The sequence below is a fragment of the Sylvia atricapilla genome, chromosome 2, assembly GCF_009819655.1.
Source record: "Sylvia atricapilla isolate bSylAtr1 chromosome 2, bSylAtr1.pri, whole genome shotgun sequence".
NCBI lineage: Eukaryota > Metazoa > Chordata > Aves > Passeriformes > Sylviidae > Sylvia > Sylvia atricapilla.
In genome coordinates, this window is record NC_089141.1 from 102,147,126 (window position 1) to 102,284,094 (window position 136,969).

The 136,969-nt window shown below is 41.8% G+C and overlaps 4 protein-coding genes and 3 long non-coding RNA genes across 19 annotated transcripts; 4 read left to right on the forward strand and 3 right to left on the reverse strand.

Annotated features, from left to right (window-relative positions):
• Positions 1–8,987: 8,987 nt before the first annotated feature.
• On the reverse strand, positions 8,988–37,466 carry KLHL15 (kelch like family member 15). 9 transcript variants are annotated; one of them, XR_010743007.1, is made up of 6 exons: positions 33,327–33,414; positions 33,010–33,120; positions 23,857–24,568; positions 13,192–15,601; positions 12,158–12,230; positions 8,988–11,649 (listed from the first exon to the last, which is right to left on the reverse strand). XR_010743007.1 is itself a non-coding variant. In XM_066313995.1 (5 exons), the coding sequence occupies exons 4-5, from the start codon at positions 24,559–24,561 to the stop codon at positions 14,492–14,494; spliced, it is 1,815 nt and encodes a 604-aa protein (XP_066170092.1). In that variant the 5' UTR covers positions 24,562–24,568; positions 34,731–34,825; positions 36,847–36,930; positions 37,379–37,466; the 3' UTR covers positions 8,988–14,491. The 9 variants fall into 9 exon arrangements, 7 of the variants coding, with proteins under 7 accessions (XP_066170092.1, XP_066170091.1, XP_066170095.1 ...); XR_010743006.1 differs by having other exon boundaries at positions 12,158–15,601; XM_066313995.1 differs by lacking the exons at positions 33,010–33,120; positions 33,327–33,414 and adding exons at positions 34,731–34,825; positions 36,847–36,930; positions 37,379–37,466 and having other exon boundaries at positions 8,988–15,601.
• A 105-nt stretch (positions 37,467–37,571) lies between these two features.
• On the forward strand, positions 37,572–51,769 carry EIF2S3 (eukaryotic translation initiation factor 2 subunit gamma). The gene is made up of 12 exons (XM_066314000.1): positions 37,572–37,779; positions 40,026–40,089; positions 40,544–40,671; positions 40,798–40,919; positions 42,244–42,338; positions 43,532–43,690; positions 44,890–45,024; positions 45,941–46,035; positions 46,930–47,074; positions 47,502–47,671; positions 48,637–48,809; positions 51,022–51,769. The coding sequence occupies exons 1-12, from the start codon at positions 37,711–37,713 to the stop codon at positions 51,083–51,085; spliced, it is 1,419 nt and encodes a 472-aa protein (XP_066170097.1). The 5' UTR covers positions 37,572–37,710; the 3' UTR covers positions 51,086–51,769.
• Positions 51,770–53,616: 1,847 nt separating this feature from the next.
• Positions 53,617–60,047, reverse strand: LOC136358127 (uncharacterized). The gene is made up of 3 exons (XR_010743008.1): positions 56,617–60,047; positions 54,098–54,243; positions 53,617–53,861 (listed from the first exon to the last, which is right to left on the reverse strand). It is a non-coding gene; the product is annotated as an uncharacterized lncRNA (long non-coding RNA).
• Positions 60,048–62,615: 2,568 nt separating this feature from the next.
• LOC136358128 (uncharacterized) lies at positions 62,616–66,054 on the reverse strand. Its single transcript, XR_010743009.1, has 2 exons — positions 64,546–66,054; positions 62,616–64,499 (listed from the first exon to the last, which is right to left on the reverse strand). It is a non-coding gene; the product is annotated as an uncharacterized lncRNA (long non-coding RNA).
• A 146-nt stretch (positions 66,055–66,200) lies between these two features.
• ZFX (zinc finger protein X-linked) lies at positions 66,201–88,029 on the forward strand. Of its 5 annotated transcripts, none has more exons than XM_066313986.1 (8): positions 66,201–66,321; positions 72,179–72,267; positions 72,713–73,279; positions 82,036–82,185; positions 82,378–82,521; positions 82,611–82,745; positions 84,994–85,134; positions 86,564–88,029. In XM_066313986.1, the coding sequence occupies exons 2-8, from the start codon at positions 72,207–72,209 to the stop codon at positions 87,748–87,750; spliced, it is 2,385 nt and encodes a 794-aa protein (XP_066170083.1). In that variant the 5' UTR covers positions 66,201–66,321; positions 72,179–72,206; the 3' UTR covers positions 87,751–88,029. The 5 variants fall into 5 exon arrangements, with proteins under 5 accessions (XP_066170083.1, XP_066170088.1, XP_066170085.1 ...); XM_066313988.1 differs by lacking the exon at positions 66,201–66,321 and adding an exon at positions 66,356–66,530; XM_066313989.1 differs by lacking the exon at positions 66,201–66,321 and adding an exon at positions 67,068–67,086.
• A 24,660-nt stretch (positions 88,030–112,689) lies between these two features.
• On the forward strand, positions 112,690–122,421 carry LOC136358118 (organic solute transporter subunit alpha-like). Its single transcript, XM_066313984.1, has 8 exons — positions 112,690–112,803; positions 114,229–114,380; positions 114,503–114,576; positions 115,886–116,044; positions 118,757–118,868; positions 119,763–119,909; positions 121,268–121,373; positions 121,851–122,421. The coding sequence occupies exons 1-8, from the start codon at positions 112,725–112,727 to the stop codon at positions 122,036–122,038; spliced, it is 1,017 nt and encodes a 338-aa protein (XP_066170081.1). The 5' UTR covers positions 112,690–112,724; the 3' UTR covers positions 122,039–122,421.
• Positions 122,422–130,251: 7,830 nt separating this feature from the next.
• Positions 130,252–132,367, forward strand: LOC136374634 (uncharacterized). Its single transcript, XR_010745940.1, has 3 exons — positions 130,252–130,298; positions 131,341–131,480; positions 132,277–132,367. It is a non-coding gene; the product is annotated as an uncharacterized lncRNA (long non-coding RNA).
• The last annotated feature ends 4,602 nt before the right edge of the window (positions 132,368–136,969 follow it).

A 136,969-nucleotide genomic window follows, 5' to 3' on the forward strand; every position in this document is an offset into this window, starting at 1 on the left:
AAGAGCACGTAGACTCCCCTTTTACTAACTAGACATTGCTGAGGTAAACTTCTTTTTTTAACATAAGCCGGATTTAAGGAACCGATAAATCAGGAGACCTGTCAACTTAATCAATAGACTCCAAGAACACAATGTGATCATAAACCAGATAGTCTTGAGAAAACAGGATCCAGGTGTCACCAACACTAAAAGGTTAAAAAGGCAAAGCGAGGAAGACGCATCTTACTTCATAATTTTGAGACCCCACCCCCTAAAAAGGACCACCGACCCATTTCAAAGAACAAACTACGCATGCTTAATTGCTTTTTGGCTAATTACCATACGAAGCGGGGAATGGGATGGACCAGAGTCATGAATATGCATTTGTGTTTTGGGTATTCAACACTTTTGTACATAAAAAGACCCTGTGATCATCTGTAAATTGCGCGTGTGTATTTGGGAGCTATCCCGCACGCTGCCCGGCGTCGTAATAAACATACACTTTCTAACTTCAAACTGTTAGAGAGTCTTTGTCCGTCAGAGTTGGATATTGGTATTAGATCAATATCCATATTTTTTTAACAAATCACTCCCAGGCACTCCCAGCCCCTGGCAGCATGGCCATATGAAAAGCAGAAAAGGCCTTGACTCTCTGTGAGCCCTGCTCAGCAGTAACAAAAACATCTCTCTATTATCAGCCCTGGGTTCAGCACTAATCCAATACACAGCCCCTTACCAGCCACTGGGGAGAGAATTAACTCTGCCCCAGCCAAACCAGTACAATGGGGCTAGTGTATGGCTGGGATTCTATGCCTTTCTAATCTCATTATATTAAAAAAAAAAAAAAAGAAAGTCAAGCACTCTTTTCTCAGTAGTTTTACACTCTTAGATCTCTACATCCCCTGTGGCATCTCCCAGCTCACTTGAGTTGGACAGGTGCAAGATTTTTCTGCTCACGTCTGCAGCAAGGGAGGGTCCTGTGTACATCCTGTGGTGACTGACCTGTAACTCAGTGGGAGATGAATATCAGAAATGACAAGTGCTAAATTTTTGTCAGAAAATGGACCTGGAACAGGCTGCCCAAGGAGGTGGTAGAGTCACCATCCCCGGAGGTGTTCAAGAAAGTTTATTGAAATAAGCTAATATTGATTTTGGGATATGAATAGCACCGTGTTAGTCATAGAAAATGTTATTAGAAGCAAAAGGTGAATCATCTGAAGAATATGGTAGCAAACAGTTCTTCAGTTGCAGTACTGTGGAAAGACAGACAAGGCATTCACCCTTGTACAATTTTCTTTGTGATGATAATCTTTGTTGTTTCCTCTTAAAATTCCTCTATTTCTTTACTGCAGATTCTTTATAAACCTAACAGAAGCAGCTATAGCAGGAAGATTAACCACCACATTGCAGAACTGGGCAATGCGGCTTAACAGGCAAATTAATGGCACAGCAGAAATGCCATCAACAAATGGTACAAGATGAGCTCCAGTACCCATAGATAACACTGATATTTTGTTAGGGATTTGGTTATAAAGATTTTAGCATGGTTAAAACTAAACAGAGTTAAAACTAAAATGTACCTGTGACCAATGAGTGAGGAATACTAATTGTCCTCTTTCTCCATTGCACCATGCTTTGCACAAGCAGCTACATTTACAGAATAGAAGCAGAGTGAGGCAAATGTTTATGGAAACTTGCTTTTGCAGCATTTTGTGGAGGTTTTGCCAGGATGTGATGGTGTAGTTTGCAAAGCAGTTGCATTTCTTGATGCATTTTATTAATAATTCTCAAGGAGTTTGAGAAAGACAATGTTCAAAGCTCAGAATGACAGGTGAGCCCACAAGAGGAGTGATGACATCAAGCTGAATAATGGCACCTGCTCTGGTTAGTTCTCAACCAAAGCTAAGTCCCATGCCATGGGTAGGCTCAACTGTTCCTCAATTTTTGCAGGCGGCAGACATAAGAATATTTCAAATACACAGTCTTTTTAAGTTTGGTACATGAACAGTAAAGAAAGTTTCAATTCTTTCTGGACATAAAATGGTGTAAATGTTACATATATGTATTTTTGTAATCAATTTATATGTAGGGGCTATACAGCAATTATTAATAAAATTACGTAACATAGATATAAATATCTGAAGAACAGATGGTTCTTTCAAAAAATTTAATCCAAATAATTTTATTAGCTCAGGCATCTTCAGTGCACTTTCGTCATTAATGTGGAAATTAATCTTTAAAACTACTGATATTATTAAAATAAATGGGAAAACCTTTGTAGGGAACAATACAAAAATATTTGCTTTCATGTAGGTGGATTCTTCTCTTATGCTGGAGGAGGTTGTCCCTTAAAAATTTCCCTGGGATAAGGATAATATATTATGCCATAATGGATTATGCACAGTCCAAAACACTGTCAGACAAGTTTTAAAAGGAGCTGAAATTTCTGCTGCTGAGGCCACAGAATAAAGAGGTTTGGCATGATTGACTCCTGGCTGTTTCTAATGTAAGAACGGCTAGCGAATTTCAGTTTGATTTTGCATGCCAGTATTTTTCTTTCTCCTTGGTAATTGGCTTTTCTAAACACTTGTGAAAGACACATTTCCTTCAGAAAACTGCAGCTCAGAGAAGCTTGAAACCTTCACCACAGTTCATAAACTATGTCATCACAGGCAGAAATACAATTTAAGAAACTTGATCTCTAATCCTCTGCCTTAGCCATTATGATGTGAGCTTTCATAAAGTTGTATTAGATTGCTTGTTTACAGTTTATTTTTTGGTCAGGAAAATAAGATCAGTCCTTTACTACGAATAAAATTATAGTTCTTTTCCATAGATTTATATTTGTAGGAGAAAATTTGATTTGTTGGACATTAATGTTAAAATCTGAGTGTGTAACATCTGTCCATCAAATACGAATGAAGTTACCCACTCACACTAATCACTGGAAAACATTATAATTCTGGGAGACAGGTTTATTTTGATGTTCTCCTTCATGATATTGTATATTAAAACAAACAACCCAAATACCTCCCATGTTTTTCCATGCACCTTTTCACATTAAAACAAATTATTTTTTTTTTAAATACCATGACTTGCCACCACAGTTTTGCCAGCCTGTTTAGAATTGGGTTTTTGTTATCTTTATAAAACATACTACTATTCCACCTCTTAGAGCTTTTTGTTTAAGTGGAAAGGCTGCTGTTTGGCATATCTCTCTTCAAGTTGATTGAAAATGAGCAGTTAACAGGAAATACACAACCACAAGAGCTCCAGTAAATTCAGCCTTCAGTTGTGAAGCAGCTTCACCCAGTGCTGTGAGCCTGGTGCTCTAAATGCCCACACAAGTCACAGTGGGAGGGGGCAGGTCAGGCACAAAGCTTTGCTGGGCGGTTCCGCAAAGCACATGCTGCATTTCTCAGGTTCCTGTCACTTTTAGCAAATATTTTTTAGGCAGTTAATTGAACTGGCTTTTATTGGGTGCGTGATGACAGACTTTTCACAATGCCTTTGTGAAGGGGGAGTAGTTTGCACGCCCATAAGAATACTCCTTCATCCTTTCTACTTCGTTCACTTCCTAAATAAAAACAAAATAAACCGAAATTGAACAGATTTTTGTATTTAATAATGCTGTTTTATTTAGAGTGAAACTTACCTTGTGTTTTTACTTTTCACACTTAAGGTGGGTCGTTTTTCAATGTTTGTCAGAGGCACTTTATTGGCAGCTTCAAGGTCTGAAGTCACACATTCAGAAAGTAAATTGGGTGTTGAGAACAGATGCCATTGCAGAGCTATTTGTTCTTTCCCACTGACCTACCTTTAAGTGCAGCAAAGTCCTTACTGCCTTCACATCTGAGGTAAACCAGGACTTGAATTTCAGCACTGTTGTCTCACCAGCTTTGTCACATTTTGACAGCATCCAAAATACAATCAGTGCTTTCCAAATAAAGATTCTATAATCCAAGACAAGGGAACAGGTAGAAGAGAGACATAAATAATGCAAAAACCCCAGTGAAATTCAACTGCATCTGTTTCACTTTTGAAATTACCATTCAAACATTCCTTCCCTAATTCAAATCCTTGGTTTCTCACTGCAGCTACCAGTAGCTCTAGTTCCATATTTTTTAGCTACTCCTGTCAGCTGCAATGAATTATTCTTCTGTCAACAAGTTGTTGATACCACCACCAGAGATGTGTAAATTGCTTCGTCCAGCACAGGTAACAGGTTACCAGTAGCAGTGAGAACACAAACACCTTCTCATGCCCTTAAGTACCCATCACAACAGAGCCCAACTCCTTTTAAAATTCAAATGCACCTTAGATTTCAGCTGAACAAGATACATTCTGGAAATCAACTGAGGCTAAAACATGAAAGGCCCTGCATCTTTGCCAGTCTTCATATATTTTGTGCATGATTATTTTTTTACCTAAACAATTATTTTCACAGTAATCCCTAACTTTTTAGCAAGGGGATGTGAATAGCTTTACCTCATTTGCCTGTAAATGTACTGATTTACATATATTCATAAATATGCATGTATATTAAGTGTAGTACATTATTTACCTAAACAAATTTTTGGCCCATCAAATAATTTTCAATCAAAGGTACACATTCCTTCTGAAAGCAAAGTGCCCTTTTTGGGACATAATCTGGTTTCTGTGCAGAACACTCATTAGTCAGGAAGTCCTTCTGCAGTTCCTTGCTCTGCGGTACCATGGCATTTGTTCAGGCTGGGCTTGCACCTTTGCATTCCTTTGCCTCATATTTATTACAACCCATCACATCTGGTACCTTCCACCACTGCTTCCTTTCTGGGAGCATTTGCCACAAGGGAGCAACACCCAACCTTACATAAGCTTAATTCTGAAGTGCATTTAGGAAACTCTAGGAGACATTCCAGGGGCCTCTCACAATCACTAATCAAAATGATAATTTAGACTGTTTCCCCTAATGATCCATTATCTGTTTAACACACCTTATTCCCTTTATACTTCTCCTATGTGATGCTATTGATGTCTACCCCCCACTCCCTCTGCAGAAGGGCTATGGCTGCCATGATTGCAACTCATGGTGTAGGAACCAAGGGGGCACAGGGTAGTAGGGCACAGCCTGACAGAGTCTTTACTTTTAATTGCTTCCATCGAGCACAGCATTCGAAACTACCTCCTCAGGCTCATAAATTAGTACAATACGGTGCTGGCACACACAAAAAAAGCAATGCCTTAGCGTGCTTTGGCTGTTGTATACATGAGAAAAATGTCATATTTCTCAAGTGTGACTAAATAGGTTCTCACTCCTCTCTGCATATAACAATGCAGGGTATTACGTGGGCCCAGAAACTGCATGTTACAAATAGGAGCAACTTCACTGAACATCAAGAGTGGCAATTGCATTCATTGAAAAGCCTGAGGGATCAATCCATTGTTACAGAAAATGGGAATATGAAACAGGTATAATTTTATGTCTCATTCCAGACATTATCTCTGGAGGATACTGGATGATTTCCATCCACAGCAGATACATAAATCATCAAAAGTTAAAGTACTGGAAAATTGCTAACCCACCTAGTCACTTTAATGTGTTCTGGCCTACTTTGAACAAGGCTGAAGATCTGAGAGCAGATCTCTCTGTGGCTTTCTACTCCAGTTTAACAAGTTTAGCAAAAAATACATTCTTGTAATTCATTTTTACCATGGGAAAAATAAACATCTCTGCACAGCAAAGCTAGGACAAAACTAAAATTGAGAAACTCTGATCACTTTTTAAGGAGCACAAGTTCTGCAGAGTACAATTTGGTTATTATTTGGGTTAACAATTTTGTACTGAGATTTCCTTGGCTAAGGTATTTCATTTATTTAACTTACATAGAGGTCAGACTCACTGACCTTGTTTTCAGAGAACAGCACTAAGCCAAAATCCACCTCTCTCAGAAAACAGCTAACACTTCCAAGGTTGTTACTTGGATCACTTCCCAATTTTAAAGACCATGAAAAGTCCTTCAACTAAAAGCTATAGTTCAGTTTGCAATAAATGAACTCCAAATCAGGAGGAAAAGAAATAGTCAGATTAAAAAAAAAATATTTTGCCCTCTGAAACATTTTTTTCTGAAACTTTGGTATTTTGGATTTCATTATAGTAAGTTAAAATTCAGTTCTTGGTATCAAGTTGCTACCTGTGTTAGATGAAAATATCTTTCCAGAACTATGTGTAAGAGCCAGAGGAAGAAGTGAGAGTATGTGTGAAACAAGGTAAATCCTGTGGAACATCCTCAGCTGTCCAAGGACACCTAAGTAACTTGGACTCTTTTATGGGCAAAAGTTTGCTAAGAGACATGGGGGATGACAGCAGAGCAACTCCTTGCTTTTCAGGAGTGAAAATAAAGGTCATCACTGTATCAACATAGGGGAAGCACTTAAGCCATGCCTTCCATCAACACCAGAAGCACAATCCCATGCATTCTGTATGACTTTGGCAATCTGGGAAGGTAAACACAGGAAGAACCCACTGACCACCTTAGAATTTTTACCCTGAAATGACAGAACTTAAACACAGAGGACATACTTGCTTTCTGCTGGCATTATGCGATTCCTTTGATAAAGAAAGGATGGTAGAGTCAGAAAGTCTCATCAATAGCACTGAAGTACATATAAACAGTCCCATACCATGGACAATTCACCACAGGGAGAGAAGATTCTCACACAGAAAACAAATTACATGGTGTAACTCAAATTTGTGAGATGAAATACATGACAAACTCCAAACAAACCAATATTTAGAACATGCCTGAGAACATAATGAAAAGGCTGTGGGAAAGGAGGCTGCCAGTTTAAGCCAAAGACAGATATAGCTGTCTGGTAAAATTAAATAGTGCAATAAAAGGGCTAACAATTAAAGCCCTCTACCTCATTAGAAAACAGGTATTTTATTCAGCACCACTTATTAAACATTTTTTGTAATACAGGAGAAATGCTGCCAAGGGTGACACCACCAGGAGACATTTTGAAGACATCAGATACACAGCAAAGAGTATTTTTTTATTTCTTTTAAATACCCCATACCATCAATCTAGAATGTTTAGTGCTCAGTATATATGATGCTTACTGTTGGTGTTCATTCCAACGGATAGATAACTGACCAGTCACTGCGGGCCTAAACAGACATTATGGTGAGGTTCATTTTTACCTGTAAGCATTGCCCAAAGCACCTGTCAGCACAACTATGGATCGAACGTAGAAGTGAAAAGTGTCAATGAAAACAAGGAATTGAAGATGCATATTCCCTAGCCTCTTCCTGGAATGAAGGTTTTGCACATGCCAAGAAAGTTGCCTTGGAGCAGGTGGTACTTCAGTTAAAGGGTGACACTGAACCATCAGCAAGATTTGACAGGCTACAGGCTGGGTAGGAGATCACATATCCATCCACAAGAGTGTTACCAACTCAAGGGGTACAGAACTGATACAGAATCTTGGCAACACCCAAAGCAACACTGCCTTTCCATATTATGAAGCTAACAGATTCAAAAAAGAAACAAATAAACAAACACAAAAACCAGAACCCCAAAATCCCAATCTATAATGAAGGGGGAACAGCTGTTGAAATTAAGAATTTCATGTCAACAAGGATAATTCATAGCAAAGAATATAGAAGGCATTCACCAAATAAGCTCTTTGCCAAAATAACTTGAATTTCATACCATACAAAACAAGCGTACACAGACTACTAACTACTGCCAAAAAATAAGGCCACATATTTAAAAAAAGAAGAATTATTTGGTATGGACCAACCAAAGTGTGAGAGCTCTAAGTGAAACAATGGGAACTTTGTTGGAGATGCCTGATGAACTACAAAGGTGCTAATAAATAAGTAAAATCAGACATTGTGACATACTGGAAAAAAGGTATTGCCAAAAATTCAACCTGGCTCACTGAGAAGGGAAATTAAAAAGGCTAATAAAAAGAAATATAAGCAATATTTACAGTGTGAAAAGACTGTCATCTTCTCATCCACTGTATCAGACTAATACATTTGGTCTCCTTTTGAACTCAAAACAGGGATATATCACAATTAAAAGTGGCCCTTCCTCCCTTTAATTCATCCACAGCATTCTTCCATTAAACAGTGCATTGTGTAGGATGAAGAAAAGTTACTAAAAAGGAGGGGGGGTGAAGAAAGTTACTTTAAAGTAATTTGAATTATTAAAATAAAACTAAAATGCTATTTTAGAACTCATGATTGAAAAAAAATAAAGACATCACAGTTATTTTCAAACATTCTTGACAGCAGACTTTTAAACCAGGGGCTTTGATCTGAGAGAGACTTGACAAAATAGTGACAGAGAAAGGAAAAGTGTGGCAATGGACTGACAAGGAAGGCTTTCATTGGACTGCTTGAGAAAATAGGATTATAACCTGCTTTACCTGCCCTCCCACCCTGCTCCCTCTCCTTGGTAATGAATGCTGGTCCAACACTAACTCTGAAATGAAGTGTCCCCTTCCAGTTACAGGAAATGTTAAGCAGCATATCCTGGCCTTCTGGCACTCGGAGCTGCCAGCGTGCAGTGAACACACACGGTGTGGGAGGGTCTGGGAGCTCTGGAGCCCGTGTGCTGAGGGCAGGGAATGGTCTCTCCTGGTGGCTGGGCAACACCACAGGCTGCCCTGGCTGCTCAGCCTCGGCAGTGTAAATTCACAACTTCACACCGGGCGGGGGGCAAATGTAGCAACCAAGTCCACTCCAAACATTCCTTCAAGCTTGAAATGCAGAGAGAAGAGATAAACACACTACAGCAATGAAGACTGGGAAGACTGTAAAATAAAGCTAAAGAGAAGAGCCTGAAGTTGCTTATATAAGCACTTCCAACTTCATGGGATAGCTTGAACAAAATCTTACATAAACAGTGCAACAAGACAGTTTTGAAGAGCTGTTTACCTGAGACATCTCTGAAGTCCTGGAGAAAATAATCCAGGTCTACTACATTTTTGAGTATTACAAAGTTTACACAAGAGTGTTTAAAGATTAAAAATATTTTATTTACACTTTTCTTTATACACATTTTATACATTTTTTTCAGCTTAAAACCCAAATAGAGCACATATGCAAGTCTGAGCATACACAGCAAGGGAAAATTATTTTCTGCCAAAAAAATAAGGGACGGAAAAAAAAAAAAGAAAAAAAATGCTTTAAAACAGTTAAAAAGAGGCAATTCATAAATTATTTAGACAAGTTTATAGCAGCCCTGTGGTAATCATTAGACAGTTAATCCAAATGTATATATGAGGTCATATACATACCATTTTAATTTTCTATAGGAAAAGTATTTCCAATAGCTAGACACAAACACAGTACAGTTTGAAAATAGCTTTTCCTGTTATCAAATACATTCTTTCCAATACAATCTGATATTGTACACTGGAATTGTGGGATATTATACTGGAATTGCAATCTCCAGCATATAATAATTTATTTTTAAAAGATCTATAAAAATAACAATATATAGGGAAAATATTTAAAATAAAAACATAATTCACTCTTCCCTTCACCTGCTCCAACACTGACATAAAAGTTAGGTGGGTCCTACTGAGGTAATAAAAGCCCCCCTAAATATAGCTAACTTTACAGTCCTACAGAACACTTCATTTCCTAGATTTATAGTAAAATTTTTCTACTAGAGCCATAAATAAAAACTATCTGCAAACAGAAATTATTTTCCCCTAGTTTCCAATTAATATTAATCCAAAGGTATTTCAAATTGATTTTTGAAAGCTACTTTTAAAAGATTACATAAATTGAACTTAGAGAAGTATAAAAAAATTAGTAGAGGGACACACAGGAAAGCTGTGCTCAAAACAAATTAGTTTTTCTGCCACCTGCCACATACAACTATGTTTTATAACGTTTACCCACACAAATGGAAATTTTCAAGTTACTAACCAACTTTCAAAAATAGAATACAGATGCAAAAGTAGTCATTAGTAGTTATTTTAAGCAGCTTTAAGTTGTTTAACAAACAAAATCTCAGAACGTTAGCTACAGGACACCAGCAAGCTCCGTTTAAATAGATAATGTGTTTTCCAGTTATGTTCTTTCCACTCTCCTTCAGTAAAGCCCATCACATGTGACAGATGCTTATTCAAGTAACTTCACCACCTATATATATATATATATATATTTATTTATTTATTAGCAAGAGAGCAGGAGGGATGTTTTCTCTGATGGTCCCAACCCTATAAACTCTGAAGCACAGGCTTAGTAACGCTTGTGCTTACGTTTTTTCCTTTAAGTACCTTACAGTTTTCTGTTTCTTTGTAATGGACTACTCACAAATGTGAAGTCCACATCTGAAGTGTTAATAGAATCTGGGACCAATTCGCTATCTTTTTTAAGAAAAAGTCTATTAAAAAGGCGAAACACCTCAAGAAATGCACTACTTCTAAAAAGACCTTGCCATATGCAGGCTGACACAAACTAGAAGTTTATTTTAAAGAACTGTTAGCATCTCTCCACAATGCTTACCCTCCCTCTGCTAAAAAATGGACATAATGAGCTAACCAATGGGTTTTTTTAGATCAGTTTGAATTTGCACTTGCTGAATTTTATCTTTGTTTCCTGAGTGTCAAGTGAAGCTTCACCCCTGACACAAGTAGTGACCATATTACAAGCATGAGGAAATGCAGCGCTTGGGATTCTATGAGAGAAGGGCCGCAAGAATAAATAGCTGCAAATCTCAGAACCAGGGAAATATTACAGTCAAACCCTCAGAGCTAGTTCTAATAGGACTGCTATCTTACTGCAGGAAGTAGGACATCCACATTTTTCAAAAGAAAGTAACATAAAAGCAGGTTGTCAGGTAGCTCATATGCTGCTACTTGCTAGCAGTGCTTTCTGAAACAGCAGGACCTCTGTAAAACCAAGGTCTGCCTTCTTCCAGCTGAATTCACGGGAAAAAGAATTCCTAAAGTTTCTTTTTTCCAGCTGATGCCTCCCACAATGAAACTACCAACACTTTGTGGTAGAAAGTGAGCTATTTTTTCCTTATGCAGTACTTATAAAAAAATGTATCTGCCCCCTAAAAACAGACCTAGGAGCATGCGAAATGGGAAGTGGCAGTATCCGGTCCCTTTACAGGAACACTGTGCTTTTTGGCCATTGTCTCATTTGAAAAGAAAATTTCCTCCTGAAGTTGGCTGCTAAATTAAGAAATGAAGCTGATATTTTTTCTATACATGTGAACAAAAAAACCCCCTAGACTGTAGCTCACTATGTCCACCTTTCTAAAAAAGGCACGTGCACTTGCTTTTCAAAGCAAATCCTATGTTGAATTTTATATATGTAGGTAACATAAGATTTGCTGGTATTCCATTATGGGATGGGAATAGGAGAACCTCCCCAAATCTAATAACTGAAGATCACAACTTACCTTTTCCTTCACAAATGAGAGGCATTTAAATGTTTTAAACCCATCTTAATCTAACCTTAATGCTCAAAATTTGATAGTAATAGGCAATTCTCACTAGCCATCTTTGTTCCTATTAAAGTACTAAATTATCTGGAGCAAATACTATGAGCAAACATTAAAAAAAAATGAAAAAATATATCTCCAAGTAACTGTCTCAAAAGTTCCACTGCAGTAAAAAAAAAAGAGAACAGAAGCTAATTTTTGTATTTCAGGTCTGAAACAATGAAAGCATGGTAGATATGTAAATTCACAGAACACTCTCACATATCCTCACCATTCTAATCCCAAGCAAATTCCAACCATGCCTAATGCTGGCAAGGTTACACCCAGCCTCTCAGTGGAGACACAGCTTCAGGGAAGCTGAAACCAACAGTTCAATTACAATTTCACAGAACAATTGCTATTACAATCCTGAACAAGGTCTTTCAGAACTGGGCACCTGAAGATAAATATGAGCTTAAAAGCAGAGCACCAAAACTAATCAGGTTCTTCATTGTTCAAGTGTCAGCACTCACCAATGAGTTTAGTGGCAGTTGCTGAGTGCACACAGCTTCAGAAGGCGCTTAAATGCAGACTCAAAAATGTAACTGGAGACAACCCTACGCCTCGCATTACTTTTAATAAAGTCTTGGCCATCTCCCTAAGACATCTGACTCCTGACCAGCCAGAGCCAAGCCTGCTCCCCACACTGCCACTGGCCCCACATAAAGTGAAATACTTACTCTTTGTAATGTGTCCTTGACAGCCACCTCACACAGGATTAGCTTGCTGTCCATTAACTTATTGAGAAATGAGCTGTTGACAAAAAAAACACCCTCAAAAAAACCCCAACAAAAACAACCAACCAACAAAGAAAAAAACCCAACCTTGGTTTTTTGTTTTTGGTTTTTTTTTTGTTTTCTCTTGTGCCCCAATATTCCATGAACTATGTACAGTCAGCACACAGCCAGCACCTATCAGAGTCAGTTTCTCTCTCCCCATGTAGGGTAATGTACACATAAGTCTCAAGTGAAACTGAGGTTTTAGTGTAAGCAACATTTGCTTTAAGTTAGGCTACCAAGAGAGTAAATTAGATCTCTAACTCAGTAAACTGAATTCTTATTAGAAAAGACAAATCTAGCTGCAAACTAGTCTGCATCAGAAGGCTGAATATCAATATTTGGTCCAGTCTCTTCTGGTGTAAATAACTTATCACTACAGCTATGATGGCAAACATTCCCTCTTTCTTTTCAAAAATATGAAAATACTCAGTTAATAAATCATTTCTAACAATAAACAACCGCTAAAAATCTGCTGACTTGCCATATAGCTCCAAATACTCACATTTCAACCCAGAACATAATTTCTACAAAGATACTGGAATATAATACGAGAAGTTCTACACATTGTTTTAACCCCTATTATTTCAAACTTTGTTTACACAAATAAGTGTTATTTTTAACATGGAAAGTTTAGGGTGATTTTGGTCCCTTCGTAAGTGCATTCTTTTGAACTCCCTGAGTACTGTACATTCCTTTTCTACAGTGAATTCTGACTGGAAGATGCTGAGTAAAGTGGTTTTGCATTGCTGCATATAAAGTAAAGTCTATTGCTTAAAATGAAACACATCAGCATAAGATTTTAGAAAATATGCAGCTCATGTTTCAGCATCTGAACAACGTGTAAGCCTCCAGCTTCCCCAAATCTCTTTGGGTTCTAGAAGTGGCTAATTTACTTCCACAAAAATAGTCAAAATGCAGTTACTGTTATTACTTACATCTTGGCAGGTAATTCTTACCAATCTGCTGTCATTTATACCTGCAAGTTAATACAATGGAATCGTCAAAGCCCTCTTGGACCAGCCATTTCTATTCAGGCACTCCAAGGTCAGTAGCCGTAGTTGTGTAGGTTTTTATAAAAGAAACAGACAAACCAATCATCTACCTCCATATTTTCAAAACACAGTAGTTCTTAACAGTTAATAATTAAATAATAATATTATTATTATACCATTTCAATATGAATACTCATATTGAAGTGTAAGTATAAGCAAAGTATTGACAATAAACTGTAGCGTATCCAGCATCCAGTTCCAAAAATAACTGTGGGTTGCAGTAGTGTTGAGCATTTGCTTACCGATGTTTTCTATTTTAATGAAAAAAGAAAACTAGGCAGCACATTGAAACCAAAAAGAAACTCAGGTAAAATGAGTTAACTTTTTAAAAAGAAATGTATGAAACAACAAATAACCAACAATTCATTATGTAGCAACAATATAAAGAGTTTAAGGTTACTGAATCAATCAGTATATACTAAAGATAAGATACTTTGATACCAAATGAGGCTTCCAGTTTTACTTAAGAACTTCGAATTATTTAGCTCATGAAAGAATACCTTAAATTCAACAGACATGACTGAATCTGTGCACTAGTTAAAATATAATATTGCAACTGCACATAAAAAGATGCATTTATATACAGTTTTTACAGTGTATGCACATGTGTGTATACTTTTTTTTTTTACTCACCAACAAACACAACACAGACAATAGAAGGCAGCATAGAAATAGTGTTTTGAATATAAAAATGCTTTGTTTTCAATTTAGTAGAAAATGTGTAATTTGCATTTTGGCAGACTTACTGGTACAACTATACAAAACCAGGAAAAGGGTCATGCAAAAGGGTTGAAATTTTTCTCCAAAGTAAATAAGAGGGGGGAAAAAAGCCTAACAGATTTGAGAGTACTTTGCAGTTAACGGGAAAAGCATCTAAAAGAGAACATAAAATACAGAAATGGTTTGGTTTTGTTACTTTATACCTGGTTGTACCCAAGTACAGATGATGAGCTGTAAAAAAGAAAAAAAAAAACACAACAAAGCTTTCACAAGGTCAGACCCACTATCACCTTTTCTAATAAACTTGGTAAGTACACTCCCACTATATATCCTGTTTCTCTTGAGCATTTAGCTGTTGTTCTTATACCCAAGGAAACATCTCTGAAAGAATTCAATTGGCTTGTAATTTTTTTCAACAGATTAGTATAGCTCTTTTGCATTTGATTGGGTTGTTCATTCTGTTTTAGCTGCAACGTCTAACGTGCTCCAAAACATACTCAGGAAAGTGCAGGCTGCAGACCTGTAAGCCATCTAGCTTGCAAGGCATCCTTGGATATTCATCTTCTTTCCATTTGTTTTCCTCTGGATCGAAAGTGAGAATCGAATCACTGTAATGACCATTGTAACAAAGGCCTCCAAGCACCATTATCTGTTTGTCCAGAACAGCTACACCGTGACCGCTCCTACCTATGGGCATAGAAGCCAATATAGTCCATTGGTCGGTTTCAGGGTCATAAACCTCCGTAGATGGACATCCTTGAGATTCAAAGGAGGCTCTCAGGATCACACAGACACCACCAAAGACATAAAGTTTACCATTGTAAGAAATCATTTTGTGAAAGCATCTTGCATAATTCATTTTGCATTTGTTCTCCCAACAGTTAGTGACCACTTGAGTTCTCCGTGTTCGCTGCTCTACTGTCCCCTCTTTACTGGGATCAAACACACACACTTGCTTAGAAGTTGAAGATGATGTAATCCCACCAGTGATATACAACTTGTTACCAAGCACAGTCCCTTCATGTCCGTACTTATTGACTGGATAGGGATCCACAAATTCCCATTTATCTTCAGTGATATCATACCGTTCAGTTGAGTAAAACGTTTCATCCCTGGTTCTCCCAGCCACTGCATAAACATACCTGCCAATCACTCCAACAGCAAACTCAGAGCGTGGCACAGACATGTCTGCCATTCGTAACCAAGTGTTCTGTCTTGGGTCATATCTAAACACTTTGGATGAAGCATGGAACTCACCATCTGGCCCCAGTTCTTCCCCACCTAATAAGAACACGAAGTTATTTACAATGGCAAGGCAGTCTGGTCGTAAAGGTACTTGAGGACCCTCTAGTTCCCACCACACCCTCGGTTTGTGCAAGAGAAGAATTTTACTGTTTACCATACTGTGTCCTATCATTCCTCTAAATACTGCAGTCTGGGGTTTGGCAGAACGAATTTTGTTCGATTTCATTTCCATCAAAGGCTGTTGGTGAACGCTATGAAAGTAATTCATGGCTTGGTCAACCTCATGTCGCAGCTGCCGGGAGTATCGATAAAATTCTGATGTTTTTACCTATGAATACATTTAAAAGACATTAAAATTCTGACCAAGAGAAACAATCCAGAAAATCTAAATCACTATGTGTCATTAGAAGATTATTTTACTTTGCTTCATTCAGGCAATCTTGAGAGCAATTGCATTTATGCATGAAGGTTTAGACTGATGCATTGTTATCCAAAATCCAGAAGGCAATTTTATGATTAAGAGCAGTGACTAACATTTTCAGCAGAATAATCACATGCAGAATTTATGCTGGAATTAGACACAACTGAAATCCCCAAGCCTAAAAATCATTATTCCTTCTCCTGAAAAAAGCTTCTGTTCATCTTCTGCTTAACCCATAAAGTACCCAAATGAAATATTCCATCTTTTCCTGTGTTTCAAAGACACTCTGCACAGCCATTCTGTAGTTACCAAGGTCTACTCTAGTCTGGTGTTTTTTGTTTTTTTTTTATTCTCACAAATAAAGCCTGAGCTCTCAAATGCTAGGCTCTGCTCACAGGGCTATTTAATTGCTATGAGGTGGGAAGGGAAGGTACCCAACTGCCTTCCTTCAGCATCTGTGCTTGCACCAACCACTCATCATGATGACAACCCTATGGCTTCCCCTCTGTGAGTCTCCACATGTTAACACATGCCTTTAACACAAGAATGAAATATCTCCACCTATAATCCTCTGGCTGTGCATTTCTTTGGCAAATTGCAGAGGCAGGTTTGAACTTCCACTTCCCATGAGAGAGTTACAACCTAAAAGCCATCCCTGCTCAGTTTTATTGGAGTTGTAAGCACAGGGGAAAATAAGGATTCCTTTCTGGGACCCTTCCTACTATCTAAGCAAATTTAAGCGCCTGAGGCTGGTCCTGAGAACATTCCAAAACACATCCTTCTCTTGAATATTTTAATTAATCTAGCTCAAGGCAGTCCTCAGCTCACCGTGGGAATCTCTTCAGAGGCCTCACTCTTCCTGTACAGTCTGGTGTAACACAGCATTCTGAATCACACTTCTAAAACAAATAAAAACCTGCTAGATGGTGCCAAATCCACAAATCCTCCATCAGGTTTGATCCTAAATCCCGGGTTCTTTCACATAAAATTGGACTGCTTTCAAACAGTCTGAAAGCCTTTAGCACCTACCAGCTCTAAATAAAAAGCAATGCTCGGAAAAAAATCTGAGACCACTCTGAAATTTCAAGTGATCACAAGGTAACACCAGGAGCTACTATTTTTAAGTATCTTACCCCACTTTCTCCTGTCCTCTCTCCCAAAGAACAAATGCCTCAGGAATGGTGGTATGAATTTTGACATATATGGAAAGCAATTTGGAAATTAATGTTCTTTATACCTTGTGAATAAAGTAGCTGCTTGTTCCATAAACACATACCATTAAAATTTTTTTAGCCATCTGTTAATCATCTCTTCCTTGTGTAGTAATTAAAACATTCTGCTGTCAAAAAAAGATTTTTTTAAAAAATCTTTTGAACTGGTATTATTGAACACAGTTTGCACAGTTTTTGAGACAGTTTGAAACACCAGATTGAAAAAAAAAAAGCTGAATACTAACCTACAGTTGTAAAGCAATGCATAGCTCTAGAGTGACAGAGTCACTTGATGTTTTTATTTGCATTTTTTTCTTTCCTCCACTTCTGGTAAGTTCAACTTATCTTTGTTGAAAAAAAGGAGGATGGTCACATGCAGATCACATATTATTCTTGCAGCAACATCCAACTTCTTTCTACTGTTTTTACTAGAAGTAATTTTGGAGCAAAAAGGTTTACTCAGCTATGGTATTTACCGAAAACCCACAGTAAGACCAACTCTTCTAGAAACAACTATTTTCTCGTTGCAAATAAAGAATATATCTTACAAAGACAGATCTGCTCATATGGTATTTGTTAGAATAAACCATATACCGTGCCTGACTGAAAAGACTGAACATAAATTACAAAAAATATGCTGGCACAGGGACCACAGCACAGAAATATGGTAACATATAAAGGTTACAAAACATGAAAAAGGAAGTTAAAATAACAAAGAATCACGGCTGGGCTACTTCAGCCTTAAAAGGAACTTTAAATTCTAAACCAGCAGGACTACTTCAGGTATTCCCAAACAGAAGCTATCCTCTTTGGAATTAAATAAAAATATAAATTATCTTTCTTCCACCTATACACAGTTCAGGTTTTCTTGGATAATTATGGAAGAAAATGGGATCAACATGCTTACAACGTGAAGCACACCAGTAAAGCCTGCCAGAGACGGAAAATGTGTTTCTTTCTCCCTCAACATTTACAACTCTGTTATTAGACCTAGAAATTGGAATGCCAGCCAGAAACTGGAATTAAAATAAGCCTACAGCCTCATCACTCTTTCACATAGCCTAAATCTCACCTCATGACAGCATGCCAAAGGAAACAAGGAGTATCTCTAACTCCAGAGAGAGACCCTCAAGACCAGGGAATCAATCTATTAGCTAACCACTGCTTCTCATGACAAAGGCACTCATGTCAAAGCAAAGCCTAAAGCTCTTACCTTAAATGAAAAAGACATTAAGGAGCAAATGCAACTCTCAGTTATTAACACCCCTCTGTGACAGAAGTTCACAGTAAAGCTTCGACAAGCACAAGTTTGAAGAGCTGAATGAGAAAATACACAAGCACCAGCAATTCTTACAATATGCAGGAAAAAAAATCCCACAAAACAAGTGACCAACTACCTCACTCAAGAAAAGGTAATTGGAGCATTTCTAGACTTGGCTGTCGAGGAAAAATATCCCTGTTTTTAGCCATCCACCCTTCACCAGCATAACCTCTGGCACACAGGAGCAGTGCCTCTCCTGAGGCTCAAATGCTGGTCTAAGATCAATGTTAGGATATGCCTACAGGAAAGTACAGACTGCTCACACTTGCTTGATGCAAATGAAAACAAAGCAAATGTAGGTCATCTGGCCCACTTTCAGTCACACATTACAAAATGTTCCAGAACTATGCGAAAGCCCTGTTCAGCCCCTAGTAAGAAAAACCCTCTGCCTACACTTCCAATTTTACAGTCATTTTCATTATTTGTGTATATTATCAAAAAAGAGAAGCATTAAAATTTAGTTAGCTATTTAAAACAACTGTAAGTTGTGAATGTCAGCAGATAAAAGCCCATGGCCTTTTGCAGGAATTTCTATGTGACACCCAAAACATGCAGAAGGAAAGCCCTCAGCTTTTAAAGCAGGCTCTGCCACACACTACCTGTAAGTAGCACCAAGAAGTTAATCAGCAAATATCAAAGTGCTTATCAACAGACCCATTTTCCTGTTAAGTTCAAATGGAGAAGCTCTGGAAGGAATGTGTCCATAATTACCAACACTCAAACAGAACACACGGATTTCAGCAAAACAGATGGAAACATACAGCAATTGTCACGAAGCCTGAAGTAAAACAAATGTGCATTCCTAAAGAGTACATCGCCAACTCTGAATTGAAAAAAATATATAAATAGTTCAAAGCATTTTTTAAGTTTTCCTTTAAACTGTTCTGTTATCTTACTGAAAGGTATTTTAAGTTGGACTTCCTTATCCACCCCAGTCATACTGTAAAAAAAAGAAACTTAATCCAAGTGCTAAAGCTCTGCTCATGTGATTTTTTTTTTTTTTTTTTACATTCTGTACATTTTTTCCAATTCTTTCTTTAATTTTCTGGAGAAAACCTTCTTAAAGAGGTTATGCTGGGACATAGCCTAATGTAAGAGTTTCCACAAGATCTCCACAAACGGAGAATGGGAATTGTCTCAACATACAAACTACCAGTGGTTGACAGTCAGACTTTCAGCTACACAGACTGAGAACAGCATAAACAAAATCAAATGTGTCATTCCATAATAAAAGATACAAAAATAATTTAAACATCCACCCTTCTACTCACCCATTAGGGCATCCCTCCAGTTACAGTATATTTGACCTCTAACGCATTTTCTAGTCCTCATTTTAAATCAGTGAAACACTCCATAAAACGTGCTGGCTTTCCAAATTAATGGAATGATTAATCATTGCCTATTTTTCTGCTGTACTGAATGCATGCTTTTCTAGTTGCAGCAGCTATGGGAAGTCTCCGAATCTTCCATTTATATTATATGAAGAAGTAAAACAAAAAATTAAGCCATTGCATTCTAATTTGAAAAGTTATCCCCAGAAAAGACCAGCTGTGTGCCACATTATATCCATTAACTTTCCCCCTCCCCAAAAACAGTAATCCCCTTCCCCAAAAACAAATTTTAGTACGCTATTTATTATATGGGGTGGATATTAACTTGCTTCCTTCTGTAGAACTGGTAAAAAATCCCACAGATGAACAAAAACAAAAGCACTGAAAAATCTCAATGGCTCATAATGTCACTTTATCATCTCTAGTCATGCAATCAGAGAACTGTTTTTAAAGATTCTAACTTACTGTGCTTAAGTTTTCTAAGCCTGCCAATTCTGAATGTGGGCTACAACTCAAAGTCAGCTATCAGGAGTACAGAAGCAATGCTCCACCCTTCCAATGAATAATGATGGCATCTGTATCAAAAAACTTCTTAGGACCAAATTCTTACTTAAAAAAAAAAAAAAAAAAAAAAATGCACCAAACTTATTTTACTAGAGATTAACCTGAAACAAAACTAAAGATCCATCAACCCCACTAACAAGGATTCTTGTTATTTTCACATCTACTTATCTCTGGCCATATTCTAATCACAATTATAAGCTGGTATGAGAACTGCTCAGTACCAGTGAAGGGCTATTCTGCAAGATTAAAAATAATTTAAGTGTTTTCAGCCTAACCATAGGAAGGCACAACCTCTATGCAGCAAGGACAATGCCCTCAAATTGATTGCTAACGTGTTCCTTTTTACAAACTGGAAAGAGAAATTGTCAAAGTCAAGCTGGAGTCTAACTCAATCTAATCTCTCAAATCAGAGTGGAGTCAACAATCTATATGCCACAATTAAGAAGCTCAGCACATAATAAATACTGCTAGCAAATCTATTAAAATCAACAGTAACCTTAACACCCAAAAATATTAAGCATAGCACCTATTTACAGTAAGAGGGGCCCCTAACTTTACCCACACTTCTTATTCTATGCTTCAGCAAACAGAATTGTGTAAGTAGATACATATGTACTATTAGACATGGAGGAAAACGGGGAAAAAAAAGAAATTCAACACATTTATGAAAGGTAAAGTCACAGTAACATAAAATAACAATGACATCTTCTCAAAAATTACTATTTTCTAGGAACGGGACAGCAGATATTCAAAGATAACGTGCTATTCATCCTACCTGTAACGCAGAAGCTCATGAATCTAGTGATTAGTAAATTTTATTTAACTGGCAATTAATAAATCAGCATGGGCTAGTCATAACAAACCTTACAGTCCAGACATAAAAAACCTCTGGGTTTTAAGGACAGAGATTTTGAAACAACATATCATTCTGAGTAGTACATAGAGACTAAATGGAGGTTAAACAGTCTGTTTCAGGGAAATCATGACATGGTTGCCTCCAGTAACAGAGAGATTGACTCAGTGATACAGGTGAAAGGCACTCCAACTTCTATCTCCAAACTTCCTCAAGACTTACAGAGCCATGGATATGTTTCATAAAAAAGGAAAGCACAACATGGATGGTGAAACTTGTGCTTTTCCCCAAACACTTTGTCTTCACTTTCTAACTACTCCCTAAATCCTGACTAGATTTATCTTTCCATTTTCTCCCATACATCTGCATGTACTTTAAGGGCTGAGGAACAGAAAGAGTACCTACTCATAGTTGAAGCCATTCTTCCAGGACAGTTTGCAGTAAGCAAACACGCTATATCTTCACTTGTGCACTCTGAATGCACATCAGCCTCCCGGTATTAATCTAGACTCACTAATTTAATTTTTAAATTGTACACCTCTCCAAAAGAATGATGTAAGGAACAGAATGGCTTAAGAGGACAAAAGTATCCTTACTATGACTTGCAAAGTTAAGTTATATAAGTTATATATTTATATTCTACAATGACAGCATCTGAGAAATGTGTAATTAGAAAGATTACACAAAAGTACATGACAAGCCAGCCAGTGTACAGCAAATACAGAGTTTGGTGAACTGGAAGAGTCAACCTCAGACTGTATTTGGTACACTCATGCATTCAGTATGTGCTGGCTTCAGGAAAAGGGTGGATTCTGTTTGTGGATCTCTGAAAAAGGGAGTTTTACCACTGTTTACCCATTCTACACAGAGAAGAAAGAGGCTCTCCCAGAGTTACTGCCAGAACAGTGAATAGACATGCTCTTTCATTAAAAAAATAAAGTGTTCTATATTCTGATGTTGGCTCCAACTGCAGTTGTCCTTTGTCACTTGTCCTGCTGGATAACTTAATACTCTCTAGCCAGGGTAGAAAACAAATACATTCCTAGCTGCAGTAACAAATGACATAATTAGCTCTGCTTCCCTCTGCTGAGCTGTCTCACTCCATAATCTGCACTGGCTTTTCTCTGCTCCCACATACAATTAACAGGAAGGGTATTAGCAGATAAAGCTTTTATGTGGAGGTATATAACCTGGCAAGCTGGAAACAACTTCTCTCCTGAAGTTGTACCTACTGGGCCATTTGGTAGCTGTCAAGATAAAACATGGAGAAGCACTGTGTGCAGGATTTATACCAAGGATATCAAAACCAACTCCAGAAGTTATACCCAAATATGATGCTGAAGACCAACATACTCTTTCACTTGCACTTAGAGAAATTTAACTGAAGACAGCCTGATGCTTGAGCTTGCATCCCCAAAGCTCATACAGCTGAAGGAGACTCACACAAACCCTGCCTTATTAGATTAACCTCAAAAAAAAAAAAAAAAAGAAGTTGTGAATTCTATAGGTTTTATTACTGAAGGGCTTAAAGGAGGTAATAATATGGTAGAAGTGCTATTTAAAAGAAAACACTACATAGTACCCTGCAGAGTTCAGCTCTTACTAGTTTAAAATGTTTTGACCCAATATAAACATTACATTAGTGTTCTAAAATATGTTTAAGTATTTATTTTGTTTATGCCTATAGTCCAATATAGCATCGTAAATACATTTTATGTATTTTTACTTCCTATACTCAGTTCACACACACAGAAAAAAATCCAAAATATAAAAATTTACTAGTCTGAAGAAATTAATAGCTCTTATAATCTGAAATACAAATAGGAATTGCTTGGATGATCCAGTGGCCCTTAAAACAACCAAAACCAATACAACCTTGTCTGTGCATTCACTAGATAAAATATATGGGAGATTAATTTGTACAAAGCACAAATGGGGTCTGAATTCCTATTAATTTGCTGAGAGGTGAAAAATACAGAAGGTGAAGTTGTATCTTATAACACAAAATTAACACTGTTAAAACAGCACAGATTAAGTAGTTCCTAACCTGAACACTGTTGTTGGCCTGTGAGAGAACTGCTTACAAAGTATTGTAATCCTCTACTGTTAAAAAATATTCAGAGATTCTCAAGAACTAGAAAACAATTTTTGTCTGTTCTTCAACAGAAGAGTAGTAAAGGCAAGTTCTCTTTTAGCTCTTTACTACACCAAATGAAAGCTGAACTATAAAATCCCCCGTTACAGAGCCCTCTGATATTCAAAGTAAATCATTACATTTGATACCATCAATAATTTTTCATTGTATTATGTCTTGTGTACAACCAAGTGTTTGTGTAACTTTGCAGGATGAGGGCTTACTTCTAACTGCTGTGTAATAGCACAAGCACTGAAGATACAACGACAACACTGCAGATTTAAAAACAGATGATACTTTTCATTTGTAAATAACCCTCCCCTGTACTTAAGCCATACAAGATCTACAGTCACTATTTTGGATTATATTGATAACAATCATAACATACACCCTACATATTATGTGCAGGTCTAAAGCCTCTGGAAAGCAAGAAGCAACTTGTGGGAAACAGTTAAGAACGTTTGAAATCAAACTAGATACAAGTGACCTTATTTCAACAGGTCTTTTCCATATAAAGTCAGGTATAAACACGTACTGCAAACATACCTGTTCTCCAGCCACTGTAGGTACTATTGTCTAATAACCAAAGACAACACTTCTAGATGTTTGCCTTCTATGCTTTTCTTTATTAGAAAGATAATGGCTATCATTTTGTTCCTTCTCACAGCTTCCAGAATCTTACCTATTTATTGGCATGCTGCCCTAGCTAAATGATGAATCCTGCCTATTGCTTTTCAAATGCACCAACCTTCTCAAAAACACTGGATGGTGTCATCAAACAAAACCTGATGTTCTGAATGATGGTGTCCGTATGTCTCCAGCGTCTTCTATCATGGCGCAGCCAGGCCTGAACAGCTTCATACAGCTCTATCTCTGGAAACCTGCTCAGGTGATCATTATCCAAGTATGACATGAGCTTCTCAAAGCTCAGATATGAAAGGAAGTCAGGTCTGGACATGAGTGGCACAAAATTCTCTAGCAGAAAGGAATCCAATTTTTCCCTGACTCCTTCGATGTTTACACCAAAATCATCCAGAAGTCTCATAATTTCTGCACAGTTTTCTAAGCAGATTTTAGCTAAGAGAAAAGAGCAGCAAAACTTTACCACCTCTATAAGCTGGACATACATGGCAGCCTGAAGGATTTCATGAACAGTGTTCATACTGAGTTCAATAGTTCCATAGTACATGAATTGGAGGACATGACTGAAGCCTGTAGCTGTCAGACCTTTCAAATGGATTTTGTCCTGATCTCGTTCTCGCATGTCTGCTGTGAACATAATCCTGAAGTAATCACTCTGGGTGGCAAGCAGAGCTTTATGGGCCTGAAATTGGTGGTCTTCAATGACAAGTGTGACATCAAGAAGCAATCCCTCCTCATACAGTGCTCTGAATCCTGCAGAGACACTGGTGTCATGGATGGAGGAGCTAAACCCTTCCACGTCCCCTGCCATGAATCACCTGGGGGGAAGAAAAAAAAAATAAATAAAAATAAAAATAAATCATGATTTCTAATAACATATTACAAGCCCTTCCTGATCAGATAAATCCTGAGACTGCTTTGATTAGGACTTAAAAGTCTTCACTATTCTTTCTGTTTTCTCTACACCTGAAAAATTAACTCAGGAAATAACTTAAAACACAAACTTCAAATATTTCTCCCCAAATCAAATATTTTCATTTTAAAGACAGGGTAATGAACAAAAATAACTGTGCAATACTGCCAAAATGATTCCTTACTCCAAGTTAATTCATGGTCATATAATGAACTAAAAACGTTGTCATGGTTTTTTTCCTCTCTCTCAGTCAATCTTTCTAAAGAATTTATCCCAGGGGAGCAATAAAACACCCACTCTTGAATATCAAAGGTCTCAAAAAGGAAGCCAAACTTCCTTAACTTCAGAAACAAGCTTCAGTAGATCTGTACATGGTATGATCTAAAAAAAGAAAAAAAAAATATTATGTTTTAAAATCTATGTCAATTTACTCAAAGGTTATTTGTTGGAAAATTAACATTTTCATAGATACTATTTGAAATCGTGTGCTTCATTTCTCCTGTAAAAACACAGTCCCATCATGTTTCCCCTATTTCTTACTATAGTGATTAAGTTATGAGAGCTATAAAGTGCAAAATACCAAGGCAACAAGAAGCATTGACGAATATAGGTCACACAATAATATTCTGTATAGTGGGCTTAGTGAAGCTTAATTGCTCATTAAGCATTTGCAGATATAATGTTGCTTACATGCAAACTATAATTAAACTGAAAAAAAAAATCAAAAAAATCTAAGAGTAGCAGGATCCTACCCTGTTAAAAGTCAATTCAATACTGAAAATAAAAACCTATTCAAAATTCAGAAATTCCTCAAAAAGTTGCTCAACTTCCTTGCGTTTAGGTAGGGTAAAGTTGCACAACACGTCTTGAACCAATTAACAATTCATCAAAAGACCACAGCACACTGCATTCTCCTTCTCTGTCACATTCCACGACCTGAATTCCTGCTGCCTCCTTTGAGCCATTTCTGGGGTTCATTTGGCTTCTCTAGAAAGTCAAGTCAACTCACAAACATGACTAAAACACAAACGAAAAGCAGGGAGGGACAGACATGAAAAAAACACGACACAAACATAATCACCCCCACTCCCCAGCACACACGAAACCTCAAAACTGGAAATCTTTCTGCTCCCCAGTGAGCTGACTTCTGACTTGACACTGTGGGGTTTGGCACAAGAACCAAGCTGATGCAGAGGGCAGAACACATACTTGTGCAGGAAGAGAGAGAAAGAGCAACAACTTCACAATTTGGCATTCATTCACTATTACAATTGGTTCAGCTACTTATCTTCCACTTCAGCCCACCTTAAATTACACTTCAACTTTCCCTCAGATATTTGTTGCATTTAACTCTGATTTTTTTGTAACAAATAAAGCTAATAATGTTTTGGTACTGGTAACCTACATGAAAAGCTAAATAATACCAACACATTAGAAAAACCTGTGGATTCTCAATGTCCTAAAACTTCAGACAAGTATATGGACCCAGAATTGACTCCAGGCTGGCCTGTGTTTCTCAGCCTCAGAGAGTAGTTAGCACTTAACCCCCAGTTTCTCAAGCACCACATTCTGGCTGCTGCCATTGTAACAGGAATGCATTTTATTAGACTCATCAGTGGTTTAAGCATCTCCTCTCCTTCACTCCTCAGTACACATCCTGGAAAACCAAACTGGAGATACCCTTTGTCTGTGCAAAACTGAACTGGTGAGTGGGTGTTTGTAGCCACACCTCATGGAATGTAGCACCACTCCCACACTGTTGAAGCCTGATGCACAATAAAGTCAGTGCTGGGAGTGTTCATTACAATTAAGGCCCTCTCACAGAATTCAAATTCCTGAAAGTAAGAGCAGGAGCAAAAGAACAAAGATGACAATCCAATCACTTTCTCACCAGTATCCATGATAGCATTTTCCCTTCAATGTCACTGAAGACAAAGAGGAACATGCAAACTGCTCTGAAACCTCATATTGTGAGCCTCTCATTCCTCAACATCAAATGCCTACCAGAAAGAAAAATTACCATCAGAAATGTTTCTTAGTTGCCAATTCTTACACAAAACCAGATGAGGAAAGAACCACTTCACTAAATCTTACCACCTCAAAAATAAGCAACCAACTGAAGAGGAAGCATAAAGCCTGGCTTTACAGGATTTTGCTTTCTAACTGGATTTCTAGTATCAAATAAAAAGGTAAACACCAGTATCAGCTTACTTCCTTCTTTCACTGGAGCACTTGTAACTTCTCTCCTCCCATGCCCAGTTCTCTGATGTTTAATAACAGCTGAGCTCGTACCTCAGTCCCTCCCGTTCAAGAGATTTAATCATCACTTGCCTTTAAATGGGCCACTCATTTTCATAAAACACACAGTGACTTAAAACTCTCACTGTCTGAAATCAGCCAGGAGGTTCAGTGGTTACAAGGGCTGTGTAAGTTACAGTGCTTTAAGAGACCAACTAAGACTTGGCTCAGCGTCAGTTCCATGATCAGGGTTAAAGATGGGAAAGGAGAGTTGGGATTTGCAAATGTGAGAATGAGAACAGAATAACACAACGATGTATCAGGGGAGAAAAAAGTAAAAAATGAAAACAACATTCCCCAAGAGACAGAAGCAATATATATTCATCTGGAAATAATGGGATCTTCCACTGCCCAGGTAATCCTACTGAAGGGATTTCTTCAACACAGAATGTGCATTACTGGGTACCTGAACAGCACTGAAAAGCCACAACAGCAAGCTCCAAACACACAGCAGGATCTTTGCCCTTACCCTGAGAAAGGTAATTACATTATGGGTACTCCACAAATAAAAGGAGATAAATTACCTTGTACACAGGATGGCCCTAAAAGGAAGACCTTTCAGTACCCTCAAAGAAGCAAAAATGGAGAAGTTAATCAGAGACATGGTAGATACATCTCCAGTGTTGCTTTTAAGGATCAAAACAAGTAAATACTACTAAACACAAACAAACAAAAACCCCAAACCAACAAAAACTATGAACAAAACAACACAAACAAACCAACCAACCCAAACTAAACCAGCACCAGAGTGTCCTGGGCAACTGGCCCTAGGTGGCCCTGCAGGTGGCCCAGATGACCTCCAGAGGTTCCTTACAACCTCAACTAGTCTGTGAATCTGTGATCATGTTGCTTTTCACAGTTACTGCAACAATGTGGGGATGTTTTTGCTACCTTCTTTTTAATTCTGATTAAATAGAAATAAGACAAATATATATACACACAAAAAAAATCATGTATGTTATAATCCTTTGAGTTTTAAATCTAACAAGGCAGCAATCACTGAACTATCGAGAAATAAAACCCACCTGTATCTAGGGAACACCCTTTAGGGCTCCAGTTTTAACATCTCCCTACAACTGGCTATTCCATAAAAAGTATTTAAAACACTGAGTCAGCCACGAATCTCCATAATAGTAACAAAAAGGTCAACACTTGGAAATTATTATTTCTGAATGTTTTAAAAATTTGAGTGTTTAAATCACTTAATTCTTCTTTTCACATTCCTGCTGATATTAGTTTTAGTTAATCTACAGTTTTCAACATCAGTATATTTTTCCTCCTAAACAGCAGCAAGCATTTAATGGATTACTTAAGTAGACACAAAACCAGTAAGACTTGTCCTTACACCATCTAAAGAAGCTTCAGAATTCTATGAATGAAAAGCAAAAGGCCTGCTTATCTTCCTGTATTAAATAAAAAGAGTAAATATCCTTTTCTTGGCATAAAACCATTATCAGCAGATTACTTTTTCTTCCAAACAAAAAATGTATTTCCAGTGCAAATGCACAAAGGGGTTAAAATAGTACAAAAACTGGGAAAGTAGATAATTAAATGCATATTATGCTTAACTGGTAAAAATCTTCATTGCTAGAGCTAACATCCTCCATCAACAGCAAATAGCAATGTGGTAGTTTAAACATTAGAAAAAGCAATACAAAATACTCTCGAACCAAGTAATTTTTCTAAAGCATAGCTATGCCATTCCTCCCACACACACACTTGCAATTTTTGATGTAATTCTAAGCACTATTCAAATGCTGCAGTTATTTCCCAGAGGACAATACATAACGATTTTTTTTTCATATTCTCAATAAAAATGGAAAATTCAGGTTTTCTTCATGCATGCAAATCACAGCAGAACACTTAATCCAAAAGAAGACATGGGGCCTGCAGTGGTCTATATGAAAACTGGAACAAAAAAATTCCAATGTATAAACAATGAAGGGGAGGTGGGGGGCAACGTACATTGACATTTGTTATTGTTCTGCACATACTAGAGCTGATCAGGGTAATGCAGCACAGGAAGTAAGACTGCTGAAAAGCCAAACAAGAAATACATTTAACCTTATTAGCTGTTCCTTACATTCCTTCCTCTTTTAGCACATAATGCATTAGATTCTACAGTGCTGTGACTGTAAAACCACTTACTTGGAACACTGACTTCTCATCTTTATTCTGCAGCTGTAATAAAAGTCTGAAAACCATACTCCAGACTGCTTTTTTCTTGCTAAACAAGAAGAACCTTCTTTCCTCAGGGTGTCTGATGCTCTTAGTCACAAGCAGAAGAAATGGAGTCTAAATGCACTGGCTATTGAGAAGTTATGGAATACTGGCTTTTGACTCATGCCCTCCTGGATTTAAAATCTCTCCAAAAGCAGTACTACCTGAAAAAGGACTCTGTGAATATGTGGCATTATGTAATATATAAGCTTATATGCATTTTCTAGGTACAGAAATTTATTGTTCTAGGGAAGTATTGACATTACCAAGTCTGGCACACCAGCTGAAAGGAAAATTTCTGCTTTCCTTTACTGTTGTTCCTTAGTAACTCATTTGGGGTGCTGAGACAGAACCAACAAGATTTGGTTTGTTTACTGATTATGGAATAGTTGTTCACCTACAATCACCTTTGAGGACAAGCTGAACAACAAATTTTAACATAATAAAACACCATTAAGATGCTTCACCAGACACACAGAACCATGCTTTGGTTACACAAAGTACTAAAATAGAGCTTCAAATGCAATCATCTCTTCCATCCACCAAATGCACGCATTTAAATGTAAATGTTAAAGCCATTATGCATGTTATTTGGTGAGGTGCATAGCAAAGGCTGCCTAGAGCAGAATTCTTTGACCCTGGTTTTGTTAACATGCTTTTCTGCAGGAAGAAGATATTTCTCCATAGTCAAATGTTACACACATATGAAAATATAATACAAGTATTTGCACACACTAGCAAACATTCACAACTGCACACATGGCTGAAGGCTAGGCCTCTGAATGCAGTGTACTGTATTGAGGATGAATGCAATTCTAACACACACAGTATAGGTAATTTATCCCCCAAATTAAACCTTTGTTTACATGGTTTAAAACTAAAAGCATTAAAATCATCATAATCCCCCACTAACAGCAACAGGAATGATGTCATGTGGGATAGATCAATAACCAGTGGCTATCAAAACTTTACTTTGCTACAACAATTGCAAACATGGGGAACAAAGAAATACATCCAGCTTCCATGTGTTTTATCTAAAATCCTTTGTAACTAGTATACTAAATTTGAGAAACAATTTATTTTAAACACAGTCGTATGCTCATGTTTAAGACTTCACCCAATCCATCTTGAGAACTCCAAAAGCACTGGATTACTTGGGAAAGGAGAGGTTAGGAGCTTACCAACTATGCCAGCTGGTGGATGGGGTCCGCCGCTTGGGACCCAGAGAGCCACAGCCACCCCAAAGGATGTCTCGCTAGAAACAGCTCCTTGAGGGGTCAGGGGCTCCTCAGCTGGACAGAGGGGCTTCTCAGCATCGGGCAGAGCAGTGATTTTTCAGCTCAGTGATTTCAGCTTTCAGTGATTTCAGCCCAGTGCTCTTAGCTCATGCCCTTGTGAGTTGCCCCTCTTTTAGCCGGCCGTGGTGAGAGAGAGAGAGGTCTCGTATGGAATTACCGCAGATGGTACTTTATTGGAATGGTACCAGCGAAAGGCTCCAGGGACAAGGAACCTCTCCCGACCAGAGGAAACCCAGGGGTTTTTATGGGACACCAGGGTGGGAGGAAAAGGGTACAGAACCAATCAATTGTAACAGATCTACATAAAACCCCGAGGGGGCTTGTGGGTCTCCAGACAGGTCGCCGTGGCTAGGATGTTTGCCTTTTTGTCGTAAGGGCTCAGGGTGAAGTTGCGAAATTCTTCCTTGACTCCTCAGCTTGGCTCCCTCCAGAGCAGAGCAGCCGGGGCTCCGCCCACCTCCACACCCAACCACTACCAGTCAGAGGAACCAGACTGCCAGAACCCCAGAAAATAAAACTTGGCTGCTCCTGAAAGCTGCTCACGCTGCATTTCTTAGGGTCACAGAGCCCACCAGGACAGCTCCTCTGACCATCTCTGCCATGTTGCCATCTGGGAGCGATCTGAATGAGCTCATAGCAACAGTGGCACTCTGGTCATTATGGCTGTGTGAGAAGGATGGGAACCAGTGACAACCAAACCTACTAAAACTCAGTCCGGACTGTGCCTCAGCTCAGGATGGTTATTCCTCACCCTAAGTGTGCCAGAACCTGTAACTGCACTTAACACACACTAAAATAGCTCGAACCATCTGTCTAAAAGGTCACTGCATCCCAACACCTGTACAGAAAAACTTGCTCCCAAACACAGAGCAACAGCCCAACATCCTTCCAATTGCATTTACTGATACCAGAACAGGTGCCCTGTATAAAACAGTTGATACATCAAAAAAAAATGAGAATTGTCTTTAACCGGAAGTACTTGTATTACTAATACCTAAAAGTTAAATGATGATAGTGTTGAAAACTACAGATTTGCCACTGCTCTCAATGTGGACAGGACTGCTCTATCCTGAATTGTATCAGTTCTTACATATATATATTTGTGTCTTACAGAATGATTAATTTTTTCAAGTGTAAGAGAAAGGTATGAATAAAGTGTGATTCTCTCACTGTGAAGATTTTTATTAAGAAAATTATGGTTCATTTTATACATAAAAATAGTAAGCTAAGTATCTGTTAGTTACAAAAAATCCTATCTTTTTTTTTTTTAACTTATCACAAATTTTGAGCATAATAAGATGGAAATGAGCTACAAGTAGTATTTAAACTGTATTAGTAAAAAAAATTAAATCTAAATTAGGATTGCTAAACTACTCCCTCCACTTGTCTCTTTGTTATTAGTATCTTTATTGCTAACCTACTAAGTACTCCTATAGCATCTTCTGAGAAAATGACATTTATTATGCCCTTTGTTCAAGACACAAAGGTTTTGACCTAACTGCTGGATGTCAAACTCACTTGCAGAAACACAGAAATCTCAAACATATTTAATTTCTACATATATCCCCCAACCTGGCAGCTAGATGAATGAAAAAGGTCTGATGTCTCCAGTGTGAGCCCAATTGTTATCTGCTCTGCTTGCTGAAAGGCAAATCAACACGTGTAGATCCAGACCAGCCACAGGGTATAATTAAGGAAAGTGAAAGGAGATGAGTGTCAGTGGGAAAGTTTATAGGACATGTGGTAGAAATTAAACACATTTACTAGGTGATGGAAGGGAAAAGACAGGAAGTTATGTTGGTGCATGGTGGTATGCTCAGGGGATCTGAATGTGAACTGGGGCAATGGTGGTGCAAGAGCTGGGTTATTTCTACAGGCAAGTTTATATAACAAGTCCACAGGAAGCCAGACTTCAGTAATTCTGTCCTTTTATCCAGTGGTAGCTTTATGATTCTCCTATTCCTTTTCTAAATGGGAGGAAAAAACCTGAGCCCCAAACAATGAAAAGGCAAGAACTTTAAAATTTTAAGTGATGTTCCAGTATTCACCAAATAGCTCTAAACTCTAGTACCAACCCTGAGTAGCTCTACTCCTTCAGATCACGAATACTTTTTTCACGATGAGCTGGGATTTGTTGCGGGCGGGGGGAGGGGGGGGCGGGGGGCGGCGGCGGTGGGAAATGGCCATTTTCGGGGCAGGAACTCAGATGACCTACTTCAGCCTGTCTGCTCAGCTCCGTGAGCGGGGCCCGCAGGCCGAGCTCCCCGGCCAGCGGGGCTGGCAGGCCCGGGGACCGCGACGTGCGGCCGCACGAACCCCAAGGGCCCGGCGTTCCGCGGCCGCCCCGGACCCGCCGGGCATTCGCTACGCCCGCCCGGCGCGGCCGTGCCCGATCCCCGCTCCAGCCCGCCTGCTCCCCGCCCGCCGCCCCCCGGCCCGGGCAGCAGGGTCCCCGAGGGCCAGCAGGGCGCCCGGGCCGCCCTCCGTGGGGCGGGCGGCGGCGGGAGGGCCCGGGGGATCCTTCACCCACCTCTCGGCAGCGGCGGCGCTGAGGACGCGGCTCCTCCCGCTGGAGCGGCGGAGAGGGGCCCTGGCTCCGTGTACCATACAGCCGGGGGCGGCGGAGGGAGGCGCCGGGGGGCTGCGGAGAGGGGCAATGGCTGAGGCGAAGCCGGGAGGAGGAGAAGGAGGCGGAGGAAGAAGGGGGGATCCTGGGCTCCCTCCTCCCCGCCGTCCGCGCTCGGGGGGGAAGGTGGGAGCCGCCCCCGCCGCGCCGCCCGGGCACCGGCGCTCCCGGCCCGGCCCGGCGTCTCCCCCGGGGTCCCCGCCGCCCTCACGCTTGTTTACCTTCCGCGCTGCCCCGCGCGGCCGCGGGCGCCATGTTCCCCCGGCAGCACCGCGCCGGCCGTCACTTCCGCCGCACCTGCGGCCGCGCGGGCGGGCCCGGGGCACGGCTCGGCTCCGGCACCGCGGCACCGCCCCGGGCCGGCCCCGCTCGCCAGCCCCCGCCCCGAGCGGCCTCCGCCGGGCGCCGCGGCCCCGGCACGCTCCGAGCAGCGCGGCTGCAGAAAGCGACACCGAGAAGCGTCATCTGCGTCCGGCCCGCCAGGACGCGTCCGCTTTCGGAGGGTCGGTGTTGCGCCGCTCTCTCCCACCCCGCTGCCTCCAGGCTGCGGCCAATTTCTCCGAGGCTACGGCAGCTCCCTGTTTTCTCTGGCAGCTGCCCAGTGTAGCACTGCACGACACCCCTGCTCGGTGGCGGCTGAGCCCCTCCCCGGCCAGGCGCAGGTGCTGCCCTGCCAGCCGGCACGGGAAGCCGGTCAGCACAGCCCCAGGGCCAGGGCCGGCAGCCCGGGAGCAGCGAACACACTGCCCTCAGGGCGCGCAGGGCTCTGCCCGAGTACAAACATCACCCTTTGCTTTCGCTATTTTGCCTTTGCCTGGCAAACTAATTTTATTGTACGAGATGAACTAAGCTACGCGGACCTTTGGTTTACCACTACCACCCCCAAACCGTTTGCTACCGTTCTATGTCACTCGCTGCTTTAAATAGCAGGCCACAGGCTGCTATCCTCTCCCTGTTTGCTGCTGTTCCCATCCCCTTCACAGCCTATTTTCAGTCTCTCATTACCACCCTCTCCCCATTCTTGATTTACAAAACAAGTGTACCTTCTCTATAGCTGCCACCCCCAAGCTGAATGTCTTTCCCACCTTTCAGAGCTTCATACAATAAACCAGCTACTCCATGCGGTGCTTCACAAAGGCTTCCCAATGCTATTCCCACTCTCCTCAACTGCCCACCTACTGCTCCCTCTGCTACAATCAACTTCCCATTCACTCCTTCATCCCAATGGCCAGACCTCTCTCGGCTTTACAACTCCTTACTATTCCATCTCATTCACTCCTGCGGTAAATTTGCCCCACCTCCCCAGTCACTGTTTTAAAACCTGTTATTTGTGAGCCTATGGTGAAAAAACTGGCCTTTACCCTGCCAAGACAGCAGGTGTTCCTGCCACCTGTGTCTCGAAGGAGAGATATTCCCTTCCTTTTCCATAAGGTACATCTTCTGCTGCAGCAAGCATGTACACACCCATATCTAATGCCTCAACAAAGAAAAATGAATAGAAACCAAGCTTCTCATATTCAGAAATGATATAACCAAAACTTCATGCATCCTTTGCACCCCTCAGACTTTTGACCTTCATAGGTCAGTAAGGGTGGAAAAACCTAAGCAAGACTTTTATGTTTTACCTGACTGTCATTTTGCTGTCTGCAGTTTGTGTCAAGCTGAGGCACAAAATGATCTTCAGGTCTCTCCTACACACTGTCATAGAAGGAACTCAAACCTAAAGCAAAACAAAACCGCAACAGCTTTGACATTTAAAACATCTCAACATTTCAAAGCTCAAAAATCCCCTCCCATCCCCTCCTCCTTCACATTGAACAATTTGCTTCCACCAAAAAATTAAAATATGTTAATAATGTCTCAGTTGTAGTCTCCTAAATAAAATTAGATAATTACATTTAGGCCTCTGACAATGACCACTGGTACCAACATTACCTTACTGAATATTAATTCAAATTGAGATTTGGGTTGACCCCTCTGATTTAGGCATCTGTACAAAGTCAGTGGCTAAGTAGTTACCACTGGCTCAAATGACCCAATTGCAATTAATAAAAATCTGGATATAGTTTTTTGAGCTATATTAATACACTACTTAGGATTTAATTCTAGTATTTTAAAACTTTATTTATTCATACATACATGTACAATACACATATATTGACATATGACATAGTGTCAACTCCTAGAAATGTTCTTACCTATTTTAGTTGGGGTTGTTCAGCCTGGACAAGAGAAGGCTCTGAGAAAACCTTATAGAGGCTCTCAGTGCCTGAAGAGGAACCAAAAGAAGGCTAGAAAATGGACTTTCCACAAGGGTATATAGTAACAGAACAAGGGGGAATGGCTTTAAACTGAAAGAGAGGAAGTTTAAATGAGGTGCTAGGAAGAAATTCTTTACTGTGCAGGTGGTGAGACACTGACACAGGTTGCTCAGAGAAGCTGTGGATGCCCCATCCCTGGAAGTGTTCAAGGCCAACCTCTGAAGGATAGAGCTCTGAGCAACCTGGGACAGTGAAAGGTGTTTCTATCCACAGTAGGAAGATTTGAACTCAATTATCTTTGAGGTTCCTTCCAACCTAAACCATTCTATGATCCTACAATAATTAGATATTTGCAGACTTTAGACTTTTCCGGATTTTCTTTATACTACAAACGCTTCCAAGTAAGTGCATCGAAATAGCAAGAGTACCTCAGAATATGTAAAATCTCATTGTTAAAATAGAAGCAACAGTTTGTACATTTTTTTCTTTCATATTCCTGACAGGGTATTTGGCAAGGATTAAGTCCTTTTTAAAGGCTGTTTTTCAAATGTGATAAAAACTACTTCCATAATTTTACACTGCACTGCATTTATTGCATAATTTAAATAGCTAAGTAACTACAGAGTCCAGTATTTTCAGTTCATTTTCATAAAAGAGGGATTATACATGCATGAACATCGAGGCAACTACAAACATGTATTGCATCATGTTCCCACTACACCTCATGTATCTCAGTTGTTTTTCCCAGAAGTGAGATTTAATACAAAATTGAAAACACCATGTGGCCTGATAAAAAGATTAGATGCAAAAATTTATTTTCTGGACCAATGTACAACATGATTGGGTTGCAAGACAAAATCCATTTTGTCATTGGCAACACCATCATAGACCCTGGAAGGTTTCTCAAAATGTGTTTCTGTTACTTTCTTCAGATCAAGAACACTGGCAATGTGTTTGCTCTAGGTATATCCAGCAGAACTCACTGTTAGCTCTTGTATCAGGAAAGCATGGAAATAGCAGCATTTGTGAAAGTAGCAGGTTAACAACCATTGTTAAACCAGGCACACCAGTTTCACACAGATTTCCATCATCACATTTCATTCACGTAGTTGTCTGCCCCAAACCTGCTTTTTTTGACCTGCAAAGCCAGGCCAAGTCTGAGAACAAATGTGTTTTCCAACAGACAAAGCCAATGTTGTTGGCACAACACACATATTTGAGGTAACTGGGTACCTGCACTGAAACCTGATTCCCTGACCACGGAGGAAATACTATCAGCAACATCCTCTATGCCTTTAAGAGGTTCCCATGAAGAAGTCAGTTTGATTTCCCACATGGAAGGGTCAGGAGTTTGGCCTTTACTCTGTGGTGAGCCTCTAAACTGGCTCTCATCACTGGATTAGGGATTTGAGTCAATGCTTTTAAAGCATTTGTGTCATACCCAACTCTGGAAACAGCACGCTTTTGGTGGGATTTTTACCTGTTTCGTACAAAACATTCAGGTTGTTCGTATGTTGGGGCAGCTCTCGCATCCACATGGTCTGCCTAACAGTAAGCGCCCAGTCTACAAAAGACAGTAACAAGAGAAAAGGTTGAAATTAGAAAAATTTTCTCATGCCGATGGCCAACAGAGGTTATAACACATGTACAGTGACATGTGACTACTCAGACAGACACCGCGGTCGATGTGCTCATTTCAGTACACACACGGACATCGTGCTTCAGTCCTCCCCAGGTGCCTTTCTGCATCGCACTCCCTCGGCACACCAAAAGAATCCGCACAGCAACAAACCCTGAGCACGGCACTGGCCTCCCGCCTTCGGTGTCTTTCACCGAGCCCGGTCCCCTTCCCGCAGCCGCGGCACCAGCGCGGCCTGTGCTGGGCTGCTGGCGCTCCGTGGCGCGCTTTTCGAGGCGCCCGTCCTGGGGGCTCCCGGCACCGGCCGAGCTGCGCGCTCCCGCGGGCGCGCCGTGCCCGTCCCGGGCTCTGCCCGCGCTCCCGCGCCCGTTACCCGCGGGCCGCGCTCCCGCCCCGTGCACGCGCACGCTCCCGCGCGCGCTGCGCGGCCCCGCCGCAGGCCCCGGTTGCATCACCCGGCGTGAGCGCGACCGGGGGTCCTTTTACAGGGCTGCCCTTTGGCGCGCCTGAGTCGTGGCCGCTCCGCCGCGGCGCTGACGGCGGCCCCCCGGCGCTGATCGCGGTGTTTCCTCGAGCTCGGTGTCCGCTCCCGGGCCGGCCGGTGCCGCCCCGTGGGCCGGAGACCGGGGGCCGGCAGCGGCGGTGCCCAGAGCAGCCGGCGGTCAGGCGGCCGCGCGGGACTCCTCACTTCCTACTCGGGCCAAGATGGCGGGGGACGAGGCGGGAGTGACTCTGGGGCAGCCGCACCTCAGCCGGCAGGATCTCGGCACCTTGGTGAGCGCCGCCCGCGGGGCGCTCAGGAGCGAGATCGGCCTCCCGGGGCTCGGCGGGGGCTCCCCGGGAGCGGAGGGGTCGGGCGGGCTCTTGTGGGCGGGTGGGTGGGAGTGCGGCCCGAGGGGCTCCCAGCCTTCTGCCGGGCCCCACCACGGCCCATGCGTTCCGAGGGGGCGCAGGAGGCGGTGACGCCTCGGGGAGCCCAGTTCAGTGCGCTGGGGGCCGGGGGCCGCGGGCCCAGGGCAGAGCGGCGGCGCAGGGAGCAGGTCCTGCCGGTCCTGGGGGTGGGTGTGGGGCGCCCGGGCGAGGCGCTTCGCCTCCCGAGCAGTGCAAGGCTCAGCGGGTCCGTGTCCCCTTCAGCTGGTGCAGCTGAAGCTTTTTTGGCTCGCTGGTGAGTGCAGTTTTCCCCGTGTAAGGCTTGCCCTGTTCTGTGGTATTAAAGACTTCCCTTTCCGAGGTAAAATTATAAATTGGAGCTGCGTTTCTCTAGCGAGCTCGAGGGGTTGGCTACCAGCCCTGTCTTGGTTGGTTTGACAGCAAAATTTACTGGACTATTAACAACTACCGAGAAGTACCAGTTCTCCCTCCGCTGCAACTCTCCCTGTGGCAGTGGTCTCCTGCTGTGGCAGCCTTGCCTATTAAATATCTCGCCTGGGCTGCCTCACTTACTGCACTTATATGCTAGTCTAAGCCTATATGTAATGTATATTTCAAATTGAAGTGTATTATGATGTACAGAGTCAAAAATCCTGTTGCTGTGTCCCCGGTGCTTAAACTGGAAGAGCTTATTTGTCTTTACAGTAATAATGTTCGATGTTTCTCGGGCTCGAGCACAGGAATTAACTCCCTTGTGTTATGAATAGTGTGTAAGTTATTTCAGGTAGTTTCTTTACTTCCTGCCGTTGTTGACCATGGCATTTCCTAGTTGGAAAAGGCAAAGATACAGCCTAGCTGGAAGGTGAGCAGGAATTATCTTTAAGGCCTATTCTGCCGGCCCTTGAGTGCTCACGGCTGAGTGAAGCTTCTTGCTGAGCAATAGCCTTATAGCAGTCTTGAGGAGAAAACTCCATGCGTGCATGATTGTGTGCACCAGGAAGAATTCTCTTGGTGGCAGGAATTGCATCACGCTGAAATTCCTGGTCTCCCAGACACATGGTGCCACCTGCAGGTCACGTTCCCGTCGCTGGGAAGTCATTTTAAGTTCGATGTACAAGAAATATTGTGTGTCTTAGGTGTTTAAAACTTGCTCTGTGTTGAAGATGAACATATTATTCGTGTCATACTTGAGAACAGCATGAGTGAGCTTATGTTTTTACACAGATGTGATTGATCATTTTGGACAGAACCTTCATGTAACACTTAAAAATGTGTGATTTGATGTTTGTATTATTTGTATCCTAAATTTTGTCCTGCAGCAAGGACTCTTCTGGCATCATGAACTTGCTTGAACTGAGTGGCTCATCCATATGAATTCAATGCAGGATGGATATTAGCTTTATAGAGGAACATATCAGTGGATTTCAACACTTGTCCATTATTAGGACAAGCAGCATTAAAAAGACCTAAACAACTCTTTCAGAATTGTTTATTTATCTATATACAGTGTATTTGTGAGGTTTCTGTTTTCCCAGTGGCTACCAATAAGTTCACACAACAGACTCTTTAGAACAGCAGAATTTTTGTCTGGTACCTCAAGCAGTAATAGCAGTATCTGAGGAAAAATAGCCGTTAAAAAGAATAAAAAGCCATGGTGCTAATGAAACCTCTGGATCCACTGACTCAAAAGTATTAGTTGTAATTACATATTGGCTGTAATGGAACCTTACACCAATTAAACAACTGTTTATTGACAAAGCTTTGTTTTTAAAATATGAGTGCGTTCATCATGTAGACTGTTGAAAATGAATTTACCTGTTGTGTGTAATTTAGATTCAAGGCTGGGTAAGGGCTTGGAGTGTTTTGTTAGAAGCTTCTTTTGAGGTTTCTTGTTGTGTTTACTCCCATCTTTAGCACTTTGCAGCCAAGACTGATTTACAGCCAAGGTTTTGAATTGTAGCCTGTCCTGATTCACAAACAAGACTTGGTTCACTTTTGGTCGTATTTCACACACTTAAAAGACTGGAATGCACACAATCTAACTGGATTTTGCTGAACAGAACTATCAGTTAATTTTCAAGTTTCTACATTTTTAACTTTCTAAACATTTATATATGAGAAGAATAAATTCTAAAATCTCTTTTTTGCAGGATGTTACCAAGTTGACACCTCTTTCACCGGAAGTCATCAGCAGACAAGCAACAATTAATATAGGTAAAAACAAACTCATAAAAAGCAGGAGTGCATTAAGATGGCTCTTTTTGGCACTTGTGCAGTACCAGAAGGTGCCTATGTGGTAACTTTCAAGAAATTTGCACAGAAACAGTTACATAGTATTTTAGGGACTTGTCAAGCCCTTTTGATTTGAAAAGCACTAATTTTACTTCAGGAACACATTTGAATGGGGTGGAGAATAGTTGCTAAAGCAAAATTTGTTTTACCTTGAAAGAAAGCATTATTATTTATTTACCTTGAAAGAAAGCATCGTTAAAATGCAAAGATCTGTCCATTGGGGCACAATTTCTGGCCTTGTTTGTTTAAACAAAAATGATTACAAATTCCATATGGACTTACTGTGGAGAATTGGGGTAATCATGTTTTGATTGTGGTGGAACATTGCACAAAATTAAACTGTGGTTTATTGACAAACATTTCCTTTAAAACACAGGTACAATTGGTCATGTAGCCCATGGAAAGTCCACAGTAGTCAAAGCTATATCTGGAGTTCATACTGTCAGATTTAAAAATGAACTGGAAAGAAATATCACAATCAAGCTGGGTTATGCTAATGCAAAGGTGAGTCATTGAGTGGTAAATGTAGCAGCTAATGTATTTCAGGGTGGATGTGAGCTTACATGTCACTTACATGTCACTTACATGTCCTTGAGGAATGAAACCTTTTTTCAATTTTAAAAACCACAGATTTACAAGCTGGATGACCCAAGCTGCTCTCGACCAGAATGTTACCGATCCTGTGGAAGTAGCACCCCTGATGAGTTCCCTACAGATATTCCTGGCACCAAAGGGAACTTTAAACTAGTCAGGTAACTGCTTTAAATGACTGGAATATACTGTGTTCACTTCTCTTTGTATGACAACAGGATTGAGCTGTGAGCTAAATGGCAAACTACATGTTCTTAGGTGGGGCACCCCTGAGCCAAGGCACTGTGGTACAGCACATCTGTGTCTGCTGTCTTCAGCTACTTACAGGACTTCGAAGTGAAATATTTCTGCTATTAATATAAGTACATTTTAATCCAGCCAGATTGAGAACTAATGTGGACCTCACAAACATGTTTAAAATCCTTTTTTGTAAGAGTGATCGTTGAACTTTTTCTTCCTAAGGGCAGAGTTTTCAAAGTTTTTAAAATAAATACATGGAAGCCTGACGATGCTTAATGTGATATCAGGTCTCTCACTGGAGGCCAAGTGTTCTTTATTTACTTGATTTCTGAAAAAGTATAGCATGGTCTTTATGCAGTGGTTACATGGTTCTGTATAATGATTGCTCAAATGGGAGTAGTCATGAAGACTGTTATACAAGATTCTTAGTTCGTGTTTATGATAAAATACATGTGAGGTTGTAACCATATGTCTTTCCTTTACTCAGATTCCCAGCAGAACACTTGTACTAAGATTAACCTCAGTATGACAGGCAGGCAACCATTGTGAAACAACTGGTTAAAAGCTTTGCATTCTTTATCCTACTGGTAATTTGTTTGTAGTAGATTTCTAACATCATCAGCAAAGCACCAAATTAGTCCCTTGCTTTTTGGTGGTCTGCCACTAAGAACAAGGATTCTTCACTAGATAGGTTCAGGAAAGAATATAGTGAATCACCTGTTTTGGTCTGCACAATAAAATCATAAGGTTGGAAATGTAGCATCATGTCTGTAGACAAATTTAGTCTGTATACAAAAAATCATCCCTGCAGACAAATTTGTCTGTAGACAGGTAAGTGCAGGTATAACCATGTAATAAAGACGCATGATTTCCTAAAATTGAAGAATGGGTGATACCTTTTAAAAGAGAGAAGAGAAATCCCATGTGGTGTGTTGGGTTGGGTTAATTCCGACCTTTTATCCTGGTGCATTTAACTCTAATCTAATTTACAAGTAAATTGGTGAAATATTAAAGAGGTACATAATGTATGTATGAATATGTGGTATTAAATCTTAAAACTCAGAGGAAGTATTCAGTAGCTGTTCAGTAGTGTTTGTGTTCTTCTAGAACTTTTTTGAAAATACTATTTTAAGGCTACTTTTGACTTCTGTGTCTGCCTAATCACTGTAATCACTGACACAGGTCAGTCAGAGGAATTGTTGATAATGAGCTTTTGGGTTTCTCTTTCACCTTCTCCTACCACAGGCATGTCTCTTTTGTGGATTGTCCTGGCCACGATATTTTGATGGCTACCATGTTGAACGGTGCAGCAGTAATGGATGCAGCTTTACTCTTGATAGGTAATAATTGCTACCCAAAAGCAGAGCTCCATTCTGTAGTAGCACGAAGCAACTTTATATGGGCTTTAAAATCTCCTGGGATGTGGTGTGAATGCTTTTGAGATGTGTTAAAGAAAATAAAGTGCTGCTACAATGGCAGTGTACTCTTAACAAACTGGCTTGTTTTAAGCATAGCTATCCATACTCACTAGTCTGATAGTGGCCCCATTGATACAAGATAGGTAGTATAAAACCTTGTAGTAGTATAGTGCTGTAAAATTTTTGTTATGATATGGGATCAGATCAGCTGCATTTCTCTGAAGGTTCAGTTTCCTTTAAGTATATGCATGTAGTCTTTGCCATACAGCAGAGTTCATAAACAACAGTACTAACAGAAAACCCAGATAAATATAGGCCAAATTTAAGTACAGGAGATTCAATGTAATCCAGACAACTTTTGTTCTGATTTGCAAGCAACAGAAAGTAAAACTGATTTTTCTATGTCTGTAGAACATTCTAGTGTTCTGTAGTGCTACACAGCAATTATCTTACCTTGACAGGCTATGTCAATAAAAAAAAAAAAACAGCTTCAGATATTGTCATTTAACATCTGAGATAGATGATGAGCTATCATTTCTTCTGCCTGTTTATCTCTAGAAAGTGTGATAGACCAAACTTCAGGCAAGATTAACCACTGTGATGGCACGTCAGTCAACTTTGGCCTCTTAGCTGAAATCTAAACTGTGCTGATAGCAGCCCTATTCACATACTTGATAGAATTATAGCAGAGTTTGGAGATCTTGGCGTTTTTATGACTTTACTGATACGAAAATGTTAAGATATTTCTTGAAAGGTAATTTGTCTGTTATACTACAGTCAACACTGAGATACCTGAAGAGCTAAAGGATGGAGTAAACCAAGTTAGGTGTTGGCATCTTTGGATATTTTAGGTGGGTGTTCCTGGTGGGAGCAGGTAGAATTGGGCAATCTCTCTGGCAGCCTCTTCTCTGTCCTGCAGTGTGTGGAGGCCACAGCTCTAGAGGAGCATAGGTGCTTATTGACTTGGGTGCTGCACATGTGGATTACTGAGGGATAGCTGTCTTTGTTTGTTTGTTTGTTTTACATAGTGATAGTAGATGGAAGTAGATATCCTAGCTGTAGGAATTTTGTCTATCGTTATAGTTTCTGTATTCCAGTCACTTTTCTTCTTTCAGCTGGTAATGAGTCATGCCCTCAACCTCAGACCTCAGAACATCTAGCTGCTATAGAAATCATGAAACTGAAGCACATTTTGATTCTACAGAATAAGATTGACTTGGTGAAAGAGAGCCAGGCTAAAGAACAGTATGAACAGATTCTTGCATTTGTACAAGGTAAGTTTTCAAGAGCAGAAATCCAGTTAGTGGTGGAAATTCAGCGTTGAGACATGGACATAGTGGTTTTCTGTGTGTTCATAGAAAAGCTTCTTTTGCTGGTGTACATGGTCTGTTAATTGGAAATTTAGACCCTGGGAGTTGTGCTTCTTGCCTGTTTCAGCCTGTTACAGCTCTGGGTCAGAGCTGTAGACGTAAAACTAACATCAGTGGCTCTTATGTAGTAGCTTTCAGTGGATTTTTGATTTCTTCCTGGAGTGCTTCTTTGGTTGGGATTTTACTGTGATTTGACTGCAGTGCAGGAGAAAAGGAAGCTGTACTTTTTAGGGACACCTTGTAGGTTTAAATATATTATTTTTTTTTATCTGATGACAAATGATTGCTCTTTCATCTGCCTGTGTAAATCCAGTTTGGGCAGTCTTATCCTACTCTGTAATGGTCTGCTCACCTTTATAGTGCTTTGAGTTTTGTCTTTCCCAGGAGCTTCCGCTGTTTTCCCTGTTTATCTGCAGTAGGTGGGGTATGTGACAAGCTGCAGAGCTAGATTGTCACCATCAGAAGTTGCCAATGGGTCTTTTTTTTCTTTTTTTTTTCTTTTTTTCCTTTTTTTTTCTTTTTCTTTTTTTCTTTTTTTTCTTTTTTTTTAATTCATAATTGTTGCCTTGCAGAAGCTGTTCAAAACTCTGTCAGAGTGGCTTGATGTGTACATTTGGAGTTTGAAAAGTGGAGTTATGACAAGAAACATAGACGTAATTAAAACTAATGATGTCTAACGAACCTGGATTACTAAATGCATTCTGTGAAATTAGGATTTTTCTAAAATATGTATTTGTATTGCAAAGTTTGAAAAGCATAAATCATTAAATTAACAGGAAATTTAGTTTGTCATAATGAAATCACTGTAAAATTAACACTGCTGTATCCAATTCTGAGATACTGATCTCTCTTCAGAAGTCTTAAAAATATTTCTGATCACAATGTAGGAAGTGAATTCTCCTTTAGAGTGGAAGATTGTCTTGTGCACTTTCAGAATGCCTCAAAAAGTAGGTGTGGGCTAAAATGTTGAAGGGAAGGACAGATGCTCTGATGTTGCTTCGGGAAATACACACAGAACATGCCACAAAAATATTCCATATTTTTAACAAGGACAGAACACTTGGTCATATTAAGGCTTAATGTTGAACTTGGTTTTGTTTTAGGTACAGTTGCAGAAGGAGCTCCAATAATTCCAATCTCAGCACAGCTGAAGTACAACATTGAGGTGGTTTGTGAGTACATAGTGAAGAAAATCCCGGTCCCTTTGCGAGACTTCACATCTGAGCCAAGGCTCATTGGTAGGTGAATGCTCAGGCCTGGGTGGCTGTGGCCAAACATGATCTGAACGTTTCTACACTTAGAATAGCACGTGCTGAGTGCCCTAAACAGAGGTGGGTTTAAAAGGAGTACATAGGATGCTCTTTATTTTAAAACTTGTGTTGTATGTCTTCTGAGAGCTGTGTTGTTTGTTCACTGTTTATTGCTGTTGCTTTTGTGTGTATTCCATGCATATGACAGCACTAAAATGCAATAAAAGTGGATCTGGATTTGTCTGGATCTTTAAAACATCCCTGTAGTTGCTATGCATTTAGTTTTGATTTAACAAAATACTGGCAAACTATTGATGAATTTGGTAATTAGTCATTTCCATGGAAATATTTTGGGTAGCTTGGTTAAATCTTTTGTGTTAGTCTCCTGATTCCTGGTTATAACTGTCAAAGTTTCAGTTCCTGTCCAGCATACTATGGAATGCAGTTCCTACCAGGAATTCATTTGCTTGCCTCTTTTTTCAAATAATCAAAGGGAGTCCTACATTGCAGAAATGCATAAAAATTAACCACATTACATCAAGGTTAGTTACAGTGTTCAACAATGAGTACATTAAAACCAAGTCCTGGTATTCACAGTTAACATTGTAAATATTGAAGGGGTTTTGTGAAATGGTTGATCACTGCTTTCCTTTTCAGATCTTTTAAGATACTTTCTGCTATGCAGGAGAAGTCTTATGAAACATTTGTGTATATGAGCAGTTTAAATGGTTTTGAGAATAAAATTAACTGCCTAAAAATTTGGAATAAAGTATTGATTGTTCTGTTATTGTAATATTTATAAATATGTGTATCCTTTCATGAGAACAGAGAAGAAAAGTTGCTAAAAAAGACATTGTTTAAAAATATAATAATAAATATAAACCTGGTTATATCTTCTTTTCAGTAATTAGATCTTTTGATGTCAACAAGCCTGGCTGTGAGGTTGATGACCTTAAGGGAGGTGTTGCTGGTGGCAGTATTCTAAAGGGTGTTTTAAAGGTAACCCTTTCTCTTTCTTGGTTGAAGTTGTAATGACAATGAGTAGAGTTTTTCCGTGCTTGCTACAAAATGTATCTATATAATTGATTTTTTAAAAAATTTGAATATAGTCACATGGCACTTATCCTTTCTGTCTGTTCTTCAATTTCACTTTACAGTTTTAAAATACCAGAACAAGAAGCACTGGTTTTAATTTTTAAAATATATTATTGTAGTCTTAACTTTTGCTAGTAATGATTACAGATTTAATCCCTCACAAAAATGGATGGAGGTTTTGTGGGTTTTTTCCCTGTCCTACCACTTCCTCTTACTGAATTACTGTGGGGAAGAGGAGAGCAAAAGAACTTTAAAAGCACCTTGGAAGTGTGTATGGGTTCTCACAGGTCCCACTTCCCCATTTAAGTGTTCTATGTATTTTGATTTTTTGATTTTGCATGTTTGCCAGCAGTAGACAGGAATTTTAAACAATTGCTTTGCTGGGCTGGAGAGCAAACTATGTCTTTGAACATTGATACAGCTTGTACTTTCTCTGGTTTGTAGTGTATTGATGTTGATCAGTTAGACTGAATTAATCCAATTTTTCTTAGTGCTGAAATATTTCTAAATGAAATAGAGTGTTTAGAAATTAAATTGTAATTTAATTGTTGGAATTATTGCTGATAAAGATCTTTTGCTAAAGCAGTTTTACAAATTATATTGAAAAGCAAATCGGTTGTTACCTTTGCTGTAAGTATTGTTCAATTAGCAGCAAATAGTGCAGCAGAAATCCTGCAAGTTCTACAGTAGCCCAGAACCAAGGACTTGTATAAGTCTTACCTGTGACTAGTCAGCTTTGTGTTCCTGTGAAATAACCAGTTGAACACTTTCTCTTTTTTTTTTTTTTTCTGTCGTTAGGTGGGCCAGGAAATTGAGGTGCGGCCTGGGATTGTGTCCAAGGACAGTGAAGGCAAACTCATGTGCAAGCCAATCTTTTCCAAAATTGTGTCACTCTTTGCTGAACACAATGATCTACAGTATGCTGCTCCAGGAGGCCTTATAGGTAACAATTTTCTCTTATGGAAAGATTCATTTCTTCATGCTTGTTGAAAACACTTGGTTTCATTCAACAATGAATGTCAGTGTAACTAACAAAAATACCACGAGCAATTTTAGATAATTCAAATATGTAGAGAGAGACAGGGTTGGTAGTAAAAACTGGATATTTAAGAATTAAATCATTTTCCTGAATGTCACTGGCCAATGCAGATCAGCTTGCACTGTTAATTTTACCAGTTTTAACAGCAGAATATTTCTTCATCTGTTTAGACAGAGCTCACAGTCTTGCTGACATTCTGAAAGTGCTGTCCAGGTAATAGGGAATTCCCATACGTTCTCTGTGGTTTTTAGATCATCTTCAAATATTTTAGCACATAAAAATGGCATCCACCTTTCAGTTACTCCTGCTGACTTCCCTTGCTGTGTCACAGGTGTTGGCACTAAGATTGATCCCACCCTGTGCCGGGCTGACCGCATGGTGGGCCAAGTCCTTGGTGCGGTGGGGGCACTGCCAGAAATCTTCACAGAGCTGGAAATCTCCTACTTCCTGCTGAGACGACTCTTGGGTGTGCGCACTGAGGGAGACAAGAAAGCTGCAAAGGTCTGTGCCCTTCTTTTGTTTTTCCTGATTGCACTTCCTGTGCTAATTTTCATTCAGGAATGTATTTCTTTGATCATATGTAGAAATTTTATCTCAGTGTTGATATAAGCTTGTCTCAAAACTTAGCTGCTTTTTTAATACTGTAGAATGGTTTTCAGAGGAGTAGAAATTGATATCAGTAGTTTAAAATAGCATAAGATATTTATGTGTCATTTTAGGTATTTTTCTAAACATGCTGGTAGTTGTTTTCTTTTGCTATCACCCTATTCATTTGTGTAGTAATTGGTTTCACAGTGGTACAGATCTACTTCCTACTGCCATGCTTTTTGTAGGTTTTCTTCACTGAAGATTTTTTTTTAAACTTTTAAGTATTTTTGAAATACTCTGGTTGAAAAAAAACTGAACTTGAGGCCCAGCACAAACTTGTGTAACATGATCTGCTTTACACAAGTCAACTGAAAGACCATAATTCCCCTGTTAGCATTTAAATCTATGAACGGCTTCATAGACAGTGAGTAAAGTGTTTCAGCACTCTCTAATCCTGTGAAATTAATTTTTTTGGTATTTTTTATGTAGGCATAATGGAAATGAGAATACACCATTCTTGTAAATAATCCGTATAACATCACAGTTTGTAACAATATCTCTGACTGTTTGTGTTTTTAATACATTACATGAAATCATCAGTGTAGTTTATAGAAAATGTAGATAAATCCCAAGAAAGTTCATCATACCAAGAACCTCAGAACTACATGTACAACATCTTTATGTATTTGTCCTTTTGCATATGAAACTTTTATCTGCTGACACTGCTGCCCATATTTTGTGTGTGTATATTTTTAGTATTTCTCAGCTGTATCTTTTTTTTGTGGCAAGAAAGTAGCAGAAGATACTTGGTACTGTCTGTGCTATTTGTTTTTTAGTACTAAAGCTTATGTTTCAGAGTTCTGTATGTCTGTCTTCAGGTGCAAAAATTATCAAAGAATGAAGTTCTAATGGTAAACATAGGATCCTTGTCTACTGGAGGGAGAGTCAGTGCTGTCAAGGCTGATTTGGGGAAGATTGTGCTAACTAACCCTGTATGCACAGAAGTGGGAGAAAAAATTGCTCTGAGTCGAAGAGTTGAAAAACACTGGCGGTAAGTTGGTGCAAAAGTTGGTAGAGTGCGTGGTTGCTACATTGTTAACAAAAAAATACATGGATAGATTTTGTACTAGAATAGGTAAGTGTATGTCTGCTTTAAAAATTCTTCTGGATTCCCCCAACACCTTGGCACGATAGTTGTGGAATGTTTCATTTCATTGCTATCCCTTTTTTAAACAACCACTATGATCAGGAGGGTACCTATTAGTTAACAGACAAGGAAACACCTGAGGTTCGTGTTTGTTGCCCAAACTGCCAAGCTGTAAATTGAGCTCAGGGAATCTTGGCAGATGGCTTGGGAAATTCTCATAATGGTAAGCCAAATAGCCATCTTTATGTACACCTCAGTGGTTCTTTTCCTGTGGAGCTGCATGTAATTTCTAGTGCAACCTGGAAGTAACAGCAGGGGAATAGAGGAGGGATGTTTGAGTGTTTTATGTAATACGAGCACAGAGGAAAGAATAAAGTATCAACTGGATTGACCCATTCAAATTACAAATACAAAATGTCTGACTGCACAGAAGCATCTGGAGGCTGAAAATAATGAACAGAATTGGGTGGTGATTCAGTTTATCACAGTGCCAGACTCTCTTTAGGTGATTACACATACTGTACTTGTCACATGTTTCATAAGACTGGATTGATAAGAACATAAGAGTATTTAGATTTGTTGACTCTGCACAGCCCTTTTAGTATGAGAGAGTGCAGCCATTTTTACAAGAACTGTACTGTATGGAAAGGAACCAAGCTTTAAATATCCATGGATGCATGTTTCTTTTTCAGATGACAAGAAAAGGTAGACAGAAATTTAGTACTTGCTGTCTCAAAGCAAGATGACAAATTAGGGAAGAGATTATTCTCTCAAAAATAAACCCCAAGGCAAAAGATAACGTGTCTTGAACAGGAGGAAAAAAAAGGCAGGACCCAAATTAAGTCAGGTAAAGCAGAAGGAAGAGGAGAAACTATCTTAGAAATTATGCTCTTTTTTTTTTTTTTTTTTCTTTTTAAAGCTGTAGACTGATAGCCTATGCAGATTGTCATGTCTTTTGTTGCTTCTGTAGATTGCTTCCCAGTTAAAAAAACTTGACCAAATTTTGCCCAAAAGCCCACCTGTCTCTGGATTATGAGGTGGGCAAATAGTGGCTGCCTGCTGTAAAGATAGTTATTGAAAAGTTGATTCCTATGCTGTATTCCAAAGATAAAGACAATGTAAGGAAACTGAAAGATGAGAAAAGGGAAAGAAGGCAAACTGGGAAAACCAGGATAATAAAACCTAATTGGAGTAAAGATAATATACAGTTGGTACTGTGAAAAGGAACTTGCAGCCTGAGACATAGGAGTACTGAAAATACAGGAGAAAGTTCATAAAGCAAGACTACAAAGAGGTATAAAATAAAAAGGAAATATACAGAGACATAGAGAGATGTTTAACAGCAAGTGGGATACACCAGTGATTCCAAGGATCAGTGAATTCAAAGGTGGTCAAGTTATGACCTGTGAGTGGGTACTAAAAAGTGGGAAGTGCTGCTCTGATAAACTTTAGTTCTTTTCTGGTGTCCCAAGACAGGCTCTACTGCTTACCAAGGTAAATCGAGATGCACGTGTTCTTTCTCACCAGAAACTGGAAAGGTTTTGAACAGTTTTACTAATAATATGAAATACCTGCTGACTGTGGAAATGGATGTATTCTGAATTTCTTATTACAAGCATATTTTTCTGAGGCAATAGAGGCATGTAAAAACAGCCTTTGTTTTCCTGAATATAAATAAAGCAGCACTTGCCGAGAGCTGAGTGAGCATCACAGGCTGCCTGTTCATTGAGAGTTACAGCTATTTATAATCTTACTGAACTTTAATTTCTCTTTGAAAGTAATGCAACACTTCAGACACAGGTGAAAGAGATCAAGCTGTGAATAGATTTGCCACCCAACACTACAAGATAAGTTACAATATTTTCAGATTTTCAGCGTCTGTTCAGGAGTACACCCTTAGCTGGTTACAAATGTCCTCTGTCCTTTCCCCTTTTCTGTTCTGTGTTTCCATTAAGCAGGTTTAGTTCTTGTAGAATGTCTTGGGTGGGAGACAAGTGTAGAAAATTCAAAATGTAAGAACTGAAGGCATAAGAAGGACAGAAGAATGTTGACTTATACAGGATATTTCTGACTACTATTAAAAGTAATATAAACTTTTTTTTTTTTTTTTTTGTAGTTTAATCGGTTGGGGTCAGATCAGAAGAGGAGTGACAATCAAGCCAACTGTTGATGATGACTGAAGAACAAAAGAGTGCTTCATTTTTAAAGATGAAGTGCCTATTTCTATTTTGGAGGGGGTGTATTTTCACAGTGGAATTGGAAGCTGTGCAAACAGTATCTTTGAGTTGTATGGCTGTCCTCGTGCGTTTTATTGAACTTTACCCTCTTACTAAAATACTAGTCACTATCACCATTAAAAGTGTAAAAGAATTGGCATAGAAGTGGGTTTCATTATCCACGTTTTAGTAGAAATTAATTGTACATGTCTCATGGCATGTCTAACTTATGTTACTTTGTGTTTCAGACATATCTGTTTAATATCAGTCAAACCAGCCCCAGTGTAACACACAAACCATAAATATGGTATTGAAATAAAATATTGCTTATTTTCATTAATTCATACAGTTTTTCTGAGTAACAAAAAGACTGCAGTGATTGCTCAAGTACAAGAATTAAAAGCAAGCAACCAAACTCTTCTTGGAAGACTAGTACGTTTTCTGCACAATTGTTTTGTTTAGACAACTGTTACCAACAAAAAGCTTTATTCCTTTGTTTCTTTGGTTCTGATTTTAGGATTCTAAAGTATTACACTTTGTAATTAGGATGGCAATATTGACTGACTTGAATTTGTAATTTCTGATATTACTACATGTTTTCTTAAATCCCCAAAGAAAAACCACAAGTAAACTGGATCTGAACTGGCAGTACTGGTTTTTGCCTATTTTGGTATGGATTTATGAAAAGAATGTGATTAATTGGAATGTAACTTTGTCATCATGGAACTCTGTGGGGGTGACTTGGGAGTTCTTTATACACTAGGAGTAAACAGCTTCAAAATTATGTTGAGTGAATATAAAATATTGGGAAGAGGCTGTAGAAAGGAGTGATTTGGGGTGGGGGCAGAGTAGTGGTGGTGGAATTGTGAATAGGATGAGGAAAAAAGGTGTAAAACCACTTTTGTTTATCTAGTCTGAATCACATGCCTCAGGATAAACAATAATGTAATAAACTTACTGTAGGGTGCTAATACTTTAATCCATTTAGATTTCACTTCTTCATTTTTACTAATATACATAGTTCTAGCAGGTTTATATACTAGCAAGTTGTGCTACTTAACATATTTTGGTACAAAATACTGTGTATTTCAAAGCTTAGTTTTGGTTTTGTTCAATATTTTCAAGGGCTTTCTGAAGGTAATTACGATTTCACTCATCAAATTGGACTTGGATGAATCAGCTTGCATTTTGTTCCTGATTTTGCACTGTATTGTGCTCCCTTATTCTGTCTACATTCCTGTACTCAGTTTTTCCATTTGTAAAGTACTACCTCCCTCACATGGTGTTGAGTGTAAATACATTAATTTTTAAATAATGCTTTTCCATTTTAAAAGCAAGAGTCAACTGTAGTTCTCTCTGACTCTCCAGCTACTTGACCAATCTGCAATCTTAAATGTGTCTGTTTCAAGGATTGCATCTTCTGTGCTTTGTCCCCTTCTTTTTTGTAACTGAATTCTAGGAACTTTGATAAACTTAAGCCTTACCTAGTCTAGTGGCATGAGAGTGAGCATAAAGGAATGAAAGCTCCAGCAGAGAGCTTGGATGGCAGCAGCTCCAGGGTGAATTTTAGTGCAGGCTCCTTTCTTAGTGCACTGCACCTGTGCGTCCGATGAAACACATGTGGAAAAGCTTCTGAGAAACTGGTTAAGCACCCACAGACATTTTCAGACATTCAGATATTTTGGAGATTGTGTCTCTCTCGATCTGCAATTTAAAGAACGCCAGTGCCATAATCTAGCCAAAGCTGTGCATCGACCTCCTTTCCCAGTGGCTTTTCCAGGCAGGGTGAGGCTCTCTCAAGGATCACTTCTTTCTACACTGTGCTGCATATCCTGTCACACCAGGATGAGGGCCTAGGGGGTGCAGATCACATACAGAGTTCTTTTTCTGCCACCAAATGTTAAATTTCCTCTAATGGAAAGCTTTGACTGCTGACATGAGTGATGAGTAATGGGATTTTGAGACTGCTGAATACATGGAACATGTCTGTGCAGCATTGGAGAGACAGATGTGAACAGTGTAAGTGCAAATACATTGTGTGCTGATGTGTGTACCACCCCCTCCTCAGTCACTGAACTGTTGTGCTGAAATGTTGGATGACAAGAGAAAACAGTATCAGGTACAGCTAAGGAAGTTGAAAATTACTTTGATTTTCTTGGCCAGGATGAAAATAATGACAGATGCATTGTGAGCTTTCTCACTTTATCAAGGATTTTCTTCAGAAAGGTTTTATTTTTTTACCCTTCTTAGGTCATACTTAGCTACCTGAACAGAGGTGTGCATTCGCATTCAAATGGGGTGGGTACACCAACATGTAGATATCTTGTGCAGTTGTACAAAGTTGAAGTATTGTGTCAGTTATTTCTGAGACATCAGCGTGTATTTGGGAAATGCCATTTCCACCCAAATACCAAATTTTTGTTCTGAAAGGGTGAAGAAAAAAACTTGAGTTAACACCTTTGCTGATTCGTCCCGAGTATACACGAAATCCAAAACCATTTTAAAGTTACGTTTTTATCGTATTCGTTTTGTAGTAGTTTCAAAAGGGCTTCCTTCTAGCTCACTGCTGCAGAGAGGGTTCCTGCTGCTTTTCCATGCTGAGTCATGTGGATGAGCCTCCAGACTGCCCACAGCAAAGGTTTAAACTTCTGTCCCGTTCCCGTTTCCCATCAGTGCTTCTGCCAGTGTAAAGTCCCAGCTCCGCCGCCCCTGCCGTCCCGGGTCACTTCTTGCTGCCAGGCTGGGGTTAAACATTGATAGTTTGAAACGCGTGCCCTCCCTTAACCCCCCACAGCCCCGACTGCCCTCCCCAGCTCCCGCCCTGTCCTGGCCGTGGCTCGGCCCACGGACATCCACAACGCCCAGTCGCCTTCTCCTGACATCACCTGACCCTGTGGACACCACTCCTTGGTCATCAGTTCTCCCACTGACACAATTCTTTTGGCACAGTTGGCTTAATGGCTGATCTTCACTCACCATAGTGTCAAAATTACTAATGGGCTCTGGCTTCGTGTTGCTGCTTTTGTTTCTGTAAAGCTCATCGAATGTTCCACACATCTCCAGTCCATCCCAGTGGTGTAGTAAAAGTGCACGTTTCATACTTTTCCAGACTAAAAATCCAACTAGAATAACCATTTTTACAGACATTTTGGTTTATGGTGAATTAACAGAGCAGCTGTAACAGTCAAAACTGTGTGATATGTAAATAAATTCTCCTTTCTCACCCTGAAAGGATGAAAAACCAAACCAACAAGTCTCCTAACATGGGCACAGAAAGAACAAATTAGCAAGAGAATTTTGTTACCAAGGAACAGACATTTCGTGCAAGGAATTACCTCAAATATTTAAATAAATACATATTCCTTAATGTCTTTTATAAAACAGGAAACTAGAACACTGTGCTCAAACAGATTAAAACTGTTGAAATATTTTAGTTGCAGTAACGTTAATATACATAATATTTACTTGTGTTGAGGAAGGCTTCATTAAGAAATTGCAGGCTACACATTTCTAAAACTTTTCAGTTTAAGCAGTTTCTTTGCAAAGTCTAGTAGACTTTTTTGAATATTTCAGTATAGTTGGGGGGGGAGGGGGGGGAACCAAGATTCATTTAATTGAGTCTCATGTTACACAATCCTAAGGATTCAAATGAATCACAGCAGCAGCTCTCCTTTTTTGCCTCTGTGTGGGCATTTATAAAGAACTCCAACATACTAGACTGGATTCATTATGTTATTTAAAAAGCCCCTTCCCCTGCCAAACATTACACTTTTCTATGTTCAGTTATTTTCATTTATTTGGTGTTCAGTGAAGACCTGAAAAGTGTTTTCTCCTGCAAATGTGCCTCAGGGTTCTCTGAACTCATTTCTCTTCCTGGTTTTGCTTAATCATCTATTTGATTAGGTAATCTATTATATATCTCAAAATACTTCATTTGCAACATCATCCTAACTACCACACAACAGAGTTAAGTCTCAGCTTTTGCAAGTTTTCATTAAAACAGCTTTTTTTAACCTTGGTGACTAGCACTGGGCATACAGAAATAGAATAATTTTTCGTACTTTTTATTGGCTACAGCCAAAATGCCGTTGATAACAAAATTTAGCAACAATTATTTTTATTTCTTTAAATTGTCCCCCATTAATTGTGTTGGCAGTAATTGTATACAACTTAATACTTTAAAAATCTAACATGGAGTCCTACTTCACATCAGAAAGAGGTATGGGGGTGTAATTAGTCCTTCCACAGCAATCACAAGCATTCACATATTCTCCATATGGTTTTGGCTCCTTGCCTCTTGCCTCGTTGTCTGTTAGCACACGTTTTAAACATGCCGAGCTAGCAAACACTGGTACAGCACTGTAAACCATGCACTTGTGTGCTTCAGGCACACCAATTGTCCTGTGAACACTGCTGGGACCACTGGGCACTTGAAGGTGAGCTAATGCATTAAGTGTTTTGGAAACCGTGATCTTAAATTACTTCCATTTTTCTGAAAGCTAAATTCCTCCTTTAAATTCCTTGCAACCTCACACTGTTGCTGGTCTACCAACGCGTGTGTTCATGCTGGGAATTTATTTTTGCAGTTAAAACCTGACATTTTGTCTTTGAAAGCATTTTGACCCTTATGGGAAGGTGTCTGTTTTGACACATAACATCACAGGAAAGTGGACTCTTGGTACGTTCCAGAGCAACCTGTCTACTTTATGGACTGGGGAAAGCTGCTCCAGGTAGAAGCTGATCACTGGCTCCCATCCATTCAAAGGGAGTACAGGCAATGTAGCTACAGAAGAGCTTTGCTGGATACAGACCAAATAACACAGCTTTGAACTGGCAAACGCTAAAAATCAGTGTTGTCCCATTAAAGTCTCCCCCAAAATGTTGCTCCCTCAGTGTAATGGTTTGGATTGTAGTGTCCTGTTCTCTCGTTAAATGATTTCCTAGAGAAACAGGGAGAGGCTGTTTCTATTTCAAAACACAGTGCTTATACAGTCACCCAAGCAGATAACCCTCGAGGCCATCTACAAGACGAGAAAAGGAACTCTACACTTCGAATCTTCTTTACCCTTTTTTTTTTCCAAGATCCATCAGTGCTGAGTTCTAACAATGTATCAGGTTGAACATTTACCAGTCCTTTACCTTTGTTACATGGACTCACCAACAACTCCAGGCCACATCTTTGATTCATGGGCAAACACGGTAAATGAAATGTGAGTTTACAGAATCATTGAGGAAATCATGGAATTTTTTTGTGTCCACTCCCTTCCTCGCCCCCACAACCAATAAGAGTTCAAACTTAAAGATGTTATTTCAAATTGTAGAACAAATAATTAACAGTCCTACCCAATTACAAAATTCCTTTAAGCTTGCACTAGAAATAAAATTGCCTGTGAAAGCCTTCCTTTGACAACTAAATACAACTGATTATTAAGAAGTCTATTGAATATTTGAAAACCAAGACATGTCAGAGATTTTAATGCAGACAAGTAACTTACCAGTTCTCCACAGGATACAAGTGACTCCTGCTCAACATAAGGAGCACCCTGCTGTTTAAATGTAAGATCTGTATTCACCATTTTTTATTTCGCTTTTCAATTAAAGAAAAAAAACCCCAACCAAACTGTTCTTGCTTTTCCATTTTCTTCTTTCCTTTCCTTTTGTTTTATCTTTCCTTTTTCTTCTTCCTCTTTCCTTTTCTTCTTTTCCTTTCTTTTTTCTTTCTTCTTTTTCTTTCCTTTTCTTTTTCTATTTCTTCTTTTTCTTTTCTCTACAAGGGCAAATAATCCACATTTTGATTGAGACAGCTGAAAAAACTGTGTCTGGAGTCTTCACAAAAAATTCAGTTTGAGGCCAACACCCCTTAGGGAAAATTTCAGACTTGTGAAAGCTGGCAAAGTTTTACGAGCAACTGAAAACCTGTACAATGCAAAATGTCAGACAGCTTCAGAGTCAGTGACACTACACTGCACATTGCTGGTATTTTAAAGTAGAGAGTTTATCTGAGATACATGCAGCTGTAGAGATTTCATACTGGCCTTACAACATTTTCACTTAAACATTTTTAGGTCAGTTCTAATCTACTGACTTTGTCTGACTGAAAGAGAAAAGACATAGTCTGAATATCTGGACCCTCTTCTGATCTTTCTTTACAACTATCCTGTGTGGCACAGCACAGACAGACCAAACACAAGAGCCTTGCTTTCCTCTTCTGGGTCCCAACACCATGGGACACGGTCTTACACTGAACAGGGTTGTCTAAGATACATGATAATATTGGAATAAAAAGCATGTCAGTCGGTCATCAGCCTGGTATATCTGAACATATTTTTTAAATACTCTTTCTTTTATAAGTAGGAACCATTAGAAAGTTTAAGTTCAAATACAGTTTTCAGACCCCAAGCAACAAATAAGATTCTCTGATCATGTTTTACTGTTCAGTTTGTGTATTTTCCACTCCTTTGCTATCCAATATTCCAGACTTATCATGAAGAAATTTCTCCAAAAGACCGTTGCCATGGTTGTTTTACAGATATTCCTCCAATACCTTATTTTTCAGGGTTACATAGATCCCAGCAATGTTGAGGCTTGGTAAAATTGTGTTATAATGCCATGAAAACTTTTGAAAGATTTTTTTTTTGCTTTATTTAATGAGCATTTTAATGTCAATTTCTTCAAAAGAATTCTGTGTACTAACACACAATTGTAAAGGTCAACCTTTGTTTCATTACTTCATTCGTTGCAACTAGTTTCCTTATCAAAGAACGTATTTCTTACAGCTTCATTCATCTTTCTTTACCCTCAAGCCTTTGGTTCCAAAGCATTGTGGCTGCCTGTATGCATGGGCAGTTCAGTGTGCATCCCAACTCTGGTTGTCTAAATTCACCGTAGAATTGGAGACAAGTGCATATGGCACTTTTGTCCCCAGGCATCACGGGCTGAAGTGAGTTGGTGGCTTTGTCTGCATGTGCAGTGCTGGCTGTAACGTGCCTGTCTCAGTGGGCAACCATTTGTTCCAACAGACATCAGGCCAGATGCTTCCCAAAACACAGGCACTGTGACAGCCTGGGCCCCTTTCCAAGCCTCACTTCCCAGAAACTATATGAAGCTTCCTGCCAACACCAAGCCAGTTCTTTCTTCAGCTCTCTCAGGGAGCACCCTGAACACCAGCAGTAATTAGAAAAGTGCAGATGGATGGGTCAAAGCCCCTTCACAGGCTCCCAAGGGATGGCGATGGGCAGCACACCAAGCTGCAGCAGTCTCATGCTCGAGCTCCACGGTGAGGATACTGCCCGGTGGGAGCAGGTCTTGCAGCAAACCAAGGATGGGCAGTTGCTGAAGCTGGGGAACACAGCACATGACTCTCTTGGAGTTCTGTGTCTTCAACAAGGCAGATCTTTCTGACAGAGAAGGCCAGGGAACGGGAAGCCTCTGCTTGCCACCAACAATGACAAACAACCTGGTGTAGTGAAAGGGCACTTCACTACTGGTGGAGAAGGTTGAATCTAGATGATCTTTAAGGGCTCTTCCAACCCAAACCATTCTGAGATTCTGTGAACCATGCCTCTGGGGACAAATGCAAGGTTATAAAGCACTTGCCACACTGATTGAGACCTGGGCATAGTCTTGGCACCTCCTACCCACCAGAAAGATTAATCACGTAGGCCTCTCATTCCCCTGTACAACATGAATGCCAAGCCCCAACTCCTCATAAGACGGCTTCACAGCTTGGAGCACCTCAAGTTCTTTTGGTCTCACTGCACCTCTCCTATGCTGTGATTTTGTTTAATTCTATGATGCTGGTTCTCAGATATAACATGGTGCAACACTTCATACTGTGGATAAACACCCTGTGAATTCCAAATAATGTGACCTGTCTTCAATTATCTGTAGGGAATTTCAAGGGGCTCTGCTTCATCCACTGAGATTTTATGTGTGACCACAGGCCTCTGTCACAGCAGACAGCAATAACCAGTGCTGCTTTGAGAGGTTCCAGCAACTCTTTTCTCACTGATTTTTGCCCCAGGTGAGAGGAGTTAAGAAACCTTCTTTTCAGAGCTATGTTTGGCACAGAGGCAGTGATCCAGTAATTCCTGCTGCATTTCCTTCTCTGGGTCACAGCCCATTCTTCACTGGTCTTGCACAAAAACTCTTGAGACCATCTAGCCTGGACATTATTTTGTGAAGGACCAAATGGTTGCTAAGGGATAATGAAGGACTAGTGATGGCAGTATGTGCTTGTTGTGGCCAGGGAAAGACCCTTTCCTAAACCAGCAGCAAAACCAACCAGAAATAGGGTATCAGTCTGCCATTAAAGGCTTGGCAATATCTGGAAATATCAATTCTTTAATATTCTAGAATAAAAAAGGGAGGGGAGAAACAGGCATTGCTGTCTGAGAGCAAGCACCTCAGCATGGACATGGAGTAGAGGACTCTACAGAATTCACAGGTTTGTATTGGATAATTACAGTAGTTTCACTTACAAACACAAATTAATGTGTGGACAATTCTTGAGAAATCCTAAACAGCGCAATGAACACAATAAAATGGACAAGAAAATCTACCACTAGGAGTAACTAGGCCTGGGCATGTCTTGACAGAGCAAAAAAAATTACTTGAAACTATTCTCAGATAGAAATCATGTCTACTAAAAAATAGGACTCCATGAAACTATATTCTTCTAGATACCTTTACCTGCTTCCACTTGTGAAGGGGCAGTGGAGGATTGTAAAAGATGGCCTAATACCAATTTCTCTATGGCATAAGCCATTAAATTTCACTCACTCCTTTGTGAACCAAAGGACTTGGGCAGAAATGCTGGGAAGTCCAACCAATCTGGAGGTGAAGGCATTGAGAGGAGAAGACTCGTCCTGTCCATTATATTTTGCTTGTGGTTGATCACCATTTATCATTCAGGGAGGCAAGGCTTTTTTTTGTTTGTTTGATCTATCTTGTTTAAACTCCAGCTATCCACATCTCTCTTCAGACTGAATTCCTATTACCAGTAAAGCACTATATGATTCAAGCCTACTTTTTTGTTCTTGTTGGCATTAAACAGATAAAGACTTTTTAAATACTTGAATTCTTTTATAACTCTTTGTGGCCTCTCCAGTTCTTGATCTATATAAAAAACATGACCCAGCAGATACAAACTCACCTATTTCTACTCACACTCCACTGTGAGCATCCTCAGATAGCACCATCCCTTTTTGTCCCACTTGCAAACAAGGCTGTTTTTGAGGTGTTTTGTGATTGTGTTCTTTTAATCTTTTCTGAAGTTTCTGCTTTCCAGGATTCAGAAATATCCTCTAGGTACATGATTTGCATTCATTAATCCTAGACACCTTATTTTGCACTTGGACAGATTAAGACATAACTTATTTAAGTGGTTCAATTTACAAAGTAATCCAGTCTGTGTGATGTTTCTGGGCTTTTGCCTTTTCCTCATCATCTATATGTACTTCTTTCAGCAACTTTGTCACAGCCACAAATAAAAACATGAATGACTCTGTGATGACTTCCAGACCACGATGGAAGTGTTGGGCCATAATTAAGGTTCCACCTCTTTGAACAATCCAATTGCTTGGTTATTTCTGCAATGTTATGTATTTCTTCATAACTGTCAGTACATCAGCTTTTAAGCCATTTATTGTTTGATACTGAAAGTAAGAGAGACATGATGTGTGTAGTATGAAGCATCTTACCCAAATCTGTTCCATCTACACATTAATGTTGTGCTGAAGCTTCTCACCTACTCAAGCAATGAAGTTTGGTGTGTCTGCCAAGATCATTTTTCCCTAAACCACACTTACTGGTACTACTGGTACCTTTTATTCCTTATGAAAGAAATGCCATGTTTTCTTTCCCATTATTTTGATAGAACTGACTCTAACATGGCAGCCAGCTTATTACCCAACTCAGACAAATGGGCACTGGCTGATATCACCCTTTCTGAAGTGGCTCAAGCCTTTTGAGATTGCTATAAATGAACCAGCTACGTCCTCTGCTGACAAAGGCAACCAGGAGTGCATTTTAAAGCACGTAACTCTACACTTTCCTATACTTTTACTTCTCACTAGGCATTTCCTACTGATTAGTGACCAGAAACATCTTATGAGGTCTTACAGACTTTTGGTCTGACAGCTTCTCCTTTTTTGATCTCAATTTTAAGACTCTGGGGTTATCTGGACCTACAGATGAAACTACCAATACAAAGACACTTATCCCTCATACTTCCTTCATTTTGAGACATATTTTTACAAGGATTCCTCTTCAGTGTAACTCTTCTGAATACATTATGCATGAAAGTAAGCAGCTACTACAGTCATGAAGTAGACCTTTACATCACTGTTGAGAGAAATCTTGTTAATCCTCCTTACTCCTTCCTTTTTAGTCCAATGACTGCAGGTAAATATTGGTGCACTTGCAATATTATTAACAATCAAAAGAGAACATTACGGAACATTAGATCCTTGGGTAAAATGGCAGTATTTCCTTTTTATAGACAAGTTTCAAATAGAAGCTAGAAGGCAGAAAAATTATTCCAGAATTTCCATGAGAATACATTAACAGAGGACTGTTCTGGGAGAAATTAGAACAATCCCCCTTCACTTTCTTCCTACCCAACTTCCATCACTGTGGTTGCATAGGAAAAACATAACTTCGGAAAAGATAACTTCAGCAGGCTCATGTTCACTGTACAGTGACATAGCCAACATCACTGTGAACCCTCATCACCAGCAGAGGGGCTTGTCAAGGTCAAAAAATGGTTACTGAAACAGGATCACATAACTGCAGGGTAAAATAACTCTATTTCATCTATTTCACAGGTGAAGAAGCAAACACGTCTACTTAAAGACCTTCAAAACAGTCACCAGAAAGCTGACAAAACTCAAGTTACTCTCTTATAACCTGGGGCTTGGCAATAGAGAAACTACAGCTGAGAAATGTGCGACTGTTACTCAGCAGAATGGAGCTCGCTATGCATGTTGCCACTACCTGGAAAAGGATCTAATTAACACACAAGATAAAAAGAAAGGAACTGTGACTGAAAATAGCTAATTACAAATTTTTATAATTTATTGACAAATAAACTATCAGCAAGATGGATAAAAACATCAGCCATACTGACTTGGAGCTGTAACCCATTTTTCATGACTCGCTAAGACACAGTAACTGCTTTTAAGATTACTGAGATGGAACATAATCACAACATTGTAACACCCATTGTGATAAATAAATGTCCAAGCGTGAAATTAGCAGCAGATATCTCCAGAACTAACTCAATCACTGCTAAGTTCAAGTGTGAATTTAAGAGGACACTCAGCAAAACCACCGACTTCATTTGCTTTTGTGAGGAAAAAGATATAGCACAGTACCTACTTCTGAGTGACACCAAAACAAACTCTAGAGAAAAAGACACAGGAACAGTAAATCACAAGTAAAATTAGAGTTGGACTGCAAGGGCTCTGTTCACTTTTACAACTCTTTTTTAAAAATAAACTTTTTACAAGCTCTATTCTCTGTTTGGTATACCAAATCTGACACAACCTAACCACCAGTCAAGGTCAGAAATTCTACTGATACAATGTAGTTTTACTTTGCCTACTGAATTCCAGAAAGTGCAAGTTACAAAAACATTTCTGCAGGTAAGTTAAGCTCTGTTGTTCCAAAGTGGTGCCAGCACACCTATGGTACCTGCAGTTTTCAAGTGTGTTCTGTCCTTGGATACCTCTGTTGGCTGTGGGAGCAGAAAAGGCCGTGAATATCAGCTGCAAACACAGCTTCCCTCCTGACAGCTGCACCCATGGGAGTTACCCTGGTTCTGATCACACCAGGGTGTCTGTGGCTATTGGAAACCAGAGTGGAGAAGACACTGAGGTAATGGCTCCATCAAGACAAAAATTACACAGAAGACTCAAAATAGACTGGTATCTTGCTACCGAGTGCTGAAGAACAAGGGGGTAAATGTGAAACAGTTATACACAGAGAGGATGAACGGTCAGCCAGTCAAGAAGTTAGGATTCAGCTCTTGCAAAACATCCAGCCATTTGCCTTTTAATGGCATTTAAGTTTTCTGAAGCTCTTCTCCTGCAATGACAACTGGCTATGGTGAATCCTTTGGGGCAATGTGCCTGGCATTCAGTATTTCCATTGCCTATGTGAACAAAAAATTGAATAAAACGTCCTTGGAACGAATGACCTTACAGAATATTGTGCTGTTCACTGGAATGTTCTACGCACTTTATGTTTGTTGGAGAACTAGCATAGAAATCATAGAATCACTGAAGCTGGAAGGTACATCTGCAGACTGTCTTCCCCAGCCCTCCTGCTCAGAGCAGGGTCACCTACAGTAGGTTGCTTAAGGCTGTGTCCAGTTGGGTTTTGAGTATGTCCAAATCCAGAGGCTTCACAATCTCTATGGGAAACATGTTCCACTTTTTCAAAGAAATTCAGAGTCTTAAATTCAAATATAAGGAAAAAGAAATAATTTTTTCAATTTTTTACCTATCTATGAGTTATTTTGTTGTTGATTATGAACTAACCATCATCTTTCTCCATTATTTCACTTAGCCTCTTCCATCCTGGCAAAAATATTTAGTTCAGACTATTTTACATTAATATCACATGTATGGTCAAGCTCAAAAAAACCTCGTGAAGGTCAGTATTTTAGGACCCCTTCCTGAACCCCAGGTCTGGGCTGAGTCTACACAAATTTTATATAACCTTCATGGAATTAAATAATTTTTTCAAGTATTATTGTTCCCATTCTGTTCTCAGTATCATGGTGTGTTGAGTGTATGCAGGTAGGTCTTGGTAGCAGGGGTGCTACAGGAGTGGCTTCTGTGAGAAGCTGCTGGAAGCTTCTTCCATGTCCAGCAGAGCCAATGCCAGCCAGCTCCAGCATGGACCTGCTGCTGGCCAAGGCTGAGCCCATCAGGAATGGTGGGAACACCTCTGTGACAGCATATTTGAGAAGTGGAAAAAAAAAATCATGCAGGTAAAATTGCAGAGAGAGAAAAGCAGGGTGAGAACATGTGAGAGGAACAACTCTGACACCAAGGTCAGTGCAGAAGGAGGGGCAGGAGGTGCTCTCGGCACCGAAACCAAGATTCCCCTGCAGACCCTGGTACAGCCCATAGTGAAGCAGCTGTGCCCCTGCAGCCCATGGAGGAAACACAAGCTGGAGCAGGTGGATGCCTGAGAGGAGGCTTTGAGTTCATGGGAGGCCTATGGCAAGAGAGGCCCACGCTGGAAGAGGTTTCCTTGTGACCCTTTGGGGGACCCCCATTGGAGTAGGCTGTGCCTGAAGGACTGCACCCCCTGTGCAGTGTGACCTACCCTGCAGCAGTTTGTGGAGAACTGTTGCCTGTGGGATGAACTCATGCTGGAGAAGTTAACTGAGAACTGTCTCCTGTGGGAAGGACCCCATGCTGGAGAAGGGGAAGAACTCTCCCTGAGCGGAAGCAGAAAAAACCTGCCATAAGTTGATCAAAACCCCATTCCTATCTCCCTGCACTGCTGGGGGAAAGGAGGTAGAGCTTGGGAAGAAGAAAGAGGTGGGGGGAATGTGTTTTGTTAAGATTTACTTTACTTCTCATTATCCTGCTCTGATTTTGTTGGTAATAAATTAATATCCCCAATTCGAGTCTGTTTGCCCTTAAGCCGTTAGTTGAGTGATCTCCCCTGGTCATTATCTCAACTCATGAACCTTTATCGTATTTTCCTCTTCCCTGTCCAGCTGAGAAGGCAAAGGACAGATCAGCTTTGGTGGGTGCCTGGCATCCAGCCAGGGTAAACCCATTACACACAGTTAAAGTTTGCAGGGTGCATGTTTATCAAACACTGTACTGACATAAACTCCAAGCATCGCCCAACTTACATTTTATGCCTGTGCATTAAGATAGAAAAGACTAGTGCATAAAATTAAAGTGGAGTCAAAGCTGAACCAGAGGCTAATTGGCAAAATAAACACTACACATTTGCTGTTCTCAGCCAGATAAGTCACATTTGCATCATTTGATAAGTGCAACAGCCCATTTCCTTCCAGTTTCCTTAAACGCTAAAAACGCCTCTTGAAGAAACCTCCTCGAGGCCTGGACCCTCAATTATGCAACCAATATGAAGGTACCTCCACACATCCATGAGTTTACCCACTTAATTTCTAATTCCTTGAAAACTTTAGGGTGCATCTTCCATGGATCAAAAGCAAATCTCTCCTTTAAAAAAAAAAAAAAAAAAAAGAAAAATTAATTCTTATTAACTTTTATGACAAGGATGAGAAAACACTTCTAGATCTTAGGCTTCAATGCCAAATTATTTCCAATTTTCCCTAGTGCACAAAATGCGACCACCCTCCACCCGGTACTGCTGTTACGTGAGTGCCAGAGGTCCCTGCGGAGCGACCGGTCCGTGTTCTACGTGGGGTACCCGTGGTCTGGCACCGCACCCCGCTGCTTTCCGCTGTCCTTGTTGATCCCAACAATTCCCGCCGGCAGCCGCGCCCCACGCCGGGGTGACCCGACGCCACCGAAACCCCGGCCCTCGGCCCGCGTCCGCCCCAGAAGGGAGTCTCTGCACCCTAAAAACCCGCACCCTAAAAACTGCTCCCCGCCACGCAGACCCGAGTCCAAGCCCGCGGCGGGGGCGCGGAGCCTCCGGCCCGCACTCCGGGGCCAGGCCGGGCCGGGCCGCGGGCCCGGCGGGGGAGGCTCGCCCGGCACGGAGGGGTCGGGCGGGGAGGGGGTCCCGGGGCACCGATGCACTCCACGGGCGCACGCCGAGCCCCGGGCGGCGCAGCGCGGCCGAGCCGCGGCGGAGGCGGCGGCAGGAGGAGGCGCGGGACCGAGCGCCGCCGCGCCGCCCCCGCCCCGCCGCCCCGACCGCCGCCTCGCCTGCCCCGCACAGGCCCCCGGCCCACTCGGCCGCACGGGCCCCCGCGGGCGGGCGGGCGGCCCGAGGCGGCGGTGGCGGCGCGCTCCCTTCCGCCTGCTCCTGGGCTCTCTCGGGCAGTGACGTGACGTGCTGACGGCGGGCCCGGCCCGGGGAGCTTGGCCGCTTCCACTCAGCTCCGAGCTCGGCCCCTCCCTCCCCTCCCGCCCGCCCGCCCGCCCCGCCGCAGCCGCCGCCGCCGCCGCCGCGCTCGGCCCAGTCGCGCTGAGAGAGGCCGCGCCGAGCGAGCGCCGCCGCCCGCCACCCGCACGGTAAGAGTCGCGGGCCGGGCCCTGCCGGCCGCCCGGCCCGGGCCTCCCCCTGCCCGCACAGGCCGCGGCGCAGGCCGCGAGGAGGCCGCAGCTAGGCCGCGCCAGGGCTCCGCCACAGGAGCGGGCCGCGGGCTCTGCGCCGGCGGGTCCCGCACGCCCGGCGCGGCCCGGGGTGGCGGGGGAGGTGGCGTGAGGAACGCGGAGCGGAGGTGGGTGGCTGTGGGCCCGGGGGGAGGCGAGTGGGGCCGGTGAAGGGCCGCGGGCCCGGCCGGGGGGGTTCGGAGGTGTCTGGAGGAGGAGACAAAATGGCGGCGCGCGGGGGGGGGGGGGGGCCGAGGGCGCCGGCGCCATCTTGAATTAATCGCTCGCACAGCCAGGGCCCCGCGCGGGCCGGGTCGGGCTGGGCCGGGCCGGGCCGAGCCGAGCTGGGCCGGGCGGGGCGGGGCGGGGCGGGGCGGGGCGGGGGAGCCTCGGGGCTCCGGCAGGGACCGCCCGCAGCCTCCACACCCTCCCCGCCTCCCGCTGCCACACTGCGAGGCGCAGCGGAGCGAGGCGCGTTCCGGCCCGCGGCGGCTCCCTGCGCGGCCGCGCTGGGGCTGCCGGCCGGGTCCTCTCCTGCCCCGCCATCTCCTTCCTCTCCGCCCGCCGGGGATCCGGGCGGCGCGGGCTCGGCAGCGCCGGGAGCTGTCCCGCGGCCGCCTTCGCCCACTCGCCCTGTAAGCAGCCCCGTAATCTCCTTGGGGCCCCCTTGGTGCTGGTTCAAAGGTGCGCCTGGGATCGGTCATTTCCCTAATTTAGGTTTCGTTAAGAATTAGCTTATTTCCTTTGGAATTACTGTCGTCTGGTGCACAACACCTCAGTGAAATCTGCAGAAAACCCTTTTTTTAACCGGCTTTTGCAAATACCCCACCACTGAACTACAACAAAGAGGGGGATGACTTTAGGGGTTTTTCTTAATGGAATTGCAATGAAAACAGCAGCACTGATCTTCCTGCCAAAACTGAGGGAGATGCGTCAAGAAATTAGCAGCTGAATGATCACATTGTTACATTTGTAACATCATTTTCTTTCTTGTGTTTCCACGTTATAATAACGGAGGTCATTTTCAAGGCAGGAATTAAATCCTATAGGAGTGGGAGGTGGGGTTTTTTTTGGTTTTTTGGGGTTTTTTTGCCTTTGGTGTGTGCGCGACCGAGAGCAGCGTGTGTGTGTGTGCCTTGCATTCCCCACAAGTGGGTCACGTCAGGCGAGTTGTGACACTGCAGCGGCGGCGTGGACTGAGCCCGGGGCCGCCTCAGGAGCGCGGCGAAGCCTCGGTGGCTCGGGGCTCTGACCCAATTGGGACATGCCAGGCGTGCCGCAGTTTTTAATGGGATGTAGCAAGGCACGACGGGAACATGGTTGTGGCTGTACACTAAGTCATCCCAGCGTGGGTAGGGGCCAGCACTTGCGCTTAGGGAATTTTCCTGGTTTATGCCTTGATTTTGTAAGAGTTTTGCTGCCTGGATATTTGGTTTATGGCCTTACTGCAAATTAGGAGTAGGCAAATGGCTATGCTATATATTTCATTTTCACAGGGATGGCTTTTCTGAAGTTTCCCCTTTTTTCTCCTTTTTATTTTTCTGTTTTTTTCTTTTTTTTTTTTTTTTTTTTTTTGATGAGAGCAGAGAAACAGTTTCTGTGGAATATTAAACCTCTTTTAAGGAACTCTATTTTTAAAGTTGCTCCTTCTTTAAAACATGACAGCTCTTTCTTTAAAATATGACAGAAACAGACATGTTTCTTTTTATTTTATCTTGATTACCTTGCTAGGTCTGTTGAGTCAAGGATCCATAATGTGGCAGGACTAGTGCACTGTCTGCACTACTTGTCTTGGCTGATTGTTCTTACAGTCATTTTTGTTTTGAAACATTATTCCTAATATAGTAATACCATTTCTTCCATAAATATGTAAATTTCCATCTGTCTTTCCGCTTGAAAATGTTACCTTGATTTCCATAAAGCAAAAGCCTGCCATGTGTCTGAGTAAATAGGTAAAAATCAGTTTGTAAAAACTAACTGTATGGACAGAATTAAGTGTATTGCAAAGTTATATTAGTTCTTGATCCACGTGAAGCTGTCATGGATCCAAGCCAAGTAAAAGGTGTAGATGTTTAGTTCTTTTCAGAGAATTTAAAACCTGATTCTGGGTGCCTCAGTCTTTTTTTTTATCACAGTGGTAGAAAAGTGTTATCAGAATTCCTGACATTTGAACAAAAGAGACACATACTTGAGGAGGACTAAGTGTAGGGGCATGGCTGGGCATCTGCTTTTCTTTGAGAGTTTGGGTTCCCAAGCTGGAACCAAAAAATTGATTCAGTTGGCTTTGATGCCAGAACTGGGTCCTGAGGTAAGTGTCAGCTAGAACGTTTTGGAAGGACTGAGAGGAGTTTCTGTCCTTCTTGAAATCTTGCAGGAAAGTGAACAGCTGGAATTGCTTCCTTGCCTTTATGGTACCACAGAGCTTGAGGTGCTTGCCAGGGAAATGAAGATGTTCTCTGTGGTGCTTGCAGGAAGCAGCTCTGGTATTTCTTCTGTCACGGAGCTGCTGTTGCAGGTACGGAGCCTTGTGGTGTTCCTTCCTTCGTGTGGCTTCATCTTGTGCTCCTGTGCTCACCCTCTGCTCAGAAGAGCAAGCAGGAAGAAACTGTTTTCTCATCTCCTGGTTTGAATGCTCAAACCCTGAAGTGATTTTGGGAATCTTTTTGTGGTTTTTTTTTTACCTCAGCATAGACTAATTTCTACCTTACCATAGACAAATTACTTTATGCCTTTTTGGGCGGCAGATTCTGATTAGGACACACTTATTATTTCAGATAGTTCAGTTAATTCCTGTTTTAAGTGTCTGCATCCTCTTTTGGTCTTCTTGCAGGAAATTTCTGAGGGTATGGGGCCCGTGTCCTTGTGGAGCACTTTCACAGTCCATATGGTCCTGCACAGGAGTAAGATTGATGTGCACTGATGTGTTGGCTGGGTCTGTATGCTAATGCACATGATGAAAAAGATTATTTAGTAAGAGATTCACTGAGTGAAAGCATTGGCATTTCTTTCTACTCTGGAACAAGCACCAAAGCAAATGTTGGTTGCCTTTTTAAGGCTCAGACTTGAAAACCTGTGTCCCTAGGAAGTGTCTTCGGTTTGTTGGAGCCTGAGCCTCTGTTCTGAGCACATTTTGCCGGTGCAGGTGAGAAGACCTGACCACTACAGAAGAGGCCAGAGTTATGCAGTGTGCAGGTGGAGGGTATGCTGGGCTGTTACTGCTGTGAAACTGCACCTCCTGAACACCACAGGGATTTAGCATCTGTTGCCTGGAATCCAGGCAGCAGCAAGAAAAACAGGGATGAGACGATGTCAGCAGACACTTACAAGAAGCTGGGAAGTAGTGATGGAGACATCTACATCTAATGGGTGAAGAGGATAGACAGAAGGACAGAGAAAGAGTGCCTCACTTAGTGAAGGGAGGAATTTAGGGAGTGGATAGGATAGAGAAAGTACAGGCATGAATCATAAGAAGTAAGAATTTGTGGTGGAGTGATGGTCAGGTGGGTGGTGAAAGCAGGAAGCAGAGAAAACGAATGCCAGTTCTTCCAGTAGTGGTGGTGAACTGACAGTTCAGGCTGGTCAAGTCACAGCAGATCACAGGCTGATGTGTATGATAATACAGCCCTCAAGAGCACTGGCACAAAAGGCAGCTGGACTTTTCCCAGAGAGCTGGACAGAGAGTTCCATCTTCTTATGTGTGTTGTCTGAGGAGAGAGGCAGTTTTATTTCTGCCAACCCTTAGTACCCCTTTGCCTCCTACCAAAAAAAAAATCCCCCTCCTAATTGCTGATACAATCTTTGCTACAAATTGATGAGTAGCAGAGGTTTGTGTGAATGGTGGGAGTGTGCTGTAGTTAGGAGCTGGAGGGATGAAATGAGCAGTTGAGGTCATGAACATAGTATTGGTGCAGGCACACCAAAAGTTGGAAAAGTAGCAACAAAAGACAAAAAACTAAACAGTGAAGGCAACACAGAAAATACAAGATGAATAGGAACGACATTGTTAGTAGACTCGCTGGGTGTATACCAAATAGATGGAAGGAAAGCAATTCTTGCTGGAATTACTGCATGGGATTTTGTTACTCTGTTCTTGTTTCTCTGGCATGGCAGAAGTTGATTGCCATCAGTCAAGCTATTTCTTGCATCTGAGGCTGAGAAACACTTTTCTTCTGCTCTTAGTTCTGAAAAAAGCATTGCATGAAGTGCTGTTCCTCTTAATAGTGGGCACTTCTGGTGGAAGTGCTTGACAGTCAGAATAACTGGGAGGAGATTTATGTCCAGTTGGATACCACAGTGACTTGTTAGCACAATTGTCTTTAAAATTCAGAGGCCTTCCAGCTGAGCATCACACAAATACAGAACACCTTGGAAAGTTATTAGTGTTCCATTATTTTTCTTCCAGTACTGTGTCCGGCTATATTTCTCCCACAACTTCTATAAAAGACAAGGCTCGAGTGACTGCACTGGAGGCTGGACAACACCCCAGGGGGGAGTTCCAGAGGTGAAGAATTGAGAAAATTTGAGCTAAAAAGTGGGGCAAGTTTAGAAAATGCTTGTTCTAGATCTGTGTTTTGGTCTAGGTCTGTTTTTTCCCCTTTGTATAGCAGTTTCCCTGATAAAGACTTAATGAATGTTAGTGTTAGTTGATGTAATTTGGAAAGGTTATGATTCTTATGGAAACCTTGGGTAGAATCTTCATGGTTCGTATGTCTTTTGTGAAAGACATCACAGAAGTGGGGCCTGTGACTGTGAGAAATGTTTGGAGGAAGAAAAAAAACATCTTTACTTCTACAGAAATACAAGCAGAAACATGAAGCAACATTCTGTTGCCTCTTGCCCGTTCTCAGCGTAGGAAGGTAGTTGGACTTAAGTGCAAAGGAATAGTACAAGTTTATGTTGGACTGCATTTTACCTAACTAGGTTTGCCTTATCCTAACTGTAATGCACATATGTAAGCAGCAGAATTTACATTGCAGTTTCACATTTTTGCAAGTTATTTAACTTTGTGGTCTTGTTTGGTTCTTTCACTAAGAAGATTGAAATCTATCCTCATCATTATGCGTTGAAATGTTGACATGCTGTTCAAAAATTTTGGTGGAACATGACATTTGGTAATTTTTGAGAACTAACTTATGGTACTTTGTCTTAGGGAAAGAGTTTTGAAAATATTTACAGATCTAGGTTTGAAAACATTTGATGTAATGCTCTGGAAGCAGTTTATATTGATGATTTCAGTTCCTGAAGTGGCATTAGAGTGAACTCTTCCTGACTGTCCAAGAATGAACATGAGTACATCAGAACTGGTGTGCATTTGAGATAATGAGTTCTCTGTGTTTAACTTATGATATTGAGCCTTAATGATCTGACAGTTCTGTGTTCCTCCCCATCCAATAGGGACTTGAGTTTCTTGAGTAGGTATATGTCTAGGTTTTGTCTTAATTTCTCTTGGGTTTTTTTAAAGATAATAAGGAAATAGTATTTTCACATTCCTTTCTGAGCTGCTTCTATGTTTGTGAAGCCATAGGGTTTTGAGAAATAGTCCCTGAGTATTGGACCTCACACCCTAGTTCAGACAGTGGATGTTTGATCATACAGAGTAGTATTGCTGGAATCCCAGACTGAGGGACCCTGACTGAAATCTGATGCATCTTAAAGTCATGAGGTGCTGTGTGTTAACTTCCATGCGCCCACAATTTAAACTTTTTTGGTGCACAGACAGAGGCACCCTTCTTCACCTAATACAAGTGAAATAACCTTTCTTCTTTATCTTCTACAGACACTGTGACTGATGAGAGTTAAAGGCCATGGATGAAGATGGGCTTGAATTGCAGCCACATGAGCCAAATGCATTTTTTGATCCAACAGGTCTGTAAGGAGATAATATGTAGATAAGAGTGTTCACATTAGATGCAATTGGCTATTGTTTATTCTGCATTTGCTTAGAAGTGCTGTGCTGCATCAATGCTTTTGTATAGAGTAGTTGCTTTTGAGTTTGGGTTGTTTTTATTACTCAGAGCAATATGAATGAGCTACTGTTCTTTCAGTCAAGTAATAGTTGTTCGGGTATTGGGGGAGAGTCTAAAAATTGCAAGTCTCTTCTGGGAGACAAAATCTTGTTCATTTTAATTATGTTAGCATCTGCTGTGGACTTGGTTTATCTATCTGTCTTAATAGTTCACATGCTGCTATGCCTGTTTTACTGAAGTGCAGCATAGTGTAAAAGTTGAAATAAAACAGAAGTAGTTTCAATTATTACCCCTCATGTGAAACAGTTTTACAATTCAAGTGCTATTTTAATTTTGTTTTTCAGGAGCTGATGCAGCACACATGGATGGAGATCAGATTGTTGTAGAAGTACAGGAAACAGTATTTGTTTCAGATGTAGTCGACTCAGATATAACTGTGCATAATTTTGTTCCCGATGACCCAGACTCCGTAGTGATCCAGGATGTCATTGAGGATGTTGTTATTGAGGATGTTCAGTGCCCAGATATCATGGACGAGCCAGACGTGTCTGAAACAGTCATTATTCCTGAGCAGGTGCTGGACACAGACGTGGCCGAGGAGGTTTCCTTGGCTCATTGCACTGTCCCGGATGATGTTTTAGCTTCTGACATAACAGCAGAGACAATGTCTATACCAGAGCATGTACTGACAACTGAGTCAATGCATGTACCTGAAGTTGGACACGTAGAACATGTAGTTCATGATAACATTGAAGAAGCAGATATTGTCACTGATACTCTGGGAACAGATGTTGTTTCTGAGGAAGTCTTGGTGGCAGACTGTGCATCAGAGGCAGTGATCGATGCCAATGGAATCCCTGTGGAACATCAAGATGAGAAAGGCAACTGTGATGATTACCTTATGATTTCCTGTAAGTGTTTGGGTAAAGCCATCAAAGTTCGTATGGTAGGGGCTTGAGGTATCTGAGGGAGGGCTTAAGACAATACCCAAGGCAGAGTTTCTGTGGTTTTTGTTGAAATGCAGATCTCACAAATGTACTCACACGGGAGGATTTTTAGGAACGTGTACCAGCTAAAAGTTCTGCTGAAGCTAATGGAGAGAAATACTGGCAAATGCACGTCTGATTATAAGTTACTCCTGTAGCAATTTATAGCATATGAACAAAGAAGTAAGAATTCCAGTAAACCAAATGCCATATACTTAATAAGAACTGAAAGAAAATTAATGTGATGATGTTTAAAAATGCTTATATGTGCAGACTACTAAGATGACTACCAAGACATTAAAGAAACAAAAATATTTCATGGAAAAGAAAGAGTAAAAAATCCGTGGTTTCTGAAAAATCCAGTCCTTGTCTTGTTTTTTTGCTAAGCCCCCACCTCTTGCACTCCATTTATTTTTGGATACAGACAGCAATATGGGGTTTTTTTCTGTTAGGATGTGTTTACTCTTGATTAGGCAAAGGAAAGGGGTATGCATCTAACAAAAAGAGTAGCTATTGCTGCTCATAATTGAGAAGTGAATGTCTTAATCTCCCTTAGGAACAGTGGCACAATCCATTTGAATCATATTTCAAAAGGCTTAAATAGAGGGTGGAGAAAAATAGAGCATATCATCAATCCTTTTTCTACTGAGTATATACATTTGTGTGAACTAGAGTTTACTCTTAAGTATGTTACTTATTATAGTGATTACTCAGTGCAGCACTTAGGAACATCACAGTGTCATGCTGAACATTTATTTATTGTAGAAATAGAAAAACCTTGTCAGGCTGGTTTGTTTAATTGCCATTTCAGGCACTTCAGTTTTGTGTGGTGTTAAATGATTCCATTGATGAGGTGTACTTCATACTGTGCTTCAGTTACCTTTTTTTTTTTTTTTTTTTCCCTTTTTTTCCCTTCTTTACTTTTGGACACATTTTTGAAATGTATAATAACTTGTTTTAATTTTATATTCTGTACTTACAAATTTTAATGTTGCTTCTCCTTACCTAGGATCACTGCATTTCTTAATTTATCATCTCTTGAGTTCCTTGAGTAACCTTGTTGCAGCCATGTTTTGAGTTTATATGAGGTACAGTTAATTCTCTATTATCTGGGAAAACAATGAAATGGGATAATGCAAAATATGGATCACACAAAATATTGTAAATTAAACTTCAGGATTGTACTGAGGTGAAATAGGTCAGAAGATCTGTTCTGAAATTGTATTGATCCAGACTGATGAATGCACTCTTGTCTAGTGTGGTACAGATAAAACTTTCTGATTCTGGACCCAAGTTATATCAGATGAGAGCAGCTCAAATGCTCCTGAACCTGCTGCATAGTTAGAGCACAGAGTGGGTAATTGCCTGTGGATAATTGAGGCCTGATCCTGGTGGTGCCCTTCGCTCTCCCGTATACCTGACTGTGGCTCTTCAGGGCGCTGTTGCTCCCGTCCCTGCTCATCCCTCCTGCAGCAGGGCAGGGCTCTGGGGCTGCAGCCATGGGGCACTTTGCAAACGCTGCCTGTGTAAGTGCACGAGAGGGTGGGGGTGTGTCCTGTTCATGGCTGGCAGTGGCTGAACAAGGACACAGTGTCTTGGTAGAGGCCGTTTTGGATGATCCCTGTCTAGCTGGGAAGGCTTCTTAGGTGTACCAGTTGTCAACAGGTGGTGAGTGGCAGGAAGCACAGAAATTCAGTTGTTCACTTTTGCTGGGTTATTCTCCATTTTGAGTCACGTATTTCTGCAGTTTCATACTTTCTTTTTTATTAAATGTCCCTTGCAATGTACTTTGTTTAGATTCAGAACCTTAAATAAGGCAGCATTTAAAATAATCGTTATGGTACAAAATATGCATTCTATTTGTGTTAAATGTTCTACAGTTCATTTTAGAGGGAAGTCCCTACTACCACCTACTGTGTTTAAAGCCTGCATAACAAGTTCTTCTGGTTGTGAAGGCAGAGTCTGGTGCTTTTCCATCGAGTAAAGGCTGTCTTGCCAAACAGTCTCTTTGTTGTATGAAAAATATTTTTGTATTAATTTTTTTTGTTTGTTTGCATCAGCAGTGTATGTGTTCATTGATCTGATGCCCGTCTCAGTTCTTCGGTTGAAGTTCGGTAGTTTTCAGAAGGTAGTAACATCAGCCTGTCCAGTTCTGGGTTTTTCATCCTATCTTGTAAATTTGTGTTAGACTCTGGCAAACCTCCCTGAGCTGCAGGAGCAGATGTTGGAATGTAATCTTGTCTGCCATTACAGTAGCCAAATGTTGCTGCTTCCCAGATCTGGGAGCTAGACTGTGTTCTTCAGAATGCTTTTGCCTGTCTTCTTGCAGATAGGCACTTGAAAAGCAGAGGATGACACTTCGTGTTCTTTCTGTCGTAGGTTTCTCCATCTGTTTTCTTCAGTAGAAACTATTGGCAAAATCTTCTTGCTTTTTCCTATTTTGTGGCTCTCTTTAAGCATTTCCATCTTTGTTCCTAATGAGCTGAGTATATATATATTATCTCAAGATCATTTTCTTAGCTTTATCCTGAAAAATATGTGATTTGAAATGAATAATCTGTGTGCATTCTTTAATGTTGTGTTTCTCCTTTCTTTCTTGGTTTCAGGCTGCTTTATCTTTTCAGAGTACGGTTCCTGTGGGTTTCATTCTGTGACTTTGCTTCAATGAGCTCAGTATTTTAATACTTCTTTTCCCAGTTAGGTTTAATTTAGCTTTGGCACTAATATGTCTTTGCTATCTTCGTTTTCAAGGTAATGTTTCTTGGCACAGCTTTATATCACCAGTTACTTTTTGATGTACTTAATTTTTTTCTTGGATACTTTGTCTTTGCCCTCAAGATTCGTTTTTGTTCCGTGGTAGAATTGGGGCACTTACAACAGAGTGGAATCAGATATTCATTCAACTGAGAATGCAAACCTACCAGTTAGTGACTTGAAAAAGATGAAAGGAAGTTTGATATTCTTTTTTTTCTCTTTTGTGTGTTCCAAAAGCAGCCATGAGTTGGATGAGGAAAGTATAAATTGTGCTGTGACTCACATTGGTACTAATTCTTTGGTAGCTTGGAAAACCATTTCTCTCTAAGTGAAACACTAGTGGTGAGATTAACAGGTGTTTGTCAAAGCAAAACAAACATCCTGCATTTACTAACAAGGAAAGTAGTGCCCTGCACCTGGCAATAAGATGGAAATTGATTTTTTTTGTCTGATTTCATTCTGTTTGGCAAAGATAGACACATCCTCTGGCATTTACTGACTCTGTAAGATGAACAGTTGTATCCTGATATACTCTTATTGCAATAAAAATAGTGACGCACAAGAGTCTGGAAAGAGTCAAGGGCAGCCTCACAAGTCTTAAACTGCAGCTTTAAGAACTTAAATATTTGCAGATATGGGAGCTATGTTGTATTCATCCATCCATCCATCCCTCCATCCATCCATCCATCCATCCATCCATCCATCCATCCATCCCCTTGCTATTCTCTGAGTTAAACATGTATCTTGTTTCTTTTACCTGAATTAACACTTTTCATTACAGGAATCTGAACCTAGGGTAACTCAGAGAGAGAAAGACTTCGCCTAGGCCTATGAAAAATCAGTCTTTTTTCATCCTTGTTGGATGTTTAAGTTGAAAGCAATGGATCTTATGAACCAAGCCATAGGGTTCATGTTTTTCCTTAGGGCCATCCAGTAGCCTTCCAGTCAAGAAAGCAAACTGCTTTGAATTGCTGTTTTTAGCATAAATATCTCCCAGTTTTCCCCTAGAGGTTTGCTAAAGATGCAGGAAATCTCATTTTTCTTTCTCTGAGGTAGAACTTGCTGTCAAGCCTCTCTGTCTGAGCACCGGGGTGGCACCAACAGTTGTTGCAGCTCAGGCTGCTCAGGAGGTGCCTTCAGAGGTGATGGAAAAAAGAGTTACCTTGGGCTGAGTGATGTCTCAGAGCTTAGTCTGGTTTGTGTCCTCTGGGGGCAGAGGACAAGAATGACAAGTGGTAGGTCCCAGCTGGGAGCTCAGGAATTACATCTCTGCTAGATTACTACCCTGGAAGGACCTTTAGATGCATAGGATGTACTCACGTGTAAAAGCAATGGATTAAACTGAAAATAGAGCCGATTTCTCTGTTCTCGTAGGTTAGGAAATCTGCTTTGCCATTCAAGAAATAAGTATGGTAAAAATAGTTTCTTCAGTGGACTAGGAATTGTCTGCTCTTGAGTGAAGTAGATGTTTCTGTCATAGGTAACTGAACAAGGGCAGGGGAAAACAGAATGCTTTTAATCTATTTTAGAGAGAATAGTTAGTAATGGCCTTTTTCGTTAAATACGGTTGTCTATTTTGTAAGCAGATAAGCATCTCATGATACACATTTTTGTAGCAGCTAAGAGAACCATTTGGGAACATGAAGTCTTACAAAATAGATGATTCTTGTTTAATTGCTCCATTGACACATTTTTAAGATCTGTTTAACTGGTGTAGATAGACTTTTCTTTAGGTTGTTTGTTTTGGTGTGTTTCTTAGCAATAATCGGTGGGTACTTGAAAAAGATGGACTTGAAAAAGAAAACTTCGAATTTTTTTTTTGCAATCCTTTTATTTTCCTCATTAGATCCCACAGAGAGGAGAAATGGTAGGAAAGAATAAGTTTTAAAAGTTATGTAATGAAATGAATAAAACATGTAATTCATTAAAAATAAAGGCATTTATATTTGCATTTTTTAATTAGAAATAAACCACTGTAAGGGTACAAAGTCTTTATCTTCCTCTCTCTCAAATATTTGATATAAAAAACTAAAAGGCACTTCTTGGGGAAAGTGTATGTATCATGGTTAAACAAAAGATGTTCTGTTGAAGCAAATCAGGATCTTGGTCTGATGTTTATGCTTCTGTGTGGGTAAACTGGCCTTAACAGGGTTTTAAACATGGAGTTTATTTTCAATGCACAGGAGCTTGATCTGTCCCAAAAATGCCGTTGGACGTGTTTTAATAGAAGGGTAGAGATAGTGAAGATAATTGTTCTTTGGCTGTTACTGGTTTATTATACAATTTTTTAAAATTGAATTTAGTTCTTTATAGGAAACAAATGCTGTCATTGTGATAGATTACACAGAATCTGTTGTTGCCTGTATCTTTTATTTCTGTACTTTATTCTTCATTCCTTATTCCTTTTTTACCTGTTGGTCTCTTTCTGTTGATTTCTCTGTAAGTGTTAACTAGAGAGGTTTTAAATATGCCACGGCTTTCATGTTACGTGACACCTTTCTCATCTGTTTGTACTTTTCATTACAATTCTAGCATTATCTTTATATGGGAGCAATTAGTGCAACATTGGAGAAGCACATACTTATTTGTTTCTTGCAGCTCACAGTATGCAAAGAGCAGGCTGCTCTAATCAGTGAAGTGTGTGAAGAATCTTGGCAAACTAACCATAGACTGCATTCTTGCAATTCATGTAAAATAATACTGTGTCTAATAATTTTTCTGGGTTTTGGTTTGGTATTTTTTAACTTTAAGATTTAGTCTGTATCCACTTGTTTACTGGATGAAAGCTAGCAGCTAGTATGGGGTGGGGGTTGGGGGGGAAGCAGAAATTTAAAGTTTTTAGTGTCTGGTTCATATAGGATAATATGGAGGCACAGGGTATGACAGCACTGGAGTATTGCTAGCCTGAACTTTTTTCTAGCATGCGACTTGTGATTAGTTTGGTAATGTCAGTGGTTCTACTTAAAAGGAAGTGGTGTCTTAGAAGCTTAACTAATTCTTTTAAGTACTTTCTTTTGTTTGGTTGGAGTTTTTTGGGTTTCTTTTGTTAATGTCAAAGAGAAGCAATATGAAAGAATATCAGCCATGAATGGTAATTCATGGGACTCCTTGATGAACTATGAATTCAAATGAAAAATTAATATAATCAGAGTTCGAACTTCAAACATTGATCAGTCAAGTATTTCTGAATATCATTTTCTCTCATTGTGAGACTGAGGTATATGGAGAATGCAGAAACTTTAGGCAAATGTTAAATAGAAAGTAAATTTCATAAAATACTGACAGTAAAGCAGTATAAATAAATGCTTGTGTAGCCATAGGACAAATTACCTTGGAAATGGGACTTGCTGTAATGGATACCCATTCTCTTTCACCTTGTCTCTTCCTTTGATTTTTATCTTTTTTAGTATCTTTTTCTTTCCACCCTATTTTTTATCCTGTTAACCTCTTTGTTACTATACTGCAAATATTACTGCTTTTCAAGCCCATCAGAGGCTTCAGTTATTACTACCTGTCAAGAGTGAGTATTTTTCCTTTTGGATGAGAAAAGTTGGCCTCATACCTCCTACGCATCAATTACCTTACAGTTTAATGGCTCTGCTAAAAAAATATTTAAATCAGTTGCTATATTTTTAAAACAATGCTGAATATATAGGGAATACAGGGATAAACAAACTCAAAATTGTAAAACTTTTTATTATGTTGGATAAAATAATACTTAGAATCTTGGAGAACTTACTTCAAAGCATGAATAGGGCATGTTTTTAAGACCTAGAATTCTTTTGTTGTGTGAAAGTTAAGAAACCTTCCATGTATAATGAACAGAACAGAACCTTCTATGTATAAATGGAAGTAAAAAACTCTGGTTTCATTAAAAGAAATGGGCCTATTTCAGATAATGCACATAGGTTTGGGTTCTCTCTGGTTGGCTTAGCCATGATTTTCCTTCCTTGTGGGTATGTTCCAGCCATCAGTTGATCTTGGTGGCAGTCTTTCCTTTTGGCTTCTGAGGTGTAAAGTCAGGTACACTGATCTGAAAGCCTTCCAAGTCCATGTGCCTGACGCTGGAAACAGCCAAGTTAAGGGAGAACAGCTACATAAATGCAGTGTAGGAACAAAAGCAAGCTTGCTTTTTCATTGGAGTTCCAGTGACATCTGGTATACCATGGATATGACAGAGAAGTCATGAAAGTCTGTTAGTACTGAATATACACACCGTGGAGCTACATTGATATGATTCAAAAGAACATCTTAAGGAGTTTACTTTAAATCCTTTGGGGTTCAGCTACAAGATGTTATATTGTCCTGTGACACAAAGTAATTTTTTAAACATCCTACTGCTTGAAACTGTAGGGTGGCCACTGATCATGGTCTTGGCATTCGAGTATTTAATGTTTTTTCTGCTGTTCTTTTGGTAAGGAGAGAGCCAGACTAATTTATGTTAGTGCTTTATAATTTAACGTTATTCATATTTTTTGTGAGTAATGATGCCTGATTGAGAAATTGTACTGAAATACAGTTTTGTTTGATATGTGAGACAGAACATGTGGTAGTTCATCTAATTCAAAGACTAATTTATTGACTTCATGGCAGGAAAATAATAGTAATAACATTTTTAGCTTTTTTAAAAATATGTATTAAAATAAATTTATGAATGCAGTTACTGAGTAGTAAAGCTATGATTTGTTTATGAGGGTAGTTCAATGAGTAAAGTAAGCATACTTTGTGAAGTATTTGGTATGTGCTAGGCATGGTAGTTAAAAATTCTTCACCATTTATAGGACAGTTCTTAGACTTTTATTAGTATAAATTCCATGTCTTTCTGTCACGAACTGAAGTCATGCATGACTCTTAGGGAGTGACAGTAAACTCACAAATTACAAAAGTATTCTGTCACGTTAAGAATTCTTAAATAATCTCAACACTGAAGAAACATCTGGGGCTTTGGAAAATTGGAAGATTCTCCAAAGATCTTCAGATGCTGGATTTCATTTTTGTGAATGCAAACTTACTGTTTTTTTCTTGAAAACCTGTTCTTGCTAAAGTCAGATGCAGGGGAGGTGCCCATGTACAGTACGCCTCAAAAATCCAAGTGTGTTCCTCGTAAAGCTGGCTGGCAGCCATGGCTCTGTGGGATTCTGGGCAAGTTTCAGCAGTTCAGGCTGGAGCGTGGTGTGGTGTCCTTCTGGTGGTGGGAGAGCAAGGTTTGGGAGTGCTCAGGGCTGCAGCAGGAGGAGAGTGCAGGCCCCTTTCAGCAGGGGCACCAGGGACAGGTTCCCAGTGCTGCAGTGACAGGGCAGCGCTCATGCTGTGCTCCATGCCCCGGCTGTGGAGGGCAGGAGGAAAGTGGAAGTTTCTTCCTTTCAGGTTTCTTCTCGTGGCAGCTGGAAAAGCATCAGTACCAATGCTTTGCAGGGAACCAGGTCTGACAGGCAGCAGTAGTACCACTTGCATCAGAGACAGAGTTCAGCAACAGATAGTGCTTTTGAAAAGAACAATTAATAGCTTATTAGTTGTGAAGGAGAAAGCAATTAAAACTGAGAATAAGTGAAATTATCCCACAGAGTGGAGTACTGATGTGTACTTTCTTCCTGCCATCATCTTGCTGCAGATCACAGTTTCCTTATTAGCATTGCCTAGTGTGGTGTTCATGCTTCTGGTTCTGTCACTGCAGCATTCTTGCACTTCCACCTTAAATAGAAGATAACAACTTGAATTTATTTTTGTGTTTATTGTCCCTGTTTTCAAGGATATGAAAAAATAATGGGTAGGTTCTTTATCACAACTTTTATTATTTTTAGTAAAAAAAATTATTTAAAAATTTCATGATTTTAAACTACTTCCAAATATGAGTTATAAACTAATGAAGTCTTTCATATATGTCTATCTGCATATGACTGGGTAATTGTAATAACTTGTTTTTGTAGTGGATGATGCTGGTAAGATAGAACACGAAGGTTCTGCTGAAATTACCATGGAAGCAGAGTCAGAAAGTGGCTCTTGTAAAGTGGATGGCATTTGTCCAGAAGTCATCAAGGTCTATATATTCAAAGCAGATCCTGGAGAAGACGATTTAGGTAAAAGATGCTTGTTTGAGAATACTCCAACCTGACACTTGAAATTTTGCATGAGACTGTGGTTTCTCTCAAGTGGTCTGTAAAGACCTGTGAGTCTAATGCTAAAGAGTTGACAAACTTCCAAATTTTTGTGGTTTGCATAGATTTTGGTCAAGTGTATTGAAAATATTTTGCTCTGGTCTTCCTAATTAGGGGGCACAGTAGACATTGTGGAGAGTGAGCCAGAAAATGACCACGCAGTTGGATTGCTCGATCAAAATAGCAGTATTCGTATTCCAAGGGAGAAAATGGTCTACATGACTGTAAATGATTCTCAGCATGAAGACGAAGACTTAAGTAAGTAGGTGGCTTTCCTTTGGGAACAGGAATTTTCACTTTCAGCAGTGCAGCATTCCTATTTTTTTTTTAACTTCTTTTTCTCTTAGATGTTGCAGAAATAGCTGATGAGGTTTATATGGAAGTGATTGTAGGAGAGGAGGATGCTGCGGCCGCCCACGAACAGCAAATCGATGACACCGAAATTAAAACTTTCATGCCCATAGCTTGGGCAGCAGCTTATGGTAAGTAATAGTCAAAAGAATTATTCTTGGTGACACTGCAGCAAAGTGCCAGGGATTGGTTTGTGGAGGGTAGTCTAGAGTATTTGTACTTTTGTGTTTAAGAGTATTGGTTTAAGAATGGTTTCTTAGCATAGTGAGCCTTTTAGAAAGAAAGGAAGAGGGAAGTTGTAAGGCAGGCTTCTTCTTCTGTTTAACAGATATTCTCCTTCATATTTTCATGATGTGAAAGGGGAAATACATGAGCTTCAAGCTAAAAATTTGATTCCCAAGTACATCTGTTCCTCAGAGTTTTAGGACACAGTGAGAGCTGGCTTGGGAGTAGAACTGAATATTTGGGGGGGGCAGGGGGTAGGCAAAAAAAGAAGGCAAATGGGAATACATTAGATTCAGTGTAGCAGTGAAAAGCAATACTGAGCTCTAGCTGGGCTTGATTTAAATCCTTTCTAGAAGGATCATACAAATATGATTTCACTAATGGCAATAATTAATTGATTAATGAAAGGAAGTTGGAGGGAGATGTTAAAAGTGTAGCAGAACCTATAGAGTATTTCCAGCATGCAGAACCATTTTTCTTCATCATTGGTATGTGAACACCAGTTGGTGCACAAACTGATGTACCAAACTTTTGTAAGTTTAAGACCAGAATTTCATCTGAAAAAATGTTTCTGTGTTGACTTTTTCTCCATTTAAACAAAACAAAAGAAAAGTGGAGTAGAGGACAAAAGTTACATGTCTGCATGATGTGGATTGTGGTGATGGTGCCAGCAGACAATTGTGCTGGGAATACAGTGGGGGCTGGAATCTTGGACATAAGTCAGGAAGGGCAAGATTTCAGGGAGCAGTCTTAAAAAGCGTTAAAAACTTTTAAAGTGTGTTTAACTAGTTAAAAGTTTCTTTTAAAAGTTGCATAGGAGATGGATGGTAGTGCACCCAAAGCCTTATCTTAGGCCATATACTGGTGAGCCCAGTTTGAGTGAGAAGGAAATGACACAAGCCAGAGTGGGCATTAAAAACGAATTTGAGTGAACTTGAAACAAGTTGGATACTAAACATAGAATGGTTTTGGAGGAGGTGGAGAAAATTGAGCAGAATGTATTAAAAACAGTGAGATGGAATTGAAAGGAGAATTTAGGAATGTGGGAAACAGTGGAGTGGTTGCCCTGCCAGCAGTAAGCAACCTGGCATGCAGGGTGGGAGATGGTGGGGACAGGGAGAAATTAAGCATGAAGGCCCCTGAAAATGGCAGAGGAGCACTTGAGCTAGCGTGAAGATGAGAATCTTCAGGCTCTGCACATGTGCTTGGCTCTGAGTCTCCTTACATTCTTCATGAGTATTAATTCTCAGCATTTTATGAAAGGAGCAGCTATTGAGCATCTTGTACATTCTTCCGCTTGAGTCTTCCTGTCTTATTTGTGTGCTTTGTTTTCAGTAGGAAATGTTGGCTTTTATTGATTCAAGTAAATACTTGATGACAAAAATTCTTATTAAAAGTTTACTTGTGCCCTTAAATGACCAATGTTAAACTGATTGCCAATAAATACTTCCTTGAATGTATTTGTAATTTTCATGTTTGTTTTACATACAGTGATGCCATTTGTGTATTAAACTCAAAGCTCTGTGAGGCAAAGACTCTTTCCTTCTTTCTGTTATACAACACTGAGCATGCTCTTTGTTCCCAGTAGAAAGAATTTGTAAGTGCTAAAGCATCAGGTGTTAAATAGTAAGTAGAGTACTTCATTTGCCACTTTATGGGCTGTCCAGAAGGATTCTTTGATCACAGCTCCAGTTGAGAAACTTGGTGTATGACAAACTTCAGTAAGATGAATTCAAACATACACAAGTGAGTGTGAGCTCACACACAAATGTATTTCAGGACTGAGAAGAAAATCGGGCACAGTAAATACTGTGATATGCTATTATTGACTAATGTTAAACATTCTGGGTATAATTAGCAACCAAAAAAATTCAAAAAATCCTACATTTGAAGGAGAATTCACCTTATAATGAAAAGTCATTAATTCCTGTACATTATGTACTCCTGTAAAATTCGGTTAACAAAGCTAAAGCTCATAACACCAAACATAATTCCTAAGTTACATGGTGAGACATTTTGCAGCTTATGCTTTACATGATTACAGCTTGATTAAATGTCCAGATAATAGTTTATCATTTCTATTGCTACCACTATAGAATTTATGCTCAAATCACCTGCTATGCTGGTAGGTAACTTTTTAACTTATCTTGGTAGGTAATAATAACGATGGCATCGAAAGCCGGAATGGCACTGCAAGTGCTCTTTTGCACATAGATGAGTCATCTGGGCTTGGGAGACTGGCCAAGCAAAAACCAAAGAAGAAGAGGAGACCTGAGTCCAGACAGTATCAGACAGGTGAGTATGTGGTGCCTGGCTCTCATTCATCCAGGCACTTGCCCATAACCAGATGCACGTGGAATGTCTTGTAAAGAGAGGGATTTTGGGAATTACTTGGTTGACAACACTTCTGCTTTATAAATGAGTGCATGTTTTATTTAAAAAATAAAAATTAAATACATGGGTGATTTGGATTGTGGCAGGTGTTTTAAAGGAAGCCATCTCTAACACAGGAAAAAGTATCATAGCAAAATGTTAAAAATCTATATATTTAACTTGCCACCTTTGTTTTAATGTTTAATGTAAGTTTTTAAAAGGTGGTGGTAGATGAAGGATGTTTGGTAATAGTGCCTTTTAAAAACCCTTTTTGCCTCTATTGAAAATATATAGAACAATACATTTCATTATATCAGCTCAGTAGGTAACTGGTAAGTCTGAACAGTGTATATTCCTGTTCTGTAGTGTAACTTCTATACCCTTTCCTGTTCTAATGGTGAAATAAAATTGCCTTGATGTTTCTGCCTTCTTCCTTTTATCTGTAAGAACAGAAGTGTTCTATGGCATTTTTTTGGTTTCTGCTGTTATTGTGTTATGGTCAGAATATTTATTTGGTTTGATAAAGTTGAAAAAACACAACTTCTTTCTTCAGTAGCCTTGCCTTAAATAATACTAAAAGTTTCTTTCCAAATTCTGACTTAACTGTAGGAGTTGTTTTGTTTAGCTTGAGTTAGTAAACTGTGGAAATTAAAGTTGGCCTTTCTATTTCCAGCTAGTCAGTTGTCCTTATAAAACATTTTTGGACAAGACAGCTTTTTTAACGAGCCAAGGCAAATTCAGTGTAAACAAATCAGGGTGATAGAGGAGTGCAAATAACTTCCAAAGCTTTGAGGTTTGTGTATGTGAAACATGTTCTTATTGATTCCTGCTTGGTACCTCTTCAGATTGTAGCTGTGACAGATGGCATAAGAAGGAGGTGTTAGTTTGGGGACATCTAAATTGTAGTCAGTGGTAAGTGATTAAACTGCCAGATGAAACTTTATCTACAGATTTGTGGGGAGTCAAGAGAAAATTATATGCTTTGCTTTTACTAGATGATACTCAGTTTAACAAGTTGGCTGCTGTTCTTTGCACCAGCCATTAGTTTCTGCATGTATTTAATGTGTGAACTCAGTCAGAATTCTTCAAAATAGAATTATTTGAGGTGAAGAACGTTTGGTTGTCTCCATCGAAAAAACAGTGTTTTCTTTCTCTTAGCAATAAAAATGAGTGAAAGTGGCAATTCCCTCACAGTTTCTTCTGCCTAACTCAGTAACAAGCGTGTTTATTGTGTAGTAAAATGTATGGATCCTGTGTTTCTCAACAATTCATCTTATTGTTAACATCTGACATTTATCAAAGTGCAGTATTGTTGTATAATATTGATAAAGGGCTTTTTGTTGTTTTTCAGCAATAATCATTGGCCCTGATGGTCATCCATTGACAGTCTACCCCTGCATGATTTGTGGAAAGAAATTTAAATCCAGAGGTTTCTTGAAAAGGCACATGAAAAACCACCCAGAGCACCTTCTTACTAAGAAGAAATACAGATGTACAGACTGTGATTACACTACGAATAAAAAAATAAGTTTACATAACCACTTGGAGAGTCATAAGCTGACCAACAAAACAGAAAAGCTTCTTGAATGCGATGAGTGTGGGAAAACCTTCTCTCATGCAGGAACTTTATTTACTCACAAGATGGTGCACAGGGACAAAGGAGTTAATAAAATGCACAAGTGCAAATTCTGTGATTACGAGACAGCAGAACAAGGATTACTGAGTCACCACCTTTTGGCTGTCCACAGCAAGAACTTTCCTCACATTTGTGTGGAGTGTGGCAAAGGGTTTCGCCATCCGTCGGAGCTGAAGAAGCACATGCGGATCCACACTGGCGAGAAGCCCTACCAGTGCCAGTATTGTGAATACCGATCTGCCGACTCTTCCAACTTGAAAACCCACGTAAAGACTAAACACAGTAAGGAAACGCCGCTCAAGTGCGATATTTGTTTCCAGACTTTTTCAGATACCAAAGAGCTACAGCAGCATACGCTTATGCATCAAGAAAGTAAAACGCATCAGTGTTTGCATTGTGACCATAAGAGCTCAAACTCGAGTGATCTGAAGCGACACATTATTTCAGTCCACACAAAAGACTATCCTCATAAGTGTGATATGTGTGATAAAGGCTTTCACAGGCCTTCGGAACTGAAAAAACACGTGGCTGCTCACAAAGGTAAAAAATTGCACCAATGCAGACATTGTGACTTTAAAATTGCAGATCCGTTCATTCTGAGTCGTCACATACTCTCAGTTCACACAAAGGATCTTCCATTCAGGTGCAAGAGATGTAGAAAGGGTTTTAGGCAACAAAACGAGCTGAAAAAACACATGAAAACACACAGTGGCAGGAAAGTTTATCAGTGTGAGTACTGTGAGTATAGCACTACAGATGCCTCAGGCTTCAAACGGCACGTGATTTCCATTCACACAAAAGACTACCCTCACCGGTGTGAGTATTGCAAGAAAGGTTTCCGAAGGCCTTCAGAGAAGAACCAGCACATTATGCGACATCATAAAGATGTTGGGCTGCCTTAAAGTCTTTTTCACAGACTTACGGCTGGAATTATAAAGGAAATTTGCCTTTCAGGCAGTTAGCTTATTTTAAAGCCAATCACCTGCAATCACACACACACACACAAAAAAAAAACAACAAAAAAAATACTGTGCATTTGATTTATTGCTGTATAAAAATAGGATTATTGCTTGTAGTTGACTTTTATACCTTTTGTTCAATAGCGTGTTCTGAATTCTATTCAGTTTGTTTAATAAATGAAGAAAAGATGGCAACAATAAAGTTGCATTTAATAAAGTAAACCCTGTCTCTTACTGAATTTTTCAACCGTAATAGTTTAAGTATATTTATCTTACTGACCTCGTTGATACTCACAGTGTCCATGTTAATGCAGTTTTGTCGTGAATTTTAAAAATACGCAATTTCTCTTGATGAAATTGTCAGAAGTGTGTATAAAATGGGGAATTGTCATGTTGACAGTAAAGTCACTAGGGCCCACCTGATTGTCCTGTTTTAACTATACAGACTTCGTGGCAGGTTAACTATTTTCCAGTTGAGGAGTTACAAGTGTCACTTCGTGTTTTTGCTCTGATTTCAGAGAGAAAAATATTTTTAAAAATGGTTTGGGGCGGTTTTTATCTTTCCTGGGCAAATTTAAAAGTATGTGCAAGTATTACATTTATTGTTCTGTGCTTCTTTGTCTTTGAAAGGTTTTGTGTGTTACAAAAGAGTTGGGTTTTTTCTGCTTTACTCCTGTCTTAAATGTTGGAAACGTAAAATACTCTTGTTCCATTCGCAGAGTTAACAATAGATCACAACTGTCTGTATGTGCTGGTAAACGTACCTCAAACGTTACGCTTTTATGTATGTTGGTATTTCTTTGAAAGAGCAGTTTGTGGTTCAAGTCACATTTTTATTGTTAGTTGTTTTAGAATAAAATTTAAGACCAAGAGGTGCTTCAATTTTGGAAACCAGATATTTACAGTGAGAGCTTAAGAAGGGAATGGAGCGGAGCAGATGGATTCATCAGGAGTAGAGATAGTGTAACATAGATATCCTTAATTAGAAAAGTAACTTGTGATAGATGCAGTTCTGTTACTATATTAAATGTTTTTCCTGAGCCATTAGTAGCTGTGTTCAGCTGCTGTTTATTAATTAGTACAATATCCAGAATTAACCCAGTTCTTTTAATCTGTTTATAAACAGCTGGGAGAATATTACCATTATTAGATGCAATTTTGCCACCTGAAGACTATTCTAAAGTAGCTCTATATCATTTGCTAATTGCAGTGTAAATGTACCGAGCACAAAGTCATGTCCTTTAACAACCTTGGAGCAAAAAACCCCAAACCATTTTAATTACAGGCCAAATTTTAGGACCTGGCCCTGCTCCCTTTGCTCAAATTCCCACCCCAGCCACTGTTTGATGATGAATTGCAGAACTCAATCCCGGCTGCCTGCCAGATTAGGATAGATTTGTAACCAACAATTCACTAATGGAAAGGCTTCAGAGACTGGGCCGGTGTTAATTCCTGTTTCTAGGCAGGTGAACTTCCAGTTGAAATCAACCAGGAATTTAAGTGATGGTTTCAAGTCTGGGGTGATAGAGGGACAAAGGTTTCCTTTTTGGATGTGCATCTTCTAGGCCTTTTGTATTTTGTCTTGTTACTGAGCTGTGCCCCTACTGCTCATCCCTCCTGTCTCACTGTTAGCTGAAATTGTTGTCTGTAGTGTGCAGTTCAGGAGAGTCCAATGCCATGTCACTGCCTGTGTTGTAGGATGGTTTTTCCTTTCTTTGCCTGCTTGCAGTGCCCCCAGACTTGCCAGGTGTGCTCTTGTGTAATATTGCTACTCGCGGGCCGTGACCCTTTAGCGTGTAATTCCTGGCTGTGCTCATTGTGCCTTCCTGGAAATCCCCACTGAGGCCAGTGGATTTCCTCCATGGCCGTAGTGTCCGTTGCCTGCTGATGCCAGACCAGATGCAGTAAAACCCAGCAGAGATTCCGACTCGCTTCTTGCAAAATACCTGCCTGTGACTACTTTTTTTCCCTCTCTTATGTTCAAGCATTTTCTAACTGGAAACCTGGAAAGTGTACAAAATCTGCATAAATTCCCATAGTAGTGCTGAGGATTTTAGCCATTTTGAACTTTATTTTTTTAAATAAGCTGAAAGACAAAGAACACAACTTTATGCATTTTCTTTCTCTTATGTAGCCTGGAATCATACACACTTTTTTTTTTTTTTTTTTTTTTTTTTTAAAGCACAATGTTGAAACTTTTTTTTAATAATTAAGGATTTGGTCAAGTGGATTTTGTAAAATGTATTTGTCTGTATAAAGAGAAAATGAAATTATAGTTATTGTTAATGTACTGACATTAGTTACAGGTTAGTTTTAATTCTTAAATAATTTGCTTAGCAAATGCTATAAAATGGATGTTTCAGTTTAATGTTTAAAAAAGGTACAGATTTTTACAAGGACATAATATAAATTATTGTTCTGTAGAAAATACCCTGTTAAATATTGTATATGTCCTTCCCTCTGTACACTTTGTAAAAAAGACAAAAGGAAAAAACAAAATACATAGAACCATATAGGGATGTGTGACATTATTGTAATTGTGTACTTGATAATAACGTGAAAAAATAAAATTCAAAATATTTTCCTTTTAATAAACGTTTAGTCTATTTGATGCCAGTTCTGAGATGGAGCCTTGTTCTGAGGTTCACGGTCATTGCAGCTCTGCTGTACTTTAACTTCCCTTCTGCTCTTCGGCTCATTTTGTGTAGCCCTGGGGCAGGGGCGATTCAGTCCCTGCTGTGGCTGAAACGTCCCTTTACCTGGAAGTCTGCAAAAGTGAAAGGGATGGCAGGTCTTCAAAACCATTTTAATGCCTGGCTTTATATTAAAGAATTCACGTCTGATAAACTTCTGATAATGCCTTTGTGTTTTTCAGCAAGATGATTACCTACTAAGTGCTGCTACACTCTCCCAAAACGCCCCACCTGATCTTGAAACAAGTGAGGGGCACTGCTGTTGGGACCGAATGTTTCCTGGTGCCTCTTTAGCCATGTGAGCCTCAGCAGGAGCCCAGCTGCCCCCATTTCCATGGTGAGCGCCATGCAGCTCTGCAGGGAGGATGCCTGAGCTGGGCCTCACTGCCCTGCCCAGCTTCTCCGCCTGCTGCTCCCTCTGAGGGTCGGCTGGGGGTGCACAGGGCTTGTGGCTGTTTTCCCCAGTGCTCTCCGAAGGCTTCAGCCCCGTTAAATCCAGCTGGGCAGTGGGAGCTCCTGTGGCAATGGTCTGTCTGGCACAGGCCATCCTGTGTTGACAGCAGGATGTCACCCTGCGCCAGCCCGCTGGTCCCACGAGTGGCAGAGGTGCTGCTGGGTGTCAGTGCCTTCTAGCTGCACCTGCCTTCCAAGGGAGGAGGCCCAGATACCTTGAGGACATTTAAACCAGTTCACCCTCACTGGTACCTTTGGGAAATACTGACTTCTCATCTCAGTGATTCAGCCCCACTGGCATTGGGAAACTCTTCACAGAAAGAACACGTCACACTGCAGAGCCAGCAATCTCCCTTTCATTTGGTTTGTGTTTTCGTTTTCTCCATTTACCTGATGTTCCTCAATCACTGATGAGGAAATTGTACATTGAGTACCAGAGACATTCAGGGCTGGAGAAGAAATGCATCATTCTGGCTGCATCATTCATCTGTGAGGAAGGGCCAGGAGCAGTTACCAGCTCTAGGCTCCTGCACAGTAGCAAGTCCCCCCCTTCTCTAGGATCTCCCCCTTCTTCCTCTTGGATTTCCATGGCTGTGGGAGCCTCACTGCTCTGCTGAAGGATTCTCCACTTGCCCAGGTGCCTGCAGCCCTCAGGACACAGTAGCCAAGGTACCCAGAGCCTGGATGCCAGCCTGAGAACTCTGACAGCCTTACTTTGCAAGTCAAAGGCTGTGTCACTAACTAGGAAAATAAGCAGCTGAATAGCTGCTCACTGCTGTTCCCTGGCTTGTTGAAGTAGTAATTAAAATTAAATAATATATCATAAATAGAAAATACAAATAATACATTAACAATTAGAACAGAAAACTGACCGCGGAGGGGTGGCTGGAATCAATAAGGAAGTGAGTAGAGGGGTCAGGAGCAAAGGAGTTGTTGATAGACGCAAAAACCTTTCCTTTAGTTTTTGAGAAGTTTGAAGAGGGTATTGATTGATTTGGTTTCCTGTAAGTGCTGATGCAGAAAAGGCAAGTGTTTTGATAGTTTATTCCTTTCTAAAAGAAGCATAATTATCAAATAAAGCTGGGGATGCTTTTTTTCCAGACCTGTGACAATCAAGAATGTTATAGGCCAAGAGCATTTGAAAACTACGAGCACAGATGGTTCAGAGGCCATGTACCACACAGACTTCTGTAATATTTACTGGAAATCCACAAATCTGGAAAAAATTGTTAGTGTTCCATTGAAGACAAAAATTTGAGAATCATCTCAACACAAGCCCAGGCAAAATCAGGATAAAGGATTACAGCTGCTGGGACCAAATAAAGAAGGGAACATAAAAAGAATTAAACACAACAAACACATCCTATATAGTAGTTAGAGCACGTATGCCCTAGCTTTGAGCAAAGTCCTCCAGTGCTGTGGTAGTGCAGGATCATGTCTGAGGCTGCCCCTGGTGTGACAGGACAACCCTCCAGAGCTGAATACCATGTACCACCACTGCTCACCCCTGCTCTGCCTCTCACCTTATTTTCTGCTGTGGTTTAACCAGTGTTGATGGTTCACTTTAACCAGCTCCACTGTGGAGCCAAGGGTGGGGTGACTTCCATTGTGGTGCTTGCTCTCCTTGCCTCCTGTCTGGGGATTGTCTGTGAGGCCCACTGCCCTGAGAGGCCAACGCACCAGTGGTGGTCAGGGGCTGAGGAGCCTGAGTGAGACTATTCTGAGGAGCCAAGTACTTGAAATCAGGTTTTTGATGGAAAAACATGTGCTCTGTAATCAAAGCCTAACACAAAGCACCAGGCCTGACAAGAGTGTTTCCAACAGGGATCACAGAGGTGTTCCTGCCCTGGGAAAGCAGAAAGCCACATTTGGAGATTTTTAAACTTAAGTCTAGCAGGTTGGCTAGAAGCTCAAAGAACAGCCTACAAACACAGTGTCAGGGGGAGTCTGAAAGCCCTGCCTTGTCCTATTTAGATTTCTTGGTCCTAGTTCAGTTGCTCATATCCAGGCACAAATGCCTCTTATGATTGATTGTCTTGGGACTCCCAGGTGCTACACAGGTCCTGAGGGAAATCTATGCATGATGGTGTGCTCAGAAACAAGTACAGATGAAAAGACACTTCTTGACAGACAAAAAAAAAAAGACACAACACACACTTGATTTTTCTCTTGCACTGGCACAAGAAAAAAAATTCTCAAGTGCTTTTTTGTTAAGTCTGATACTGTAAAGTTAGCTTTAAGAAAGCTAGGACATAACTTGTTTGACACAGCCCAGGAAAACAAAGAATGCCAGGATTGTATCCATTAGAAAGCATGAATCATAATTAACAAGCACTCACAGGTACAGAAGCTGGGATGTTACAGCCAGTCAAATGACTGGCAGAGGCAGAGAATGCTACGAATAAAGAAGTTCTTGAAACATGGAAAATTAATATACACTTTATATATTTATTTTTAAATGTCATTGTGGTATCATTAATACCACTTCACCTATCTATCATGACCCTACAAAGAGAGCACTTTAGTTTTCTTACTTCTTAGGCTTTTTAATGCAGCAGTTTTGCTGAAAAGTTTCTGGCATGAAGCAATGTGAATTCTCTGTGGGTAGTCAGAGCAATGCCAACACTTGACCAGACTCACTAAGCTCCTTTGCAGCAGTACCCAAAGCTGTCACCGCATTGGACAGTTGACCAGTATCACAATAAATGTAACGTGGATACAGGAAAAAATACCCCACAGCCCTGTATCACCATGCAAAATATCTTCCTATAGTACAACAAACACCTCACAAAAAGACCCTGGCAAGCCAGGATAGTGGTACCATCTCATGATCATTGCAGAGCAAGAGGAGCCTGACCCTCTTGGTAGAGAAGCTCAGGGCTCAGGGCTGCCACCACAAGTTCAGATACATCACATGTGCAGGCACGGAGCTTGGGAAGGATCAGAAGAAGCTGACTGCTACAGAAAAGACAAACACTTGTGCTGCAAGTGTCCTGTGCCAGGACTACTGTGCAAGCCTGAGGAGAATCCTGGCAAGAGTGCAGGATTGGGTTCTGCATGAGGCTGGGGGATGATGGATCCGTGCCACTGAGGCCAGGTAGCTTCACCTGCAAATGCAGACCAAAACCTTCCCCACATCTTGGATATTAAGTGCCTGCTCTGGGAAGGCTGGCAGGCAGAATCCCGATTTGGACACTTTCCTGGGAGTTCCAACTTGTGCTGGATCATGGGGCCTCCTGACAACTGCACACAAGGGTGGAACCAGCCCCCTTTCCTCCTCTGGCTCTGGCTGGAAGGAGGAATGGCTGCTGGGCTGGCAAGAGTGGCTGAGCAGCAACTCCTTTTCTTACTAGATACTCCTTTTCTTCATTGGGAGCTTCTGAAATGTGTCACCAGTGGTGGGCAACTCCAAGACTGGACCAGCTGAGAGTGGCAGAATGAAATAGGGACAGAACAATGAGGGCTATCCAAAAAATAACTTTAATAAAGGAGCAAACAGAAGCATAATCTGTACACAGTATAGGATAATCCTCAAAGACCCCGACAATGGAGGTGAACATAACAATATATACAGTGTGATCTGAGGGCAGAGAACCACTGAATAACAAGAACTCAAATCATTGCCTTACATGTAAAGTACTGTTAACCAATCATAAACAAGAACTCAAAATATAACCTTATTTGGCATGAACATATTTACATAACCTTCCCCATGATTCCATTCTCCTCACCATAACCTAACTAGATGTTTCCTTTCTTAACATTTCGTTTCCCAAGGCCTTAACTTGATGCCTTCTTTGTTAACACTCACTGACAGGCTCACTGTCCATCCCAACTCCCACAGAAATGAGCAGAAGACAATGAAATGAAACCCAGGTACCAGCCCGGCCACTTGCAGGAGGTCAGTTACAGAAAGGACCAGATAAAAAGAGATTTCCTTCTTGCATCATGGAGATGAGGAAGCTGGGAAGGGTGCACCAGCTGCCTTGCATTTCCCCATGTAGAAGACCATTAAAGCAAAGAGAAAGCCCTGTACATACAGGACCATCCCAGGCTTCCCAGGGAGGGGAAGGACTTGATTTACCATCTGCTTTCAAATAAATACAAGTGGGACAAGTGATGTTCCCCAGAAGACACATCCATCTGTGAAATACACCAGGGTTTGAAAGACAAGAATATTTGGCAAGTGATGTCTCTTCAGTATGACACAGCTCTTACTTAAAAGAAAACTAAATTAATGTGATCTTGACTCTGAAACTTGAAAGTGATTCCAGATTACAGAGCAGCCTCTTAGAGCTGAGATCCAAGTGCCTAAAAATAACATTTTTTTCCCTCCTTATTTATTTACTTATAGTTTTTGGAAGAGCATATAATGAGCTGTGATGCAAACGGCAGGTAAAGGGCAACTAGCCCTGACGGCTCTGCCTATAGTAATCAGAAGAGCACCTGTGAAGGAAAGAATCAATGCTGAGGGCACCACGTCCATCTTTTAGTCACCCCAGTGGCTTTTGCATGTTTGGATGCCCAGGGTCTCTCCTGGGGTGCAAGATTACCCCGGCAGTGCTGGGGATACCATCTCAACCACTGAGCCCTGTGCCAGCACACCTTGCTGCTTCCCTGCCGGTGGGCTTTTCTTCCCCATTGCACGAGGGAGTAAATTCTTGTATCCAAAGCCTTATCAGATCTGCTGGTGCTTAGCTTATTAGTACTAAGAGGCTTGTGAGTCTTAAATCAGTGATCCTGTTAGTGGGACCAATATTAGGAACCTATATTGGAGTCCTGCTCCCTCTTGGGGCTGACAAGTTCAAGGGACAGAAATCACAGGGTTTCCTTTTGGTTTTTGGTTGGCCTGGCCAAGATCAAGTTAAGTTCTGCTGACCAACCAAATGATGGTACGGTTTCTCCTCCTCTGTAATCACAGAGGAGGCTCCATGAGCACGTGATGCTCCCGGCTGAAGCAAGCGGGTTTGAGCCCCAAACACACACTTTGAGAGCTTCAGGGAGAGGTGGTGAGTGATGTGTCCAAACGAGAGGGAGGCTGGGCAACATTCCCAGCTGATGTGTGCCTAGAAAACTCGCGGTGCTCCTGATCCGTGGCGCTCCTCTTTGAGGCCAGCAAGAGGCAGAAGGGGCGAGAGGAGGGAACGGCTCCGATGGAGCTGGAAAGGCCACATGCTGCCAGTCTCCCAGAGTCACCTTCCCAGCCCCTCTACCGCAGCACCGAGCCTGTTTCATGGCAAAAGCCTCCTCTCCCACTTCTCCTCCCTCTCCCCCGACTCTGCGGCCGCTGGCTGCCCGCGCTCGGCAGGTGGCGGTGCCGGCCAAGGCCGGGCCCCCGGGCAGGGAGCGGCTGCGCCGGGCCTCGGGCGGGGCGGCGGCGGGAGGGGCCCTGCTCAGCCCTGTGTGTCCCTCAGCCCTGTGTGTGCCCCTCAGCCCTGTGTGTGCCCCTCAGCCCTGTGTGTGCCCCTCAGCCCTGTGTGCCCCTCAGCCCTGTGTGCCCCTCAGCCCTGTGTGTGCCCCTCATCCCTGTGTGTGCCCCTCAGCCCTGTGTGCGCCTCATCCCTGTGTGTGCCCCTCAGCCCTGTGTGTGCCCCTCATCCCTGTGTGTCCCTCAGCCCTGTGTGTGCCCCTCAGCCCTGTCTGTGCCCTCCTCAGCCCTGTGTGCCCCTCAGCCCTGTGTGCCCCTCAGCCCTGTGTGTGCCCCTCATCCCTGTGTGTGCCCTCCTCAGCCCTGTGTGCCCCTCAGCCATGTGTGCCCCTCAGCCCTGTGTGTGCCCCTCAGCCCTGTGTGTGCCCCTCATCCCTGTGTGTGCCCCTCAGCCCTGTGTGCCCCTCAGCCCTGTGTGTGCCCCTCAGCCCTGTGTGCCCCTCAGCCCTGTGTGCCCCTCAGCCCTGTGTGTGCCCCTCATCCCTGTGTGTGCCCCTCAGCCCTGTGTGCCCCTCATCCCTGTGTGCCCCTCAGCCCTGTGTGTGCGCCTCATCCCTGTGTGCCCCTCATCCCTGTGTGTGCCCCTCAGCCCTGTGTGTGCGCCTCATCCCTGTGTGCCCCTCATCCCTGTGTGTGCCCCTCAGCCCTGTGTGCCCGGCAGCCGTGTGTGCCCCTCAGCCCTGTGTGTGCCCCTCATCCCTGTGTGCCCCTCAGCCCTGTGTGCCCCTCATCCCTGTGTGTGCCCCTCATCCCTGTGTGTGCCCCTCAGCCCTGTGTGTGCCCCTCAGCCCTGTGTGTGCCCCTCATCCCTGTGTGCCCCTCAGCCCTGTGTGCCCCTCAGCCCTGTGTGTGCCCCTCATCCCTGTGTGTGCCCCTCATCCCTGTGTGTGCCCCTCAGCCCTGTGTGTGCCCTCCTCAGCCCTGTGTGCCCCTCATCCCTGTGTGTGCCCCTCATCCCTGTGTGCCCCTCAGCCCTGTGTGCCCCTCAGCCCTGTGTGTGCCCCTCATCCCTGTGTGTGCCCCTCAGCCCTGTGTGCCCCTCAGCCCTGTGTGCCCCTCAGCCCTGTGTGCCCCTCATCCCTGTGTGTGCCCCTCATCCCTGTGTGTGCCCCTCAGCCCTGTGTGTGCCCCTCAGCCCTGTGTGCCCCTCAGCCCTGTGTGTGCCCCTCGGCCCTGTGTGCCCCTCATCCCTGTGTGTGCCCCATATCCCTGTGTGTGCCCCTCATCCCTGTGTGTGCCCCTCGGCCCTGTGTGCCCCTCAGCCCTGTGTGCCCCTCAGCCCTGTGTGCCCCTCAGCCCGCGGGCCCCTGCCGGCAAAGCGGCTTCCCCGCTTTGCAGAGCCTGGGGGTCTCGGAGGCCCGCCCGGGGGAGCCCCGCGGGCAGTGGGAGCGCTGGCCCCTCCCGGCATCAGCTGCCTTCTCCCGGGACGAAGTTAAACAGGAGGATCTGTCCTGGCAGCCACGGGAGGGGAACCTGCGCCAAACCTCTTCCTCAGGCTCAGTGTGACTGGTGTCGTGCCAAACCCCCGGTGCCGGACAAAACCCGAAAATGCCCACCCTGCGGGCCATGGCAGTGGGCGAGGAGAGCAGGACGCCGTCTCATGGGAAAGCTCAAACCCGAGCCGCCCATTCCTCCGCGAGCGATGTTGCTTAAGGCGAAGTGAGGACGGGTTTATTCATTGTCTCCCTCACACAGGCAAATTCGTTCTTAGCGACTGTTGTTACAACGGATACCGAAGGAATTAATGATTCATCCCTTAATTTCCTCTTCCCCTCCTCCCTCCACCTTGATTTTGCTTTAATAAACTGGTCTGGAGCCAACTGCAGCATCAGGTTAATAATGGCTTTAAGCACCATTTATGCTGCTATCGTGGCAACTTAAATTGTCACTTTCTATTAAAAGGTCTAACTCCAAATGGGTTTAGCTGAAAGCATTGGCACTGACAGTGCAATTAAATAACGAAGCTCTTTTCTTGGGATGTCAGTGCAAACACATTTTAAATAGGGGGTCAGAAGCACCTAGCTAATTTAAACTACAGTATAGCTTTCTTGTGAAGAATAATACCTGATGCAGGGAATTTTCTCCATGCTGTGTGACAGTTTTCATTGTGGTTGTAAGAGACTTAAAGAAGTGATGTGCCAAAGGAGTCCAGCAGCCTTTGAAAACCTCTTGTCCACATGATAAACTTGGGGAATGCTGCATAAGCAAAAGCCATTCTCAGCAGATACACGTGAAAAGATACTGATCCTAAAGGTCTCTGATTTACAATCTTGATTTTCTCCAGACAGTGCGTAGGAACAAATCACTTTACTGGGCATCCATCTGATCCTTTGTTTCTAGCTTTACTGCTTATCTTTCAGAAACATACTATGTATGGTGCACCTTGCATGTCTCACATTCTTTTTATCTGTGGTTCTGGAGTAATTTATAAACCATATTGTTCTGTGGGAAAAGACACTCCAGTGTATAGGATTTTTACAGCCTACCTGTAAAAATCACATCCGATTCCTCAACTGGCTGCAAAAACAAAAGCTCTTTATTTGCAAGCTTTGTGTAGCAGATGAAGTGCCAGTGCCAGGCAGTCCAGCCAACTCCTCCTTCATTCCTGCTCTGCCTCAGCTCTGCCTCCTCTCTGGGTCTGGCCCTTTCCTCCTGCATAGGGCACAGGCTGGTCCTCCCTTACCAAACACCTCCTGATCTTCAACTCTACCCCACATGTTAAGCTGGGGGGGGTTGTTTATTTGGGGGTTTTGTTTGTTTGTTTGTTTGTTTGTTTGGGGTGGTTTTCTGGTGTGGTTTTTGTTGGGTTTGTTTGTTTTGGGGTTTTTTGTATCAAATAAAAATCCTTTTGCTGCAAAAGGGAGACTGTGAAACTATTTCATGTGCAGAAGGTGTTTAACATTCTAATCAAATTACCTGGCATGAATATTATAAATCATAGCATCACAAAAAAAAAAAAAGCTTGCTCAGCTTGTGTTGATTTTCCTTATTCCTACAGAAGAGGCAGGCTGAAAGCCCAGCCCTTTGCTAGATGTCAGACAGAATATCACAACTGCCATCCTCAGCATCTGTGCCTTAAACAGGAAGTCAAAAAATACCCAAACAGCTTTAATGGTTTGTATTGTAATTTTAATGGCTTTAAAGGTTCTCCAGTACCTGACAGTGTCCCTTGTGTTATGACCACTGGAGTTTTTCTGAAGTGCATTGCATGTGCTGGGAATAAATGAGTGATTGCTCATCACATTTAAGCTTCCCGATCCCATTCTTGGTTGCTACAGTTATTGCTTTGAAGGACACAGAAACACATCTTGAGATAAGTATTCCTAGGATGGCTAAGGATACAATATTTATGTCTGCAAAACTACATTTCTAGCTGCAGAGAACTCTGCTTTTTACCACTTCACTGAAAAGAAAAAAATGCAGTGGCAGGTTGATTTATGGCTGGCCCTTACAAAAATAATATGCAAGAGAATAGGATCAGAAGTCAATTTCTTTACAAAATTGTGGATGTTGTTCTGTTGTTTTGTTTGGTTCTTTTTTTTAAGACAAGGAGAACAAGAAGAAAATTGTACTGGTATTCTGAGGAATGAAAAAAAAGAACGAATAATTGTAGAAGTGGATTGAGAGTACATGCAGTTAGAACTTTTTACCTGATAATTTTGTCATAGTAAATGCCACATATTTATTTAAATGAAAACTTTTCAGGAGAACAACACTCTCTTTCACTCTCAGTGGAACTCACATTCTCACATGTGCAATGCCTGAACCCTGCCTTTCTCTAACATTCGTCTTCTGGTTTTTCTGTCTTCAGCCTTGCTGGACATGCCTGGAGCAAGCTGCTCTCAGTGCCCCTGCCCTGAGCAGGGGAGCAGAACAGATTCTCTCTGAGAGTGCTGTCTGTCCTCAAAGCCCTCAGCCAGTCTGTAATTGTGTGAAATCCAGCATGACAAGGAGGTGTTTCTTCAGGACCACCTCACTTTGCTGTTCACTGGGTGTCCTGCACAGGGGCTGGGTAGAGAACGGGCAGTAGCACAGGAAAGCAGTGAGTTTCCTGGGCACAGGCTTGGTTTTGATCTCCTGAAGTGGTTCCTGGTTCTGCTTTCTCAGGGGAACACTCAGCTCCACATAGTTTTATACAGGGCAATGGCCTTCCAGTGGGATAGAAACAGCTTCCACAAAGGCCACCAGTGGCAGTGGAAGCTGCAGGAAAAAGCAAGTGAAGGCAAGGGAGACACCCCTTCTTCCAGAACTGCAAGGACCAGGAGTACACGTGTGCATTTGGGAACTATGCTGAGTATGTAACAATGCTGTGCTCTATGTCTATTTTTGAACATGAGGCATTATACCTGACTTTTAAAAAGGAAACAGGTTTGTCAAATGTTGCAAAAATAGCCCAGAATTATTAAAATATGCTTTTAGTTTGAATACATTTTCTCCAGTATTGTAGTTTATTGAACTAAGCTGATAAAAGCCTGTTTCAGACAACTGTGAGATTTAAATACATACACATATACATACATGTATAGGTATATATATTCCTTTTACAGTATTATGTTAATTTTTCTGGTTGTGTGTGCTAGTTTTTTCTTTAGGATATAGATTGCATTTTCAATATTTTTTGGAAAAAAAAATCTTTAAAATAGGACTTTTATTTTGAGTGAAAGCTGAGATTTTTTCAGAAAATAAAACTTCAAGAAAAATTCCAATTATTAAAATAATTTAATAAATATCCTCAATACCAAGTATTTTGAGGCTTCTAGTTTTTTCAACAGAGATAACAGTATGGCTTTTTGCAAGCATCTCACTGAATTAGCTTTACTGTCATGGATGTTTTCAGTCATAGTAAACTCCAAGCAGTTGTTGACAAATGTTTATACAAATTACTTTCTGGACATGCAAATGTTTGCACTGTAGAAATTGGCCCCTAAGTATTACCTGTCAGTCAGAGAAGGTAATAATTTTCTGCCGTGAGATTTGAACACCTCCTCCCTATCCCCCAAATACACAGCTCAACATTTGGGCGGAACTTACTGAAATTCTTGCTTCCACTTACAAAGTCAGAATGAATTGGTGGAGAGTAAATATCAGAAAAGCTGCGAACTGACTAGGTAGAATTGAGAGAGAGAGGGAAAAGAAACAAAGGGCATCAGAGAAATTTTTCTCAGAAAATTATTATGCAGGAGTGACAGTTCTGAACTGGGACAGGTACCGTATTATTCAGCTGTCAGCAAAGGCTGAGGGATGCTGGGGGAACTGTGATAGTTGCTATATGAAGGTGCTAGTCAACTTGTCAGATGCTAGAAAAGAGGAAATTGGTGGCAAGAGGAGATAATAGAAGAGGCAAGTAGAGATAAATCAGAGAGATGTTAGACTAAGGGAGAGATAACAGATGCTGCCATGGGAACTGCCAAGCAAGAGTCGAAAAGCTGGCTTGGGTCTCAGATAGACCACACACCCTGCAACTTACACATTAACATGAACAATGTCTCTTGTGAAACAGAAATATATTCTAAGAAAAAAACCATAATGATGAGGTGACTAGAGAAACAGGCTATCAGGGATGCAAGAAGTATCTGGAAATATTTAATGAAATTGTCAAGACAAGAGAGAGATGTACTGAAAAGATCTCTCTATAGTCCAGCTCATAGTATGTTAAAATTGCTTCTGCCTTTTGTGCTTAGTTGCTGCCTAAGGTTACCGTATGAGCCATGTCACTGACACACTGCTGCCTCTGATGGTTCTTACATCTGAGCTCTCCTCTTTTTTCCCCAGTTTTCTCAAGTCAGACTAATAACATTATCACTTCCTACAACTTTACCTCACAAACATGCAAAATATCTGTTTTTCTTTCTCTTTCCTATTTTTTTCACAATCTCTGTATAATGATTTTTGTCCCCTCAGGAACTCTGGAATATGTATCTATTCCATTCCTGAGATGATGAAATGTAAGAGGAATAAGTAACAGCTGTTTTGAAAATGGTTCAAGAAATAAGGAGAAAGTGCCCAGCAGTGCAGTTCCCAGTAGCTCTAAATCATCTCCTTCCTTCCTGAAACAGATGCTGATGAAATTCACCTTGGTCAGTACGTGCATTTGCATTGGGAGAGTAATATCCTGAGACAAGCATGAAAAGAGGCTTTGCTGGTACTCAGACAGGGTGGTAATCTGGGATATGCCACTGCAGCTGTCCTCATTCTGGCAGAAATGTCACAGAAATCAGCTTGCTGCCTTCAGAGTAGCCTAGAGATGGGGCTGGTCTGCTTCTAAATGTCAGCTGCTGGCTGTGGGTAAGAGCCCAAAGCAAGTCCTTCACGCTCGAGGTGCCAGTCCTCACTAGAAACATCCCACAGATCTCTCCTTCTTCAGCCCCAGCCTTCCTTACAGACAGGGCACAAGTGGGATGTGTAAGGTGGACCCAAGCCAAAGATGAGTCACCTCAGTGTTTCTTTGTTGCCCCAGTCTTCCACCAGGTCAGTGTGGACCTTCTGGAAATGCGGGAGTGCCAAAAATCTTACATCTGGAATTTCTATTTCAGCTTGAAAGACACAATTAGGACCTTCCAAGCTGTCTACTGAAAGATACTGCTTTTGCTTCCTTGTGGGAAGACAGGCTCTGAGTTTCACTTAATGAAATGGGCATTGAGCCTTTGCCAAAGAAACCACTCCTGAGTTATGCCAGATATGATGTCCTGAAAGTCCTGCTCTGCAGACTTCTGCAAACAGGAGCCCAAATCGATAGTCACTCAGGAGCCTGTGTCTCCATTCAGGATGACTGTGGTGTGTGCCTACATGTTTACTCCAGATGGAAGGGGATGACAAACGAACACTTTGAAGCAAGCAGGATGACCGTGTGCCAAGAGTAGAAGAAAACTGCACTCAGATAAAATCAAGATATGTACATAGTAGATGACAATACTCATTAGAACCCCATTCCACTTCAAATTGCTTTTCATCTCTGGCAGGTCTTTGGAAATTTGCTTAATTTGTAATCTTCCATATCAATGGATCATGAGAATTAACGCTGTCAGGAGTATGTCAGTGCTGCTTAGGCAGAGCTGCATTAGGAGAAGGTGGCATTTTTGCAGCATATTCTCTTGAAGCATAAAAAATGAAGCATGGCTATCAGATTCCATTCAAAGGTTTGAGGGGGCAGAAGTGCAGAGAAAATGAAACTTCTAAGTATAAATATATGTTCACTATATGATGCTCTTTCTTTGTTTTTAAGACTGATGTGTACAAATTCTTACAATTGTTTGGTGATTACTTTTTATAATACTCCAGATTCCATTTTGCTCTTTGGACAGTCACAAATTTCTAGCTGTATCCCCTGACAGCTGCTAAGATGATGTGACAGCTGCTTATAAGATGTGATTATTTTTAGTAATTTATGGTTCATTATGTTCAAGGAGTAAGCTGATCTGAACCAGTCTTCTGGCTAATACAAATGCCAGATAATAGAGCTATCCAGACTCCCTTTGCAAACAAGCCTTTAACCTTATACTTTGGAATAAACCATAACAGCAGAGACAAACATTTGAATTTGGTTGCCACTTTTTAAAGCATTGTTGAAAAACTATACAATTCCAAATAGGACAAGCATCAGAAGAATTCTCTTGTCTATTTGTGTGATGATCAAGGAATGTTAATGTTTCTCGTCCTCCTGCATCCATCTCTGAAGGGACCTTTCCTCCATGCAAGTTCACTTCTGCCATTGCACAGATGAAAAAGCTCAGACTCAGGCTGCTTGATTTCCAAAATAGCTCTCAAAACTAAAGAGACATCACAGCTACTGTGAATCTCCTTCCCTGTATTCACAAGATTCCTAATTCTGTCCAAATGAAGATACAATGGAAACAAAACATTTTAAGAGAATAGTATCATAAACCTCCAGAGTGGTACAGGTTATTCATTATCAAGGCAGTATCAGCACAATTTGAGCATTTAGCTGTTTTATACTGGAAATCACAAGAAATGGCCATTCCCTTGGGAAGGACCCAGTTGCTTTCTTCAATGCCTTATTTCCCTCTGGCAGCCTGAGTTTCCCCTGCCTGTCTCTGTGAGCTGGGGCAGAGTCAGTGGAATCCCCGGGGGTGACAGTGCAGGTGCACCAGACACACCAATTCCAGAAGGGAAAACCCCTCACAGGTTGCCACAGGTTATCAGAGATTCCAAAACCATCCAGGGTGTGCAGAAGGCGGCTACAGGGTCTGTTGCAAATTAGTGTTTCAGAGGTTTTTTTTCCTTTTCTGAAGAAACACAAACAATTTAACAAGATATACAAGTCCTCGAGTGGGGGCACCCCTGGTCTCAAGACAAGAGCTGCCCCTGGATTTGCAGTTTTGTGTCTGGGGCACATTTCCTCAACACATGGATCAGAGACACAGACACCATTTGCACAAAGACAGGGAGATGCACTAGAGACAGCCATGCAGACTTTCTCTTGCTAACAAGTTTCATAATTTTCTGGTTTACTTTGACCTGTGTATTATTTCATAACGTCCCAGACCAGGAAGCTATCCCTGCACAGTTTAGGTGTTTATCTAAAGCCCAGCTTCCAGTTTTCATCTGCAGACAGTGCATCTTTGAGCTATTACAAATGTGTGCCTGGTGTTTATCTGAAGCATAATTTTGTGTTTTCTTTCCAGCCAAAATCTGCTCCAGGTACTCTCGCTTCCCTTACCAAACCTAGTCATCTCTCCATTTGACTCTGTTTGTGTATGGACTACAGGACAAAAATTCAAAATTGAATGTGGATGTTTGTGTTCTTCTTTCACCTTCACAGTTCACTACAAACTCAGACACTGCCTGTGGTTTTTCAGTGTTTTCTAAACCACGGATTTCCCATGCATACAGCAAGAGCACTGCACTGCAGTAGCTTTCAAACAGCAACAAAATGAAAACATCCTTTTTCCTGACTGTTACTTTCAAAATAAAATTTCTATTAATTACTTGGAGGCAAAAAAACAAGTGGGAGCTTCAGGTTTTTTCACAAGCTGTCTTTATAGAAAGATAAAAAGAACAGTTTCAGGCTGTAGCACTAATTTTGTAGGTAGACAGTGCAGGATTTCACCCGTGCCCAGGCTGCTGGCACAGGCAGTCTCACTGCCATGGTGACTAAAGCCCACACTGGTAATATTTTGCATTCATACATGTGTGCTCTTTTCTCTTTTCTTGCTGGTGGGTGCTCTGCTTACTCCACAAAACAGTATATTCCTAGTTTTGGAGCGTGTTGTGTTTTGGGTTTTAAATTATATTACTATATTTTAATTATAATATTATATTACAGTTTTGCAGTTGTGTGTGCATGTTCTGGTTTGGGTTTGTTTTTGGTTTGGGTTTTTTTTTTCCCTTCCCAGTAATAGCAGTACAAAGAGAGCAGAGAACATTTCTGTCATGTTATGACCTGTTGGAAGAAATGCATGATGTGTCCTGCCCAGCACCTGACTGTTGTGGAAAAAGCAGTCTGAGTCATTAAGGGCAGAGTGTCTGAGATGCCCCAGTCAGATTAACATAGTAACTTCTGTAGAGATCCCTGCTCTCCCCTCCAGCAAACTGTCCTAACCCATGATCTCCAGCATGGTTTTGGCTCTGCAAACCCTATTTCAAAAGGAAGTCCTCAGCATTTCCTAAGGTCTGTATCCTGAATCAAGCCGAAAAACAGAAATGTACATTTTTTTAAAATCAATGGATTTATGTGTAATTTCCTCACTTGGAAGCATTACATTTTTATTTACATTACTTCTTTATTTTAATGATTTTCAAAATATTTCATATTTCAAAATTTGCTTTGAAAAGCAGATGCAAAATAATTCCTGTAGGAAATGTCAAGCTGAAATGTTTTTACATAAACCAAAGTTACTAAATAGCTTCCTGACAATAAATCTTTTAAAAATCACCCCTCTTATCAGGAGCCTCCCTTCAGATGAACTGGCATTTTTGACACAAAACCTCAAAATTCCTGACAACCCTTCTCTAGAAGTTGGGGGATATAAATCAGGACTGGAAAGGAAAAATCTACAGAAATTCACCCTGGAGACCAAACTTCTTAATCCTTATCTATTCCTTTTGATGCTCAAGATCTGTGAGGTTTGTCTTTGCCCATCAGTGCCCTTGGATACATGTGAGATGCTCTCAGAGTGGCATTTACTTGGTCCTTAAGGCATATTTGTCTTACTGCTCATCAACACTCCTTTGGGGAAAAACTTCTTCCATTGCTGAAAAGCTCTGCAATCAAATATGTGTACTTTATCAGAGCAATGGCAAGGAAAATGCACTCCCTTCCTCTACTATCCCTCAGGATGCTGATTGTTGGCTACCCCCCTTACCGCCAGTTTGGGGCCCTAATTTTATAAGGTTCTTTCAGCTCTTTGTTCTACTATGAAGTACTGTGAAATTCCTTTCTCTTATTCTACTGACACAGACAATTGCTCCTAAGTTACTAAGAAGGGCAAATAATTACTTGTAACTGGAGAAAAGTGTAACAATACATTTAAAAATTAATAGTTTGATTCTGTCTCTGTATTTCTCCCCTTTATTGACTGCCAGAAACTGATCTGCTGCTTCAGAAGTAAGATAAAATCAAACCTGTTAGATTCAGACTTAATGAAAGCCTCTCTCTTTTCTCTTTTATCGCTTCTGTACTGATAAGAGTCTTTGTCTAAGCTTTCCTCTTAAGAGCATGAAAGCTTCTGGCACACCTGATATTCCTTTTAACATAGAAATTTGTCCACCTGAGTAAGCACTAAAATTGCAATTCAGTTTTGTTAATTTATTTCATTGTCATGACTGTAATTATTTATTTTTATAGTTGCTGTCATGGTTCAGGTAAGAAGCAAACCCCCTTTTTAATCTCTCTTGCAGTAATATAGATGTTCCTTTTTTTGCATTCATGACTCACCTTTCATGAAATGGGTAGTTTATTACTGGTGGCTGGTGAAAAATCAACAGATTTATAGTGGAAAAGGCTGTCTTGCATGCAGGCCTAACTGTATATTATGCTACAGCTGAAAAACAGGATTTAATTTAATTATTAAACATGTTAATTCTTTTGAAATCTGAACAATTTTAGCTGACTTTCTGGTTCTTATCTGAGTACACAAACTTGGGAGAAATATAATGTACAGTCCCCTATAGCACTGAAAACCGATAACTTATTTTTCTAACACAAATTTGTTCTGGTAGCTTGAACTATGCTGAACAGGACAAAAATTCAAAAAGTTCATTTTCCTTCCCTGTAACTTCACCCAGTTCCTCTAAATTTTCATCTAGTGCTTCATGCTTGACTAAAGCATAACTTTGTTTTGACAGAGCAGACAGAGGGAATCTAAATTTCTTCTGAAGGGAACTGGAGATACCTCTCTTCCTGAGAGTGAATGAATTAAGTCTAGATTTTGGCATTGTTTTAAATCAACAGTTAGTATTATTTTTCTTCTTTTTTTTTTTTTTCCTTTTTCTTTCCTCTCTGTGAATATTCCTTTTCTTTATATATATTTCTTTTTGCTTTCTGTCCATCACAGGGAAAAATTAGTGAAGAACCAGTTTCTTTCATTGTATTGAAATATTAACCCAAGTTTAAGGACTCCTTTATACAAGTTTTTACTGACATTATGAGTTTCTTTCATCAGCATAGACCACATCCTTTCGTATAAGCCTGGTTGCAGGTACTTTTCTAGTGCTCCCTGTGTCCACACTCTAGCAGATGTACTGTTGAAGCTCTACCTTCTTTTTCATGAAATGAGTGTAAAAATGCAACATTTCAAATCCAGCAACGGCACTTAACTAACACTCTCCCATGAGTGAGTGTTAGGCTCTTTCTGGCATGAGTCAGCTCACCACTCTGTATCAGTTAGCCTCCAAATTGTCTTAAACAAATGCAGTGAGAGGAGGTTAAACAGTTCAAATCATTTGTCTCTGTCAAACTGGCTGATGTATCTATGTGATTGGAGGCCCATGACCAGAACAGTCAGCAGAAGAGAATCAGGTAGGTGTAGTAACTTTTCCTTCTGGCACCTCTGGAGTATGTTCATTTACAACTCAAATCCTTTACTTTCTACAACCGAACCTGAAATGCCTACCTTGTTTTTTAACCTTACTTAGCAAATGCAGCTGCTCCACATATTGGCATCTGTCCCTGGAGTTCACAGTTGTTGGGGCCCTTTCAGAATCAGCTGGAACATTCTCCAGGTAATGTACATTTTCACTGACTAAAGGAATGTAAGGATTTTAAAGGTTGTGTACTGCCAGGAAGTGAGTTAACCTTGTCTCAGAACTGATTGCACTGTTAGGTTTGTGGTTGGACTCGATCATCTTAAATGTCTTTCCCAGACTGAAGGATTCCATGAAATGGGCTCCATTTCCCATCTTTCCCATCTGCACTGATGAGGGTCATGTCTGCTGCACTTCTTACAACCAAAATGCAATAGCCCATGCTATATATCCTGTGCAATGGAGCTTTGAGTTTGCCCCATGACATAACCTGCAGGATCTCCTGCTTTTCAGTTTCTAAGCCAGGGCTGACATCAGGTTTTTGTCTGTAGGCTTGGCCCACCAGCATTGGGTAGAGTGGCTGTGACCCCTCCTGGAGACCAGTATTCCTCCTTCAGGGATACAACACAGATGGGCATCAGCTCCTCTGGACCACACACCTTGGGGCAATGATCACAACAAGCAACCTGTTCCACAGAGCAGAGGACCCAGTAATCCCTGCAGTGATGCTGGTGAAAATGAAAGTCCTCATAAAAATGCATCTGCAGTGCTCCTTAAAAGATGAACACAATTAGAAGCAAAGGGGCAAAGTTAGAAGCAAATGTTTCTTGAAAAGAAACAAGTCTGAGCTGTGCAGTGTCTGGAAGGGGGCTGAACCACAAAGTATTTGAAAGCCCATGGTCAGCAAAGGCAGGGAACTGTGTTCAGAGGTGGTTTTTATTCTGAAGACCCATGACAATCTCTTGATGCATCTAAATAGATAGGTGATCCATTTATATATACTCTCCTAGTGCTGAATATAGCTTTGGGATTTGGTTGGTTGGTTGGTCGGTTGATTTTTCATGGAAAATACAACATATTGAAGTAAAAAGTTAAACCAAAAACTGGAACCGTGCAGCTGGGAAAACATCCTCAGGCTTATAGGAATTTGAAGGATTCATTGCTGATGTAGAGACACAGCATTTGGCTTAGAGGGCAGAGCAGAGAGGGCACTGCTGAAGAGCTTGGTCTAAGAGTGTGCAGGGAGCAGCAGACATCTGGCCATGGTAACTGAGGGATTAGGGCACATTCCTCAGTTTGCTTTACTACATTTAAGCACTGTCAGGCAAATATTGTTGCCAAGAGACAGTCCAGAGTGTGAGGAAGAGGTGAAGCACTCTCTCCCCAGGATATATAACAGCTTTTAAGGAAGTGGGTCCAGTGTTTGACCCAAAAATGGCGTTTCTAACAAAAGGGAATCAGTTTTCTCATCTTGAAGAAACACCACAGTAGGTCTGTGGTTCTCTTTTTGGCTCTATTTTGCATGAGATGCTCCAATAGGAGAAGGGAGTTGGATGGATTCCTATGGCAGCAGGTGGAAATTAATCCTTAACCTCTAAACTTCAACCTGTTAATTTTCTATAGATTTGAGACAGAAAACTCTCTAATGCCATGTTCAGTGTCTGCTGCAGTATTTGTTCCAATCTGGTATTTCTGAATGGTTTAAATATGACTGTCAAATCCAAAACTGTTATTGAGCTCAAGGAATTCTTCAGTCTGTTATACTTAGTGTATGAATGTCATTAACATAAGCACTGACAAACCTGCCTCATTCAGAAAAATCACAGGTAAGGCGGTTTTATTTTTAGCTTTCAGGGAATACAAGGAGCTGGCAACCAAAATAGCAACAGATGGGAATCCTTTTGTGTCTGCTCAGTAAGAACATTCAAAGGCCTTGGGCCATCTTTAAATCTCAGCAATCCTAATGAGCTTTTGGTCGCATTTTGGAATATGTGACCACCTGAAAATAGTTGGTAAAAAAATCAAGCAAGTTGGTTAGAAAATGGATGGTCTTTTTAAGGTAATTTCCTTCTCTTCTAGCAACTGTTTCTTCAAGATGAGAAAACAGACTTTCAAATAGAAAATAAGCTGGAACAGTGTTTCATGAATTTTGCCTGTATGTTTCTGCAGCTGGGCAGCAGCAGATGTGCTGGATGGAGAATGCTCTGGGCAGACTGTGAAAATTGGGCAGATACCACATCCCAACACCACTTACTGTTTCATCCCTTCTGGTGAAACTGGAAGGCTTTCATCCTCACCTCTCAGTGCAGTGAAAACAATGTCAGCAATGCCAATGAGGACTCAAAATAAATTGGTTTGATCTGTAACCAAACTCTCCTGTCAGTAGCCTCATCTATCTTGCTCCCAAATCCTGCCACCTCTCAGTGGGTGGGTACTTGCTGGTGTTAGACAGTGAGCAGTCCAGTTCTCCCCTGCATCCTTGTGTTCCTGCTGGCAGCAATTCAGTGTCCACCTCTCCTTCCTGCAAAACATTTGGAAATCCTATGAAAACTGCAAGATGACAGCCCTTACAACAAGGGTCCTTGGTGCTTAAAAGTGTCCCTCAACTCCTCGACTCCGCATTTCAATTTGTCAACTTTCTAGAACACCACCATGGTGAAGGGAGGCTTCCATATGTATTTTAGCTGGTTTGTGTCTTCTTTTATTTATCCACAAATTTTTCGTAGTCCTTTGCATTTTGTCCCATGCTGATTCTTGCTGTCATTTTTGAGGACTGTCCATTGTGCCCCCAGGATCTTTTTTGTGAACAGCAATCGCTTATCACTGCATAGGTAATTAGGACTGTCCTCCTTCCCCCGTACATCACTCTGTGCTCATTGTTACAGTGTGTCCCTGTCGTTTTGTCACTCAGCCCTGTAACCATTAGGGTTAGCCAGCTTTCAGCCCGAGTATCCTGAGCGACCTGGTGGGTCACCAAATTCCATCATTTCAGTACTCATTCCCTTTTCCTGGAAACAGCCTGAAAATGCTCAGGCTGCAGAAAGAATCCTTCCAGCAGAGAAAATATGTGGGAAAGTGGAGAATCTCTCGGTATATTCCTACTCTCACTGTGCTCTCCTTCAGCATCTCACCTCCTTGCAGCCAAGATGATCTGAAAGCCTTTGGTGAAGGGCTCCATGAAAAGTCCCTTAAACACCAGCTCCATTGACCGACCAGCTTTCTGCCCGTGCCCCGGGGCTGGAGGGAAGGTGGACACGGTCCTGGGGATCCCGCCCGCTCCTCGGCCGGTTCCAGTTTCCCCATGGCTGTTAAGATCCTACTCGAGGTGCCCCGATACGCTGGGGCTGTGAATATGGGCCCGGGAAGGGCCGGCTGGGTTCCGCAAGCAGCTGCACCGAGGCCGGGCAGAGACACGGGGAACAGCCGGGAGCAGCCGCGGCCCGCGGCAGGCGGGATGGGCGCGGGGCTGCCCGGGCTCGGCAATGCCTCAGCCTCGGCGCTGCCCCGGGCTCGGCGCTGTCCCGGGCTCGGCGCTGCCCCGGGCTCGGCGCTGCCCCGGGCTCGGCGCTGCCCCGGGCTCGGCTCTGTCCCGGGCTCGGCGCTGCCCCGGGCTCGGCGCTGCCCCGGGCTCGGCATTGCCCCGGGATCGGCGCTGCCCAGGGCTCGGCACTGCCCTGGGCTCGGCACTGCCCTGGGCTCGGCGCTGCCCCGGGCTCGGCTCTGCCCCGGGCTCGGCGCTGCCCCGGGCTCGGCTCTGCCCCGGGCTCGGCGCTGCCCCGGGCTCGGCTCTGCCCCGGGCTCGGCGCTGTCCCGGGCTCGGCACTGCCCCGGGCTCGGCGCTGCCCCGGGCTCGGCTCTGCCCCGGGCTCGGCGCTATCCCGGGCTCGGCGCTGCCCCGGGCTCGGCGCTGCCCCGGGCTCGGCGCTGTCCCCGGCTCGCCGCTGTCCCGGGCTCGGCGCTGTCCCGGGCTCGGCAATGCCCCGGGCTCGGCGCTGCCCCGGGCTCGGCGCTGTCCCGGGCTCGGCGCTGCCCCGGGCTCGGCGCTGTCCCGGGCTCGGCGCTGCCCCGGGCTCGGCGCTGTCCCGGGCTCGGCTCTCTCCCGGGCTCGGCTCTCTCCCGGGCTCGGCGCTGTCCGTGCCGGGGCCGCCGGGCGCCAGGAGGCAGCGCGGGCTCGGTCCCCGCGCCGCCCGCCCGCCCCGGCTCGGGATAATCATTAACCGGGCCCGGCCGCCGGCACCGCGCCGCGCATCGCCGCCCGCACTCGCCCGGGACCGGCGGCCGGACACGCACCGACCCCGCCGCCCGTCCCCAGCCCCCGGCACCGCCAGGGCACCGCACCGGGGGCCGGCGGCCGCGCAGCCATGGAGGGCGAGGCGAACGGGACCCTGCACCCGTCCTGCGACGCCAGCGAGCCGCCCTACTCTGAGGAGCTTCTCCGGAGTAAGTGTGGGGCGGGAGGAGAGGCGGCTGCCCGCTGCTAAGGTGTGCCTGCGCCCGCCGGACACCCGGGAGCGGCCCCTGCCCGGCAGCGCCCTCGGCACCCACCCGTGACGGGATGGCGGGGGCTGCCCCTGCCCCTGCTGCTGCCTCTGTCCCTGCCCTGCCTGTGCCCCTGTCCCTGCCCGTACCCCTGTCCCTCTCTGCCCGTGTCTCTGCCCCTGTCCCTGCCTGTGCCCCTGTCCCTGTCCCTGCGTGCCCCTTCTCCGTTCACTCCCTGGCGAGGAAATCCCCGAGCAGAGGCCGACATCCACCTGTCCCGGCCGATCCTCCTCCTGCCTGGGCCCCGAGCCGGCTTCGGGGCAGGGCGGGAGCGGAGCAGGGCCCAGCCCAGGGCCGCGGGGATGTCACACAACGGGGCGGTCGGGCGGGACGTGCGGAATCCGGCGCTGAACCGGCCCCTGGAGCTTAGCCGGGTCTCAGGCTCCGTTCGGTGAGATTTAAGGAGGAAGAGATGACCACTGAGAGCTGCACTTGCCCCGCCTGCAGCCAAACCTGGAAATGCCGGGGGCTTTGAAGCAGGTTAGGTTATAGAGGCTGGGGCAGAGGCTCTGCTTTCCCTTCGGATAGGCTGCGGGTCCGGCAGGAGTTAGTGCTGATGATGAACATGAACTTCTCCTAAAGTAAGCATGGCTCCACTGCAGTGCCTTTTGCTGTCTCTGGAAAAACATCCCTTGGAAGAAAATGCACTTCAACCATCAGTTGTGGGTCAAAGTTGATATCCATATGTAGTGTCAATGGAGATGTAAAACCTATCACCTGTGGGTAAATGTTGATATCCACATGCAGTATTAAGGAAGAAGCAAAAAATATTCTGGTGAAAACACCAAGTTTTATCTCAGGCTAGGTATACCAGGGGTTTTCCCTTACATTGTCTGCATGCCCTACAAAATTCCACCGAGTTTCTAGTAAGTTTGCCTGCTTAAGGAAGTTACATGTAACATGCCTATGAACATATGATGGAAGCAGAGAACTGATACTGGGTGAATACATGTTTGCTTGTAGCCTGCCTGGAAAAGTTCCCAGATTATGTACTCATTTCTGCTACATCTTTACATTCACCTAAGGATATTTGTCCCGGAGCTCCCCCTTTCTGAAAGGAACTGCTGCATAATGCTTTGAACAGGTGAAGGTGTATTCTTCCCGCCTGCTGTCTGTGGATCCTGGAAAGATTTAGTAATGAACTTCAGTATTGGATGGTTCTGTGGCGCCAATGGTCTCTGCCTGTGTAACTAGGAATGAGTGCAAGTATTTGCAGGAATATTTGCAGGTGAATTGCATCACCTTCAGAGATGGTGTTGTTACATTAATGTCTGAAAAGCTTATGAAATAAATCAGAACTGTTTGTTTTCTTTTCTCTCTCTGCAGGCCTTGACCTACCAGGGAGATTTCTCTTTGCAACCTTGACTCTGATGACGCTCATTGCCATTCTGGTGTTTATAGAGGAAGCAGTCTACATCTATAGGAAAATCCCCTCCTCCAAAAGATCAATCATAATTTGGATTAATGCTGCAGCTCCAGTAAGTTAGCATACAAACAAGATAAAATTCAATGTTGAAAATAGTGCTTCCCTGAAAATCCACAGGAGCCACATGAGATTTATCTCTGCCCTTCATACCACCTTCCTCCCTTTTCTCTGTAGGTGATCTCTACTACTTCATGCATTGGCATGTGGGTTCCTCGCTCAACAATGTTTACAGATTTCACAGCAGGAATGTGAGTATTCTGCTTCTTTCTAGGTGTTGCTCCAAACCCTGAATTTCTTCCCTTTAAACATCTGCTGCTCTTGGTAACACAGCCATTCTGTAAATTTAACAATTCAGTAATTATTTTGTTTCAGTTGAAATCTCTTGGCAGCTCTTTCCTGGGAGGTGGAAAAATGCTGAAACAGTTCCCAGTGCTGCAGTCCCTCTGTGTGGGAAAGTCAGCATGAAGGATCTGTGACTCGCATGTAATTGATTCCTTGGATTTACAGTCTCTTTGGAGCAGTAGTCTGTCTTTCCCCTCTCTGCATGTCATGTGGAATGAGAGTCTGGCCTGTGACTTCCCTGTACTTTTACAAATGATGAGCCGTGGAGGTCTACTCTTAATGATGCCAAGTGAGCCCCCGATGAGTATAACAATGTGAAAATGTTCCACAGTTGTCCTGATAAAAGCTCTTTATGAGTGAGCATGACAGCTCTGGCATGCACAGAGAGGGGAGAAATGTGGTCCCTGCTTTCTGGAGGTGATGGCACAGCCCTGGTGGGCAGGGGTGTGCTGTGGCCCTGAGCACTCCACATCTGGAGGTGAGTAAAAGAGGAGGGACAACACAGTAGCAGGGAACACTGTTGGCATGGAGCAGTGTTTGCAGGTAGTGCAGATTGCCAGAAACTTCCAACAACCCAGTCCTGTGGCACCTCAAGGATGTTTAAATTCCCCTTTCTCCCTTGCCCAAGCTGCAGGCAGTGCAGAAAAGGACCTCTTTTATTGATTGGATTTCCATGTTTGGTGGCATAATCTGTAGTTCCTGGGTAGGGTTGAGAACGTGCAGCTGGGGAAGGAGGGAGAGGTGGGGTTGCGGCAGTCGCTGCTTTGTCTGCAGAGGAACCACACCCTGCCTGGACCAGCACATTCAGTGATAGCTATTTATGTGAGCCTAGCCACGCTTGTTGGTTGAAAGCCATGTTTGAGGAGGAAGAGGACTTGCTCTAAAAAGTTCAGACTAGCCAGAACTAGATAACATGGAAAAATACAGCCATAATGACTGACTTAATACTAACTCTACCACCAGCCACCAGAGTGGCTTTGGGAAATTCCACCCCTGCTCTGTGGCTCAGTTTATTCCTCTTTCACTGAGGTTAGGGCTGTTCTGGTCCTCCAAGGTGATAGGAAGCAGAAGGTGTCTCACAGATAGAGCTGTGAATTTTTGTTTGCTCATTGCCAAGCAGGAGCTGTGAAAACCCTGTACAGAAGGTGGCACTGGCCTGCCTAGGCATACGAGACACACAGGCAAGTTTAAGCTGGAATTCTGTTCCTCTCCTAGATTTTTTGCCATAGTTATCCACAAGTTCCTGATGATGATGATTAAAGAGTGTGGAGGCCAGAAGGTGCTCCTCAAGAGGTTTGAAAATGGTCGCTTCACCATCAGCACTGGCCCCTGCTGCTGCTGCTGCCTCTGCCTCCCTCGTGTGCCCATCACCAGGTGAGCCCCCTTTCAGATTTCCCAGCTTGGAAATGGCTGCTGGAATTCAGCCAGCTTGGCAGGGCCAGGGTTATAGCAAAGCTTCCCAAAAGTCAGTCTCAGACTGTCTCAATCTGTCTCTTTTAAACAGCATCATTACTTTGGGGCTGTACACCACCACTAATTTATTTCATATCTATATTGCAGTGGTGTGCAGGAGGAGAAGTTTCTACTCTAGAAAACCTAATAATAAATGACATTTCAGTTTCTTTTCATTCCAGAAGGGAACAAATATCTTGAGATTGGGTATTTTTCACAAGCAGAATTGTCAAATGGAGGCTCTCTTGATAGAAATCTTCTCTCACTTTGATAAAATTGAAACGTTTCGTTCTGATTTTGACTTTAAAACTACTTGAGATTAAAATAATTTTTAGAACATAAAGCAGATGTCATTCTTGTAAAGCTTTGTTTTCAATGAAATGGCATTGTCTGGTGAGGCAAAAGCAGAAGTTTTCTTCTTCTAAACTTAGTAGAAAAGCTTCTTTGAGAAGTGGGGTAAGGATAGAGACCACAGGAGCCAACATACTGTAACATAAACCTGTCCTCTGAGCACTGCCTGATGGAAGTCCTCCTCTGGTTAGTGTCACCCTGTCACTTATACACCAGTCCACAGCCTGGAAGCCTCGTGTATTTCCCTGAGCTTTCCCACTGCCATAGAGCATGAGATTGTTTCTCTCATTATAAGCAAAATTGGAGGGACTGAACTTACAAAAGAGACTTTTCTATGAGGGTGTGGACTTAAGCATCAAAGCGTCCTAGGGTAGAGCACAATCTGTTTAAAGAAAAGCATCAAACAGAACACAACATAATAGTTTCTGATTAATTTTCAAAAATTCTGGTTTTTTTTACAATAATCTTTCCTGAACTGCCTCATTTGGTATTAGAATTTAAACTTTAGTTTCCACCATTTATTTTAATAGAGTAACAGTACATGTTTACACAGAGGGAGTATGAAGAAAAAGAAGTAGTAAACCAACCAAAAAATGCACCTTTATTTGTTTTTCTTCCCATGTCTATTACCCTCTGTATAGGCTGTAGTAGCTGGGAGCTTGGGGAGGATCCCCTACTCTGCCTTGCTGTTGTTCAGCCCAGTGGCAGCTTATGCAGGATGATGTCAGCTAATATGGACTCATTTCAGGAGCTAGGCAGTGCCTATTACTGCTGGCAGGAAGGACAGCTGTATGCTTAAAATTAAAGAAGGCTTTTTGCTGGGCAGAGGGCTTAGGCCTCCTTCTCCAGTGTCTGCAGCACAGGAAAACCCATCTGCTCTCTACTTCTAACCTCTAGCCTTTTCCCATTGCAGGGTACCTTTTTGAAAAAAAAATATATTGGTAAGCTATATGAGAGAAAAGTCATGTTCCTCATGTTCCTTCCATACGTATCTTATGGGAAACAGGGAGCTGCCCCAAGGGAGGGATTAATTATTATTAAAAAAAAAAAAATCTGCAGTCCTGGGGAAAATGAAGAAGGTACAGGTGAGGCAATGTAACAATCCATGCAATAGGGAGAGATGTGGCAGAAGAGATCTGGTGATCAGTAGAGACAGGCCCGTGTTAACAAGGGAAACAACTCGTGGCATTGCAGTGACTGCACTGTTTGTCGTATGTATTATTCTTTAAAGCCCTCTGGGAATAATAAATCTTTGAAAGGGCACACACTAAGACATTGCAGGTCTTTCCACATGTGTTTGTGCTGTTTATAATCTTGTGGTTATTTGCTATATTCATGGAGCAATTCCTATAATTCCTGGTTCATGGCTATATCCTTTAGCACACTAAATGGCAGCCTGTTGTCTGTGAGACACTTCTGATGGCAGTGTCGGGGGACCAAGGAACTCCAGTGAAAACAACACTGAAAATATGGGAAATAATGCACAGTAACAGACTAAAACACGAGGCACCTGTAGCAGCTGCAGCTTCTGTGAAAGCTGAAGGAGAGCTCAGATCAGTCAGCTTTCATGCCCTCTGTTAGAGACTTCATCTGCCCCTTTCCTGGAGGCTTTTAGTGCTGGCTGGCCAGATTACAGGTGTGTTCTGGACCCACTTCTACTGACAGAAGTGGAGGAATCCTGAGCTGTCCTGCTGGCCTTGTGCAATTTGCCGAGTGAGAGACTGTTCCTTTCTTCTGTTAGACTACAGAGGAGCAAACCCAGATGCATACATGGTGCTGTTCATGATGCCTGAAAACTTACTAGTCCTTTCACCCAGGTCTGTGTGATTCCCTTTCTTGACCTACCACAGGACTAGGAAGTGGTTGAACAGACTGATTTGTTCAATTTCATGGGAGAACTGAAATAACAAGGCAACAAGGCAAGAGCAAATGGCATCATTGTTCAGAAACCGGTTATGCAGCTGCTGTCTCCCTGGTTGGCTTCAGGGCAGAGAAAGACATCATGTTTTGCCCAGCTTTGATTAGTATGTACTTGCTGCAGAGCAAGAAAAGTACTATTTTTGTAGAGACTTTATTAAATAAACATTGGGAAATTCTTGGAAATATTTTCTAATCTTGAAGCTGTTCCTCCCCAGATTTTAGCCACATGCTACAGGAGTGGAAAAGTTTTGCAGTTGACAGTATCCAGAAAATGTTATTAAGATGTTATTAAGGTTGCTAATAAGATCTTGGCCTATCTAATTTATTTTATTTTATTTTATTTTATTTTATTTTATTTGCCAGGCAAACCCTCTTTTGGCTGAAGCTGGGCACCTTTCAGTTTGCTGTCTTTCGGCCTGTGCTCATATTTTTATCAATAGTGCTTTGGACTAATGGCAATTACGTCCTTAACAATGTAAGTAGCTATTTTAATCAGAGATGGTCCTCAAAATCCATAGGGTTTAGGGTTGATGTAACTACCTTAGCCTACAACTAAACTGTGAAATCTGGCCCCACTTCCAAATGAATCCTTACTGTATTCCTTTGAGACTCTGAAGCATATAATTTCTGCCTTCCTCAACTCTCTTGGAAAGAAATTTGTCATCAGGGGGGTTGGGCATCATATTATGCTGCAATACATCTCCCATTTTGTATGATTAGAATAGCAGGACTGGAGGTTGTCCGGTGGGATGTATCTGCCCTGTTTTGTAAAGTACAACCTTAAGAAACAAGTGTTTGTACTGGCATGTTAACAGGAAGCCTAATTCTATGTTTTTCAGCAAGCCATGGTGATTTTTATATCTGTGCAAAATAAAAAGATAGTCCTGTACTTCTGCGTTGTTCCATGTAACCTGCAAGATGATGGAGAAATCTGTATCTCATAATGATTTAGGCACCTCTTGGATAACTCAGACTAAAAGTAGATTTTTGTTGTTGTTTCATGTTATAAAATGAATGACCCACCTGAGACATCAGGCAGAATATGCTCTCCTGAGCTGTTGAACATTGCCAGGTGCTGCTGGGGTCTCTGAAAAGGGACACACTCCGTGGCTGGCAATGGCAACATTGAGGGCTTGTGTCACTTGGCACCTCCCCAGGCTGAACACATCTCTGTGTTGGTGCCTGCAGGAGGAGAGCCTGTGCCAACACTCCAGTTGGTACTGGGCAGTTTCCCCATGCAAAACCTGGAAAATGCTGCTGCCACCAGCTTTCATGGAGGTAGAAAAAAAGCATTTTAACATCATCCAGTTCACTTCTTCCTGGAAACTCTAAAGTAAGGTTGTATAAGGTTGTGTGATTTGCTTCTCAGTTGTCTCCCAAAGGACCTGCCCTGTGGATCAGCTGCTTCATTGGTGCCCTCACCCTTCTTGCTCTGTGGGCAGTAGGAATCATGTTTCGAAAAGTTAGGATTCTCCTTAAGTGTAAGAACATTATCCCAAAGTTTGCTCTTTATCAGGTGAGAACTTTAATATTTCTGGTAAGAATTTTTCTTAACTGCTGATACTACTTTGCCTCTCCAGTTCTTGCTCCTTTGTTGAAAATTTATGGTCTTTTTTTCCCATTAAATACACTGTGCAAAGCCATATTTCTACCTGATTAAAGCTGTGTCCCTTTGAAGCACTCTCCTTGGCTCCTGTTCAGTTTCACTTTGAGCCAATTTGTCTCTAGTCTCTCAGGAGTGCTGGAGATGTGAAAGCGATGTAAAATCTGTTTATCTTTAGACCACTGAAATCACATCAGCATTTTCTGTGGGGCTTGAAGGAAGCTTTGTAGATGTGGTGTCCTGAAGTGCAATGTTAAAATGCTGGTGTGTGCCTCAGAGAAGATATGTTACATTGTGCAGGTGGCTGTTGTTTGAACTGTTTCAGCATTCCACAATGTGCTGTTTTAACAGTATTTTTTGGCCATTCTGCACTTTGGAATTAGATAATAGTGAAAATACTGGCTGTGAATCATGAAATAGTAAGGAACACATAGGTTAGACTGAAAAACCACAGGGACAAGGCCACCTTCTTCCACATCACTCTGAATAGAGTCCAGCAGAATCCTTGGATATGCATCCTTCTTGAACAGCACATACATCAAAGCTGGGACACTGAGGTTAGGTAAATGATTAAGCACTTACAAGGGCAATTAATAGGATGGTCACACCTGCAAAGCTGTGTTAGGGTGAATTCAGGTTTGGGATGGCAAACTCTGTTGTTGTGAGGGCTGGACTCGGGCAGTTCCAGCAGCTACAGAGTCACCTGGATAACTCCATGGCAGCAAAGGTTTGGCTCAGTGCAATGTGATGAGCAAGTGGTGGTTGCTGAGCTCAAGCTGTGGAGAGTCCCTTGTACCTTCTGGCAGAGAATCCAGTCTCATATCATTTGGGGACCACAACCTCTCCCTGCTGTGACAAAAAGTGGAGACAACCCGAAAAATGTTCTTGGAGTCTTTCTTTAAGGAAAGAACATAAGCTCATGGATCAAATTAACCGGCATTTTTTAAACCTTGTTACCTATTATTCAGAACTCAGTATTATTTGAAATCCCTGCAGGGAGGTCTGTGTATAATGTACCCCCTAAATGAAGGGCTGAGAAAAAATACTTTTCAAGTCCAAGATTAATTTAATACTCCTATTCAGAGCAATATTATCCTGACCTTATGACGAATTCTGCAGAATGGCAGGCACCCTGCTGGTAGATGGGGGGAAAGGGAGGACAAGCAAGGAGGGATGAGGCAAAAGAGATTCTGTTATGAAAGCAGAATTGTTGTGTGAACTATAAACCCCTTTCTGGTAGCTAAGGCATTTGTTTTCCCTTTCTGGTGCAGTTTATTGTCATTCTGAACCACCTGCAGACCACTATTATCAACATATTCGCTACACAAAAAATCATTCCCTGTGCTCCACCACTCTCCTCTAGAGCAAGAGGATCATGTAAGTTTTTTGGGGGAAAATGCTCTTCATTTACTTATAAAAGTACCAGTTCAGTGTTGCTAATGGCGATCTCTGGTGTGAAATACAAATTTCATTGTATCACTAGCTTTTGGAGAATCTCATTTTTTAGTTTAAAAACAGGAAGAAAAGTTTTATAGCTGTCATGGTCATAGAGAACAACTTGATAATGAGAAGACGTGGAATCAGAAATGAGAGGAAAAGAAATCAACCTGCATAATTGCTGTTAAAGCACTTGTGTTTCGGATGTATAATTTGTTGCACAATAATTTATTGATGGGCAATACTGGAATTCTGTAACTGATGTCATTGCTGAGTGTGAGAGACATGAGGACAGGATGATAGAGTTTGTTCCTTTTGCACACATGAAAATTACAAAGCAAATTACTCATTTTTTGTCTGATAGTAATTTTCCCTTTGGGGGGCTTTTCTTTGTCTCCCTTTTTCTTTTTTTGGCAGATATAGCCCAGCAGCTGCTCATCATGGAAATGTTTCTGATAACTGTAATCTCAAGGGTGGTCTATCGGAGAAAATACCATGACCTAGAGCCTCCGGAGTGTGTGGCTGAAGAACTTGGGGACAAGAAGCAGACTCCTAAGATTATCCTGAATGGTGCAGTTGTTGAAGATGGATTGCCAAAGGTTTAGAAGCCTCCTGTGCTCCTGTTATGCAGGAGCTGTAAGATCAGTTTCAGGAACTTGTATATTCTTGCACCAAAAATAGCCACTACCCGTGTTGGAACAACTTCTGGCACAAATGCCTGTGAGCTGCAGTACTGAAAGGACCAGTAAATCATTGCTATTGATTCTCCAGCAACGTATGCATGGTGTGAGTGTTTTCACACCATGGAATTTACTAAGATTTTATGCCATTTTATACTGTTACTGGGCACTTGATGGTGCCAAACTGTCTTACCATATGATTTTATTCCATTTTTATTTTTTAGCTATTAGAATGGCAATGATTTAGAGTTGATTCAGAATAATTGTTTTTCATCTTTTTTCACTTTTAAAAGTCTTATTTCACCCTGGATTGCTGTCATATGTCCAACACAGCATTTTTTCATGCTTCCTCCGTTACAATAGATCATGTCTCACTTTACACCATTGATGCCTCGGGAAGGCTGACTGGACAGAGATAAAGTGGGTATTAATTCAAAGGCCTCAAGGATACACCTTGGGCAGGACAGGGCCTGACCAGGGCTACACCCAAGGTGAACTAAGAATGGTCATAAAATGCCCAACTGGTCATGAAGCCTTACATTTTTATAAGTTTTGATCCATTTGCATATTGGAGTTTAATTGTTCAATTACAGCCTCAGGCTGTGAGGTCGCATCTTTCTTGTTTCTATCTACAGCTCATCATTGTTTGTGCTTTTGGGCCTGAAAGTTGTCCTTGGTCTTCAGCAGGAAAAGGATTTGTTTTGTCTCCCTACTCTGTGGAGAGAGCTCACAAGCACTTGATATGAAGCTCAGAACTACATCCCTAAGCAACACAGAACCTGGAAAACAAGAAAGCTAAAACCTAAGTTGTCACCATGAGCTCACCATAGCTAATTCTAATCAGGAAATACAGTTTTGTATGTTTGTTCTGAAATCCTCAAACCTGTGTGGGCTCTCCATCTACAGAAACAATGATCCTTGGCAATTCACTTCCTAAATTGGTAAATACTCAATTACTGTTTGTACATATGCAAGTGTTCTTCCTGTGGACAGCAGGTTCTCTGTCACTGGAAAAGGAAAGTAGGAGTTGAATCTGGGATGTCTTCTGCCTCTGGTCTGTGGTGCTTTGGTTCTCTGCTTGGTAAATGGGGATAGTGATACTCAGGATCCTTGCACTAACAGTGACTGACAGTGAAGGACTATTGGGGTGCTGGTCACCAGCCAGCTGACCATGAGCCAATGTGTCCCCAGGTGGCCAAGAAGGCCAATGGCACCTGGTCTGTATCAGCAGTAGTGTGTCCAGCACGACCAGGGCAGGATTGTCCCACTGGGGAGGCCACACTTGGAATCTTTTGTTCAGGTTTGGGCCCCTCATGACAAAAAGGGCACTGAGGTACTGGAGTGTGTCCAGAGAAGGGCAGGAGAACAAAGCTGGAGGCAGATGGAGTCACAGTATACTTTGGGTTGGAAGGGACCTTTATAGGTCATCTAGTCCAAGCCTCTGCAGTGAGCAGGACATTTTCATCAGGTTGCTCAGAGCCCCATCCAGTCTGACCTTGAATGTTTCCAGGGATAGAACACCTGCCACCTTTCTGGGCCACCCATTCCATTATTTTATGTCTCTCACTTAAAATAAAATTCTTCCTTATATCTAGTCTAAATCTACCCTCCTGTAGTTTAAAACCCTTGTCCCTTGTCCTGTTGCAAACAGGCCCTGCTGAAAAGGGTGTCACCATCTTTCTTGTAGCCCCCTCCAGGTCCTGGATGTCCACAGTAAGGTGGTCTCTTCCCAGAGCCTTCTCTTCTCCAGGCTGAACAGTCCCATCTCCCTCAGCCTGTCTTCATAGGCTGAAGTGCTCCAGCCCTCTCATAATTTCTGTGGCCCTTCTCTGGACCCACTCCAACACACAGTGGGGCTTTATTTTTGGCTTACATTGAATTAAAACATTGCATTCAGTTTGGGAGTTGTTGGGAAATGAAATATTCTGAAAACAACTAGTGAACCACCTGAAGTAGAAATTGGGACTGACTTAAACAAAGTGTTTTCTTCTTTCTGATTGAGGTCAGAAACAATATTTTCTTTAACAACTGAGGTATTCCATTGTAATAGGAAACTTGAATTATTTTTGTTTTGAAACTGTTGACACAATTTTTTATATTTAATCTTTTTAAAGTAGGTAGTCTGGGAAATTAATACAGATTTTTGAACTGCATTAATTTGAGAGAATCTGCACTTTTCCCTTGAAAAATAATTTATACTCTGCATTAGAGTGAGTGCATCAGAATTAACAGGGATCAGCTAATTTATTCTTAACATGAGAAATCTTCTTAATGTATTTTAACATTAGCAATACTGTATTTCATAACAGCATTGGGAATGGTTGGCTGTAAGTTCAATCTGCTTCAAAAGTGGAAAATAAAATATTTTGAGTTGGTAAGGCATCTTTGTGTTTTCTGTAGCAGTTCTGCAAGGAAATGCTTTGATGGGTGTGATCTGTGGCATGGAAAAGCAGACCCATGTGCTGTAGCATGGAGAGTGCATTTGAAAACCAGTGGAGTGTGTAGGAAGTGGTGTCTGTAGGTTCATAGGAGGCTGCTGGGGCACAGCAAAAGTCTTCACTCATCGCTGTTGGGCTGGCATCTGTCATGTCTCTGCAGTTAAATATATCCTGTAAACATCAGTGTGGGCCTGATTTAGCCACAGGTATCGCTAGCTGCTATGTTTTTAGATAGTTATTTAATACTGGCTGCGACCTTCATCTGACATATTTCAGCAAAAAGGTGTGCTGTGGTGATTGTCAATCAGACTTGGGATTTGGCAGCAAATGTGTTTACTACGTACAATCACGGAGATCTCATTCCAAACATCACTTACTTACACAGAAGTAAGTTGCACTATTACACTAGTTACACTATTTTCAGAGCAAAATTAGACATACATTTTCTGAAATACATGCCTAACAGCTTTCTTGAGTTACAGCTAATATGACTGTAGCAGAATGTGTGGGCCTTATTGTTACAAATTTGTTTTTCTTTTTGTTTTTCTGATTAAGATTTTCTTGCTCTCCTCTGGCTCAGACGAATAGCTGTGTCCTTCCTAATTGAGGTGCCTGGAAACAGGTGGCCTCCATTGCAGGGTACTTCATTCAGGTACTCTTGAAATGAAAACATTGCAAGTCACCACCTCCGAGCTGGATCTTCATCAGTCTGGGGCTGGAAAAACAAAACAGATTCCTCCAGTCTCTGTTGTGATAACCATCTCTTTCAGGCCACTCTCAACTACGTGTTTGTGATTGAAGTATTTGAAAACAGTTGACAAGAGCTAGAAGATAAATTTCACAACTTGTTTTATACTGTATTAGTAAGCTGTAGTAAAGTAATAAGTGTTAGGGTGAGTGCATAACCTTTATGCTGTGTTTGCCTGGGATTATCGTGTGAGGAAGGGTAAAGGTAATATTATCATTGTTTTCTGTGATTAACAACATTAAACAGAGATAAGCATATACAGAGAGGTGTGATTGAGGGTTAAGAGGCTTCAGGCACGTGGAAGTAATTCATTAGAACGTGGGAAAAGATGAGTCATGTGCTTTTGGTGTCCATGTGCTAAAGATGCAGGCAGGAGGGTGAACACTGGCCATGAAATCTCCTGGAGTGTCATGTAAGGGAATACAGCCCACACTCAAGGAGGGGGGGAATTTCTAACACCTTGTAATGCTGCAGGAGTGGGTTGGTAAACAGAAGCTGCTCCATGATCTTCTTTTCCACCTGTCCTCTAAGTTATTAATTTTAAAGCAACACTAGCTGAGTCCCTCATGTTTCAGAAGACTGTGGTGTGGGCTCCTGTTGTCTGCAGCATGGGCAGTGGCTGGAACCTTGAAGAGGTTCTCTCAGCAGACCTCCTTGAAAGGCAAACTTTGCCATGCCTTTGTGTTTCTCATGTCTCTGGCCTCTCACCACAGGCCTCATGACTTAATGCCCAAAGGATGTGTTTCAGAAGTTAAGAGCGTGGTCTGCTGGGTATAAATCATCTTATCCCTACATTTCACCCTCCAATAGTCCTGTCTGCTCCTTCACCCTCACACTTGCCTCTGCCTTAATCTCCCTTGCTTGAGAAAAAAAAAATCACATGGGTACCCATCAGGGAGGATGTGCAAGGGTCTGCTCATGCCTGCAGACCCAGGACAGCTAGAGCCTACTTCCTATGCAGTGTCTGTTTCCAAAGACAAACCGAGAAAAAATACCCACAGCAATAGTTGTGATCCTATGGTTCCCAGAACTGGAGCAGGGGAAAGAATTTGGGTGACATTACTGAACTGTTAGAGAGTGTCCAAAGGAGGCCACGAGGTGGTGAAGGGCCTTGAGGTGAAGCCATGTGAGGAACAGCTGTGGTGACTTGGTCTGTTCACCCTGGAGAAGAGGAGACTGGGGGGAGACCTCACTGCAGGTACAACTTCCCTGTGAGGGGAAGAGCAGGGACACTGCTATCTACTTTGTCGTGATCAGTGACAGGACCCAAGGGAACAGCCTGAAGCTGAGTCAGGGGAGGTTTAGGTTGGGTATCAGGAAAATGTTCTTCACCCAGAGGGTGCCTGGGCACTGGAACAAGCTCCCCAGGGAAGGGCTTACAGCACCAGCCTGATAGAGTTGAAGAAGTGTTTGGACAATGCTCTCAGGCACAGAGCATGACTCTTGGGGATGCCCTGTCCAGGGCCAGGAGCTGGAGTTGATGATCCTGATGGGTCCCTTCCACCTCAGCATATTCTGTGATTCTGTTGGAATACAATCAATGGTAAATTGGACAAGTTAGGGCATAGGTAAGCAGTAGAGAAGTCCTGAAGACTCATGGATAACAGAGAAGACAGCAGTTATTTGCTACACACCTAATGCAAGTGCTGGAATAGGTCTGTTGCAACAACTCCACCTATTCAATAATTTGAATAATTTGAGGCATTTGGCTTCCTTACCCTTTCAATAAAGTCTGACTGCTGCTTTTGCTGACAGCCATTTACACGTTCCTTCAGGACAGCTCATGAATCTACTTGCCTCTCTTTAGCTCCCAGGTAAAATGGATGACTATTTTTAAGACACAGTTTTTTGGGGAAAGGGGTTAAATAACGTACTGACCTCTTAACTGCTTTAGATCCCCTACAAACTGCTAGCTAGGTGATTCTAACTGTTGTCTAAATCAGCACGTTCATCTGTTTTTTTAGCAAAAGGGAACCAAAAGCAGGGAAATCCAGAAGATTATGTCTCTACATTGTGCTGGTTGACAATATGAAGAAAATCAAAGCAGTAGACTGAAAGAGCTCAAAACCCATTTTTGCAGACTATTGTTTTTCTCTCTTCCCCCCATTTCTCTATTTGTTGCCATTTCTTTGAATGCAAAAGAAGTTTGTTGCACCTATACTGATACCACTTCCTGAGAAATAATCGAGCAGTTGGTGTGCTGCTTAAGTCTAAGAATAGTCTTTATTATATTTCAAACAAAGAAAAGCAACCCCTGCTGTGGAAAGTGCACTGAAGAACAGGAAGAAGATTTAATTCAATAGTCTTTACATTTTTGTGGGAGAAATCAGACAAATTTTGACAACAATTTGGACAGTTTTGGTCAGTTGTAAAGAGAGAGAATTGTCCAAAGACAATTTTCATTTGCAGGTATTTTTTTCCCTTCACAATTACACCTAGGACCCATTCTCCAAGACTTAACTGCCCAACATCCCTTATGCAAGTAAGCTCACAGCACATATAGAAAACCAGTGGTAGGATAAAATTACTTTTGTTTCCTTTAATGCAATTTAGCAGCTGAAAAGTGTCAGTCTCCCCTCCAGAGACTGAGGCAGCAGATCACAGATGTCATCTGGGAACTAAGGAACAGTTTCCACACAAGCTGAAATTGGTGCAGACATCTTGGAGAACTGCGAAACTGTGAGGAAGCACTGCCAGACATTCTGCAGGGCAGAGCCATAGGGAGAAAGGGAAGGCTGTTGCCAAGGGGCAAACGATTGACACAGAGACAATTAGCAGCTCAAGGTTCTCAGCAAGGAAAAAACAACAAAAAGAGCACTCAAAACTGCAGAAGCAAAACCAAGTAGCCCAGTAACAGCAGCTGAACAATATCAAGGCTCAGCCCTCTCCAAGCAGCCACAGAAGACAACCCTTCCCTGGGTTGAAGCAGCCCAGCCAGCCCTAGCTGCTCTGGTGCCTTATCACGGGTGGTGAGCACCTCAGCTTGTTATCTCTACCCACGTGTTGTGCATATTGACCGATAAATCAGAAGTTTAACTCTCTTAAGCTGTGAAATCCATTTTCCTGAGGCTTGGTACCTAGCAAAGGGGACAGTTGTTCAGTATAGGAAGTATCTCCTCATCTATCACCCTTGCCAAGTCCCTGCCTTAAGAGCCAAAGAAGGGACTAGAAGCAGCATGGCAACCATTTTTGAATTTATATTCATCTTTTATTGTCAGTTATTGAAAAAGGTGAGTTTTGAGTTTCAGTGTCTCCCTGTAGCCTTGTCATACCCAGCCAGCAAAGGGTGTGAGCTAATTGTTAAATTCAGTTCAACAAGTTCCTCATTAGGGTGAAATTACCTGAGTTTGAAATCTGCTAATTTTCCAATCAGGGTGAGTGTTTGCACTTGTGATTTGGAAATAATTAACACATGGTATAACATCAAAACCTATGTAAAGGCTAATGGTTGAAGGACTAATTTCCCTGGCATGAAAGTGGTGTGCTTGGTTTCCCCACAGTTCTAGTACTCTTCTTTCAGTATTAGTATCTACTGTGTAAGGTATTCTTATATTTACTTAGACTGTTTCTCTACAGAGTTATACTTTCCATGATAATTTTGAAAAATTAAACCATTATCTTCAAGGATTGTGGGTATTTTTTTAATGTAATTTATTTCTTTCTTCTTCCTCCTGTTAATGCAGACTTTCCTAGAATTACTTGTTTCTATTTTCCCTAAAGAAAGATGATAAACTGATTAGGTCTTCAGCCTGAGTTCTGCAGACTTTCAAATGCAAGCCCTCAGGTCACTCATGTTCTGATACTTCAGGATATTCCTAGGAATGTGAATGCTCTGTAGTACTAAGAAAGAAAGGATTTCCAGGTAAGACAATTAATTAGGAAAGCGGATATGTACATGAGTAAAACAAATGTAGTTGGCAAACACAAATTTTCTACCTTAGTTTCAGCAACCCTGAATTCTAACACCCTGACTCAGTTGGTCAGAGCATGGTGCTAATAACGCCAAGGTTGTGGCTTTGAACCTTGTATGGGCCAATTCACATAAGAGTTGGACTTGATGATCTTTGTGGATCCCTTTCAACTCAATATAGTCTGTGATTCTGTATTATTGGATGACAGTAGCTGGTATAAACCAGCTATTTTTTCTGGTAAATAATGCTACCCTTGTAGCCTAGAGCATGGCACTAGGAAAACAGCGTGTTAAGTGAGCTGTCACCACAGGGCTCCAAGAGTAGAGGAGTGACTTTAATCTCTGGTAGCCAACTCCACCCAAGTGTTAGCCCTGGTGTGAGTATGCTGTGGCTTTTGACAAGCAGGGTGTGACTTGACAGGTACTGACAAGGAGAAGAGCCGTCTCCATGAGAGCAGGCAGCCTACCAGAGGTCCAGTTTCAGCTGGGGAGCAGTGGCACAGAGTGTGGTACATAAGCTCTGCTTCCCTATGACTGGCACGGGGGACTTTGCTTTGCTTTTTCTCACAGTGTTGCCTTGAAACTCCTAAGACCTCCAAGCAGAGCCACCCACAAAAAAAGAAAGCCATCAAAGGTAGGGAAGACTGAGATGGCATCTGTTCTCCAAAAGCTTTGTCAAGCAGCATTCTTAAGGCAGAAAGACTGCCTTTAGAAGCCCTGGGACAGAAATGTTGTTCTTTCTGGGCAGCTCTGTCTTCTCACTTGTCCACAGATATCTATGGCAACTGTTTGCACTGAGATAGGAATTGTGTTCCAGGTACTTGTGAGTCAGCTCTCAGGAATTCCCTTACTGGAATAGTATCTCTGATTTAGGTAACGTGTTTTGAACATTTCCAGTACCATAATTGTTTTCAGCTTTATCTTCTCAATGCATTTTTTGATGAATGTAAATTGAGTTTGCTTTTCCTCTTTCACAGAGGAATCATTTGTGATTTGTGTCCATGCCCATTCACACTGCCAGAACAGTCGTGCAGAGGTGCAGGGTGCAGGGATTTGCATTTTCATGCAAGCAGATGACTCCCTTTCTTGGTCAGTTTTGCTTTTTATAGCTCATTGCTTATGAACTACTGTTGTTGGTTAAATTCTGGGCTGCAAGTCTCATTTTCCTTTTTATATTGCTCTGTTTCTGTTCTGCCTGCTTTTGTTCATGACATCAGCTGTGGCTTCTGTGCTTCAAAAGAAATTGTTCACTTCTGATCTGGTTGCTTTGGTTATGGGCAATATCTCCTAAGTCAAACACCCAGAGCTGTGAGACCATCTTCTTTTCCCCTTCCCATTTTGAGCACCCCCCACACTGCTTGTATTTAATGTGGTCAAGAGAGCATGGTTAATGGACTGAGAGGGGTTAATACGTTAACACTCATGGTTTAGATTGGAGATGATGGCTTATTTTCTTAATGCTATTTGTTTTCCCTATGTATCTTAGCTTCTACTTCTAAAAAAGATCGAATTTCGGGTTCTGCTGAAGTAAAGTTGGCCACTTCACTCTGGTTCTTACTCAGCAGTTATAGTGTGTTACAAAACACACACCTAGCAACTTGGGGATAATTTTTTCTGCAGTGCCAGCTGCATTGGGAGTTGCTGAAGAACCCATACTGTATAAGCAAGGAAGCTCAAATCCTTTAGATCATCTGGCAGATGAAGTCCTGCCTGTTGTCTGCCTGGGAATTATGTTAAGGACATAAAGCTTAACCAATCATTTTCTTTGTGTCTTATCCTTTTGGTTACATGCTGCTTTCTACTAGGAAACCTCCTCTTTCCTGCTCCTTTCTCCCTTTAAAATTCCCTTATTGGAGGCCCAAATGTCAGAGTCTCCTGCCCCAGAGAACCTGGGGAAGATGGCCCTTATTGAAATGGGGGATGTCTGCCCAAATCCCCTTGTGAGATGATACCTTGTTTAGCTGCCTGCAGGAGGCCCAAGGCAGCTCTGAGCCCCCAGGTAAGTAACTGTGAGGTTAAGACGGCCTTTGCTGTCAGTATAATTATGTGTCAGAAAACCAGATGGCTTCTGGAAGCTGATAGTAGACTCAAGCTGTTCTCTGCTTTTAATATAAATTGCCCTGTTGTTTAGTGCTGGCCCAGCAGACAGCATCCCTTGGAAGGCCACAGAGAGGTGTGTGTTTTGTTCAGATCCTGAACAGCAAAAGTGGCCTGTCACATTGCAAGGCAACAACCAGCAGCAGTCAGGTGCCACAAGGAACCAGCTCTCAGGTGAGTCTCACTTCTGTCCTGTGCTACAGCTTCTTCAGCACAGCTGCATTCATGAATCCGTTGCAGAGGAATGAATTAAAATTGTTCTTGTACTGATTTTAGTGGGATTTTGAATTGCTTTTGTAGCATTAAAGAAGAGACAATGCTAGTCTTTTGCCAGCAACCCATCATCAATTTTAGTCTGTCTCTCTCTCTGAAGGAAAAGAATGCTGATAAATGGAGAGAGATTAAAAGGAATTAATTTAGATTTATCATTCTTAATTTTCTACACTTAAACGCTCTCTTTGAATGGCTCTTTTGGAGGAAGTGATCTGAATCCTTTATTAGTTTAATAGGATTTGGCTAATATTACTGACCTTATCCCATCCTCAAGCAGGATTTCCACTAACAGACTAAACAGATTTCCCTGACACTACAGCAAATCCTCTCTGTAAACAGTTGTAGCTGAGATGAGACTTGCTATCAGTACTTTTCCTCCATGTGAGTAAGCAATCCTGCTGAAACTCCCTCCCAAAGAGAGGTGAGACAATTGTGACTAAGTCTCAGCTGGCTGTTTGTTTTTTCTTTAAAATCATGTGATTAATTACTTTAAAGTTTCTTATCTTCTTTCTGTGCTCTTTCTGCTACCTGAAGCTGGATGAAGAAACCCCTGCAATTGTGTTGCACTAAAAAAATTGCAGTAACATGATTAGTATCATTAGCCTCTGAGGTTCCAGCACACTATCACTAGGCTAGAAAAAAAGGGTGAATTTGTTTGTGCCAGTTCATCCCCATTTAATTTCTTTTTATTCCACAGTCTCTCTCCAGGGATTTCAGCACCATACCATGAGAAGAAACTTAATTCTGCTAATGAAGTCAAAATCACTATATTTGAGATAATCCCCTGTTAGAGAAAAAGTAAAAAAAGGAACATTATAAAATAATTCTGTCACACCTCCACTCCACCTTTGCTTCCACATTTCTTCCCAGATGAGGAATTCACTGCAGCAGCCACAGTGTAAGTCATGTCACAGATTACAGAGTGAACCTCCCTGCGGCATGCTCAGGACTCTGCCTAAGGATAAGTGGTCCCTACAGGCTGAGCCCATCCCCTCTTACCTCCTCCAATAACCACATTACCAGCCACTGGCGTTGAAGCTTCCGGACCAACATCTGGCACGCACAGCTGTCCTGCCCCCGGAGGGACCCGTGCTGCGGGTGCCCAGCCGCAGTCACTAGATGGCACACTGAGACAGCTCACGGCGCTGCCGGCGCCCTGAGCCCTCCCCACCGCGGGGCCCTGGGATTGCAGCTTGTGCGCTTCCCGTGTATCAGTAATCCTGTAATTCTTTGTGACTCTAAACTCCATATTGAGGGCTAGCACTGTCTTCACATTTTGGTCAGACAAAACAATTCGTCTGTAGGCCTGGAAATCAAGGACACCTTACTGTCTCAGGCCCTGAAATGTATAAACAAAAATGAGTTGGGGGAGAGCAAACTGCGGATGTATGGCTTCATGACCTGAAGCTGTAATTGGAAGCTTAATCCCCGATATGCAAATGGACCAAACTTATAAAAGTGTGAAAACTCGTGACCAGTTGTCCATTTTGGGTGTAGCCTCTTGGGGAGGCTTTGTCTGCCCTTAATGTACCTGAAGGCCCTTCATTTAGTGTATCCACTTTTTATTCTCTAAATTTTGTCTGGCCTCTGTTTTAGCTAAACCCAAAAAAGGCATCAATGAAACATGCAATTCTTCCATGTGCAGGCTGGCTCCGTGTGTATCGTATTTTTATTGCAGCTTCCTGCCTTCACTGGCAGGCTTACAGTTAGTTATTAGCACACAAAGCTCAATTTCTTTGCCTTCAGTTAAGTAATATTGCCATCTTTGATTTTGGAGGATGTGTTGTTTCTGCAAGCAGTGACACGACCCTGGCTGCCACTCCACCAGCAGTCACACATCTGGAAGGTTAGGGCATTTGTGATTTATCTGGGAGGAAATAATGCATGGTGCAACCCCTCCTGGGTACTGATTTGAAAGAACAATTTTTACAGAATACTTTTACCACTTCCATCTTTTCAGTTGCAGTCCTCAACTGGACTTAAGACTGCTATTACCAATACTATAAACAGTAAGACTCAAGGCTTGTTTGCCTCTTAACCATCCCTGTGGACAAAAAATGTAAATCAAAGCAAGTGATGCATGCCATTCTCGATTCTTGCTCAGATCCTACTCTATTAGTCCTGCCAGGTGGACACTTCATCTTCTTCAGCATGCACGACTCCTGTGTGTTGCAACGATCACAAATTCAGTGAATTTGCTGCTGGTGTACCTTTTGCTTTGAATTTCATCCTTGTCAACACAAGAAACTTAATGGCATGTGAGGCTATATACACACGCAGCTCTTGAACCCTGCCCTCCATGTGGAGACATGGAGACACTGTGCCGGGACTTTGGGCTCGTTCTCCAGCTTATGTTGAAGTCCACTCCCTGCCTGGCACAAAGCAAACAACTCCTCAGGGATTCATTTTTACCGCTTGTCTGTCTGATTGTGTCTACAGTAACGGTTTAAATTGGATTAGTGGCTGTGAAGCAAACCTCCTAATGGTGTTTCTAATTATGCCTTGTGCTGCCCCAGGGGGGCTGACCTCCAAGCAATCCAGCAGGATGCCTACTGTGGGAAGCTACAGGGAAAGATGTGCTCCAGGAGCACACCTAGAGCTCCCCAGCTGCCAGCAGGCCACCCCTGCCCACAGGACCAGCCTAGAGCTAGCCCAAAATGTGAACAATTGGAAATACTGAGTCCTCAAAGCAAACCCCTGCACTGTGCAGACATAGCCCTATGGCACAACTTGAGTGGCCAAATTTACGTGGAGATACTGTTCCTGATACTTAATGTGAAATTTCTCTCAGTCTTCATGTAGGAGGAGTTCTTGAATTTGTCAGTCAGTGATCTCTATACTATGAGTTGTTTGTTGGTTCCTTTAAATTAAAGCTGGTGGAGAATTTTGCCATAGATCACTAAGAACATGCCTGTTTTGCAATACTTCTCCTCCCTCCTTTCTCCTTGCCTCTCTATGAAATACCAGTCAGGGATTTGTTCCTCAGCAGTGTTGATGGACACAGGAAAAATTCTATTTCATACAGAGAAGTAACATAACCCCCTACCCTATAGCCTATGATGCCAAGAGGTTGAAGCATTTTAAAGGCTTGCTGCAATTCGGCTTTAGGAGAATCCAGTCACACAGTGTAGCTGTTTTCAACCTTGCTGGTTTTCACCTTCCACCTTACCATTCTGGTTTGGAACAGGATGTATAAAATCCAAGCTCTGTATGCCCTCTAGTGAGAACTGATTCTTTCCTTCTTCTGATTAAAGAAGTCCTGTCAGAATGTTAATGCCCTAGTTTAATCTCTCCTTAAATATGGATAGAGAGAGCCTGTTGATACCATTTAGTCATGGAAAAAAGCTCTTCACAGCAACTCCTTCTGTTAGACAGCAATACTATCTAGTGATGCCTGTTATCCAGCTCTGTTTTAGTTGGTGGTGTATGGTAATTTTAGGCCTTGCAGTGTGACTCTGTGGCAAGAAGAAGTGAAGCAGGGGCAGAGGGAGAGGAAAGAGAGAGCCAGGACTACTGCTCACAACTGCAACCTTTCCTCAATGCGTCATTTTTCCTTGGGCACCTTCTCCTATGCTAAAAGATGGCAAGGTTTAGAAACACACATCAAGTGTTTGTATCAACTAAGACATACAGTACACAGGTACAACAAAGAAGCTACTCAGCTAAGTAGTATTCAAGTATTAACTGTGACTTAAATTCTTAAATACAGGCTACTTATTATAAGTATTACCATGCAGGTAGACAGCTATTGGTTGTGGGGGAGTATTAATTTCTATGACTCTTTGGAGAAGACCATGATCCCTTGTCTGGCCAAGCTGCTGTATGCTGAGTCTCTGCCTTCTTTTCTGAGGGTGTTGCAACTTTTGCTCCTCCTCAGTATTTTCCAGCTAACTGTTACTGCCTTTACAGTTTCACTTCTGCCTGTGAACTTACTTTCACGTGGCATTAGCCTACACTCTTTCTTGCAGCTGGACAAGAATGTTCTAAGCAAGACTCAGCCAAGGCATCACAGCTGTGCTACAGCAAAGGCAAACCTTGGGTCACAGGCAGCTGAACATCTGGGCTGCTGTTTAGCATTTGAAAGTTAGCTGCACATTTGCACCAGAGCAAAGGTAAAGGCATAATATTGCTCTTTGTGTGACACACAGACTGGTGTCATACTTATCATTAACATGGGAGGGGTAAATTATCATTAGGGCAGATTAAAACACAGGCTCTGGGTATTTTGGTACCATTATGAAGTTGAGGCTGGACAGCTCATCATGACACCAGCAGCAGATTACTTGAAGTAACTGCGGACTATATCCCAGGTGGTCTATCAGATAAACACACTGGTTTTGATTTCTGAAATAATCTAGGGATAGAAAATGTCCCATTGGCTCAGACATATTGTCCTGTGGGTTGTGTTATCACTTTAAGAAGGACCAAGTGCACCAGAATGCTTTCAGCAAGACTGTTGGTTTTGAAACAGGCTGTAACAGATCTGAACAACAAATTTTGTGGTGGAGTCTTCTGAGGAGAACAAAGAAAATATTAGAATCTACCGTTTGAAAATTCAGACAGAAAGGAAGAAGACCAAGCTTTTTGGACAACAGAGCAGAAAAACTCTCGGATAACTGAAAGAAGCACTTACAGACCAGAAGCTACACATGCAGAGAATGAAAAATGTGATCTTTGTGGAGCAGCTGGAAAAAAAAAATCTTTGATTTGCTGGTTAATCAGAATGTACTGAAGAGAAATCAATTTAAGGATAATCTCATTTGCTATTTATTTCTGGCTCATATTTCCACAGGCCTGGATATATGCATTTCATCAGTCATCTACTCTGAAGAGGAATGGCATAAATTTCAACACATCTGCTATTTTTGCCTGCAAAATATTCAAAATTGTTTCTGCAGAAGCTATGGGCAGCAGTGGGGGACATTTATTTAAAGAAACTTGGAACAATGGATCACTAGCGATTAAAATAAAAATGGAAATTACATTCTGGATGCAGGAGGCAAATGAGTATTGCATTTACAATACTCTGGCATTTAGCATGTATGAACCATCTTTGAATAGTTGCATTTTGGAAATTTTGAAACCTGGTTGTCTTTTGAAAAATGCAGATTCAAGCTTCTCATTTCATGCTAATGTGAAGAGGTGAAGGAGAATACCAGTTTGTTGAAACAAGTGAATTAGCATGTGAATGGGGCATTGGACTTCTCCCTCTTGAAACGGTGGCTTTCAAAATACAAAGTAGGATTTAAATCTCACACTGTGATTTTTCTCTTTTCAGATCCCCAAATCATTTTACTTGTAGCGCATTAATAGGCTTTGAGCCTGTACCCCATCGACTAGAGGTGCTGTCGTTTTTACCAATAGCCATAATCTACAAATCTAGCAGTCAA

Excerpts from the sequence above, each read along its gene's own strand:
- KLHL15 (XM_066313995.1), bottom strand. The coding sequence starts at position 24,561 with ATGGCAGGGGACGTGGAAGGGTTTAGCTCCTCCATCCATGACACCAGT. Across the intron at positions 15,602-23,856 it reads CATCCAGTGTTTTTGAGAAG|GTAAAAACATCAGAATTTTA; the intron begins GTTGGTGCATTT and ends ATGTATTCATAG.
- EIF2S3 (XM_066314000.1), top strand. The coding sequence starts at position 37,711 with ATGGCGGGGGACGAGGCGGGAGTGACTCTGGGGCAGCCGCACCTCAGC. Across the intron at positions 40,920-42,243 it reads GGGAACTTTAAACTAGTCAG|GCATGTCTCTTTTGTGGATT; the intron begins GTAACTGCTTTA and ends CTCCTACCACAG. Across the intron at positions 47,075-47,501 it reads TGCTCCAGGAGGCCTTATAG|GTGTTGGCACTAAGATTGAT; the intron begins GTAACAATTTTC and ends GCTGTGTCACAG.
- ZFX (XM_066313986.1), top strand. The coding sequence starts at position 72,207 with ATGGATGAAGATGGGCTTGAATTGCAGCCACATGAGCCAAATGCATTT. Across the intron at positions 82,186-82,377 it reads TCCTGGAGAAGACGATTTAG|GGGGCACAGTAGACATTGTG; the intron begins GTAAAAGATGCT and ends CTTCCTAATTAG. Across the intron at positions 82,746-84,993 it reads AGCTTGGGCAGCAGCTTATG|GTAATAATAACGATGGCATC; the intron begins GTAAGTAATAGT and ends TTATCTTGGTAG.
- LOC136358118 (XM_066313984.1), top strand. The coding sequence starts at position 112,725 with ATGGAGGGCGAGGCGAACGGGACCCTGCACCCGTCCTGCGACGCCAGC. Across the intron at positions 114,381-114,502 it reads GGATTAATGCTGCAGCTCCA|GTGATCTCTACTACTTCATG; the intron begins GTAAGTTAGCAT and ends TTTTCTCTGTAG. Across the intron at positions 119,910-121,267 it reads CAAAGTTTGCTCTTTATCAG|TTTATTGTCATTCTGAACCA; the intron begins GTGAGAACTTTA and ends TTTCTGGTGCAG.